Consider the following 142179-nt stretch of genomic DNA (forward strand, 5'->3'; position numbering starts at 1 on the left):
GGACCATTTAGCTAGAATATTTATTTCAGTACTTACTGTTTTACCCCTTATCGTTTTTGGACAGAAATTCTTCTAACTTGGCTTTTATGAAAAATAACATTGTTTACGGCTTATAAGCTGCAACTCATTATATCTTATAAATTATAATTAATTACTCTGTAAGTCATGTAAGGAAAGACGTGGGGGGTGGGGGGGAAGGCGGGGCGGCGCTTAATCATCCAGGTCCTGATCCTAGGCAATGAGGGTAGAGCTATGGTGTGTTCATAATCAGCAGTGTGCAGTACTCCTTGCCTAAACTAGCTAATGAGGCTAAGAGCCCCGGTTGGCACTGTTCTACTACCCTGTAGGAGAAACAGAAAATATTGTTTTGCTGAGCCCAGATGCCTTGGAGAGATCCCTGATGTGGCTCTGGCTAGAACTTTGCAGATGGACTGAGAAGATTAAGGAAAGTGCCCTGGGGAGGCAGAAAGGAGGGCCTGAACAAAGAGGAGGTGAAATGGGAAGGGATAAATTTAGGTATAGTCTTTACTTCCAGTTCTTGGAGCTGCCAAGGGCTCACAGCATGCATTTGTCTTGTTACTGTTTAAGAAAAAAGCAATGTCTGTTTATTATGATACAGTAATTCACAGAGTACACACTGCACACCAGGAGTGATGAATATCAACTGACTAAACACTTAAATTGACCCCAGTGGCAAATTGGAACTCTGCTTGAGCATATACTTTTGTTTATTTCTCCAATTTAAAATTTGATTCTTAGATCCAGCGTGGTGCTCCATCTGAGGCTGGTGGGAATGGCATTGGAACTCTGTCTTTTTTTTTTTAATTTTTTAAAAATATTTATTTATTATGTATACAACATTGTGTCTACATGTATGCCCACAAGCCAGAAGAGGGCACCAGACCTCATTACAGATGGTTGTGAGCCACCATGTGGTTGCCGGGAATTGAACTCAGGACCTTTGGAAGAGCAGGCAATGCTCTTAACCGCTAAGCCATCTCTCCAACCCTGGTACTCTGTATTTTAACACAATCTGAGTGACATGGAAAGTAAGAGTAGTCTTTAAAGAAAGGAGGGTCATTTAAAAAGATAGTAGTGACTGGTGGTATAGTGTAGTGGTAAAGTAGTTACCCAAACAAGGCTTCCATCCTGAGAACTGGAAAAAAGCAAACGAATCAACAGCAGCAGCAGCAAGGATTAGGTGATGACTGTCCTCCAAAATTTATGTGTTTTAAAGATAAGAGTTTTTAAATTTTCTTTCCTTAAAAGGATTACATCAGGAGAATTTAAAAAAAAAAAAAAGATGGGGGCTGGAGAGATAACTCAGCAGTTAAGAGTACTTACTGCCCTTGAAGAGACTCAGGATTTAATTCCCAGCACCAACATGGTGACTCACAACCATCTATAACTCCAATTCCAGGGAATGAGATGCCCTCTTCTGGCTTCTGCAGGTCTAAGCATGTACATACGTGTGCAATACATACATGCTGGCAAAACACACATACACATAAAATAAAGCAAAACAAATAAATAAAAAAAGAAAGAAAAAGGCAACTGAGTGTGAGCCAGGAGAGCAAGCCAGTAAGCAGCTCCACAGTCCTCTCTCTAGGTTCCTGCCCTGCTTGACTTCTTCCTGCCCTGGCTTCCCTTTGTGATAATCTGTAAACTGAAAGGTGAAATAAGTTGTTTTTGGTCCTGGTGTTTATCACAGCATAGAAAGCAAACTATGACAGGGTCCAAACTCAAGTCCTCACACATTCTTGGCAGGCACCTTCCTGACTTAGCCATCTATCTCCTTAGCCCTGAATGCACTTTTTAATCTAGTGACTTGAACTGCCCAAGGACCTATATTTGTTTTCGTTTGTATTTATCTCTTTTGGTGCTGAGGATCCAACCCAGGGCTTCACAGTGCCAGGGTAGCTATCTGCCATGAAGCTATACTTCCGGCCCAGGAAACTCTTTCTCTGTTTTGTTTTGTTCTGTTTCTGTTTGTTTTTCTAACTTTCCTATGAGTGGGGTGGCTCAGTCAAGGGGATGGGCATGGATGCTAAATGCAGAAAGGAGATCTGGCCTGGAAGTTGGGGTTTGGCACTCATCAGCAAAAAGTGTTAGCTGAAATTATAGGAACAGAAGAGATAACCCCAAGAGAGTTGGTGAGTACCAAGAGAAGACAGCCAGACAGAACTCTAAAGAACACTCCAAATTCTAATGGTGGAAAGGAGAGAAAATCTCTAAGGAGCTCGAGTGTGACTAACTGGAATCCCGTGGGAGGAAAAGCAGATGGGTGGGTGGGATCAGTGCTGAGTGACTCACAGGCAATAGAATGGGTAAGAAGGGCCCAAAAGGTGTGAGTCTAACCTTAGACTGTTTGTGACCTTGTAAAGTTCCAGTGGAATGGTGGGGAGGCCTGGGTTTTTCTAGCTCTGCCCAGGTTGGCTTTGAACTACAGAGCCAAGGATGACCTTGAATTTCTGGTTCTCCTGCCTCAGCTTCTCAAGTGCTCTATTTTAGCCTTTTTGGAGTTTGTTTCTCTCTAATTTTTCAACCCATCCTAGTCCAGCTCCCATTTATGAGACTCAAAGAATGTTTTTAAAAGTTTCTCGCCTACCAGTCTTTCAACAGTGTTCTTCAATGTTACCAATTTCATGTTTTCTAAACTATTTTTGTTTGTTTTGCTTCTTCGTTTGCTTTCTTAACTGTAAACTTTTCAGATTTCTGGTTGGGGAAGGTGCCTGCCTGATATGCTAACAAACGGGGACGCTGAGGTAGGAGGATCAGTCCTGAGCTTGGGATATCTTTTTCCCATTTTGCTTGGTTGGAGCTTTGTCATGTTCTTTAGTCAGTTCTGCGGGGATGGGGTGTGTGGGGGTGTTCTCTTCTATCCTTTGACAATAAAGAGGTTGGCTCCCTCTTGCTAATAAAGGAATTAAAAACCTGTTGGGTCTCTGTTTTGGTATTTTTGATAGTACTGTGTGAAATGTCTCTCTTTTACCTCACCTGCCTAAGGCATTTTCTGATTGGTTTAATAAAGAGTTGAATGAATAATAGCTAGGCAGGAGGAAATAGTAAGGACTTCTGGGTAGAGATAGGAATTCAGGGGAAGAATCTGAGGTGAGGATTTGCCAGCTAGATTCAGAGGAAGTAGGGTGTACAGTATGTAGGAGCAGAGTGTAGATTAATATAAATAGGTATTGGAAACAATCCTAAAGTAAGGTCACACTTACATAATTAATAAAAAGTCTCCGTATCACTTATTCAGGAGCTGGTGGTCCAAAGAAAGACTGCCTACAGGGCTCCTCTATCGATGGGCAGAATGTATCAATTCATTTGATCTTCTCACTAACAATGATGAGGAGGACACAAACCCTATTTTGCAGTTGGGGAAACAAAGGCACAGAAGAAGGTTTGCTGAGAATCACAAACCTAGGCAGTCTGGCCCCTTAACTATGGTTAAGTATGGTAGAGTATTAGTCCACTTTTTAACCTTATTTTTTTTTATTACATTCTATTTTATGTGCCAGCGTCGGTGTGTGGGGATGCACATGTGGAAGACACAGAGCAACTTTCATGAGTCTATTCTCTCCTTTCACTGTGTAAGTCGAGTCCTGGGGCTGGAACTTCATTGTCAGGCTCATCAAATTTATCTGCTGATGCCTTTCAGAGTAGCTATTTCTCTGACCCACCCCCATTTTTTTATTTTTTGGTCTTAAATTGTTTGAGACAAGGACTCACAGGGTAGCCCATCCTGACCTGGAACAACAGTGCAGTCCATCCTAACAAGGGTGGGGTTACAGGTTTGTTCTATTGCTCCCAACAGAATACAGTTTTGTTTGTTTGATTTTGGATTGCTGGGATTAAAGGTGTGCATTACTATGCATGGCCGAATAGACCTTTTTTTTTTTTTTTTGGTTTTTTTTTCGAGACAGGGTTTCCCTGTAGTTTCTAGAGCCTGTCCTGGAACTAGCTCTTGTAGACCAGGCTGGCCTCGAACTCAGAGATCCGCCTGCCTCTGCCTCCCGAGTGCTGGGATTAAAGGCGTGCGCCACCACCGCCCGGCTAGACCTTTTTTTGTTGTTGTCTTGTTTTTCCAGACAGGGTTTCTGTACATAGCCCTGGCAGCCCTGGAACTCGCTTTGTAGACCAGGCTGGCCTCAAACTCACAGAGATCCACTTGCCTTTGCTTCGAGTGCTGGGATGAAGGGCATGCGCTGCTACACACCCTTTCTTTAAAAAAAAAAAAAAAAAAGGAAGAAAGACAAAGAAAAAAAAGTGCATGATTCCAGAGGAATGGAGTCTAGAGTCTGACCTCTGGCCTCCTTTTACAAGCATCTGAACACACAACAACACTCGCACAACACACACAAAACGAAGGAAAATAAATTCCTGCATGGGCGGTATCAAGACATAATTCCCACACCGCACTTTGCCTATTCCTTGGTTTTCCACCGTAAAAATCAAAGAAATCCGGACAAAACCAGGTAGAGGAGTCGGGGATTTAGTATAGCGGTAGAGCGTTTAGTGTAAAGTCCACGGTTAGGTTCCCAGCTTCAATGACAAAGAAATACGGCCAGGTAAAGGAGACACTAACTTTAGCGACTAGGAAAATGGAGGATGAGCATGAACGCAGCTTGCTCATCTCGTTTCCCTCGCTGGAAGATGGCACCCTGGGCACCACGTGGACAAAGGGACATCTTCTCCATTCCGGGGCACTGTCAAAGCCTCCAGAGCGAGGAGGAAAGGGGCCGACAGCCCAGGCCGTTAGGGAGGCTAGGGCTCGGCCGGCACAGACACGGCGGGGCGGAGTCAGCGCCTGGCCCCCGCTTGCCCTCGGCCTGGCCCGGAGGTCCCGCCCCCTCGCCGGCGGAGTCGCGTCGCCTTCGCCGCCCGGGCCTAGGCGTGTCTCCGCGGGCGCACGGCATGCTGGGAAGGTGCCCGGGCGGCGGCCATTTTGTCTTATCCGCTCCTCTTTGGAAGAGGCTTTTCGTCTTGAGAGTGGGCCGAGCGGGGGTTCTGGCGACCGAGTGGCTGGTTTTTTTCCGTCAGTGGGTGCTAGGGCTGGTGGGAGCAGCCGCCCGGAGGAAGCACCATGATTTCGGCCGCGCAATTGTTGGATGAGTTAATGGGCCGGGACCGAAACCTCGCCCCGGATGAGAAGCGCAGCAACGTGCGATGGGACCACGAGAGCGTAAGTCCCGTGGGCCTTGGGCCTGTGCCCAAGCGCCTGGGGGAGGGGAGGCGAGGGAGGGCGCGGGCCGGGCCAGGCTGGGGCTCGGAGCGATTTGGGGTCCTGGTCGCGCCGCCTGGAGCACCTGACGGCTGCGGGAGGCGGGAGGGCGGCCCGGGAGGGAGGATTCCGCGCGAACCCCGGGGATAGGGCGATTTGTTGTTCTGGGGAGGAAGTCCGGGATTGCGCTCGGCGGAGCCGAAAGGAGCACCTCGGTGAGGCCGGGAAACGCGGGAAAAAGGAAGGAAGGGCTCATTTTTAGTACACCGGAGCTCCGGGCTTTTTACCGCATGCAAAAGAAGGGCAAATCCTCCCGTTATTTGGGTGCAGCCATCGTGTTTAGCCTGATGTCTGACCACTGTTAGTGGGAGAAATTATGGCAGTTGCCTCGTTTAGGGGTGGTTCCGTTTCGACACTTTGGGAAAGTAGACATTTGATACAGGTCATAACTTGATACAGTTGATCGTAAACAGTGTTTGTATTTAGCAGTCCTGTTAGATGGCAGTTGTGTTTAAGTCCCTCAGGTAGGCGCGTGTCAAGGTTTTTGCTTTCACATAAACTCACTGGAGCCTTTTACCTACTTGGGCTTCATTATAACTCCAGCTTCGCAGGTGAGAACTGGAGAAGCTCGTTCAAGGTCTTTTGGTACTCGGCAAAAGCGACGTCTAATTTTTATAGCCCCGTTCAGCTTGCACGGTTCTGTGCAGCTGGCTCCTCGGAAATTTTATATTGTATTTTAAGTATTTTTTATCTAGTTTTGAGCGTGGAGCACACTGTTTGAAATCTTAACCGGAGAATAGACGGACTTTGTTTTCCTTTGCAGTTACAATCAAACAGCGAGGAAATCACTTGCTATTAAAAATAGGAGGAAAGGGTTCAACAAAGGCTTTGTTGAGACATTGTTTCACTTCGTAGGTCAGGTTGTTCTCGAATTTGAAATCCTTGCTTAGCTTCCAGAGTACTGGGATTACAGGTGTTTCCACGCTTGGCTAACATAGATAGGCCTTTCAGGAAAGTAAATTATGCATTGTTTTCAAACACAGGGTCTAAGTAATGTAAAAATTTCTCTTTTGCAGTGGAGAAAAATGAAGTGGGGGGGGGTACATGATTATTTTTATAAAGTGTTTGTGTAAGGTTGTATGGAGGTGGTACCTGACTCCAGAGTAGTATAAAAGTATTCTTAGGTATAATTTATGGTGTTGGCTGTTAATCATAGCAATCCATGTATTTGTGATTGATTTCAACATCTGTGGATTTTTAAATGTTTATGTCTCCATCATTTGTCGCAGTATTAGTCTAGACTCTTGGTTATGTCTTGACCCTGTTGGCTTTTTTTGGCCTCTGTCACGGTGAATTTCTCTTTCTGTGTCCCCCCCCCCCCCCACTGCACTTAACTCTTTTTTTTGTTGTTTGTTTTGTTTTTGGAGACAGGGTTTCTCTGTGGCTTTGGAGTCTGTCCTGGAACTAGGTCTCATATTCCAGGCTGGCCTGGAACTCACAGACCTCCCGCTTGTCTCTGCCTCCTGAGTGCTGGGATTAAAAGCTTGCGCCACCACTGCCGGGCTCACTTAACTCTTCTATATAAGCTTTTTTTGTTTTGTCTTGTTTGTTCCAGACAAGAATTTTTCAGGGTAGGCCTGGCTGTCATGGAACTTGCTCCATAGACCAAGTTGGCCTCGCAAAGATCTCCCTGCCTCTGCCTCCCAAGTGCTGGGATTTAAGGCGTATGCCACCACTGCCCAGCTCAGTCTAAGCTTTTGAAAAAGTTAGGAAACATCAGCTGGGCTTGGTGGCACACATCTTTTATCCCACTACTGGGGAGGCAGAGGAAAGTGGATCTTGGTGTATTCAAGGCTAGCCAGAGACTCTCAAAAATAAACAGCAACCAAGACTAGAAAAATTATGTTTTTTTTCCCCTGAAGCATAAATAGGACTTTTGTGGTCCGGATTAGAATGAAAAGTAATTTCATCCTTTACATCTTAGTTTTGAGCATGTTGTGAAGAATAGCACATGGTAATGCATGTGGATAAGTTTATGAGGTCGCAGTGGTGAAAGAGATGAAAGAGATGAGGCTTTGATGTCACCTCAGCCATAGATGTGCTTTCCCTTTGGTTTTAATGCTTTTTATTGATAGAACATTTAGTGATTGTCATCAAAATATTTCATGCCTTTAATGTCGAAGTTGCATTGTATTCTAATTTCAAGGATTTCCAGGCATTTAATTGACATTTCAAACTCCTGTCTTCAGAGTTGGGGGGGTGCTGGTGGTCCTCACGAGGAAAAATATCATGGGTATTTGGTGGGTGTGGGTAGATGGGGGGGTTGGACATAGGGCCTCTGGCTTTGTGGCTGAGAGAGAGCCATCTCTGACTCGTATTTAAAAATTTCTTCTTTGCAATACTTGGATTAGATGGAGAAAAGCCACATAACTGGGCAAACCATTTTGTTGTTACTTTTTTGGAATAAGGATGAGAAAATACCAAAAAAAGAAGATGTGGAAATGGAAATCAAGCCTGATGTAGTGTGTGCCTGTAATTTTAGCACCCTGGTGGCTAAGGCAAGAGTAAATCAGAGTTCCAGGCTGGCTTAGGTTAACCCTGTCTCAAACAAAGCAAGGAGAAAAAAGATTAAATTTCAATTATTTTATAAACATACACACACACACATATACTATATAGATATTTAGCAGTCAGAATAGAAATTTGGATGGCGGTATTTGTGTGTGTGTGTGTGTGTGTGTGTGTGTGTGTGTGTGTGTGTTTAATCTCAGCACTCTTTGATTCCAGACCAATCTGGTCTATATAGGAAGGTCCAGGCTACCCAGAGCTACATAGTGAGACCCTGTCTTTTTTTTAAACATTTATTTTTAATATATATGTTTTGCCTGTATGTATATGTGCCTCAGAACTCCTGGAACTGGAATTAGAGTCAGTCGTGCTTTGCCTCATGATTGCTGGGAATTGAACCCTAGCCCTCTGGAAGAACAGGCAGTGTTCCTACTGAACCATGGAGCGGGGGGGGGGGGGGGGGGGGCAGGGGAAACTTCTTCACCTTAGTGTTAATAGTTCTAAGATAGGTTTTCTAAAAATGTATTTGTATTTATACACATCCCATATACATTTATCTTGTATTCTATATGAGTGCCTGAATATACGTGTGTGTACCATGTGAATGCCAGAAAGAGGGAGTAGGACCCCACTGGAATTGGAGCGTGGATGGTTGTGAGCCGCTATGTAGGTGCTAAGAACCAAACAGCAAGTGCCTTACTTTTTCCTTTTTCTTTTCTCTTTTTTTTGGTGGGGGTGGGGGTGGGGGGGTTGGTTTTTCGAGACAGTTTCTCTAGTAACAGCCCTAGTTCTGGAACTCTGTTTCAGGGTGGCCTCGAATTTACAAAGATCCGCCTGCCTCTGCCTCCCGAGGGTTGAGATTAAAGGTATGTGCACAAGTACTCTTAATTACTTTAGTTGTAAGATAGCCTTATTTGACTCACCGGGTAATTTACTTTAATTGCATATTTCTGTATCCCTCCAGCCTAGCACAGTGATTTTAAAATCTTTTTACATTTATTGGGGTGTGGGGGTGGGTGAGTGTGTCAGAGGACAATTTAAGAATGTTGTTCTCTCCACCTGTGGGTTTCAGGGGTTTGATCATTAGATTTGGCAGCAAGTACCTTTTACAAGATGAACCATCTAGCTTGCTTCTGTTTTTTTTTTTTTTAATTGGGGGAGGGAACTTTGCTAGAATATGATACTTAGCTGAAGATGACCTTGAATGTGTGCTCCTCTTGCCTCTACTTTCAAGTGCTAGGAAAGTAGGAAAGTACATTGTTAAAGTTAATTTCATCTGTACGTTTAAAAGTGTTGCTTTATAAGACTTATTTTTTTAAGAGACTAGGTTCTGTGTAACAGAGCAACCTTAAACTCGTGATATTCAAGCCTCTACCTCCCTAGTGCTGGGTTTTATAATCATGTCAAGAATATTCTTGGGTACAGTTATTTTACTTTGTGTGTATGTGTATGCACTCATATGCACACTGCTAGAGTGGGCACTTTTGTGAAGGTCAGAGGATAGACAACCTGTTTGATTTTGGTTCTGTCCTTCTGTGTGGGCTCCAGAGGTTGATCTTGAGTCTTTAGGCTTAGTTGCAAACACCTTTAGTGTTTGAGCTGTCTTGATGTTTGCTTTCGTGGGGGTGGGGAGTGGCAAAAAAACACAAGCCCTACCCTTGTTGAGTCTTGCTTAATGTAGTAGTAGTGTTAGTGCTTTTCAGGCTCTTTGAGAGTAGTTTTCACCCAACAGCAACTCTTTCAAGGATTCATTAACATATGCCGCGTTTGTGCTTTGCATATTTACAGCCACTGGTGGTTTTGCATTAAGCAGTTTGTCCTACTTTTGGTTGGTGTTAACTTGTAAGTAACCTTAGTAATGAGGAAAGCATGAGATTGTAACTGCCTGGGGTAAGTACCTTAGGATCCAAGTGGAAGATTTTAGTGTTGCCAGAGAAGCCCTTAGAAGCTGTATATAGAAGATTACAAAGTCTAATCTGGAGCTTTTAGTGTTTGTTAATGTGATAAGAATTTTGTAGTTCAAATTGAAGGCTTACATTCAGAATCTCCTTCCAAAAGTGAATTTAACTGTGGATGATGTAACTGACTTTTACAATGTCTGCAATTAAATGCGGTTGTTTTATTTGCAGGGAAAGGGTCTTCATATTTTTCGAGGCTGGTCTTGAGTGATCCTCTTGCCTCCCACATCCTGCCATGACTGAAGTTGCTTTTGTCATGTACCTTAATTCAAGCATAATGTGTTTGCTAAAGGTTACTATGAAGAGAATTGAACTAAATGTACTTCTAAAACTTTTGGGATGTGAGCAGATACTGTCACTGATAGTACCAAACAACTTTTTAAAAAGATGGTCTGTTTGCCACACTGTGTACAGGTGTTGTTGGAGACCAGAAGAGGGCTTTGATTCCTCAGGAGCTGGAATTACCTGCCATTGTAAGCTGCCTAACATGGATGCTGGGAACCAAACTTGGATCTTTCAGAAAAGCAGGAAGTACTCTTAACTGCTGAGCTATTTCTTCTTCCCCAAACTTAATACATAAAATATGTCTGTCCATATTCTTACTTGGGGAAAATAATTGCTCCAGAGTCTGAGGTGGGGAAGAGGTTCAGTTTGGGAGGGAAAATTAAAGGTATAAAATTAGTATCTACAGAGGCTGGGGATGGGTCTCAGATGGTTCAGCACTGCCAAACCTAACAGCCTGAGTTCAGTCACTAGGACCCATATTTGAAAGAGAGCACAAGCTCTCAAAAGTTGCTTTGTAACTTCCAGATGCATTCTATAGCATATGCACACCCACATATATACAAAAATAAACAAGCAAACACTTTTTTAAAAAAAATATTTATTTATTTATTATGTATACAATATTCTGTCTTTGTGTATGTCTGCAGGCCAGAAGAGGGCACCAGATCTCATTACAGATGGTTGTGAGCCACCATGTGGTTGCTGGGAATTGAACTCAGGACCTTTGGAAGAGCAGGCAATGCTCTTAACTGCTGAGCCATCTCTCCAGCCCAAGCAAACACTTTTTAAAATTAGTGTAGTCCATGATACCTACTATTAAATATTAAATTCCTGCAGGCAGCTCAACAGGTTGAAGAGTGTTCTTTCCTAGAGACTCAGTCTAAACACCTTCTGGGCAACTCAGCCGGTTTTTGCTTCTTTCTGGCTGTTGGTCTGACTTTAGAGGCGTCTTTGTTGCTTGTCTTATCTGAGAGTCTTTGCAGCTCAGCTCTACTAATCTGAAAGGCACTATGAACTTTTATTTTGGATTTTGGGAAGGTGTCCGCTGGTGAGTCTGGTCTGTTTCAGAGACTTCCTGAAGCTGTTTTGGGTTGTTTACTTCTGCTTAAAAGAGCTTCCCTGCTGGGTGGAATAGTTCAAACATCTCCCCCCCCCCCATTGTTTGAGATGATTCTAAAATACCTGTCTTAAAGATATCTTGTATCTCTAAAATACATAGATGTAATGGAGATCCCTGAACAGTTGGAGGCTTCCTCCCGGACCCGTGATTAGGTACAAAGCACACACAAACACCTGATTTCACAGAGAAATCCTTTATTGAGCAGGGAACAAAAGTTAATGTGACTGCTTTCTGACTCAGAAAACAGCAGCAAATGATCTTGCAGGTGTAATTTTTAAGATGAGGAAAACTACGCTTACATTCCCAGAAAATGGACTATGGTTGTTTTCCTTTGTTTAGAATGTTGGTTAGAAGTTGTTAAAGATAATGGTCAGAAAGAAAGCTAAACAAGGGAGATTCGATTCAGTTCTTTTTTGTTTGTTTGTTTTTTAAAGTGGGGGATGCTGTGGGGCAATAGTCTTTTATTCTGTCACTTGTATTTTAATAAAATGCTGATTGGCCAATAGCCAGGCAGGAAGTTTGAGGCAGGGCAATGAGAATGCTGGGAAGTGAGGAAGCAAGATGTGACTGCCTTGCTAAAAAAGGTACCAAGCCATGTGCCTAACTCAAGACAAGGCTTTTTGCTTCTCCAGCTCTTCCAGACTCCTCCTCCTCCTCCTTCTTTTTCCCTGTATCTTTGCAATATGTAAGTTATAAAAATTAGTTAATAAGAAGCCTGAGTTACTGGGCCATTTTATGATTAATGTAAAAAATATGAGGAAAGGGGGAGGTCTGTGTTAGAATGGACTAGGATGCAGTGGTAAAGGAGATATGGGATGAGAGAAAGGGGGCAGGGGTATTTTTCCAGAGAGACAAAGGACTGCCTCTGGATAGAGAGAAGACAGATATGACACATACAAATGGTGGTTTATAAAGATAAAATGGGAAGCCCTGTGTTAGGGTGTAATGTTTAATTTTAATTGGGCATATTAATTAGGTGAATCAAAGGGGGCTTCTGATTGCTGGACTTCAGAACTTCAATAACTGGTTCTTGGTAGTCAGCCTCAGGAGGGAGAAACAGCCAATAAGGGAATAGACCTTGGTGGCTAGCTTTAGGAATGTAATCTAACGGTTTTTAGTAAGGCAGAGGGAATGGAGAGTAGGGGAAGGCCTGCCAGAGCCACATGTTTGAGTGAACTAGTCCTGATGTGGGGTGCCCTTCTGTATGTTATGAATATGTCTTACCATTGGTTAATAAAGAAATTGATTTGGGCAATAGCCAGGCAGTAAATCCAAGCAAAGATACAGGGAAGAAGAAGGTGGAGTCTGGAAGAGCTGGAGAAGCTAGATGTGAGGTAACAAACCACAAGCCTCGTACTAAAATATAGAATAATAAAAATGGGTTAATTTAAGTTGTTAATAATAAGCCTGAGCTAATAGACCAGTTTGTTTGTAATTAATATTAAGCTTCAGAGTGGTTATTTGGGAACTGACAGATGGGAGAGAAACCTTTAGTTACAGTGTCCCTTCATAATGATTATTGAATAAATAGTGAAAGTACATTTGCTTACTAATGGTTTGATTTCTGTCTTATGATAAAATACCGCAGCGAAAGCAATTAAGGAAGGAGAGAATTTATTTTGGTTTACAATTGCAGAAGGTTGCAGTCTTCCATGGCAGAAGGAGCACAAGGCTGGCCAGCCATTCTTTATCTCGCTATGCAGGAGAAGAGAAAGAATAGGAAATGGACCCAGACTGTAAAACCTCAACCTGGCTCAGCATGCTTCCTATAAGGCTCAGCCTTCTAAAGGTTTCATAAACTTCCTAGACAGTGCCAACAGCTGGAGACCAAGTGTTCACATACATGTGTAGCACGAATAATAAAAACTCAAGAGACACACCTGTCTTTAGATGTGATTTTCACCAAGGGAGATGGCTACTTCAGTTCCTTTCAACAGAACTGCATTGTTTTTATTTTTTTATTTTATTTATTTATTTTTGGTTTTTCGAGACAGGGTTTCTCTGTAGCTTTGGAGCCTGTCCTGGAACTAGCTCTTGTAGACCAGGCTGGTCTCGAACTCACAGAGATCCGCCTGCCTCTGCCTCCCGAGTGCTGGGATTAAAGGCGTGCGCCACCACCGCCCGGCTTGCATTGTTTTTAAATACTAGCAGAATTGTGTAGGCACAACCATCAGGCCTGAGATTGTCAGTGGAGTGACAAAAAGGAACTGGCGATGGCTGCAGTGACCAAGTGTGAGTACTACAGTGAAGAAAACCAGAGGGTGCACAGAGTGGGGCATCTGGCTAGACTCGAGAAGGCCTTTTCATACAAATTGACCTTGAAATACTGGAACCTAAAGACTGGGTATGAATCAGCCTGAGGAAGGGCAGAGAGAAGATTGAAAGAAATGAATGTTATTGGGAAATTTTAAGTAATGTTACAACTGAAGCCTTTGGGTATCTTGGGAGGGGAGTGAGTGGGCAGATACTGGAGAATGAAGTTTGAACTTCATTATATTGAGAAATGGTTGAAGGCTTTGAAGCAGTTGAAGATGTTCACTGCCCAACTGCTATGAAGATTGAAATTTTATCATTTTGCCAGGAGGCAGAGACAGGTGGATCTTTGAGTTTGAGGCCAGTATGGTCTACAGAGTGAATTACAGGACAGCCAGGGCTACACAGATACCCTGTCTCAAATAACTTAAGAAAGGAAGAAAGAATTTTATCATTCAGAATGTGTAACCGTAAGAGAAATATGTGAGCCGTGACTGTAAAGCAGTGTGAGACACAAAGACTAATTGTCTAAAGTATAGTCCCACTGTAGCTGGATCGGAACCATAGCTCTCAGACTGACTCTTACAGACCCTCTGTCCTTGAAGTTCCTTCTGCTTTTCTTTGTCTTTTGCTTCTTAAAAACTCCATAATTCTTTTAGCTTAAAAAAATTTAACTAGGGGCTGGGTGGTGGTGGCGCACGCCTTTAATCCCAGCACTCGGGAGGCAGAGGCAGGCGGATCTCTGAGTTCGAGGCCAGCCTGGTCTACAAGAGCTAGTTCCAGGACAGGCTCTAGAAAGTACAGGGAAACGCTGTCTCGAAAAAACAAAAACAAAACAAAACAAAAAACTTAACTAGGCATGGTAGCAGAACTCCCACATCCCGTTACTCAGAAGGCTGAGACAGGAGGAATTCAAATTCTAGGCCAGCTTGGACTGTTGGGTGAGGCTATTTTTAGAATATTGGTTTTAGCCCCCCCCCTCCATTTTTGCCAACTGCCTGCCAAAAGTTAGTAATTTACAATAGAAGTTCTGTGAACGTTTCCTAGGATTTTAAGCCAAGGATTCATATCTGCAGGTGCCTGTAAATACATTTATATTTGATTTAAATTTACATGCTAATTATTTGAAGCTGTTCTGATTGGTTACATGATCTGACTACAAGGGCAAGAAATACAGTAAACCAATTTTTTTTCTCCTTTCAACTGATGGTCTTGGGAATGTTAGAGTTTTAAGTATTAATTAGTACAAGGAAGAATTACATTGCTTAGTGTTCGGTTCTGGTAGATTCAGGAAAATAAAAAATCTTTATAAAGTATTCTTAGTTATGTTTGAGATTGAAGGGCTTTTTTTCTCTTTTTTCTCCAGGGCTTTGTGTGTGCTGGGGAGTCACCTTGTCACCAAGCTGCATCTCCAGCCTGTGACTTGGAGATGATCAGAATTACTGATCCTGCTTTTTTTTTTTAAGCAGTAAATAGTGTTCTCATGATTCCCTGAATATATTAGGAAATTGATGTTACTATTTTCCTTGAATTTAGATAGTGCGTGCTCGCTCTCTCTTTTGAGACAGGGTTTTTCTGTGTAGCTTTGGAGCCTATCCTAAAACTAGTTCTGTAGACCAGGCTGGCTTAAAATTCACAGAGATCTGCCTGCCTCAGCCTCCTGGACAATGGGATTAAAGGTGTGTGCCACCACTGCCCAGTAAACTTTTTTTTTTTTTTAATAAAAGTAAAATTACACAGCTGGGCATTGTGGCTCATACATAAAACACATATAATTGACACGCAGGTGCTAAGACAGAATTGTTATGAATTCAGAGCCACACGTACTATATATATAATGCGTTCCAGACTGCCCTGGGCTACAGAGTAAGACTTTGTCTCAAAAAGAAGGTGATGTGGAGCTTAAGTTGAAGAGAATGATCTTAAAAGTCAAATATTGGTGTTTCTAAGAAAAGTGGTACAGAGCAAGACAGGTTGAAACTAGCACCCTCAGAACCACACATGTGCACACACAAACATTAAGTTATATCAGGTTAATGTAAAACAATCTGTTTAGACTTGATACATGAAGTTCAGATTTTCACCATATGTGTATTTATGATCAAGGTGGCACATGCCATTATGTGTGAGGTCAGTCTTCTACCATGTGGGTCCTTGGAATGAGCTCGGGTTGTCAGGCTCAGCACCAGCTGTTTTTACATCATGAGCCAACTCTCCATCCTCTTTAAATTTTATTATTATAATTATGTGTGTGAGTGCATCATGTGTGTGTGTGTGTGTCTTGGTGAGCCATGTGGAGGCCAGAGGACAATTTTGTAGAATCCATTCTCCTTCCTCCTTTACATGGGTTCTGGATAATTGCCAGGCAGGCTAACTGAACAGTCTCACTGACCACTTTTTTTGATTGGCCTGAAACTCTATGGACCAGACTACAGAGATCCACCTACCTTTCTTTGCCTCCTAAGTTCTGGGACTAAAAGACATACATATATTACCATAACACCAGGCCTTTGCCAATCTCTTTCTCTTTTTTGGTTTGGTTTTTCATGTAACAGTCCTGGAACTCACTCTATAGACCAGGCTGGCTGTCCTCTAACTCTAGAACTCAGTTCTGTTTCCTGTCAGGCATGCAGCCTAGAATATGCTCCATTCCTACCCTTCTTACTGTTGTTTAAATGTAATGCATTAATAATCACAGTAACAGTGAAATTTTGGGTGAAAGGCAATGGTTTGGAATTTTGATTAATGTGCTTTAGTTTACTAAATTAAATATGGAATCTGGAAGAGTTTCTCAAAAGTGGGCTTGGTGTGATAGAGTAAACCTTGTGATACCAGCATTTACGATACTGAAGCAGAATTGTTTTCAAGGCCAATTTGGGTTACATAATGAGACACTGTTTCAATGACAAATGCATCTACAGGAAAGAATTAAATTCATTTCATGTTCATAATGTTTTCTTCAAAGGGATCTAGTAAGAGTCACTTAGTGAAAGTATTGGTGTGTGAAATGTCTAATACATGGACAGTTAGAGAAACAATAATATAAAACTAATTTACTTTAAATAAGTGTTACCTTTGATTTAGACAATGAGTCCACAAGGCCTAATCTGTAAATAGATAAAATCTGTTAACTTCAAAGCTTGAATATCGATTGTGGGGAACTCGCTGTACAAGACACCTGAGTACTACAAGAAGAGAAAAATAAGGACGGGAAAGAAAAACTTAGAATGAGATCATTGCACATTATATTCAGATGTATTACTGAAATATCACAATGTACATCATGTCAGTGACAAAAATGGATTTATAAAAACAATGTTTTTTTTTAAAGATTATATTTTTAATCATGTGAGTGGGAGGCCTGTGTGTATATGTACATAAACACAGGATATGTATGCATGCCAGAAGAGAGCTGGAGTTACAGGTAGTTGTGAGGCTACCAATTTGCTTTCTGGAAATGGGACTTGTGTCCTCTGCAAGAGCAGTACCTCCTAAGTGCTGAGCCATCTCTCTATAGCCTGTTAGAGGTTGTTTGTTTTTAGCTAATAAAAATTCATTGCCAGGTGGGGTGGTGCACAGTTTTTATCACAGCACTAGGGAGGCAGAGGCAGACAGCTTTCTGGGTTCAAGGACAGCAGAACCATACAGAGAAACCCTGTCTTGGGACACCCCCTCTCCCATTTCGTTTTTCTGTATTATTATGAGATTCCTGAATATCATGCTAGGTTCACAGCCAGTTCTTAAAACACCAGATCATATTTGAACAGACATAATTAGTTTATTTTTAGAAAAATGACAATTCTATAAGTTATTCATTTTGTCAAAATGTATAAGTCGTGTTCATACTTGGTCAAAAGATGAACAATACATCAAGACATAAATATTTGGCACCCTTTCAAATGGAAATTTTAGAACTAAGCAATTTTTTAAAGTTAAGTACTTTTTTTTCTCTTAATAGGTTTGTAAATATTATCTCTGTGGTTTTTGTCCTGCGGAATTGTTTACAAATACTCGTTCTGATCTTGGTAAGTGATTTTTTTTCTGTTTCCCTTTGTATTATACTTAGAGTTAAACTTCTTTAACCAGGCATGATGACACAAGCCTATAATCTCAGCAGGAAACAAGGGGATCTTGAGTTGAAGGCCAGCCCAGGTTATGGAATAATAAAACCTTTTATCCAAGTAAAACTCAACTTTCTTTGTAATCCTGAAGTTTTTTTCCTTGAAAATTTGCCGATAAATAATTTCTACTTGATTTAATTATGAATATGTTAGTAAATTGTAATCTGATCAGACATACTGGCATAATTAAATGTTAACACCTACACTTGTAAAACACTAAAGTGAAAATTGTTCACATGTACACTTTACTCTAGAACAGGCTAGCTTGAAATATACTTATGTGGCTTAGGCTGGCCACATAAAAGCATAAAGCTCTATCTTCTGAATGCTGAAATCACAGGTATAAGTGATCATGCCTGGTCAAAAGTGTACTCTATGCTAAAGGTGTGGAATAGGTAGTAACACCAGGTGTTACTTCTAAAACACAGTTTTAGAAGATTGGTCTTAGTAGAGACCTGTGTTGAAAGTCTGCAGAGGGACTGAGAAAACAATCGTTGGGTTCTAGAATTGTGGCTAGTGCCAGATATGGGCCATCAGGATATTGTAAAAGTCAGGGCTGAGTCAAAAGACAAAATGCAGAAGATTTTCAGTTGAGAGAAAATTCGGCTTTGACACTGTTAACATTTTGAAGCAGTTGTTTGTTTTTTTGTTTGTTTGTTGTTGTTGTTGTTTTTTGAGGGTGTTGGCAGGATTTCTAGCCCAGACCTTAGTAGCATATACCATGATGACAACCAGAACTGTCTGTCACCAGACATTGACAAATGTCCTCTGGGGTCTGAATAACTCCCAGTAAAGAACCACTAATTTCAGTATTCTTGCACATTTCTTGATGCTAACTTTTCCACTCTAGTGACCCAGAAAGATAAGGATTATTTTTTGTAGAAATTGACCAGAAAGACCCGAAGTATAAACTACAAACATAATTGGATGAGTTGTGAGTTCTCTCACATTACTGATATCAGTGTTTGCCTTGGGGAATATTGTGGCTGGAAGAGTCTGGATCTTGACATTTTAAGCACAGCACAGGGAAATTGTGAGCAAAAATGAAATTGTAAAAACAATCTTTAAATAGCTCTGCCCCGTCTCTCTTCAGAAGAGGTGGCTGTGATCTCCACTCTCCCTCTCTCTTCCCCTCTCTCCCTCCCACTCCCCCTTCCCTTTTATTAAATAAACTACATCTAAACTCCAAAAAACAATTTTTTTAAATAAGTACTTAATAGTAGTGTTCTCTTAGAGGCATCTTGGAAGGTATAGCTAGAAATTTCCCCCTGGTGTAGAGAGCAGGTGAACACCTTAGAAAAGAGATCTATTGCCTGCATTCTGACCCTCTGAGCGTCTCCTTTTAAAAAAATAAGTTCTTGGTTTCCCTTCAGTAAAGGCCCTTGTTTACAAATCTTGCCCATCCATTCTAATTTCCAGTCAAAATTTGGAAGTATCTTTTAAAAACTTATTGCCAGGGCTGGAGAGATGGTTCAGTGTTTTTAAGCATTGACTCTTGCAGAGGACCTGGTTCAGTTCCTAGCACCCATGTGGTAGCTCCATGTGACTCCGGTTCTAGGGGCTCCAGTGCCCTCCTATGACCAGATATGTAAGTGTAGTACATATATAACATGCTGCTAAAACAGTCTTTGAAAAATAAGTTGCCTGTCAGGGAACACTAACCTGGCAGACATGTGAAGAATGCCTTCAACTTAGGTTAGCAAAATGGTCAAGGGAGGAGGTATGATGATAAGAAATGATAGGAAATACAGTAGGAAAAAGTTTGAAATGCTTAAATCTTACCTGATTTTAGTATCTTCAGAGAAATGGTATGTGCACATTAGAAAGAATAGATTACAATTAAGCTGAACTTTTTAAAAATAAATCTTTTAGAAGTTAAAACTAGAGAAATGTGAAATAAAAGCCAGTGGACTGGACTGGTGGTTTGGCTTAGGGGGTACTTATGCTTGCTCTGCAAGCATGAGGATTTGAGTTCAAACCCCAGCACCCACATGAAAAGCTGCACATGCCTGTCATGACAGCATTGTGGGAGTGGAAGGCAGGTAGATCAGAACTTGCTGGCCAGCCAACCTAGCTGAACAGCAAGTAGGGGAAGACACCAAAGTCATGCTCTGACTCCTTCAAGCTTGTACATGAACACACAAAAGTGCTATACACTCTTGCATGTACCACACAGTATTGCGTGCGCATATATATACACATACAAAAAAATACATCACTGGGCTGAACTGAAGTTGAGTCATATAACTATTGTAATCTCAGCACCCTGGATGCTGAGGCAGGAGACCCTCACATTAAAGGCGGCCAGCAGTGATGCATAGAGGTATGTACATACCTTAATAGAAAGGACTGGAGTAATTTGAAAATAGAATGTTATGAAACATGCAGTAGAACAAAAATATTAGTATGCAAATGTGTTTAAATTAGAGCCAATATTAATAGTTTGAGACAATACAGATGGGGAAGAAATAAAAAGAAATGCATTTAAAAATTTCAGTGATTTCATATATATATATATATAGTATATATATAATATATATATACTATATATATACTAGTGTTTTTATCTATATGAATATTTACATACCAGATGCATGCCTGGTGCCTACAGGGGTCAGAAGAGGGCATTGGGTCCCCTGGAACTCCCATTTAGGGGCTGGGAATTTAATCTGGGTCTTCCGCAAGAGCATTCTGTGCTTTAAACTGCCAAGCCATCTCTCTAGTCCCAAGAAATACATTTTTAAATTTAGTGTTGAACATCATTTTTAGGTTGGTTAAATCCTTCAAGTGATGGGCACAACAACGGATGACAAGAATCCATACTCTCCCTGGCACACCTTGCTGAATTAGAGAACAGCAAACACAGGAGCAGCTTAACCACAAAATTATGGTTCAGAATGACCTAAGATTTATGCGGTGCAAGAAGTTTGAAAACACCAGAGAATTACCTTCAGGATTTGTGCTGATACCAGAGTTAGTGTAGAAAATATTGAAGTATGAGAGTAAAGAAAGATGTTTTGGGACATAGGAAGTCTCAGCAAGCATGTTCCCATGTATCCTTTCTAAAACAAGTTATCCAGGATAATGTTCATTAACCTGACAAGAATAAAGAAAAATAAGCTCTGGTAGTATATCTAATACAGTGTGGGTGAGGAATTCTTTAAGATAGTAACTCTAGTAAGCTTGGAAAATAAGCATCCCAGATGGAAGTAAGACAAGGCTCCCTGAAGAGAACAAAAATTGCTGCCTTGTCTTTAGGGAAATAAGTGTGGAGATACTTTCTTAGACTAAGTGGAAGTATTTAAGGGAGATCTAAAAATATATACATAGAAAACATATCTCAAGGAAAGACACAAATATCTTCCACACCTTTTGTTTGGGCTACAGGGAATGCTGTTGGCCTGGTCAAAATGTAATTCCAAAAGATGGCTTAGCTGTTTTGTTTTGTTTTGTTTTGGAGACAGAGTCTCCATGTAGTCCTGGCTGTCCTGACTAGACCAGGCTGAATTCCTGAGTGCTGGAATTAAAGTTGTCTGCCACCTTACTCGGCATTTTTGATGTATAATATTGATTAAAAATAAGCACAAAATTCCAAAACAAAGCCCGGTGATGGTGGCGCAAGCCTTTAATCCTGGCACTTGGGAGGCAGGGGCAGGCAGATCTCTGTGAGTTTGAGAACAGCCTGGTCTACAAGAGCTAGTTCAGGACAGGCTCCAAAGCCATAGAGGAGCTCTGTCTTGAAAAACCAAAAAGAGGGGAGGGCACAAAAATTTCAAAATAGTGGAGTTAAATTTCAAAAGAAATGGCTTCGAGACCAGCCTGGTCTACAAGAGCTAGTTCCAGGACAGGCTCTAAAGCCACAGAGAAACCCTGTCTCGAAAAACCAAAAAAAAAAAAGAAAAGAAAAGAAATGGCTAAAAGTAAAAAATGGTTGCATTTGGTATTGAGAATGAGACTTGTGTTACTTAACTTTATAAGTATTTGAAGGTAATATCAATGCTAGTTCAGATCAGTAGTCTCTAGCATCCAAGTTTTGTTTTGTAGCAGTATGGAACAGTTTGTTTCTTTCTCTTCACTCTTACTCTTGCTCTTGTCCCCTCTGTTGACTTAGGAGACTAAAGAGGTCAATTTTCATGATGTTTTGTGACTCAGTAGTATCAATTTTGGTGTCTGCAGTCTACTTAAGTGATTTATTTTTATTTTTAAGGACTGTATATATCATAGTTGCCATATTGGTACTGTATACAACTGTATTTTATTTTACAGGGATGCTAGGAATCAAACCCTGGGCATTTTATATATGAAGCAGGTGTTCTACCACTGATCTATTGCCTCAGCCACTCCCTGCCCCTCCCCCCTAATAGTAGCATAGCTTTATTCTGAACAAAGTGGCATTATTTATTAGAAAGGGATGCACTGCCTGAGTTGACTGCAAGTCACATAAGGCCTCAACCTTTAAAAAAAAGAAAGAAAATGATGTAGTGGTCTACTCTCTTATCACTTAAGAAGCTAAGGCAGGAGGATCCTTAGTTCTGGACCATCCTAGGCTATGTGGAAAGATGTTATTTCAGTGTCAGGGTAGGAATTACCCTTTTTATAGCTAGTGAATGTCACAATAATTTATACATGCTCTTTTCTCTCTCTCAGGTCCATGTGAAAAAATTCATGATGAAAATCTAAGAAAACAGTGAGTTGTACTTTTTTTTCTGTGTGTGTGTGTGGCGGGGGGGGGGGCATTTTCCCTTCTTAGTTATTTAAAGAAACAAGCATTGAAGAAATAACTGGAACTAATATAAAATAATGTTGCATGGAAGTCTAGCCACTGGCTGGGCATGGTAAGGTTTAATAGTTTCAATAATGATATTAGCTGCCATATGAATGCATATTATATGCTTAATTTTTCTATATTATATCTGTACCTTCCTTTGTTTGCCATGTTAAAATTTATAATTGTTTTGTAACCCCCTCCCTGTGTGTCAGAAGACACCCTCAGTTGTTTAAGATAGGATCTCTTGTTCGATACTGCATATGGCAGGCTAGCTGGCCCAGAAGTTTCTAGAGGTTTTCCTGTCTTTGCCTTCCATCTCACTATAAGAATGTTGGGATTATAAACCTGTACTGCTGTGCCTGGCTTTATATGGATCCAAACTCAGGTCCTCATGCATACACAGTAAACGTTAACTCACTGAGCCATCTCTCCAACTTCCATGGCATAGGAATCATTTGAGCATCAGATGGTGTGTATGTGGCAGCCCAAAGTGGGGTGTCCTTGATTATTTCCACTTTATTTAGTCTCCTGTTGGCCAATCCTGTCCAGTCTTGAGCCGCCTTGCTTCAGGAATCCCTTTTCTCTGTTTTTTAAGTACTAGGAGTATAAGTGACTACCATGCCTGCACAGCTGCTGCTGCTATGATTATTGTTGTTATTGAGACAGGGTTTCTCTGTGTCGCTCTGGCTGCCCTGAAGAGGAGAGTGACCTTGAACTCAAAGAGACCTGCCGGCCTCTGCCTCCCAAGTGCTGAGGTTAAAGGTGTGCCCCACCATTGCCAGCTTTTAAATTTTTTTATTTCTTGAGACACTGTTTTACTGTGTAGCCTAGCTAGCCTGGAACTCACTATGTAGGCCAGGCTGGCCTTGAACTCACATTTATCCGTCTGTCTCTAGTATGTAATTAGGGCATATGTCAGCATAGCAAACAAATTTTTAATTTTTAAATTTTATTTGAATTGTGTATCTTACACAGTGTACACCAATGTTGTGGTACACTTATGGAGGACAGCTTCTAGACATTAGTTCTTTCTACCCTATGGGCTCCTAGGAGCAAACTCAGGTTGTCAGGCTTAGCAGTAGATCGTTTGCTGAAGCATTTCACTGGTTTATAGATAAAATTTGCCCTGGGTTCAGGGTCATTGACAGATCCAGTGCAGCAGTAGAGCTGGTGCTTAAACCTGTGTCTTGATTTTTTTCTTTTTCTTTTCTTTTCTTTTTTTTTCTTTTGTCGTTGTTGTTTGGTTTGAGACCGGGTTTCTCTGTAGCTTTGGAGTGCGTCCTGTAGTCCAGGCTGGCCTCTAACTCACAGAAATCTGTCTGCCTCTGCCTCTTGAGTGCTGGGATTAAAGGCGTGTGCCACCACTGCCTGGCTAAACCTGTGTTTAAAGCTTGTGCTTTTACCTTGGCCTGGTAGTGCAGGCCTGTAAAACCCATTATTTGGGAAACAAGACAGGAAGATTCAAATTCAGGGCCAGTCTGGACAACTTAATGGGGCCTTTTCTCAAAAAACAAAGCAAGGGATTATAGCTCAGATAGAGCACTTTGGTGATATGTATAAGGCCCTGGGTTCAGTGTATAGTACCGTCAAATCAAATAAACAACAAACTGATTCTTCTTATTTTATATGCATTGGTTCCTTGCCATGGGTGTTGAGTCCTCTGGAACTGGAGTTAGAGACAGCTGTGATCTGCCATGTGGGTGCTGGGAATTGAACCTGGGTCCCTTGGGAGAGCAGTCAGTGTTCTTAGCCTCTAAGGCTTCTCCCCAGCCCTGCAAACCGATTCTTAGACAACACTAATACAGTGTATAATATAATGCCTTTTCCTTTGATAGATACAGCCAGAAATTTGCTTCGTGTAATGCCTTGTTTATTCCTCAGTCTAAATGCAACAGTCCTAGAGATGGGTTGATAGAGAATATATGATGTGTAATGGTTAAAAGTTGATTTATTTTCATTTTATCAGGTATGAGAAGAGTTCTCGTTTTATGAAAGTTGGCTATGAGAGAGATTTTTTGCGATACTTACAGAGTTTACTTGCCGAGGTAGAGCGTAGAATTAGACGAGGTCATGCTCGTTTGGCATTATCTCAAAATCAGCAGTCCTCTGGGGTAAGTATGACATAAACTTTGTAAAGAGCCCTTGTCCTCTGGAGACCCAGATATCTAATATTTGTCTTCCATTGATTACTTTGTCTTCTAAAAATTACATGAAGTTTGAAAAACACCTTTTTTTTTCTGTTGAGGTTTAGGGAAGAATCTTTCCCCCCTCTTAATTTTTGTTTGTTTTGTTTTGGCGGTGGTGGTGGTGCTGGAGATCAAACCTCAGACTTTGTACATGCTATCAAGTGCTCCACTACTAACTACATGGTAGCCCGCTAGACATGTCCTTTCTTCTAGGAAGACTCAGAAAAGTGGTTTCCTAGTAACTAGCCCTGACCCACTGACCATTCCACTTCCGTGAGGAGAATGAGATAAGCAGGTTATCTAGGGGGAATTGCTTTTCCAAGGAGAATGTGACTAAAAAAGAATGTTCTAAAGGTGACCTTTGTAATATAAGGCAAACAAGGAACTAGCTAGCAGAACCCAAAGTGGGGTGGGGATAGCGGACATAAGACAAGGAGAAGGGGTCATTTCTTCATACAGAGCCATAGCAAAGTTAGGGTGTCGGGTGTGAAAGAGCCTAAGTACCTTTCTTAAAGGCCCACTCTGGCTATAGAATGGAAAATGGTCTGAAGGGTGTGCCGTGGCAGTAGCCAGTCTTCTGGAGCTTGTGTAATGATTACGGCCGGTTGGATGAGGATGGTTGAACAGCTGAACAGCTTATAGGAGGGAGGATTTGGATGAGCAGGGAAAGATAAACCATTCTACCTGCATAGTTCTTTATTTAAGCAACCAGTTCACTAACAGAATTTATGTAGATAGAAACTAGAGAAAATTCTGTTCTTACAGTTTCTATCTTAGAAATGTCACATTTAAAATGCTTTTAAAATACCCAGGTGGAGACATTAAGTAGGAGGTGAAGTGATGTGAGCTTGTGATTCCAAGTCAGGCTATCTAGGCACGAATCCAAAATCTTCCAGCTGAATTACTTACAGCAAATTACTAACCTTAGCCTCATGCCTTGCTTTTGTCTCTGTTAAGTGGAAATGGTAAAGTAGCTATCGTACAAGTCATTTTGTGACCAGTGGTAACATACCTAGTTAAGTGTCCAGCAGGTATTTGAGTCTGGAGCTCATGGAGTTGCTCAGAAATAGACATATGGGCTTTGAGCTTCTTGAATAGATAGAATGTGGCTGATGCTGGTCAGCCTCAGTCCCTTTTTCTTTTTTTTTTTTTTTTTTTTTTTTTTCCTTTCGTAGAAACCAATTACTGGGCTTCCTTGTAGTTCTTAGTTCTTAGACAATTTTCATTAGAATATGTAAGAAAGGTGGTTTTTCTATATAAGAATTTCTTTTCTTTTTGTTTTTTGTTTTTGTTTTTGTTTTGTGCCCTGGATGGTCCTCTAACTCAGAAATGCTCTTCTTTTAACTTCCTAAGTACTGGGATGACAGGCATGCCCTTTCATGCTCAGTTGAGGATTTTTTCTTCAGGTGTCAGTAACTATATATATAATTGGCTAGCAGAACAAACATAGTTGTATTAGTATTTAGTGGTTAAAATGCTTACTGTATTTGTTTTGCTGTAACAGGGTTTTTATGGTCAAGACGGGCCTTGTGTAGGTGAAGGTGACTTGGAAGTTTTTCTTTTGTTTTTATGTTTTCGAGATTGGGTTTCTCTGTGTACTCTGGAACTTACTCTATAGACTAGGCTGGCCTTGAACTCATACATCTTCCTGCCTCTGCTTCCTGAGTGCTAGGATTAAAGGTGTTTACCCTCACTGCTGGCTCTAACTTAAAGTCTTGATTCTCCTTGCCTTTACTTTCCAAGAGATTATATGCATAAGCCATGATGTCCAACCTCCTCCCTCCTTCAATTACTAAATAGAAACACTGAGGGGCTTGGTGGCATCATCCCATATTAGCCCTTGGGAGGGTAGGGCATAAGTCTCTTTGAGTTCAAGGCCACTGGGCCACTGATTTTTATTTATTTATTTTTTAAATGGGGGGTATTCATGAGAACTTGAATGTTTTGTTGCTTTAGGAGGTGGTGCTGGGATCAAGCCCAAGACTTTGTGCATGCTATCACCAGCTCCATCCCTGGACCTAAGAGTTTGAAGTATTTTCATTGGTATTTTACTTATTAATCACAGTATTAACACACGTTACTGTTTTTAATAGGCTGCTGGTCCAACAGGCAAAAATGAAGAAAAAATTCAGGTTCTGACAGACAAAATTGATGTGCTTCTACAGCAGGTGAGAATTGTTGGCAGAAGTGTGAGAAAAAAATTTGGAGCTGGGTGCTGCGGCATCTGTTTTTAACCCCAGGATGTGGGAACTGGTGGAGATAGTAGTATCATGACTCTGTCTTAAGAAACAAAAAGACTAACACATGTCTGATGAGGTCAGAAAATAAACATGGAAAGGAATTTGATTGCTTATACAGGAAATACAAACTGAAATCTCACAGGGAGATTTAACAGTATTTGAATTGCCCCAATTATAAAGAATAGCTATAGTAAAGTATTTGAGCATTGTGAAGGACTTGCGCTATTAGAGTTATCAGACATTTATTTTTCGGGTACAGGTATTCCAGAAGAGTTTAATCTGCTCTGTGTTCATGTTTACTTTGGTTTTTAAAAGGTTAAAAATGTACTATGAGACATTCCTTTACTCCAAACAGAAATTAAACATGTCTATACAGCTTGTGATCTGCTATTCACTTTTATTTAAAATCATTGCTCCCCCCCTCATCTCACTCCAGTAAAATCCAGTACTTGTGCTAGTTCAGATGGTCATCAACAAGTGTGTGCGGAAGCTGTCTATGGTCATAATCTCAGGGCTAAGGCTGGAGGAATGCCATAGTTCAAGGCCAGCCAAGGCTACAGAGATAAAATATTATCTTAAGAAAACCAAAATTACAGGTTAGAGAGATGGTTCAGTGGTTAGAACACTGGCTGGTCCTCCAGAGGACCCTGGTCCAATTCCCAGCATCTACATGGCAGCTCAGAATTGTTTTGTAATTCCAGTGTCAGGGAATCCAACACTTGCACAGACGCACATGCAGGCAAAGCACCAATACATAAGATATAAAGAATTATATTTGCAGTTGTGGCACGTGCCTTTAATCCCAGCATTCGGAAGGCAGGGACAGACAGATCTCTGGGAGTTCAAGGCCAGCCTGGTATACAGAGTGAGTTTCAGGACAGGCTCCAAAGCTAGAGAAACCCTGTCTCAAAAAACCGAGAGGGGGGGGGAGGGAGGAGAGAGAGAGAGAGATTGTGATTATATCCATATAGTGAAATAATACTCTGAAGTCTAAAGGAATTTAGTATTTGCAGTAATATGAATAAACATCTAAATCATCTAGAGTGAAAGAAAATCTACTCAGGAAGGGTTACAAACCACATTGTAATACCATTTATAGGAAATTTGAAAAACTCAGTTTTGCTCTGAGTCTTGCAGATTATTGATTGATTGTCTGGTTATATGTGTATGATTGAGGTTGGAGAAAGTACGAAAATGAACTCTTTTGGGGTTGGGAAGGAACCTGTCTAACTGTTAATGATGGTATTTCTTGGATAGATATATACACATGTGTCCACGCTTAAAAACCTTTGTTTTTAAAATCCACATCATCTAAGCTGTAAAAGAAAAAAAATCACAGGGGTCAAATAAAGCTCAAGTGGGTTTTGTTTTGGGTTTGTTTTGTTTTGTTTTGTTTTTTAGTTTTGGTTTGGTTTTTTGATTTTTCGAGACAGGGTTTCTCTGTAATCGCCCTAGCTGTCCTGGAATTAGTTCTTGTAGACCAGGCTGGCCTTGAACTCACAGAAACCTGTCTGCCTCTGACTCCCAAGTGCTGAGATTAAAGGTGTGCACCATTATTGCCTGGCATAAAACTGAAGATTTAGCAAGCAAAAAGATATAAATCCACTAAATGCTAATGAAGCAAGGGGGTGTAAAATTTTTAGCTTGATTGAAAAGGAGTCTTGACTCTTAAGTTTTTTCTGTCTTAGATTGAAGAGTTAGGATCTGAAGGAAAGGTAGAAGAAGCCCAGGGAATGATGAAATTGGTTGAACAGTTAAAAGAAGAGAGAGAATTGCTAAGATCTACAACCTCGGTGAGTTTCAACCTTTTATGTTCTCAAGAAGCCTGTTAATTATAAATTACTTAGAATCTGTTCTTCTTGGGGAACCTTGGAATACTTTTTCTATTGTCCTAAATTCAGTCTTGATCAAGCATTTTGTTGTCCGCATGTGTTGGTTTGGCTGGTCACAAGGTTACATCATGAGTCTATCCTCAGATGACATGAAGCTATAGAATAAAAAGCCCTCAGCTTGCTCTGGTGTGCTCACTCTTTCTGTCCTGCTGTACCCTTCCCACACACATGTACCAGCACACACAGTGCTGAGAATCAAACTTAGAGTATTGTGCTTGTCAGGCAAATGCTCTACCTCTGAGCCATTTTCCCCATTTCACTCCAGCAGCAAGCAAGAAATGTTCTTCAACAGCAGGCATGGGCTAAGTGTCGTCTTAGTCAGTTTAGTACAATCTAACTGGAGATAACATTTGATTCCACAGGTTGGGAACTCAATCCTAAAGCTTATATTTTGTTCACCCCTTCTTTCCTCCCCCCTTCCCTCCCCTTTCCCTCTTATTCACATGCTTAAGGCACAGTACAACACACACACACAACACAATCCTGGGCACATAAATGTCAGATGTCACTCAGATGCCCTAGGTTTTGCCTGTGCTTCTGACTAACATTAAAAATTCAGGGCTTTCACAAACCCTCACCTCGGGTTCAATTAATTTGCTCCCGTACCTCACAGATCTCTGAAACATGTTTACCAGCTTATTATAAAGGATATTACAAAGGATGCAGATGAAGAAGAGATGCATAGGTATGGGAGAAGGGTTGTGAAGCTTCCATCTCCTCTTCAGGTTCACCATCTTCTAGGAACCTCCATGTATTCAGGTATCTGGAAGCTCCCAGGCCCTTTCCTGGGTCATATTGGAGACTTAATTCTGTAAGCATATGGAAACATGGACAACTGGGTAGAAACATGATTAGATGAAAAGAATATAATAATGCAATAGACCAAGTGGGGGACCTAGCATCCTACCTGTCCAGATCTTTTTGTGACCTCCCTGCAACATCCCTTATCCTGACTGTTGTTCAGAATCCCTTAGGGCTTTGAGATCAAAAAAGTAGATCTTGATAGTCTACTCCGAGTCTCAAAGGTGAGGGAAGGTTAGTGTTTCTGTGGCTTACCTTAGGGAAGGGAGTTATGAACTAAGCATGGAAATAGCCATACTGTTGGTAGTGTCTCTTAGGCGACAGAGGCAGGCAGATCTCAGTGAGTTTGAAGACAGCTAGAGCTACAAAGAGAAACCCTGTCTCAAAAAGCAAACAAAAAAATTAAAGGGGCTGGAGAGATGGCTCAGTGGTTAAGAGCTATTGCCTGCTCTTCCAAAGGTCCTGAGTTCAATTCCCAGCAATCACATGGTGGCTCACAACCATCTGTAATGAGGTCTGGTGCCCTCCTCTGGTGTGCGGGCATACATGGAGGCAGAATGTTGTATATATAATAAATAAATAAATCTTTTTTAAAAAAAATTTAAAAAATATAGTCACATGTTATCTCACTACAAGCAGGCCGTAGTCTATATTTTTACATTTATTTATTTAGTGTGTTTATGTGGTCCTGTTCTAGCATGCGTGTTAAGACCAGAGGACACATTGTAGGCATTGGTTCTCTTCTTACAACATGTGGACTTTATGTTATCCAACTTGGTGGCAAGAGCCCATACCCACTGAGCCATTTTGCCAGCCCCTTATAAAACTATTAAGACAATTCTTCACTCTCTGGCTAAGCCCCGCCTTTATTTGTAAATTCTCATATGAGCCTGACTTATATTTTCGTTGTCAAATCACTCAGTACTTCTGTTTAACCTTAGTTTAAAATTGGCAGTCTTATTAAAGTGTCTCCTTCCTTACTGTGAGTAGTGCAGTGTCTGCCTTAGATGCTACTGATGAGATGTAATTGGCCACTGTTTCTGTTCCTTCAGTAGTGTGAGCTCATAGTCACCTTGAATTTAATTTCTTAATAATTTTTGTGTTATTGAATCTATGTGAAAGAAATTTAGACTAAAACGACTTTCTGAAAGTAAGTTTTTCAAGGAGATGTAGGTGTTCAGCAGAGGCAAAGTTGGCTGCTCTTTTCAAGCCTTTCCTCTCTAAACTGGAGCAGTTGTGTTCAGCTATGGCTGGAGAGATGGAAGACAGATGTTGGATTTCTTTTGGAATTTATTCTCTCTTCCTCAGACACTCTCATAGCAACTGACTTGTCATTTCAGACCATTGAAAGTTTTGCTGCCCAAGAAAAACAGATGGAAGTTTGTGAAGTGTGTGGAGCCTTTTTGATAGTAGGAGATGCCCAGTCTCGGGTAGATGACCATTTGATGGGAAAACAACACATGGGCTATGCCAAAATTAAAGCCACCGTGGAAGAGTTAAAAGTAAGTTTCTCGTAAGCATGTATAATCTGAAATCTCTAACAATAACTATCACTGAAAATTCTGTATTTTAGTATAGCTAAAAATTGGTCAAACAATGATAGAAACCTTGAGTGGCCTTCTGTTGCTATTTCTATTTCTTTAAAGCAGTGGTGTGCTAGGCTGTTGATGGATAAGCATGCTTCTTTAGTGTGCCCACAGCTCTGGGGTTGACCCCAGTACCAAAAGTAAAAAGACAATAGGCAGTGATGTTTGCTGTGGTAATCTATTGTTCATAAAAGTATTATTATTTCCTTCATTTTCAAGTCAGAAATTGAGGCTTTACCTAAAGAATTAGTCAAATAATCGTATTTTATGTATACATATGGTGCTGAAATTTCTACATTTCCGCTTAGGTTATGGAATTCCATAAACAACTTGGCTTATAAATTGCTTGAGACTGTCTTAAGAGCTAAAGTTGTATAAAAATCTAGCTTGAGCTGGGGATGTGGCTCAGTGTTAGATCATGTGCCTAGGATTCTTGGCTTTCTGGTTGGTCCCAGCCCTACAACAAACAAACCCAACTTTTTTCCTTAGGAAAAGCTAAGAAAAAGAACAGAAGAACCTGATCGGGATGAACGTCTCAAAAAAGAGAAGCAAGAAAGAGAGGAAAGAGAAAAAGAACGGGAGAGAGAACGGGAAGAACGGGAAAGGAAAAGACGAAGAGAAGAGGAAGAAAGAGAGAAAGAAAGAGCTCGTGATAGAGAAAGGAGAAAGAGAAGTCGTTCACGAAGTAGACACTCAAGCCGAACTTCCGACCGGAGATGCAGCAGGTCCCGGGACCATAAAAGGTCACGGAGTAGAGACAGAAGGCGAAGCAGGTATGTAAACCTCTGACAGTGTCTGGCTCATGATGAGGCCGTAGTGGACAGTCGTAAACAAAAAAATTACTAAATGATCTTTCATCATGTTGGGGCTTATGGATAACGTCATACATTGAAGCTGTTGTAAGTAAAAAATGCACTAAGTCACTTGTGGATCTCATAGTGCTCCGCAGAGTGGGTTGCTTGTCCTGATTGGTTACATGGCTAATGGAGAACTATGGGTGATTGCTGACACCTGGGATTATGGTGCTATGCTAGCCTAGGTGGTGATAAAAATCCGAAATTTGAAATAGAATGACTGATGATGCATATGACTTTTATGTTGTTATAAAGTCAGATTATTTCATGGTGGACCATAACTGCATGCTTATGTGCTAGGTAGCTTTATGAGAGTTGAAAGGTAAGTTTTCTGTCTTCTTGGTTGTTTGCTTCTGTTACAGGATTCTAGATAATTAGTCTAGAGACTCACACCAGAACAGGTATGGCTCTGTGTTTTGTTTCAAAACAGGGTCTCTGTGTAGCCATGACTGGCCTGGAGCTCACTGTGTAGACCTGGCTGGTCTCGAACTCACTGGGATCTACCTGCCTCTGCCACTAGAATGCTGGGATTTAGTGGCAGGGTTTTCAATAATTATTCCTGAAATTTCTAGCATAAAATGTTCTGTTTGTTTGTGTGGTTTTTTTTTGAGACATGGTTTCTTTGTGTAACCCTGGCTGTTCTGGAGCTCACTCTGTAGACCAGGCTAGCCATTCATTTGTTTCTTAAATATTTTTAATTATTGAATAGTATATGCTTCTCTGAGCCCTTTTAGTACTGTCAGCTAAAGTTGTTTCTTTTTAAATTATTTAGAAGTAGAGATCGACGGAGAAGCCGAAGCCATGACAGATCAGAAAGAAAACATAGATCTCGCAGTCGGGATCGAAGACGGTCAAAAAGCCGAGATCGAAAGTCATATAAACACAGGAGCAAAAGTCGGGACAGAGAACAAGATAGAAAGTCCAAGGAGAAAGGTTGGTTTATATGAGAGGTGTCGCCTATAGCCCAGATCTCCATTTTACTGTGCGCCAGAACAGTCAGCTCAGTTTCAAGCTGTTTCTTTCCTTTCCAGCTCTGGGTTGTGAGAGTGGAAGTCCACCCAAGGCTGTATGATCTTACTAACGCCTCATTACTCAGTTGGCAACCCTGAAGGTTTTCTATAGATTCTTCTGAGTTTGTATCATCTGTCGGGGTGGGAGTGCTTAGGCTGTAGGATTTTTAAACCTTGTTTATTTGGCTATATTTTTAAAACTCTACAATAGTCCATAATGCCTCACATAGATGTACATTGTTTATTGGTCCTATTGAGCGACATTCACTTAACTCAGAATTTGGCTTCTGTGTTCCTAGAAGTTGAACCCCTTACTGGTTGTAACTGTTTTATGTTCTGTCCATTTTGCTTTTACTCCCCTCTCATGTTGGCTGGTTTGTATTAGTGACATTGAAGGACTATAAATTTTGTCTTTGGCTGGTTTTCACAAAAGTAATTTCTTTTAGCCTTTACTTCGAGATAATGTTTTTAATCATCAAGATCTACTTTTAAAATCTACTTTTGTTTTTGGATTATCTTAGCATTTTTGATTTTATATTAGGGGTCTATTTTTGCTCTGTATGGTTTAAAGATGAGCAAAAGGGCCTGTTTCTGATTCCTCAGTCCTGGTTCCGTCCTGTCCTGTTCTGCATGTCTGTTTTGTGGTGGTGTTAAGTTACACTGATCATGTATGTAGCACTCACGTGTTCTTTTTATAGCTATTTTTTTTTTTTCCTAGATTGAGTTAAGAACTAGCAGTATACAAGGACTAATTGTTTCTTGGTTTTTGGTTTTTTTATGCCTCTGATCATTTGTAGTGAGGGACACATGGTGCACCTCTTAGAAGCTTTAATGTTTGTCATTTTAAATTCAGAAATTGTTTCTGTGATCCAAAAGTTAATTGGGTACTACTTTATTTGAGAGGGTCTCTTTTTGTCCTATTTTAGCAAGGGTTTGGCATATTTTTGGAGTGAGGTGTCAGTTTTCAAGAGTTACCGGGTGTCAAGTCATCTGGTGACTCGTAGATCAGATTAATCATCTATGTTTTGTGAGGCTTTTGATCCCATATTTCTATTGTTGCATTGGTTGCTCTTTCCAGTTGTGCCACTTAAATAGACACATTTGTATAATTTCTGGGTAAAGCAAAAATATGTCCTGAATTATTTATTGGCCTGTTAAAAGATGAATTTAGTAAAGCTTTCGAGTTGGCTGTTGAGACTTGGGAAAAGAAAGAAGACTGGATACTAGGAAAGCTGTCAGACCTGTCTTGTTTGGGCATGCTGTCAGTAGATAAGTGGTAAGTCCATCCACTTTTGAAAGTTCTAGACACTTCTGAGTACAACCTTCTGGCCTTTGGGGTCGGATGTCTGCAATAGCAAGCATTTGATAATGGCAGGTAAGGCTGTTCACTGCCTCAGGTGCTATGATCAAAACAGAAGCAGTTTAACTCCACAAACGAGAGGTCATTTCTCACACAGCTATCTGGGTTCTCTCTTTGTTCAGAGAGTTCCCATTTAATCCATAACTCAAATCCACCACACATTTTGGATATCCTTAGGACTATTAAGATCTACCATATTTACATAGGCCAGAAGATAAGATTTTTGGACTGCTAGTCCTCTACGGGGCAACAAGACGACTCTTCCTCCTTGAAGCTGCCTGTGCACCGGAGAAGCCCATAAGGCACAAAGGGAGGACTTTCCCACAAGGTCAGTTAGAGCACAGTTCCCACAAGTGGACAGACAGGCATGAAGCGAGTCTTAGAGTTAACCACTTAGACATTGCTCTGTTTGTTTCACAAAGGTTAGACCTAATACACACTCCTTTGCTTAAGAGAGCGAGTTCATAGGGTCTGTAACAACAGTCCATGTAGGGTTCCTCTCTTTAGCCATCTTCCCATCAGGATTTCTTTGCTAGACTGGTTATTCTTAGTTTCACAGAGCAAGTCTAACATTTTCTGCAGAATCTTTAGAGGACTACTTAGACCTGGAGGCCAGAGTACAAGTGTGCCGCCTTGCCTCTGCCGGGCTTTACAGTGGCGGGGGCTGGAAACTACTTGTTTTTGTAGCTGAACTAAGTTTTAATTTTTTCTTAAGGGAAAAAAAAAGCTCTCTTAGGTGTCTTTACAGCTAGTGAAAACTGGGGTCTTGGATTTTTAAGATCCCATTTTCTTATTTATTTATTCATTTATTTATTTATTTAGGCTTTTCAAGACAGGGTTTCTCTGTGTAGCTTTCGAGCTTGTCCTGGAACTCACTCAGTAAACCAGGCTGGCCTCAAACTCACAGAGATCCGTCTGCCTCTGCCTCCCCGAGTGCTGGGATTAAAAGTGTGCACCGCCACCACTGCCCAGCTAAGATCCTGTTTTCTTATTTGGTATGCTCCTCTTGAATATTTAAATAATCATTAATCTTTTAATAAAACATATCACTGGGTGAACATGTCATTAAATATTAATTTTTTCCCCTGGTTACCATTTTGCCCTTGTAGCTTAATTAACCTCATGCTAACAGCTTTGTGTACTGTCTTTCCTGTTGCCTTTGTATATTCTTTATCTAGAATGAAAATTTACTGAAGTTTTAAATTAATAGATGAATTTAGCAACTTTTCACAAGTTTGAGAAATTTGCTGTTTTACTTTTGTTTCCTTTCGGGCCCCTTCTTGGCCTTTCCTATAAACTACAAACATCACTGGCGAATTCTGCAAACTGTTTGTTGCAGGCTATGGGAAATGAATCTTTCACCTCTGTTGTTTCCCTTATTAAAGAGTAATGTATTTGTTGTATCTCACTCTAAATTCCATGGTCAATGTCTTCTTTTATGGCAGAAAAGAGGGGATCTGATGATAAAAAAAGTAGTGTGAAGTCCAGTAGTGGAGAGAGACAAAGTGAAGACACAAGCACTGAGCGGAAGGAGAGTGACACTAAGAGTGAGGTCAATGGGACCAGTGAAGACGTTAAATCTGAAGGTGACACTCAGTCCAATTAAAACTGATCTGATAAGACCTCAGATCAGACAGAGGTAAGTGTAGTGTTTCTCACTTTGATTAGGGCTTTTTGTTACTGTTTGACAGTGCAGCGTAAGTATGCACAGATGAAGATGGATCTAAGCCGAGTAAGAAGACATACAAAAGCCTCTTCTGAAGGAAAAGACAGTGTAGTCCTGCAAAACATTTTGAGGTACATTGTTTTGTCTCAGCTATTTTGTAGCAGACTCGTGCCCCCATTAGTGTGCCTCTTTGGAAATTATTGTCCACGTATGTAATATAGTCGCCATTGAAAGTTAATTATCTTTTTTTTTTTTAGGGATTTTGCTGTCATTTCTTTTTTTTTTTTTTTAAATAAAAAGGTTGAACTGTTTTTGTTTTTTTCTTTTTGGTATTAAGTCCATCTTGTGTTGGTACATTGGCAGAGACTTATGCTGTAAAAACTTAAAACTATTTCTGAGGCACATGTTGGACTACTTTGTTTTAATTATACTGCTAGTATTTCTTTGTCAAGGATGTTTCTAGTTTTTTGCTTTATTGCCTTGCATTCTAATGCAGTTTGTTCTGTAACTCGAGAGCCAGTAGCATTGGATTGATGGAAGTGTAGGGTTTATGAATTATTGCAGCTGACTACCATACCTCACACAGCGTTGGTGTTGTGAGCGGCCCATGAAAAGCCAAATTAGAAATCAAGGATTCAGTCAAACTAAGCAGGTACTCATGCCAGGTACTCCTTTCTCTACCCACATCCGTGTTTGAATGCTATTGCCTGTGACCTTTACGCTTAACTGTTGTGTATCCTTTTTGTTCTTTACAAGAAGCACAGAGGGGTTTTTGTGTATTGCGTGAAATTTTACAAATCATGTTAACAGAATGGAATTTTTTTTCAACTGTGTGTAGGGATGCAGTGGTGCCCAGAATTAGATATCTTTAAAGAATTTTAAATACAATAAACACCTCATATTATCCGCCTTGTTACATTCAGTGCAATTCTCAAGTCTTTAAGAGGTATGTGTTTAACGTTTCCTACTGTGTAGGAGAATTTGCGGTCAGCCATAGTATAGAGGAATAGTCACTGGCTGAGACATTGACAGCAGCAGCATCTAGCAAGGACAGACACTTGGATCAGTAACACGAAGAACTGATTGATATCAGATGAGGTTGGGTTCTTAAAGAACTGTTTAAAGCTAGGTTTTATAGATGTTCTTAAAACCTCTAACTTCAATCTTTGGGCTAGTGGCGTGGGATGAAATAATCCTAATGAAAGGAAGTACCAATTAGTTGATATATTGGTGGCATTCCTGTTTTAGAAAAGCAGTGTAGGTATGTTTGTGTGAACCATTCACACATAGGCAGCATACACAGGCACATGGCTCTATGAACCACGTTGATGCCTTGATGTAGAAACAATACATTTCAGATACACGTGTCATGGTTAGCAGTTAGCGACTGGGCCAGCACTTAGTCATAAAATTTTACCTTTTATATGCTGTCTAATTATCAATTTTCCCCAAATTTTGCATTGTAGGACTACTGTTGAAGATTTTTTGAAGAATACTGAAAACGGCATAAAGTGAAGATCAACATTAAAATGAGGTGAAAGAAAGCTATAGTGGCATAGAAAAAGTATAAAGCTCAGTTAGTTATTTGTTTTTTATTATTATTATTATTAAAAATTAATTCAGGACTGTTGTGACCTACCAGATTTCAGAACATGTGTTATTAGCACATATGCCACTTTGAAAACTTAGGTCCTGTATCATATTTTTTTCTTTAAGACTTTTTAAGAAATATTCCCTAAACATGTGGCTTGCTCAGTGTTTAATTGCAAGTTTTCAGTCTCGGACTTTGAAAACAGGATTAAACGTTAGTGTTCATGTGAAGCAGACTGAGTGGGACTCCATTTTTACACTTCTGCTATACTTAGTCTTTGGATTTAGACGTGAAAATAAAGTATCTCTGACTTTGTGTTACAGAGTTGATTGTCTGTGTCATTGCAAGGCTCTAGTGTTGCTCTTTTCTAATAAAGCTGTTGGCTCCAATCTAGTCCCTTGTTTTTAAATATGAGGCACACTGTTGATACAAGTGTTAGTGAATGTTTTTCTAACTTGTTCTGTTGAAGGGTAATTTTTATAGAACTTCCATTTGATGTTTTAATGGTGCTTCAATTTGGGGTGGTAATGAAGAAATTTGGATTTGCTTTTAATAGCAAAAGTGTACAGTGAACTAGAATATATTTTTACACCCACGAGAGGTTTCTTTAGTAGTAAAAGGCTCTGAATAACCTTACAAACTGTCTTCCTCTGCTGACCTAGGAAATGATCTAGGCAAACTTTCAGAAACTTTCAGCTAGTTATTTTCCTTTAAATTCTATACCAAAATTTTAACCCAGTCTTAATCCATTTATAAATGTATATATTTCTCTGTATGGAGTGTGTAGTGTATATTTGAAAAACAAAGCAGGTGATATTTCACACGGAAGTAGCAGCATGTTTATACCTAGCTTCATCAACTATAAAGTGTTATCCTCAAGTACATTTGTTTATATGTATATACATATCAGAGCAGTTCCTTGTGACTTAAAGTTCTTTTAATACTAGTATTAGTTTATAGGTAAAGAAGCTGAGCAGATGGCTTCATGTTGATCAGTGTGAGGGCATTTCTCACTGTTGTGCCACTGTGTTCCTTCTAGTGTGCATCATGGGTCATTACAGAATTTATTAGCTAAAATACTCTCTACCGAACTTTGACAAATCATGAAGCAACCACTTTTAGAGACACTATATGAGAAATGTTAATGGGAATAAGAGGTCCCCTTCCCCCGGCTTCCCCAGCAGATCTAGAGATGCAGCAGCAGGCGGGGAGATGAGGCAGGTGGACATGAAGGTAGTTGTCAACGAGTCTGGCAGACGCAGAATCACCCAGTTCTGAGCTCTGCTTTGTGTAGCTTATAGTTTGATGACATTGTTGTATTAAGAACATAATGTAAGAAATCTGCTCAAGTATTAAAATGCCAGATTGCTTTCTTCTGCCTCATCTAGACTCAACAGTGAATTTAAATGCAGTACAGCAAATGGGCTCCTGTAAAAAGACGTCCTCTGTGGACACTGAGTTCTGTTGGTGCAGATACAAGGTTTGAGAACGCTCTCTTACGATGTCTGGTATAGAGGCTAGGTACTAACTTACTATAAGAAACGTTTATGTTTTGTAGACCAAATAGCTGTTGCTGTCATTTGGTGTCATGTGTGTGAAAGTACAGTGAATGTATCACGTCTTTTTGGAGAGCCAGTTTTAATCAGATTACTCTAATTTTGAAATCAGAGCAAGCAGTTAATCTTTTTTAGAGTGCTTTTTATTTTGGAATTTTTTTATCTCATGAAAGTGTAACAGTATAACCCATAGTCCCATGTGTGCCTGTGTCTGTGGGGGTACGGTGCAGAAGTGTGTACGCGTGCCTGTGTCTGCATGTCTACTCTTCTGTATTCTTAAGCAAGTCTCAGTTATGCTGTTAACCTGTGTCTCTGAAAGAGCAGGATCCCTAAGTAGCCATAACATCTGATGAGTGTTTTCTCCGTAGTTCTCAGACTGATAGTCCTTTGCCTCGTGACTCTGAAGAGTGGGGGTGGAAGAGGAACAACTCCTGTAGAGTAGACAGACAGACAGACAGACGCCTCTGCAGTCGGTCCCAGCTGCCACTTCTGTACCTTTGTAATCGAGCAGTTAAGTTGTTCATGTGTTGTGCTGAGATGTTTTCCTCTAGAACATTCCTCACTTTGAATGCAGTTAGTGTTATAGGAGGGCCAAAGATCATTCCAGGGTGTAAGAAGGTGGCTCATAGAACCTTTAAGCTGAGCCATCTAATTAAAGATTATAGGGATGTACAAACTGAAAATTTTGCAGTGGGAGTTTTTTAAGTTCACATCTGTTCTGTTTCTAAAGATGCACAACTGCATTGTAGATGAGTGATGTGTGTGTGTGCTTAACCATCGCCTTGTATGTGCATGAAACAGTCTGTGGAGCGGCACTTCCTTCAGGGTTGGTTTTCAAGCTTGCATTTTTGACTGGTTTTTATTTGCTTGTGAAAGGACCCAGGATGACTGCATTTTAACTTGTTTGATAACTGCAATTGTAATGCTTGTTCTCTCTGTCTTTACTCTTACTGCCTGCTCCTCTAATGAGTTCCTGATGTTGCCTCATCCAAGCGCTTGGTAGGGGCAGCAAAGTAGGAGGTGGGGAATATACAATATAGATGTCTTTTTATATATGATGGTGTCCATCATATATGTTCTGAATTTGCCTTTTTCAGGTACTATATTTGGAAACATTTTGAGATGTAGGATACAGTACTTTGAAGTTGAGTGTGTTGCTTTTAAAAATGTGTTGCAAGTTAGTTGAAACAGGGTAAATGGCATTTTCATTGTGTCAGAATTATGGATTTTCTATTAAAATGCATTTTCAGAGTTTCATAGTTGGTCTGTTTCTTCTCAGCCACCCCAGACAGATAGATCAACAGGTTTTTTTTTTTAGGAGCAACTTTGGAAACAGTTTGGTACAGCTAAGTGTGCTGTACTCAGCCCTAGGTACATATTCTTGAGAAACTCTTAAATGTTGCCAGGAGATGGATGAACAAATGTCTTAATGTCATCTTGTGTAATGAAGAAAAGAAAAGCCAGACCAACAGAGCCCCAGGAAGATCCCATCAGCATTTGTGTTGGATAACTAGTGTGACACATCCCCATTACGGAATTCACAGGTGTGAACATGAACTTCGGCTCCACCATGACCATGGATATTGCAAGATGTAATAATGTCCCCAAAAAGCAAGCCACAGAAGAATCTACCCATTGTGGTTCACTTTGGTAAAGGCCAAAACAGGCTGTTAAAATACATGGTAAATGAAAGAAAAACGAAACAGTTGACATACCCATCACAGTTAGTGGCTATTTTGAGAATGACCTTGGAGGGCGAAGGGATTTTCAGAGGAATGGCCACTGTCTTTCTCAAGCTGGATGAGCTCTTTTCATTTTGAATTGTATGTTTGTGTGCTTTTGTGTATATGCTATATCTTAATAAAAGTTTTTAAGTGGGAAAGGTTTTTGGTGTAGGTAGTGACTAATAAACATACTAAATTAACCTCAGTGCATGGAAGATTTAAAAAGCACACTTTTCCCTTTTATTCTTTAAATGGTCGTACTGTGTAGCTCAGGCTAGCTTGGAACTTGGAAATCTTCCTCCCAGTTGTTTAGGTTCAAAGAACACCACCCCACTTACACTACATACAGGGTATGTGCAAGTGTGTGACATCTTTCCTTTCATTTAGATCGCAGCCAGGGATGCGCCTTTCTATCCTAAGCAGCTTTCCAAGGAAGGTTTAAATGCCACGGGGTATTAACAAAAATGTTTACTCTTCAAGAAAAGTGATTAGGGCTTGAAAAGTCCCTACAGATGCTTAGGGTTCACAGAGCCAAGCATTAGTTCCTAGAGGTCGTTCCTCCTCACACTCCTCGGGTCCTTTCAAGGTAAGCCGAGGATCGACCATTTGTTTATTTTTTTATTTATTTGATCTTTTTAGTTTTCAGGACAGGGTATCTCTGTAACCCTGGCTATCCTAGAATTCACTCTGTAGGCCAGGCTGAGGTCTGGGATTAAAGAAAGGTGTGTGCTACCACTGCCTGGCAAGCTGAGGCTCTTAATGGAGCAGATCAGCAAGGAGAACAGGTCCTCACGTGCACACACCTACTGACCTACCGCTTGTTGCTGTCTCCTCGCAGCTCTTGAGTTACACCTGGACTGCTTCCGTGAGCACAGCACAAAAGGAGGTAATTACTTACCAGTCTCTAGCACTGTAATAAGTGGATTGATTGTATGCATCCAGGAGTCAAGGGTGTCGATTTAAGTGTAACTTATGTGTTCAGGGGCTTTTTGGTCTGGTATTCTGTGGGGTTCATTTCACTTAGAAAAGTTTGAGAGTTATTTGGTGGAGTTGTTTCCTGTTTTTACATTCACGATATGAAGTAAAACTTAGTGCACTTCTTGAAGGTCTCAAGTTTTGTTTTAGGGGTCTTTGAGTCTAATCCCAGCATAGGGGTCAGGGAGGTCCAAAACCACCTACTAGAGCTCTAATAGGAGCTACTAGAGCTTCATATGTGCCCCCCCTTATTTTGTTTTATAGTGAAGTGTGCTTATTAATTTGGAGCGGGTAAGAATTTGCTCATTAGCCTTGTGGTTTAGTTGCTGTAGCCATTGGATAACACCTGCATACGTTCTGCCATTAGGATTGTATTACCCTCCGAAGTAATTTGTTGTGTATCAATTAAAATTTTTTCTAAACAAATTTATTTTAAAGCAGTTCTCAGTGTTGTACAGATGGTGATTTTTAGCTATTAACCTAACTAGCCTCAAGCCCCTGCCTAAATTTTCCTTATTACTGAAAGTGAAACCGGGGAGTTACCACTTGTGGATCCATCCTGTCCAGTCACAGTCACTGTCACTGTTAGCGGAATCATGGAGCGATGGGTGAGTGGGTGTGGGCAGCTTACAGCTGAGTGCTCATAAGTGACAGCCATCTAAAACACGCCGAGAGGACTAGCCTGGGGTGTGAACACCACCAGCCTTGTACTTGGGTAAGCTAGTGAAGCCGCCACCAGCTGCAGTGATGAAGCTGTTTTCACAAGTTGTCTCAGCCTTGAGTCGATTGTTTACTCAGATCCTAAGTCATTCCGCTTCATAGGTAAGTGGGACTGGGTGTGTATGCAGCTCAGTAGTAGAGTGTCAGTATTGGGGTGCAGTACTTCAAAATACACATGGCCTTTTGTGGGTAAACAGCTCCTGCTCAGAGAGCTTGGAAATAAGGAAATTTCCCAAAGTTCAGATGTGGTTAGCCGGTTGTCACATGGTCTAGGCCTCGTGGTTGGTGATGACTGCAGACTCCTCTCTTCGGGAACTAGTAAGTCAGTGTTGCAGCTTCGCTGTTGTAGCAGGGCCTCTCTGTAAGAGGTGACGCTGTGTGCGGACTGCGCTCACACCTCCCGCTCTTCACCAAGAGCTCTATCTCCTGAAAGTCTTGGAGTCTTTGAATGTCTTTGTCCTAAAAGTTGGGGAAAGACTTAATGATTCCAGAACACTGTAGCGTCAGTGGAATAAGGCTTACCGTTGGCCATTTCAGGTTGGCCTTTGTCTCCGTTGTGAATCTTCAACAGTTGGTTTATTTTTAAAACTCAGTTGTTTTTGAGATGAGTTCTCTCTGTAGTCCTGGCTGATCTAAAACTCGGATCCGTCTGCCCCTGCTTTCCCAGATGCTGGGAGTGTCAGGGTGTGTGCCCTCGAGCCTAGCCCAAACTTATTTTTCATGTTGAAGCTATCTGGAAAGTATGATTATCCTGTGACAATCTTACACCATGAAGTTGCCGGAGGCGGGGTGGGGGGAGCTGGTCCTGGAACTGCTTCTGACTCCCAAGTGTTGGGAGTAAAGGTGTGCACCACTACACCCAACTGTGTGTGTGTGGGGGAGAGATCTCTATTTGTTGGCTTGGTTTTCAAGATAGGGTTTCTCTGTGTAGCCCAGGCTGACCTCAAACTCAGAGATCTCCCTGCCTCTGCCTCCTGAGTGCTGGGATTAAAGGTATGTGCCACCACACCCAGCTGGAAGAAAAGACTTTTTTTGTGAGGGGGGCGTTCGAGACAGGGTTTCTCTGTTGCTTTGGAGCCTGTCCTGGACCTAGCTCTTACAGACCAGGCTGTCCTTGAACTCAGATCCTCCTGCTTCTGCCTCCTGAGTCCTGGGATTAAAGGCATGTGCCACTATCGCCTGGTGAAAAAAGATTCCTAAGAAATGAAATCTATTTAAACTTGAAGTACACATTTTCAGCCTGGGAAAAAAATTCAAAGAAACATTTCTGGGGATTACAAAGATGGACCTTCCCCAAGTGGTAAGGGTGTGCCACATTCCAGTCTGAGGAAAATGCTGGTTTTATTAGCCAGTCAGGGTTGCAGAGATTGACAGAGCTAAATATAAATTTCTTAAATTGGGGTGTCAGTTGTCAGACAACTGGGGTGTTTTAAGAAATGTCTGAACTAGGTTTGTGACCCTCTAGGCAGTTTTCACCATGAACTTGGTACTTAGAAACTAAAGGATTGGCTCTATGGAGCATTGTTCACCCATAGATTGTGTACTGGGCGGTGTGTGACCTACCTTTCTGAGCAGCGTGTTTGGCAGCTTCCTTATCTTCTCCACTTGCTCTGGGTGGATCCCCAGTTCACAGCAGCTCACGTGAAGTAGGTTCTGGTAACTCAGCTCTTGTCTGTGCAGTTCAATTTCAATGAAGTCATTTTTTTTGGAGTTCTGAATTCTTACTTTAAGCACCAGCGCTGATCACCCATAAATTCAAGCATAGATTTTTAGATAAAATAATCCATTTTAAAGATTGTTGACGTCAGTTATCACAGCAAAGATGATCCTAAAAACCGGACGATAAGTAGACTTCGAGCTTTTGTAGATACTTTATAAGCTGAGACTAAGTGCTGGACTGGCTGAAGTTTGTGCCAATGTCAGGTCTACAGACAGAAAGCTTGGAGGTTGATACCACCTAGTCACTCGGGCATTTTGTTTAATTTTTTGAAAAAGACTTAAGTGTCTGTCATGTGTGTGCAGGTGCCAGTGGCCACAGACTGTCAGATCCTCCTGAGCTGGAGTTCTTGGCAGTTGTGAGCTGCCAGGTAAGAACCATACTGGACGCCTAGAACAGCAAGCACTCAGCTTACTGTACTGTCTCTCTAGCTCCTGTTTATCTTTGGAAGTGGGTCTCAGACAGACCTTAAACTCAAAGTTCTCCTACTTCAGCTGTCTAAGTGTTAGAAATTATAGGCATGCACCTCACACTTAGCTTCTTCCTTTCTTGGAGTTGAGGATCAAATCTAGAGCGTTAAAAATATGTAGGGTAAGCACTCTATTCTGAACTATACTTTGAGCCTGTAGTAAGAGATTTATGTTTGCAGTGGAGGGCTGGAGAGATGCCTCAGTAGTTAAGAGCACTGGCTGTTCTACCAGAGGACCCGAGTTTAATTCCCGGCACACATGTGATAGGTGACAACCATCTGTAATTCCAGTCCCAGGTGATCCAGGCCTGCTTCTGGCCTCTGAAGGCACCAAGAACACATGTAGTTCACAGACACACATGCAGAAAAGTACCCCTATATATAAAAGTAAAATATGTGATGAGTACCTTAGTGCATTGGCAGTGGTACTTAGTTGGCCGTTTGAGAAATTACTAGGAAGTCTGGACAAGGTGCTGGCCAGTGGGTGTAATTCTTCTGGCATCTCTTAGCTAGGATGAGTCCGTATTTTGGGGACTATGGCCCAGAGTGTCAGTCTTGTCAGCTTACTGTCTCAAGAACAGTGTGAACTAGAACTACACTGGGTAAGCCACCTGGTGAGCACAGGCCTACATGGTCCTTACCTGGACCCATGGTGGTGTCAGTTTTGCCGTTACACCGATCAGTTGACAAGGGTGGATTCATATTCATGCCTTGTTCATTTTCACCTGGGAGAAGAGTTAGGAAAGAGATGGCCTGAGAAGGAGTAGTCCCCAGCCCCCGCTTCCTTCTTATCACCACCCGAGTCTATTCTTCCCTTTCATAGGCTAGGAAAAGGACTAATCAAATTTAATCTTAACAATAAAAGCTTTATTATTTCCAGGTAGGGCATGCCGCAGTGAATGTGTAAAAGGTTAGAGCACCCCTGTAAGTGGCTCTGAGGATGGGCTCAGGTCCTAGGCTTCTGTGGCTATCCCATAGCCCTAGTTTTGCTCTTGAGTGACTTCTCCTAACTGCCAGCCAAATCCTGAAAAAGAAATGCTTATAAACTATGCCCTTGAGTTTCTGCTGCTGGTTTTGCTATGCAATGTGTGTGTTTCCAGGCCTCTAGCATAGCTGCATACTGAAAGAGAATGATTAAAAGTCTTCCTTAGAGACAGGTGGATATCTCAGGCTACACAGAGAAACCCTGTCGCAAAACAAAAAATACTTGAAGGAATTGGGTGTTGGTGGTCCACACCTTTAATCTGGGAGGCAGAGGCAGGTCGATCTCTGAGTTTGAGGCCAGGTTGGTCTACAGAGTGCGTTGAGTTCCAGGACAGCCAGGGCTACACGAGGAAACCCTGTCTTTAAAAACAAACAAACAAACAAACTTGAGGGGCCCAGGAAATTGCTCAGTGGTACTTCACTTGCCCGTCATGCCTGAGGCCATTGGTTCAGTCTCCAACATCACAGAGCAACAGTGAAACTCCAAAGACATGAATGGGTCTTTACCAGAGAGTAGAAAAGGCAGGTGGTGATAAGGGGAGTGGTGCCAGGTAAAGGCAGAGCACTGGACCTAACAGTGTGCGAGCTAGAATGGGTACTTTCAGGCCAACAGCCCAGAACACTAAGCCTTGGGTCTCCAAATGCAAGCCCTACTTGTACAGCAGTGTCAAATAACTCCCAGCAAGGAGACAGTCCTGGTCAGCACAGCCCCCTCCTCTCAAGGCGGTAATGAATGTCCCTTTCCTCAGCACAAAGGGATTAACGAGGTTTGGTTTGTTCTTCCAACCTGAGCCATGGAGGTGATTCAACCCTATGCCCAGGAGGCAGGGACGCATCTCAGACACCGCTTGTAAGTGGAGCATTAGGTTTGTGTATCTCTGATAACTCTCAGGAACTTTCCCAAATCTAATTGGGAGGGAACAAATTGGGGCCTGAATTCTACAGGAAAATGAGGCTAGTAAGCCCTACCCCATGGGGTGGCTAGAAGAAAGAGAAATGCTCAGAAGGCCCTCCTAGCACCGGTTGGCACCAGGTAGTGCTGCTGGTGGTGGAGGGAGAGAACCCTGGGTCCAGTTGCTCCGCTCACAACCCCCCCCCCCCCCCCCCCGCTGCCTAGGGCACTAGCCACCACCTTCTGCACACCGCGCTCTGCCACTATTCCCTTTGAGGACTGTCGAAAACAGGATCCACTCACCTGCCAGCGTCTCCCTGATGTCCTGTTCAGGCTCCTCCATGACAAATGGACGGCCCCTCTCAAGTTAGTGTAAGCTCCCAACCAAATGTGTTTCCTAGTATCTCGAGTGTGTGTAGTAAGATAGTATATACTGTCACTGGCCCTGTAAAATGGACAAGGTCGTGTTTATTGCCAAGTGCACAGGCTCAGGTGTGCCACGTGACATATAACATGCTGTAAGTGAAGGCAGAGACTGAAGGTCAAAGCGTTTCCCTTCCTAGGCTGTGACCCCTGGTTACAATGCAGGGGAATAACACTTGGGTGGGAATGGAGCCCTTTGCTCTGGCCTGAGTACCAGGGACCAACCAGGCACCCCAGAACCCTCCACCAGAGTCAGGCTTTCCTTGGAAAATATTTGTGGATCCATATCAGGGATAGAAATATCAAGCCCTCCGTTCCTGGGGTTGGACAGTCCTGCTCTCCCAGCTCCTTCCTCGGTTGCTGTTCATGCCTAGAAAGAAGCTGGAAGCCCCTGGCCATACCTGGGCAGGCTGGCTTGTGAATATGATCTCTTGATTGTAAGCATCAAAGGGCAAGAGGCGGGCTGGGGCAGGGCTAGCTGAAGGGTGGGTGGGGCTGGACAAAGTCCCCATTGAGGCTGCTGTTCCGAGCTCTCAAAAGCAGGCTGTCAAGTAGGAGGAGCATGGACTGAGGCCAAATGTATGGGTGACTGGCGTTAACATTCCTGTGACAGAAGACAGCAAATGGACAGTCCATCCAGTGAGCCTCCAAACACCGGAGGAGCCTAGAGGTCTTAGATGAGACACACACCTACTGCAGGAAACCGGCTGCCTAGCTGGCTACCCTACAAGGAGTCCGAGTGAGATGATCCAGGTGCCCCGTAGGCACTGGAACGAAGTCCTGGTTGTAATGCACAGCTATGGTTGAGAATCACTGATTTACCCAAATTGCTTCAAGTTGCAAAAGAAAAAACTGAGGTCCAAGGAAATGAAATGCTTACTGACAGTCATGTGGCCAGCTAGGCACAGGCTGGCGATAGACTTGGGTGGCATGGTTGCCCCTCCCCCCCCATGCTGATGATGTCTTCCTGCCAGGAAGTGAGGAAGGTAGGAGTGAACCACAGGAGGAAGTAGGGCTGCCTGGCCTGAGCATGGATATGGAATTGTACTTTGGCCAGCTGGGCTTCCAGGGTGTGGTGAGCCAGAAACGGGCATCCTGAATCACCCCACCTGTTGAAATAGGCTCGGGGGATAGGAGCTGCAGCTGGCACACTGAGGGAAAGCCTCCGCTCATCCCCATACGTGTTCTGTCAGCTTGTCCTCTCAGTGCCCATGTGTGCACTCAGAGTCACCCAGCAGCGCCATTTCCTTCCCGTCACAACGCACCCCAACCCCGATTTGAGATGGACTTCACTGTACTGTTTACCTGTATCTCATCAGCCCATTGGTGTCTTCTCTAACTCATGCTAAGACGTCACTGGTAGTTATAGAGGTCTATACTGTATTTTCCACAGCTGGGAGAGCTAGATTCCTCTTCATAGCTTTTATTTTCTGACATTTTTTCCCTAACCATTGTTGGGGTGTTTTTATCCTAATAATTTTTTTTTTCGTTTGAAAGTGTATTAAGGCTGGGTGGTAGTGGCACACACCTTTAATCCCAGCACTCGGGAGGCAGAGGCAGGCGGATCTCTGTGAGTTCAAGGCCAGCCTGGTCTACAAGAGCTAGTTCCAGGACAGGCTCCAAAGCGACAGAAAAACCCTGTCTCAAAAAATCAAAAACAAAAACAGAAAAGTGTACTAAGAACAGGTAAGATGGGTCAGTAGGTAAAAGGGCCACCAAGCCTGACAGCCTGAGTTCAATTTCCTGTACCCAGTTAAGAATGGCAGGAGAAAACCAATTCTTCAATGCCACCCCCTGATCTCCATGTGCAGGCTTTACCACTGAGCTACACTCCCAGCTCATTCTTTTATGGGTCTTCACATGCATTTTGGCAGAGCGCAGATAGTGACTGCCTTTTTTCCATCCTGGTCTTTTTCTTTTCCTTTTCCTTTTTCCTGAGACAGGGTTTCTCTGTGTTGTCCTGGAACTTGTTCTGTAGACCAGACTGGCCTGGAACTCAGAGATCCGCCTGCCTCTGCCTCCTGAGTGCTGGGATTAAAAGTGTGCTCCATCACCACCTGGCTCCACACAGGGTTTTCAGGGAGGCTCATACCACCAATCAGCCTTTGAAAGCAGACAGTGCTCTCCTGACCCCTCCCCTAGCCAGGGAAGGCTAGTTAGCATAGAGTTTATAATAAGGACAATGTCTTTTGGGGCACAAAGATCAGGCAGCTTGTGCAGCCACAGCCACACACATTCAGGCACACACAAAAAACTCAGATGGGGCAGCAAGGTGGCTTTAGCAGTGGGTGCTTGCTGTGAAAGCCTGCAACCTGAGCTCCATCCCTGGAAGCCACGTAAATGTGGAAGGGAAGAACGGACTTCTGGAAGTTGCCCTCTGACCTCTATGCACCCTCCGTGGTACCCACACGTCCCAACACATCATGCTCATACGAGCAATAACTTCAAGATTGTTTTCTCATACCCTGTGTTCCGCCACTGGAAGCTGTTTATTATCATTCCTGTCTATTATTTACTTAGAGACAAGGTCTAATGTATCCCAGGCTGGCCTTCAACTCCCTAGTTGAGAATGACCTTGAACTTATGACCCCCTCCCAAGTGCTGGGATCCTGGGCACCACCACACCTGAGTTACATGATATTGGGGAGTGAACCCCGGGGCTTTGTGCATGCCAGACGAGCAGGCTACCAACTGAGCTATGCCTCTGTTGTTTAAGTTCTGTTGTTTAAGCTAAGGTACACAGTGTTTGGAGGGGGTGGCAGGTTTTTAATGACTGAGGAAGGAGGTGTGGAGGCAAGTAGTTTGGTAAGCAGCCTCATAGCAGCTTCTGCATTCCCGTGCGGTGTGGGAAAGATAGCTGGGGAGTCCTGGTGATCCTAAAAGGTCCAGTGGTGTGGAACCACCAAACCCCAAAAGCCTCTTCAGTGAGTCTGAGGCCAACACAGTTTCTTATCTGATAAACAGCACAGGGGAAAAACTCAACTACTGGCTCCATAAAACACAAGCTTGTTGGTTTGGGGTATGAAGTCTCCCAGCTGGTGGTGATATAGAGAGCTTATTGGGTTTTAAGAATGCTAGGGGGCTGGAGAGATGGCTCAGAGGTTAAGAGCATTGCCTGCTCTTCCAAAGGTCCTGAGTTCAATTCCCAGCAACCACATGGTAGCTCACAACCATCTGTAATGGGGTCTGGTGCCCTCTTCTGGCCTGCAGGTATACACACAGACAATATTGTATACATAATAAATAAATAAATCTTTAAAAAAAATAATGCTAACTAGGAGGTTAGGCCTAGTTGGAGGAAGGGGATCTCCGAGGGGAGGGGAGGGGAGGGGAGGGGAGGGTGTCTCCTGGGTCACTCCCTCATCTAGGCTCCCTGACTGCTCTGAGATGAACATTTGTTGTGGCCAATGCCCCTCCACTTGATGCTTTGCTTCAATACAGTCCCACTGAGGTGGTGTCACACAGACATGAACGTGATCTTTCCTCAGTTGTTTATCTCAGTATTTTGTCACAGTGACGACGCCCAAAAGACAAAAACAAAACCCTGACAGAAAGACGGAACCACTGAACAGAGCTTGAGTCCGTGCTGGCCTTCACCCACAAAAATAGTCTCAGCAAAGAGAGGCCTGGAGGCTTGTCACAGTCCCTGCACGGAGGGGCACGATAAGCCCTAATAGGGGATCATGGGTTCTTTTATGGGCTACATCAGTATTTCAGGTTGTGGCGATGGGGGCTTCTGGCTCATTCCTCATTGACGCCACATTCCCAGACCCTTGCCCACCCAAACACCTGTGTAAGCCTCTGCAGGAAAACCCTTCGGCACAAGATCACTGGGCTAAAGGAAGGGCATGCTGGTGTCCATGGAGGCTGTTTCTGTATCTTGTTTTCTTTTTCTTCTTGAAGGTATATTTACTTGTTTTTCTTTGCGTGCATTCGAAGAGCTCCTCCCACTCCCTGGGACCGAAGAGATGGCTTATTGGTTAAGAATAGTTGCTGGGCAATCATGGGGACCGGAGTTCAAACCTCAGCGTCCACATGACCAGACAGACATCCTGCATGCCTGCAACCCCGGCATCTCGCCGGCGGGAAAGCGAGTGCTGTGGGATAATCCTTCTGTACAGAGAAAATGTTGCTCTCATTCTTAAAATGCTGATTGGGTGACAGCTGGGCAGGATTTTCAGAACAGAGAGAATGCTGGGAAGAAGAGGAGTCTTGAGCCAGACACAGAAGAAGAAACATGGGAAGTTTACAGATGAGGTAAACAAGCCTCAGGGCAGCACACAGATTAATAGAAATGGGTTCATTTAAGTTGTAAGAACTGGCTGGAGACATGCCTAAGCTATTGGCCTAGCATTTATAATTAATATCCAGTCTCTGTGGTTATTTGGGGAGCAGCTGGTGGGACAGAAAAGTCGCCTACAAGTGAGATCCAGGTTCAGGGAGAGATCCTGTCTTAAAGGAGTAAGCAGAGACGAAAGGACAAGAGAAGACTCTAGTATCCTCTTCTGTCTCCATGCGTGCACACGGAAGGACACGAGAACACTCTAGTATCCTCTTCTATCTCCATGCGTGCACACGGAAGGACACGAGAACACTCTAGTATCCTCTTCTGTCTCCATGCGTGCACACGGAAGGACACGAGAACACTCTAGTATCCTCTTCTGTCTCCATGCATGCACACGGAAGGACACGCACACACATTTTTAAAGCTTAGTTTTAATTTTGACTGTGTGTGTGTGTGTGTGTGTATGCGCGTCCGCGCGCGCGCGCGCGACTGTGTATGGGATTGTAGGTGTCCACAGAGGCCAGAGGCATCAGAACCCTTGGAGCTAGAGTTACAGGTAGTTGTGAGCCACTCTGGAGATTGAACTTAGGTCTTCAGGCCTCTGCAAGAACAAAATTCTTATCAGGGTATGGTGGTACACCCCTTTAATCCCAACAGAGGCAGAGGCAGGCAGATCTCTGTGAGTTTGAGGCCAGCCTTGTCTACATAGTTCCAGGACAGCCAAAGCTATCTCCAAAAGAATCTTTATAAGGTGATTTTTACACCATAAACTTTGCTTGATGCACCTTGCAGTGTCAGGGATCAAACTGGGCGTCACAGGCATGTTGGGCTAGCTCTCTACTACTGAGCTAGCCCTCCAGCCCATACTGACCCATTTTAAAGTATTTTTCCCTATTGCGTGGGCAGCATTGGGCAACATTCGCTGAGCTCTTGTTTCATCAACTCTGAAATAATACCCTGTGTTTATTCTTTATTACCTGTCACGTGTCATTTCTCTTCCTCATCCTAATAACATGTCATCTACTCTCTGGATCTATGGATTTGTCTGTTCTGGACACTTCCTGTCACTGGAGTGATATGTAATGTTTTGTGTCTGACTTCTTTCACTCTGTGTAGTGTTTTCAAGGCTCATCCCCGCTACAGTTTGGATCAGTATTTTCTTCCCATAAATTGAGGGACATTTGTTTTGGTTCCATTTTGAGCGATGATGATCAATGCTGCCACAGCCTTGCACAAAATTTTGGTATCAGGTGCTCTGTGTTTCATGGGATGATCAAAGAAAGAGGATCGCTCCCAGATGCAATTCAGGTGCCGTCACAGCAGGGAGGAACAGTTCCTCCCTGGACGAACTGGGCCCCAAACAGCTGTGCAAAGCAGTAGTTATTGATAGTTACACAGAAGCTGGTTTGGGGGTGAAACAAGTTCCTCATACCAAAGCCCCGATCTAATCTGTATCCTTTGAGAAGGAAGCCATCGCCCCCTGCAGCTATAGTCCTTACTGCGTACTGTTTGCAGTCCAGTAGTGTAAGTTGCGCCAAGTGCACCAGGATCGTCCAGTGATCAAAGCCATGCATAGGCTGTAGAGCTTCAGAAAAACGACTCTCCGGATAACAGAGAACAACCACTGTTTCCTACGATAATTTCTTCAAGGTCTAAGTGCTCCTAGAAACCAGCTGTTCTGATGTTTACCCTGGATACAGTGAGGACGACTATTTCATTCTAATGTTTACTCGAGCTACAATGACTCTAGATAGCTACTATGTTGTGCTTGTTTTGTTTTTGTCTTTTTTTTTTTTTTTAAAGTATCACTATGTAGCTCTGCTTGTCCTGGATCTCACTCTGTAGCCCAGGCTGGACTCAAACTCACAGAGATCCTCTGCCCCTGCATTTCAAGCATTGGGATCAAAGGTGTGCACACCATGACCAACAAGATTTTGGACAGACTAGTGTCTTCATTCCTTTTTTATATGTGTGTGTGTGTGTGTGTGTGTGTGCACATAACACACATTATATATACATAGGAATTGCATTTGGTTCAGAACCGCCCCTATGTTTAATGTTTTCAGGAGCTACCAAACTGTTTTCAAAGTAACAGCCACTCTGCTTTGTCACTGACATTGGGAGGGGATCCAAACTCTCTACCTCTTCACCAAGATGTCATTCCTATTGCTTTGCTTTTTATTTTTTTTACTTAGTCATAAATCCTTTTTTTCCCCTGAGGTCTTCAAAGATTATTACAATCAAAGGATCTCTCTGAAAATGTCCCAAATTAAATCAGAGGCTCATCATCCAAGAGTGAGACATCTGTGCCAGAAAGGCTTTTAGGCTGTGATAGTTTTATATGACTTAGTTTCTCTTAACTTTTCAAGTATCATTCCTCCCATCGTGTGGGCTCTAGGATCCAGCTTGAACCATCAGGCTTGGCAGCCGAGAGGCTCTGCACTCGGCCATCTTCCAGCTCCTCTGCAGTTGTCTTAACTATTCGCTCCGCTGTGTGTGGGGGTCGCATCCTAAACCTTGTTTTTGAGACACTGCTGCACTATGGAGCTGTTGTTGCCCTGGAACTTGCTATGTAGACCAGGCTGGCCTCATACTCATAGAGATCCTTCCTGCTTCTATCTCCCTAGTGCAGGGTTCAAAAGCGTGCACCACCAGCCTGGCTCGTATATTCCTATCTTAGTGTAGTAGTAACTTTCTCATTGCTGTCACAAAACAAACAAATGAACCTGGCAAAAGCTTCTTGAGGAAGGAAGGGCTTATTTCAGCTCGTGAGTGGTGGGGTGAGTGGAGTCCATCGTGGTGGGGGAGACATGGCAGCAGGAGACAGCTGCTCACTGTGTCTGCAGTCAGGAAGCAGAGAGATGAATGCTTATGCTGAGCTAGCTTTCTCCTCTTGATACACTCTGGGACCTCCACCCACATTTAGGTCTTCACACCTTAATTAGCCCAGGCTAGAGACCTCCTCACAGGCATACTGGGAGATTTGTCCCCCAGGTTATTTCTGGATCCTGTTAAGCTGATAGTATTAACCATTGCACCTGACAGTTCTAAATTCATGAAAAAAGAAAACATTTGCTGGGCGGTGGTGGCGCACGCCTTTAATCCCAGCACTCGGGAGACAGAGGCAGGCAGATCTCTGTGAGTTCGAGCCCAGCCTAGTCTACACAACTAGTTCTAAGATAGTAAAGGCTATACGGAGAAACCCTGTCTTGAAAAGCAAGCAAACAAGCACAAAACAAACAAACAAACAAAGACAACTGTTGGGAGCAGTGAGACCCCAGATCCTGAATTTCTTGTAATCCCCTGATCTGAGAGCCTACAGCTGCTCTGAGCACGAGACCTTCAGAAGTTCCTGATGGCAGAGTGGTTTCTGTTTTTTTTTTTTTAATATTTATTTATTTATTATGTATACAATATTCTGTCTGTGTGTATGCCTGCAGGCCAGAGAGGGCACCAGACCCCATTACAGATGGTTGTGAACCACCATGTGGTTGCTGGGAATTGAACTCAGGACCTTTGGAAGAGCAGGCAATGCTTTTAACCTCTGAGCCATCTCTCCAGCCCCAGTTAACATATCTAAATTACGTTGAGTTTGACCCGCTAGAGCATTTAATAAACGAACAGGGGCCGGGTGGTGGTGGCGCACGCCTTTAATCCCAGCACTCGGGAGGCAGAGTCAGGCGGATCTCTGTGACTTCAAGGCCATCCTGGTCTACAAGAGCTAGTTCCAGGACAGGCTCTAAAAAAAAAAAAAAAAAAAAAAAGCTGCAGAGAAACCCTGTCTTGAAAAACCAAAATAAATAAATAAATAAATAAATAAATAAATAAACGAACAGGGTTGTCCCCAGCCGGAGGGGACGTATGTATTGGGAAAAAATAGAAAGAAGGTATATAGCTTAAAAAGATAAATGTGTACAGATGTATATGTTGATTGTGTTGTCTTTTGTGTTCTGGACTGGAGAAAGACGTTTGATTCTAGCAACTGCTAAGAAAGGTATCTTGACTTTAAAATATGGGCTTAAGAATTTGATGCTTTGGAAAAGAGGTTCTGTTTTTGTCTCCACAGACGATGAGAACCTGAGGATTTATTCGAGATTCATGTGGTTTGAATCCCCGAGACCTCCTGAAATGTTGCAGTGGAGTGTGAGCGGCGGTGGCTCCAGGTGGCCAGCGCTGAGGGGCTGCAAAGCGCAAACCCCAGGACCTGCCTTGAGGACCAATGAGGCAAGAACGCTAGGCCCGCTTCCAGCGTGGGCCTCAGGGCGCAGAAGCGCAGCATGAACGCGACCCGTGTCTGAGCTACTGGAAATTGGCAGTAAATTGTAGTAAATACCCCTAAAAATGCAGCATCCCCGCTCAGCAGGAAGTAGCCAGACAGACTGACAACGCCCAAATTCTCTAAGTGGGGCACCTTCAGTGGTTGTAGAGCAGCAAGCCTGCTTCCCTGAGTTCTGCTCCACTCCATGCACCAATTTGGACCCAGAACAAATGCAGCTGGGGCTAGAAGGCAGCTAGAGCAGAGCTTTGCTAGGTGGCTGTGGTGGAAGGCACATTGCCTCAGCCCAGTCGGTGCCTAGTCTGGCAGATGCCACAGCAGTGCCCGTAGTACATGTTACCTGGAAATACTGACCCCTCATCCCCCCGAATACTTAAGATCAGACACTGTTTTATAAAAAATTTAGGGGGGAGATGTTGGGAGCAGTGAGACCCCAGATCCTGAATTTCTTGTAATCCCCTGATCTGAGTGCCTACAGCTGCTCTGAGCACGAGACCTTCAGGAGTTCCTGATGGCAGGAGAGTGGTTTCTGGTGGGTTTGGCTGGGGCGTGGCTATCTGTATATATTCTGCCCCTGAACACAATAAAGGGGGCATTTTTGGGGAATTCAAGGATGACCCGTGTCTCTGTCTTTCTGTCTGTGTGTGTTTGTGTATTTTAACCTCCTGCCACTTGCCCGAATCTGGTAAACTGGGTGCCAGTGCACCTAACACAGACACAGGGGGCGCGGTGCGCACGGCAGACAACAACAAAAATACCCACACATTTTATTATAGGATGAAAATCCTGGGGAGCAGGGTTGGAGAGACGGCTCAGAGGTTAAGAGCAGTGACAGCTCTTCCCAAGGTTCTGAGTTCAATTCCTAGTACCCACATGGTGACTCACAACCATTTATAATGAGATCTGGTGCCCTCTTTTGGTGGGCAGACATACATGCAGGCAGAATGCTGTATACATAATAAATAAATAAATCTTAAAAAAAATCCTGGGAGTATACAAATACTTTTTTGAATAAATAAAAGTATTTTCTTTTTTAAAAAAGATTTATTTATTTATCATGGATACAGTGTTCTGCCTGCATGTATACCTGCAGGGCAGAAAAAGGCACCAGATTTCTTTATAGATGGTTGTGAGCCACCATGTGATTGCTGGGGATTGAACTCAGGACCTTTGGGAGAGCAGCCAGTGTTCTTAACCACTGAGCCATCTCTTCAGCCCAATAAAAGTATTTTCTTTTCTTTTTTTAAAAAGATTTATTATTTATCATGTATACAGTGTTTTGTCTATCTATGCTTGCTGGACAGAAGAGGGCACCATTACAGATGGTTGTGAGCCACCACGTGGTTGCTGGGAATTGAACTCAGGACCTCTGGAAGAGCAGGCAATGTGCTTAACCTCTGAGCCATCTCTCCAGCCCCCAATAAAAGTATTTTCTTTACTAAAATGTAATTATCTAGCAAGTAAAAGATACATGTTGTGGTATATAATTTTAACGAGGCAAAGATGGCAAGTTACATCTGTTTATTCTGTAGAATATTACTTGAAATATGTGAAGGTGTGTTACATTTGTTTCCGTTGTCTTTGTTAATGATGTAAAGATGGGTTACTTTTGTTTCTGCTGCCATTGTTTAATTCTATAAAGATGTTACATTTGTTTCACCTTGCCTGCCTAAGGCTCCTGATGGGTCAAATAAAAAGCTGAATGGCCAGTAGCTAGGCAGAAGAGGGATAGGCGGGGCTGGAGGCAGGGAGAATAAATAGGAGGACTCTAGGAGGAGAGAACAAGGGAGAAGGAGAGGGACACACCTGTGGCCAGAAACCAGGCAGCTTTCAGTCAGCCAGACCCAAGAAGCAGTGAAAGTAAAATACGCAGGAAGGAAGGATGGTAAAAGGCCCCAGGGCAAAGTGTAGATGAAGAGGAACAGGTTAAGTTCTTAGGGCTAGTGGGACAAGCATAAGATAAGGCCAAGTATTTATAACTAAGTCTCTGTGTCGTGATTTGGGAGCTGGTTGGTGGCCCAAGAGAAAAAACCTGGTATAACATGTAGAGGCAGGAGCATTAGAAGTTTAATTAAGGCCATTCTTGGTTACACAATGAGTTTGGGCTACATGAGAGTCCATCTTAAAAAAGAGGGGCTGGAGACATGGCTCAGTGGTTAAGGACACTTCTCTTCCAGAGGACTTGGGTTCTGTTCCCAGCACCTACATGGTGGCTCACAAATACCTGTAACTCCAGTTCCAAGGGATCTGATCCCTCCTTTCGGCTTCCAAGGCGCCCTGCACGCTTTCACGTGGCACATACAGATAAGGAGGCACACACACCTGCACATAAACAAGGAGAGTGTGTGTGAAGGCTCTTCTCAACGAACTTCTCCACATGGTCCTCAGAGTGAAGCCAGACGGAGCAGTGACCCCATGAGTATCCTTGCAGACATTCTGCAGGCAATGGTTTGAAATTTTCCTTAGCCTCCCCGCTGGCCTCCAACTTGAGCGGCTGTGCATTTACTGCCTTTTAATTCTAGCCTCCAAGAGAGTGTGAAGAAGTATCTCATATTCCTTTGACTGTGGATTTCAGAGGACAATTGTCTGGCGTCCTTTCTCACCTTCCACCCTAACTTCGGTACTAGGGGGGCAAATACAGGACACTTTAACTGATATACAAAAAATTACCAAAAAAAAGCATTTTTTTTTTTTTTTTTTTTTTTTTTCTTTTTTATTTTTTTTTCATGTGGATAGTCAACACTTAGTGAAAGTCTATTTCCTTTCTCTCCATCTTCCCAGAATGCCCCTCCCTAGACCTGGATCCCTTGGGATAGTCATTTGTTCCACACCCGAGTTGGCTTTCAAGGCCACACAACATGCCCCTCTTCTCTCCTCTTCTGAGCCCCGCTGAATTCCTCTCTCCCTTCTACTCACACATGGACCCGGGGCAAGGCGGTCCCCATGCTGCCATTCCCCTCACATCCACGAGGGGTCGCACCATACCTGCCTGCGTTCTCGCCGAGAACCTGCGGTTAATCCCTTCCGTCCTGAACGTCTCATCCTCTCCCAACACCACCTTCGGGTTTAAAGTCCCAGAGCTGTTTTCCCGGTTCTCCGAAAAACCCATCTTTGTAAACCACCTTACGTGATTTGAACCGACCCGTGGGCAGCATGCATTCTGACGCCCTCATTCAATACCCTTCTACTGTACTTCCCTCATCGACCAAATAATAATAATAATTCCCATTGCGCTGAGCGCTGTCCGAGTGGGCGGAGAGCAGGATCTCATTGTGAGCATGGTGCCCGGCATATTCCAGGTGCTGGGCATTTCCTAGGTTCCCGATATACAGCAGGTGCCTAATGAGAACAAGGCTTTCACCAAGACTGCAAAGTCTCGCTTTCTATAAATCTCCCTATAGCAGTTCCTCGTGTTCTCTTCGACCTTCGCTTTCTTAGACACGGGGCGGGGGTGGGGGTGGGGCAGCAAGTTTTCCTGGATGGGATCCCTATAGTAAATTCAGTCTTGACAAGCCATCCAAGTCCGACGTGAGCATTTTTATTTTCTGTCCATGGAAATTTCAACCTCCGTCTCCTTTTCCTGTGTTGTGTGGTTTGAAAGCATTTTCTGAAAAATTCAGGGTTGCCTTGGTGTAATCTAAAAGCTTTTGCCCTCCTTCTCCTTGGGATCCTAGCTAATGAGGAGATGGCTCTTGATTTTGGACACTCATTTTTCTTGGTGGACATCTACAAAGATGGCCTCTGGCCTCACTCAGCATGGTTTGCGGGTGTCTTTCCACTTAGATACATTGTTGCCAGTGCCCACCGCTGCCGTGCCCACCCAAGGAGCCCAAGCTCCCTCTGGGTCTCAGCTTCACCCTCGGCTTCTTTTGACCCCAGAACCTTCTCTCAGGCCCTAGTAGGAACCAGGGGGCTGGGTTATCCCAGGCCCTCTCTTTCCAGACAAACCTATGAGCCACCATGTCCAGTTTATGTGGAGATACTTGTCGGGTATTCTGGGATTTTGGCATCTCTGTCCCCTGAGCTCTGTGGCACCCAGATGCTGAGCCTGGGGTGGGGCAGGAGAATGCCTTCCACGGTTAGGGTTTTGCCAATGTAATGCTCTCAGCTCTGGTGCTCAGCAGTCAGGACCCCACACCCTCTTACTGTCGTCACAGGGTGGCGCGCTACGCTAAGAAGGAAGCCCAGTTAACAATTCCACCGGCCTGTCACACCTTTTGCCCTGTTTTCTAGGTACTCTGGGTCCAGGCTGACTCATACCCTCCAGCACCCTGGGGTTGTTTGTGCTCCTGGTAACGTGTAGGGTGGAGCTAGGGGTGACGGATGAAGTTTCCAAGGGTTAGTGTTCAGCCCTCTGAGGGGTGGAGGGTAGACAACTAAGAGCTACTGGCTGCACACAACAGAAAACCCGCCTGGTTAATTCTGCCCAACGAGAATTTTCTGGAAGGGTGACCGAGCAGTCCACAGAATCACAAAGTGAACTAGGGGACAAACATTGCCCAGGAACCCAGAAGACTGAGGTAGAACCACAGGGCAAGACTCTAAAGACTAGTCCTGCTGCACTCTGGTCAGATTCCCGCGGAGGCTAGCTGTTGGGGACATGGGATGAACACCACCTCCCATGACTGAGCCTTCTCAGTGGGCCCAGGTTCAGTGCCCATGCACTTTGTAGGGATGTTGAGGGGGATCTCTGGTCAGTCAGACTCCTACAGGATTAGTCCCACCTCCACCATGGCGTTTAGCTGCTAAGCAACCAAAAACAACAAACACCAGTCACTAGGCAGTCTCTAACTTGCCCCCGTTAGGCAACTGGGTACCCAGAGCTTGCAGATGTGGGTCAGGGACCCCACCAAGCTCAGAGAGGCTGTCCAAAACCCAGGGCTAGGGTCATTAAACTCTATGTTTTTTGTTTGTTTGTTTGTTTTGTTTTTGTGTATGAGTACTCTGTCTATATGTGTGCCTTGCATGCCAGAAAAGGGCATCAGATCCCATTACAGATGGTTGTGAGTCACCCTGTGGTTGCTGGGAATTGAACTCAGAAGAGTAGCCAGTTCTCTTAACCTCAGAGCCCTCCCTCCAGCCCATGGGTCATTGAACTCTATGCAAGGCACGGATTGAATCTTTATGTGGATTATTGCATTGGGTTTTACATCTGTGTTGTTTGAATTACATTTATTTATTTATGCATGTATTTGTGTGTGTGTGTGTGTGTGTGTGTGTGTGTGTGTACAAGTGCCAATGCTCACACACATGTAGAGGCCAGAAGAGCACCGTGGAGCACATTGAGCTTGCATTAAGCGCACTGAGGCAGGGGCTCTGGGTCTCCATCTGTTCCCACCAACCGGCATTGGGGTTGGAGCCCCTCAGCCATGCCCGGCTTTTACATGGGTGCTGGGGACCCAGACTCAGGCCCTTGTGCTTGCTCAGCAAGTGTCCTCACTCACTGAGCTGTCTCTCCAGCCCCTGAGAACTATTTTGAAGTTTGACAGGAATGACAAGGATTAGACAGGTGGAGGACAAAGGTAAGACGTGGCAGGAAGTGGGAGGCCTTGAATGTTGCTGAAGCGAGAAAAGGGATGTCTGAGAGGGGGGTCGGGATGGGGAGCTGTGGCTGTGGGGTAGTGACCCTGAGTGACTCAGAACCCCTGCGCTACTCCCACTGAGTCCATCTCAGGAGCCGCGACTTTCCAGTCCCTGTCCTCTTCCTGCCCCTTCACAGGCCTCCCCATTTCCTCAGGACCTGTGTTAATGTCTCCTTGGGGCTCAAGGCAATAGCTGAAGCCTCATGATAGTCTCCTCAGTCCTCCTCCTGGGCCTTCTAGATCTGAGTTCCCACAGCTGCCGCTTGGATATGGCTCTCTGGGCTACAGCCATGCTGGTCTCTGGCTCCTCGACCTGCTTGCACTGGCCTTCCCCCCACTAATGTCCTTTTGTGTCCCAGCTGCAGTCATGCCCAGGCATGTTCTTGTGGTGAGGCAGAAGGCCAGGGCTGATAAGCCTCTACTTATCTCCCTGAACTCTCTGAACTTCTCCCTGGCCAAAGCAAACTCATGGCAGAGGTCAGAGTCCATATGGGAAACCACAGAAGTTGGTGGGGACTGGAGGACCGTGGCCTTGTGATTGGAGAGTTTGTGGCCTACCATGATGACCTACGGGCCCGTGCTCCAAGCCCCTACCTTTTGCCCAGATACACCTGCCTCAGCAACTGTCTGTGTCTGTTGGATGACCTTCCATTTTCGCCTAGATAGCATTTGTGGCAGGCTTACCGTGTGCCAGGCCCCGTTCTAGTCACCGGGGTATGCCACTCGTTCTAGTCACAGTAAGATTTGTGCTTGAAGCATGTATATTTTAGTGACAATGACACCAACAGGAAAACCAACACTGGGAAGGGCCACAGACAATGCAGGTGATGTTTCTTCTCCCTTGACGTAATCCGGAAAGGACTTGCTGGGATGTTTGAACTGAGATCGAAGGAAGCATGAGTGAGCCAAACACACAGGTGGGAAAGAAAGTTCCAGGCCAGGGCAGCAGAAAGTGCCAGCGTCCTGGAGCAGCAGCATGTGTTTGAGCAACAGATGGCTAGAACAGAGTGAATGAGAGCTGGGCAGAACTAGGGGTGGGTGTGTGTGTGTGTGTGTGTGTGTGTGTGTGTGTGTGTGTGCGTGTGGACTGTGGTATCTGGTAGGGACTTTGGATTCTGTTCCAAGTGCAAGAAGAGCTGTCAGAAGCCAATAGGGCACAGAGAAGCAGTCTGAGTTTGTCAAAAGGTTCCTGTCTGCAAAGGAAGGATGGTTTGCAACGGGGAGCAGGGAAGCAGGGCCCAGTTAGGAAACGTGGCCATCACCAAGGTAAAGCTGATACAAGTGGCAGCCAAGGGAGGTGAACAGACTCAGGTAGGAAACATTGTTTCTTTGACCCTGGTGTCTGCCCATGCAGTAGAGGACAGGAGACAGGAATGAAACGTGACTGATAGTTTAAACCTGAACATGTGGTCAGACAGAATTGCTGCTTGCAGACCTGATGGGCACTGTTTCAGATCCACTAGTTCTCCGGAGAGGAGAGGATTTCTAGACCCTACACACAGAGGCTGGCTTCTGAGTGAGCACAGAGCTCTGGGGAGCCCTCCCTTCCACAGTGTGGAGGAAGCAAGAAGAACCAGAATGCCACTATCTGCCTCACAAATCCATCCATCCATCCATGCACCCACCCATCCACCCACCTACCCATCCACCCACCCATCCACACATCCACCCACCCATCCACACATCCACCCACCCATCCACCCACCCATCCACACATCCATCCATCCATCCATCCATCCATCCATCCATCCATCCACGCACTCACCCATCTACCCACCCACCCACCCATCCATCCCTGTGCGCATTCATTCATTCATTCATTCATTCATTCAGCAAAATTTAAATGAGCACCAGAGACAATAAGCCAGATACTTTCCTGTGTTGTCCGCTGGAGACAGAGCAGCCTAGTGGAAACAGTGCCACTTTGCTCTCTTAAGACAGTGCCTCCTAACTTTCTGGAGAAACAGTAGCCTCCTTTCTCGTTTGTTTCCTGGCTTTCTGGTCGGAAGACAGGCAATCAGTAAGTAATACATGTAAAAGAGATTACTTTAAGGCTAGGCATGGTACTATGTGCCAATCATCCTGCTACAGGAAGTAGAGACAGGAGGACTGAGAGTTCAAGGCCAGCCTGAACTGTGTAATAAGTCAATACCTTGTTTCAAAACGAACAGGGAAAGAAATACATCTTATAGAAAGGTGATAAGTATGTAAGAGAAATAAGACTGAGGAGGAGGGTCTCCCAGGCAGCTTCAAAAATCAAATCTCAGATTCTTCTCAGCCCAACTTGTTTTCACAAAGTGGCCGCCACATCCTTAGGAAGGGAAGAAAGACCAAGTGGACCATAGTGACCCGGGGGGGGGGGTGGTAATTGGAAAAGGTTTTGTCTTGGAAATGCTATGCAGGTGCAAGGCCACCCTTGTGAAAATGGTCTGGCCTGGTTACCAAGACCGAGGGATTAGGAATCTCAGTGAAATAGAACAGGTGTGGTGGGGGCAGACAGTGGGCCCCTCAGAGGGGCCTGTTTCATTCCCTCAGAGCAAAGCTGCTCAGCTCACTGCAGGGCTCTGAGTGTGTGCAAAGGGGGTTGCCGTTTGAGGGTTTCTGCTATGCGAAGAATTTTCTTTGTGCTTCCTGGTGCTTTATCCTGCAAGGAATGGGGAGTGGAATCATGGGTCTCTGAAGGCTCATAAACCAAAGTCCCCACCTCAGTGCTGCCGCAGCACAGATGGGTGACCTCAAGTACTGTGATTACGTCCCTTCGGAACAGCAGAGCTCAGACAGAACAGCAATTTCATTAGACTGGGTTTAGAAGAGACAGACCCAAGCGATTGTGGGACAGCTCCAGGAGAGACGGGGGTCATTGGGACGAGAGAGGAGGCTAACACAAGAATCTGAGCTGGACTGAGTCAGGGTACAAGGGTGGAGGGAGAAGGATTTGAGAGATGTAAGTAACTCAAGAAGCATGTGTTGAGAAATTGGTGACGGCTGTGGCCATTTCTTGGGTTTCTGGATTGGATGCTTGACAGAAAGAACTGTTCACTGAATCATGAGCCAGAGAAGGACAATTAGGTTTGGAGGATGGGATCAACTTATACCTCAGAGCCTGCAGTGTGAGAGGTTCCACCCACTGCTGGAAATACAGATGTGAAGTTTGGAGCGCACACTGGATCTAAAGATGCTGAACCATAGGTCATTGGAGCCTGGGTGGGGTTTGCAGCAGAGAACCCTTGGTAGAAACCCTGTTACAAGGAAGAGTGGAAAGTGGCAGTGAGTGTCTTGGGGACACATGGAGGACAGAGTCAGAGGGTTGAGTTCTGGTCAATGGACTGGAAGGAGCACAGAAATGTCCCTGCTAGGTCTGGCCCATGAAATTCTACCCCTAGCCCAGCAATGCTTCTCTCCAGGGCTTGGCAGATTCCTTCTGCAAAGGAAGTTCATGTCACCATCCCCCTTACACAACCCAAGAGCACCCATAAGCAATGTGTAAATGAATAAAAACCAGGCATGGTGGTGAGGGCTGTAACAGCAGCACTCAAGAGATGGAAGCAGGAGGATTAGAAGTTCAAGGTGATCCTTGGCTGCATAGCATGTTTCTCTCTCTCTCTCTCTCTCTCTCTCTCTCTCTCTCTCTCTCTCTCTCTCTGTCTCTGTCTCTCTCTCTTTCTCTCTTTCTCTCTTTCTCTCTTTCTTTCGTTCTCTCTCTCTCTCTCTCTCTTCCTCCCTCCCTCCCTCCCTTTACACTCTGTAGGGTCTTATCTCTAGAGCTCAAGATGGACTAGTACTCTCTCTATAGCCCAAGGAGGCCTTGAACTTGTGGCCTTTCTTCTGTCTTAGCCTCCTGAGAGATGGGAGGCATGCACATTGTGCCTTTCCTCCCTCCCTTTTTTAATGAGAGGGTCTCACGTGCTCATATTGGCTTGAACTCACAGCTGAGGCTGCATTGCTGTGTCTGGTCATCATGCCCAGCTTTATAGTCTCTTTTATATCGGTCACCTGGATTCTAATGTCCAGATCTCATTTCCAGTCCAGGTGCTGACAATGGCAAAACCTCAGTAAATCCGATCACCGCGGTGGTTGAAGCCCAGATGGCTCAGCTTACCCACCCTTTAAAAAAATGACATTTTACTTATATTGCTTTTGTGTACCAGGGTGTGGGGTGCCGATGGAGGTCAGAGGACAATTTGCAGGAATTAGTTTCCTTCTTCCACCATGTGAGTTCTGGGGGTGGGACTCAGGTCATCAGGTTTGGCAGCTAGCTAAATGGCTGGATCTCCTTTTTCAAAGTGAGATATAAACTCACATTGTGCCTGGCATCTGAAGATTCCTTTATAAGAGTTGCCATAGTCTGGCCAGGCAGTGGTGGCACATGCCTTTAATCCCAGCACTCAGGGACAGAACTCTGTGAGTTGAAGGCCTGGTCTACAGAGGGAGTTCTAGGACAGGTTCCAAAGCTACAGAGAAACCCTGACTCGAAAAACCAAAAAAAAAAAAAAAAAAAAAACAGAGAGTTGTTATGGTCATTGGTCATTGTGTCTCTTCACAGCAATAGAACACTAAGACACACAATGACCACCGAAGCCACGCTGGGTGGGCTGGTAGTTTCTGAGTTCATTGTCTCGTGCCCAAGAAGGAAAAGGAAACACCTACAAAGAGTAGAGAAAAGAATTCCCCAGTGGCAAGGCCTTCAGGGAGTAGCCGCCCTGGCTGCCCTACCCAGCAGCCTTTTATAGACGTTCATCAGGAACTGGGTAGAGACTAAGATCATCGTTATTGGGCTTGGTTAGTTTTGAGCACATCACAGGCTGAGCCGGTAAGGTGTGCACGCGCCTTACACCCTGGGTCCAGCTGGGGAATTACTCAGCCGTCTAAGGGAGGGGTTCCTGGAAATCTTTGTCAAGGTCTTAGAAAAATTAGACAGGCTCAGGCAAGAGCTCACTGGTTTGCAAGGGAAACAAAAATGAAAGAAAGACTTCATGCCAAACCTGGGGTCTCGGTCGCCATGAAGAAGTTATACTGTGAAACTTTTGGCTCCTCCGTCACACAGTCTCATTGACTCTGAGGTCAATCCCCTGCATGGAAATAAAATAATAAGAAGAATATATAAACAGGGGGCTGAAGAGATGGCTCAGTGGTTAAAAGCACCTGCTATTTATCCAGAGAACCAGAGTTCTGCCTCGGACACCCAGTCCCCTGGTCAAGTAGCTCTGAACTGTCACTCCAGTTCCTGGGGATCTGACTCTCGCTTCTGACCTCTTCAGGCACCAGCATGCGTGTGTCTCTCTCTCTCTCTCTCTCTCTCTCTCTCTCTCTCTCTCTCTCTCTCTCTCTCTCTCTCTCTCACTCACTCACACACACACACATATTTGGTTTTTCAAGACAGGGTTTCTCTGTGTAATAGCTCTGGCTGTCCTAGAACTCTCTTTTGTAGACCAGGCTGGCCTCAGACTCACAGAAATCCACTTGCCTCTGCCCAGTTTAAATAAAACATTTTTAAAAGAATAAATAAATGGAAAAAAAAAAAGACCCTTGAGCAGGAAAGGGTCATTAAGCCTCTGCTTTGCCCAGGGTCCGAATAGCCAATGTCCTTCCCTGGGCACAGAATCTCAGTGCTGTCCCCTTCACATGGATAAGCAATGACCTGAGAACAGAGAACAAGAACAAGAGACGGGCTGGAAAATTATGTCTAAAAATGCATTTTGTGTGTGGTTGCTGGCATCTGGAATGAACTGGAAGCAAATAGATAAGGCGCCTTTTCAGGTTTCAAGGGAACCATGCCATCAAATAAGTCATAAGCCAGAACTAAAAACAGAAAAATCTATTTGACCCATTGGGCCTTCAGACCACCTTCAGGTCTCGAGACTTCTGCCCGCAGGAACTGTGGGCAGCAAAGGATGAGCAGTCGTCAGGGGAACGCACCCACCTCAGAGGTGGCCTTGGACAGGAGTGGCGAGGCAGACTTTTGGAGGGTGGGGCTAGGGGCAGCGGAGAACAGTGAGATTGTAGAAGGAGGAATATAGATAAGTCCAGGGCCCAGTCTCTTTTCCTTCCCTCTCTTCTGAAGATGATGAGGGCTGTGACTTTCCTACCTGAAGCACCTGTGTGGGTGTAGCGTGGAAGGGGCTCAGATAGCCGCCCCAGATTTCAAGGCTCCATGAGAGCCCGGAGGAGCAAGATCGGCCTATCTGCTGGAGGGCCTAGCCTATATAGAGGGGAGAAAGACAGCTTATCTGTGGGGCAGTAAGTGTGCTCCCTGAAAGAGGGTTGGTGGTGACCTTGGGCAGCCTGTGGCAGAGACTGGTGAATTGCTCACCAAAGATAACCAGTGTCCCACCAGGGGAGCAGCATGAAAATAAAGCGTGTTTCTCTCATGAAACCCACTGCACATGGTTTTCTCCTTGGCTCCTGTGACAGCCATGTCAAAGATGTCCTGTCCGGAGCGTGAAACACAGACCAGTTGGATAGTTCAAAAAGAAATAGATTCCACACTCAGCCATCAAAACCTTGTGTCTGCAGCTAGTGTTTCCGCAGTTAAAGAAGCATCAAAGATATAAGAACAGGGCAGTTAGAACAGGACAGAGCCGGTGCCTGGGAGATGGATCCAGAAAGGGAGGTGAAAGCCGGAGGCAGGGGTGGAGTTGCATCAGAAGAGGGAGATAGAGGTAGGATGTATTGCTGAGGGTGTGGCTCAGTTGATAGAGCGCTTGCTTAAAGGTGTTCAGAAGTCTGGGTTCAAGCCCCAGTACCAGTATCAAACTGGGTGAGTTGATCCAAACCTGTAATCCCAGCATTTGTGATGTGGAGGCAGGGGGATCTGGAGTTCAAGACCATCCTTAGCTATCTGGGGAGTAACATTCAAGATCTTGAATTCTAGATTCATTTTTGTTGCTGTGATAAGATACCTCAACAAACATACAACAACAACAAAAACCATATTAGGAGAGAGAAAAGGTTTATTTTAGTTCACAATTCTAGATTTTAGTCCATCACAGAAAGGAAGTACAGGAGGCAGGAACTTCAAATAGCTAGTTACGTCACCTCTGAGTTCAGGATCAGAGAGAAACAAGGGCATGCACGCACAGCTTGCTTGTTTGCTTACTTGCTTGTGCTCAACTTGATGTCTCTACTCTTACACTGTTTAGGACTCCTTACTAGGGATTGATGCCACCCACAGTGGACTGACTCAGCCTAATACCGGTTACCTTAATTAAGACAGACTCCTACAGATAAGCCCAATCTAGTCAATCCAGTGTATACGATCCATCCCTGAAACTCTTCCCACGTTATTCTAAGTTGTGTCAACTTGACAAACTATTTAACAATCTTTCATACCTTATCTCAAATGAATAAATAAATAAAGCAAGAAGAATGGGGTTCAGGAAGAAGAGGCATTTGGCAGTCTAATACCTACTGTCTATTTACTATTTACAAGGGAAGCAACAAAACTGTTCATTGAGGGAGAGAGAATGTAAACAATTTCAAAACCCAAAGCTAATTAGTTAGCTTTCCTTTCTCTGCTTCGAAGTTTATTTGTGCATTTTTTCAGGGCCCTCCACACCCTTCTATGGGGAAGCAGGGGAGCAGATCTATAGGCTGCGCTGCCTGAGAGCGCTGATCAATGTGGAGTGAGAGCCTTCAGCTCTTCCTGCTTCTTCCCCTCCCTGCATCATGTGGCCTGCAGGAAAGCCATCGGTGCAATTAGCGGAAAGTGGCTCCGGATGCCCACTTTGCCACCGTGGCGCTGCTCCAGCTCCTTCCTTATTTTGTTCCTAGCCAGAGGATCTGTTTTGATTTTTCTCAGACTCCCCTTGCTTAAGTGGTCTTTACCCCAGCAGGCTGGAGAAATGTAAACACCGAGGTTTCCATGGTGCGCTCCCCTGGATGGAGCTTGCTTGGGGGTCTGTTGAAATCTTGGCTGGAAGGAGCAGTGAGGACATTTGGCAAGCTGGACTCAGGGCAGCTTGATAGTAAAAACACTATGATGGGTCTGTTCTGTGAGGTGACAAGAGCTGGTTTGGCAGGTAAAGGCACTTGCCACTGGGTGGGCTAATGACCCCTGTTCAATCCCTGGGACCCACACAGAGGGAGGAAGAAACCAACTCTTACAAGTTGTCCTCTGACCTCCACCTTCGCACAGGGCACAGGAGCACCCCATAATCAAAAATGTTTAAAAAAGTAAAATAGACACTAAAAACAATCTATTTTGCGACTGGGTATGGCAGTGTAAAAACTATAATCTCAGCTACCCAAGAAACTGAGGCAGGAGGATCCTGAAGTTAGGTCACAAAATAAGACTTTGTTTCAAAAAACACTAACCAAATTAGGAATGGTGGCATTCAGTTTTAAACCCAACAAAGGCAGGGAGATCTTGAGAAGTTTCAGGCCAGCTTGGTCTACATAGTGAGTTCCAGGTTACCCAGTAAAGTGAGACCCTGTCTCAAAAGAGCAACAACAGTCAGGGAGGCACTGCTGACTGAGGGAGGGGGAGGGATGGAGGGAAGAAGGGAGGGAGGCACCTCAAACCATACAAAACCTCCAAAAGGGGGCTGGAGAGATGGCTCAGAGGTTAAGAGCATTGCCTGCTCTTCCAAAGGTCCTGAGTTCAATTCCCAGCAACCACATGGTGGCTCACAACCATCTGTAATGGAGTCTGGTGCCCTCTTCTGGCCTGCAGACACACACGCAGACAGAATAGTGTATACATAATAAAAATAAATAATTAAAAAAAAACTTCCAAAAGATAAAGCTCAGAGATAGAGATCTGTTTTGCAGACAGATCCTGAGCCAGGTGGGATGACGGACATGTAAGGTCCTCTTTGTTCTGGGGTGCTCTCCCTCTGGGTAGAAAGCAGGCTGCTACCATGCCCCTTGCTCAGTGCTGTACAGAGTAAGATAGATGTGATGAGTGTTAGGTCTGAAGATAGGCCTATGGGCTGCAAGGAGAAACGTCAGGAAGAAACAACCCAGGCTCCGTCAACCGATGAATGAACGACATAAAGTAGAATATCAGGCATCCATAAAAAGGCACAAAGTACCCATTCACACCGCAGATAAACCTTGAAAAGACCTCAGAGTGAAAGAAGCCAGACCTAGAAGGCTGAGACCACTAAATTCCATTGATGTGAAACACCCAGGGCAGAAAACTCTGTAGAGACGTAAAGCAGGTCTGAGGTTGCCAGGAACAAACATTAATGAGTCTGGGCTTTTATTTCAGCATGATGAGAAAGTTCTGAAATCAGTAGTGATTCTTGTCTTACATAGACACACATGCAGAAAAACACCTAAATCCTTAAAAAAATAAAATAAAAACAAATCCACAAATGTACACGCGCACGCACATGCTTAAATACAAGCACACACATACATGCCTATATGTATCTTTTTTTTTTTTTGGTTTTTCGAGACAGGGTTTCTCTGTAGCTTTGGAGACTGTCCTGGAACTAGCTCTTGTAGACCAGGCTGGTCTCGAACTCACAGAGATCCGCCTGCCTCTGCCTCCCGAGTGCTGGGATTAAAGGCGTGCGCCACCACCACCCGGCCAAATGTGTAGCACAGGCTGGCCTCGAACTCGTGATCCTCCTGCCTCTGCCTCCTTCAGCAAATCCTACCGGCGTGCGCCACCACAACCGGCCTATATGTATCTTTTAAATGTGTTTTTCCTACATGTATTTCTGTGTAGCGTGTGTGTGCCTGGTGTCTGAGTAGCCAGAAGAGGGTGTCAGATCTCTTGGAGCCGGTGTGACAGATGATGGTTGTGAGTTGTCACAGTGGTGCTGGGAATCTAACTCAGGTCCTCTGGAAGAATAGCTAGTGCTCTTAACTGTTGAGACCTCTCTCCAGCCCCTTGGTGTTTTGCTGTTTGTTTGTTTGAGGCCCAACCTGATCTGCTATGATCCTCCTGCCTCAGTTTCCCATGTACGGGATTATAAGTATGAGCCAGCACGCCTGGTACATTTGTGTTTCTTAAAGTCTGTGCCTTGGAGGAGCGGGGAAGAGCATGGCCAGAGGTACCCCTTGAGTCTTGGTCCAGGCAGGGACCTGGTGACAGTGTCACAAGCTAAAGTCATCTGAGAGGAGGAAACTTCAATTAAGAAAATGCTTATGCTGGGTGGTGGTAGCTCACGCCTTTAATCAATCCCAGCACTCAGGAAGCAAAGGCAGGCAGATCTCTGTGAGTTTGAGGACAGTCTGGTCTACATAGTGAGTTCCAAGACAGTTAAGGCTACACAAAGAAACCCTGCCTCAAAACAAACTATATACATACATACGCATATATATGAGTGTATACATGTATGTATGTGTATACACACATGCATATAAAAGAAAGAAAGAAAAATGCTTCCATAAGATTGAGCTGGGGCTGGAGAGATGGCTCAGGGGTTAAGAGCACTGGCTGCTCTTCCAGAGGTCCTGAGTTCAGTTCCCAACAACCACATGGTGGCTCACAACCATCTGTAATGAGACCTGGTGCCCTCTTCTGGTGTGCAGGCATACATGGAGGCAGAATGTTCTATACATAATAAATACATAAATCTTTTTTTTTTTAAGATGAAGCTGTAGGCATAGAGCCAACCCCTTTGGCGGAGAGGTGGGTGAGCCAGCCCTGATGTTGTGAGCATGGGAGAGCTGTCCCCATTACTCATCTGTCATGTGGCTGCATGGGCAGGGGAGAGATGCCACCCCTCACCCCGAGTCCATCAATGTCTGAGGCAGGTGGGAGAGCAGGCTCTAGGGTCAGAAGAGCAGGAGAGCTGTCCCTGCCCCTCATCAGCTATAGCACTTGGACACGAGGGACAGCATGGCACTTGCCAGGGACTGAACGCTGTCGGGATGGCTTAGAACTATGCTACAGGAGTATGGGTTGGGGAGGGAGGCCTCAGAAGGTACAGGAGCAGCCTTGGAGTCCTCGGGGGTGTACTAACATCTGCCAGCAGGGACATCACTCCCAAGACTTTCCTATGTGATGCTTTTGATTTTTATTCCCTGCATGTATCAGAATAATTAGGAAGTCGTGAGTCTGAAGCATTTTTTTGTTTTGTTTTGTTTTATTAAAAATTTCTGCCTCCTCCCTGCCTCCCATTTACCTCCCCCTCCCCCTCCACTCCCCCTCCTTCTCCTGTCTGAAGAGCAGTAAGGGTTCCTTGCTCTGTGGGAAGTCCAAAGTCCTCCCCCCTCCATTCAGGTCTAGGAAGGTGAGCATCCAAACAGGCTAGGCCCCCCCAAAGCCAGTATATGTAGTAGGATCAAAATCCAGTGCCATTGTCCTTGGCTTCTCAGCTGCCCTCATTGTCCGCCATGTTCAGGGAGTCCGGTTTTATCCCGTGCTTCTTCCGTCCCAGTCCAGCTGGCCTTGGTGAGCTCCGATTAGATCAGCCCCACCATCTCGGTGGGTGGGTGCACCCCTCGTGGTCCTGACTTCCTTGCTCATGATCTCCCTCCTTTTGCTCCTCATTTGGACCTTGGGAGCTCAGTCCGGTGCTCCAATGTGGGGCTAGTCTGAAGCATTTTTTTACCTTTACGGAAATAAAATTCATCGTTGATAAACAGAGGACTGAATGGGAAGATGCTCATGATATAGCTAAGAACAGATTGTTAAACACAGACCCCGCTGCAGAGATTGAAAGATGGACTCACAGGAAACCCGACTCTGCACATCATTCTGGTCTCCCTGGTATGTCTGTCCTTCTGTCCGTCCATCCCTCTCTCCCCCTCCTCCCTCACTCCAACACCAAAGTTGTTTCTTTAATAAGGAAAACACTTTCTCCTTTCCAGGACAAGTTAGTTTTGGGGTAGAAGAGGCTGTCAGGCACTGAAGTGTGACCGTGTTGAGCAGCTCTTGAATCACCACAGCTGTTAGGGTGGAGCCAAGCATCACGGTACTGTCTGCACTCAAGTCTGGGTGACTGGTGCCATGAAGAGGAAACTGAGGGGCAGGGGTGGCGAGGGTGCCTGGAATAGCTCGCTGTCTGCGAGAGGAATGTGCAGCGTTCAGAGTAGGTGGCCCACAGATAGGATATCTGTGACCAAGGCAGTCAACACAAATATTGTTGAATTCATTCTGGAGGGGGATTGGAGATTTGTAAGTAGAATGGAGAACTCACATGAAAACCAATAAATCTGTTGTTTGCTAGTACTGATGAAGCTTTGAACCAGTGGACTTGAGCATTGGGGTTCCTCCAGGATGAGAGAGCTGAATATTAGCATCCTATATCTGTGGGAAGGAAGAGAGCCTGATGGGAGCCTAGAGAGGGAGCCCCTGAGAAATTCTTCCTCCTCTTCCAGAAAGGGCTGCTGAGGCAAACCTGGACCCCCCTTTCCATGGGTGGGATCCCTGTTGGAGGTGGATTTGACAAGATGCCTGGTCCCTTCCATTGCCCCGGGGCAAACCCCTACGGAAACGAGCACGAGGAAGGGTCCAGCAGGTCCTGTGGTTGGTACCGTGGGTAAGGTTGTGCTCCTGCTGGCCATATGGGAGTCTCAAAATAAAGCCTGTCCCCAGGTAGCAGTTGTCCCAATTCACTGCTCACAGGGCCTAACGTCCACACATGTGCTGACTGTTCTTGTGGATTTACCTCTTCCAGGTGATTCAACCAAAAGCAAGCAGACGGCACATGACTGCTTCCACCCATCTGTAGAAGGAAGCGGTGGGGCTGCGTCCCGCCACCCTGGCTTTACACCCGAAATAATTACACGGAAACTGTATTCTTTTAAACACTGCCTGGCCCATTATCTGTAGCCTCTTATTGGTTAATTCTCACATCTTCCTTTAACCCATATTTAGTAATCTGTGTAGCACCACGAGGTGTGGCTTACCAGGAGAGATCTTAACCTGCGTCCATCTCAGAGAGGAGAAGCATGGCTACTCACTATGACGACTGCCTGAAGTGTCTCCCCACTCCTGCTACCCAGCATTCTGTTCTGTCTACTCTGCCTACCTAATTTTCTGTTCTCTTAAAGGGCCAAGGCAGTTTTCTTTATTAATTAACCAATGAAAGTAACATAGACAGATAACTCTCCTCCATCACCCAGCATGTTTTCAAGGATCACCCATTGCATCCTTGGGTAATGATTTTTATCCTTTCCATAGCTCAATAACCTTTCATTGTGTGACTTTGCTCCACTTCTGCGTCTGATTCTGAATGAGCCAGAAGATGGTCCCAGTCTCCATGGCAGACAGCTGTGTGCGTGGACATCCGGTACAGGCAACAATGGAGATGCAGATCTGGAAACACCTGCTGTCCCCTTGTGTTTCCTCAAACCGATGGGGAAACTTCCAGATGCTGCAGCCATGAGGGATGCTGGCAAGGCAATGGGCAGGGCTCACAGTCACTGCTCATTGTGGGTGAGATTATCCAGGATCTGCACCTTTGGTACCAGTCAGGTGGTTTCTTCATGACCTCCCAGGAGAGAAAAGGCCTCACCCAGCAAGGGAGGTTCTACAGAGCTGGAGAGCCTGGAGCCTTCATCCATAGCACAACTGCCTGTGTGGGTCATGGGGAGTATTCCTACTACCCAGCCATGGCTACCTGGGCAGGTGAGCTCATCTTCTGCTGAGCTGCCTTGTGGATCTTCAGCTTGCTGTAACATTTCCTTCCTCAGTTGGCTTTGCATGAATGCACGTTTTGAGCAAAGAAGACTTACCCGGAATGGGGTCAGTGCCAAGGTGGTTTAGCAAACAAAAGATCAGAAAAGAAAAAGAGCAAGCTTGTTGAATGAGATTACACACCTGTAATCTCAACACTTGGGAAGGCTTGAGGCAGGAGGATGAGAGATTCCAAGCTAGCCTGGGATGCATAGCCAGACCCTGCCTCAAAAACAATAAAATTTGCTCTGGAATCCCATCAAAGCCTCGGAGCTGCTACTCACTAGTCCGTTATGTAAATGTGTATGGAGATTGTATTTAGATAAGATGGGAACCTCATGACTTCAGTGTGGGGCTGTGGAATGGCTCACATGAAAGCTGAGAACACAGGGATGGTAACATTGTCTTTGGATGTCTCAAGATCTTAAAGGCTCAAAATCTTGGCCGCATGTAAGACTCATCTGGGGGACTTTTAAGTCCACTACATCTGGCCAACACTTCCAGGGCCTGATTTAATTGGTGGGGACAGGGCACTTGGCTGCTGTATTTTTTATTTTTTTAATGACTTTTTCTGTCGACTCTAAGATACAGCAAACGCCGGTGGAGCCTCTGCTTGTGGCAGGAAGTCAGGTGGAGCGAAAAGAGGACAAGTATGTTCCCACGGACAATGTGGTCTGGATGGCAGGACACACGTACACACACCAATGCACAGATGTGCACACATGCATGCACAAGCACACAATCATGCATGCGCACACACACATACACACACATGCACGCACACAATGCACATGCACACACACATGCACATACACACGCCTCTGAGAACAGCGGGTGGTTAGGGCTGTAGTAGTCTCCTGTAACTTTATCAGGTTTGGACTCAGAAGTGGAGTGGTGTGGGAGGCAGAGTTGAGGAGAGTGAGGTGTGTTTTGGGGACTTGGGAGGGAAGAAAAAGAACACAGATGGGCTTGGAAGGCAAGGAGAGGCTTCAGGGAGTGATCTAGGGATTTGTTTGTAGCGGGGAGACCAGAGTGCATCCAAATGCTAGCAGAACGGCTCCAGCTGAGAGGAGGCGGTGAGGGGCTAGAATGCATGATTGATGGCCTGCAGTTCTAAGGAGGCAGGGGAGGGAAGGACCGGGCCCACCCGGTCTGCACAGTGTTGACCTTATGTAGAAAGGACAGTGTAATGGGTGGGAGGAGAGGGTGAAACAGAGTTTGAGGGTGCCTGGCCTTGCTGGGGGGGGGGGTGCCAAGAGCACTCCTTCACATTCAGGGGTCTCTGTACATCTTTTAAGTGCATGGGGCCTCAGCCCACACCCTAGGTTCACTTTTCTTCCTCCTCTCTCCTTCCACACTGTGGCAGACCTAGAGCCTCCAGCCTGGTGAGGGTTCGCTGTTGAGAGCCCAGCCACTCTCACCCCTGGATGGGGTTCTCCAGTGGTGTCTGGGATATCAGCTAGGGTTTGTCCTACAGCTTGGACCCTGTATTGGTGATGATTCCCTAGAGGAATGGATATGGTCAAATGATAAATGATTTATTAGAGTGGCTTATGGTCTGTGGTCTCACGGCTCCAACAATGGCTGTCTCCTCAAAGGAGCCATCACAAAGGGACAATCACAGACACTGTGACCTTTAAGGCCTGACTTGGGAGTTGTATTTCTGGCACATGCTGTTGTCAAAGCCAGCGACAGCCAGACTCAATGGAAAGGAAGATACAACTTACCCCTCTGTGGAAAGGGCAGCGAAGAACTTGCCGCCATGATCTTGAACTCAGCCTGGTTGAACCGGAAGTGAGACCCTTGGGCCGCATCTCGAAGGCCTTTCTCTTGGGAACATTGCCAGCATGTGTCTAACTCCTCATTTTACAGGCTAGAAATTCTAACTTGAGGCCAAATCTCATGGTTGGAGGAATCCTGGGTAAAGCAACGTGCCGCGAACCGCGCCCCCGTGTCTGCGCTCTGTGTGCTATTACCCAGTTACTGAGCTTTGGGCAAGGGGCAGGAGGTTAAAATACGCAGACACACACAGACAGAGAGACAGAGACACCGGTCATCCTTGAATTCCCCAAGAATGCCCCCTTTATTGTGTTCAGGGGCAGATTATATAGAGATAGCCACGCCCCAGCCAAACCCACCAGAAACCACTCTCCTACAATCAGGAACTCCTGAAGGTCTCGTGCTCAGAGCAGCTGTAGGCACTCAGATCAGGGGATTACAAGAAATTCAGGATCTGGGGTCTCACTGCTCCCAACAGCAACGCTTATCCTGATCTTCATCCTGCCACACAGTGGTGACCATTTGAGGGGTGACAAGCTTGGAGCTACTTGCAGGTGCCCATGGAACAACTTGCCTTAGACGCTTATGAGGATGGTGCACTCCTGCTGGAGCCCTCATGCTTCCACTCATCATTCCCAGGCCCAGATGGTTACGTCACATCAACCTAACTTCAAGGGAGGCTGTGCTCTAACAGCCTCTACCACACCTTGACTCTCTTCCTGTCTTTCGGTGTTATCACCAGGGGCTTGGGGTGACGGTAGCCATTTGTGACTCTGAAGAGAAGGTAAATAGACTCGCAGGAGTGAGGTAAAGCCTGGGCTTGGCTGAGGTGCTGAGCTGGCAGCACTGCTGAGGCAGGAGGTTCTGAGTGGGTGGGAGTGGGCGAGCGCGTGGACATCCATTTCCTCCTCCTCTTGACTGTGGAAGTGACGTAAATTCCAGGCTCGACCTCTCTCCCACAATGGACCATAACTTAGAATTGTAAGCTCCCCTGAGTCGTCTTTTTCTTTTGGTTTTTCAAGACAGGGTTTCTTTGTGTAGCCCTGGCTGTCCTGAAACTCACGCTATAGACCAGGCTGGCCTCAAACTCACAGAGGTCTGCCTGCCTCTGCCTCCCGAGTGCTAGGATTAGAGGCCTGCGCCACCACCGCTCAGTTCTGACAGACTTTTTCTCAGGGTGTTTTTTACCACAGGGAGAGGAGTAAAATAATCACAGAGTTGAGGGACAGTGACCTCTTCTCTCAGTCTGAGGCTTCTTTCCATTTTCCTAATGCTGTCTTTTGCAGGGTGGGAATAATTTATTATTGTTTCCTTCCACAGATCATGTTTTGGGTATTATGCCTAAAATCTTATTGCCAAACTCAAGAGTATTTAAATTTCCTATTATGTTAACTTCCAGAATTTGAAAAGTTTTGTCTTTTATGTTTAGCTCTTTGGCACACTTTTAATTAATTTTGGGGGAAGCATATTGTGTATTTGGTCTAGATTCTTTCTTTCTTTATTTTGCATGTGGATGGCCAGTCGGTGCTGCACCATCTGTTGGCAAGGCTATCTCATCTTTGTTCCACGGTTTTTGCTCCTTTGAAAGAGATCCACCGGCCCTGTTTGGCTTTGTGTCTGGGCTCTCTGTTCTGGCTTTCTGTTGGTATTGCAGCATGGTTTAGGGGACTTCATTGACTCAGTAGACCACAGTGAGAAAAACTGTTGCTTTCACAATATTGCCCTCAAGTTTATGACCAGAGAGCCCCTCTTTAGATTTGCTTTGATTCTTTTCATCACAGTTTGAAGCTTCTTTTGAAAATGTTTTTGTTTTCTGTGTTGCGAATGTTTCACCTGCACAGATGTTTGCATACCACATGCATGCCTGGTGCCTACAGACACCACTGAATCCCCTGAAACTGAAGTTACAGATGGTCGTGGGTCACCATGTCGGTGCTGGGAATTGAACTTGGGTCCTCCAGGACAGCAGACAGTGTTCTTAACCACAGAGCCATCTTTCCAATCCCCAGTTTTATAGTTGCATGTAGATCCTGAATATACTTTTGATATTTATTCTTGAAATAATAGCTCATTTTTGCTGCTCTGACCAACCGCCTGCAGTTTGGTACTTTTGTGTTTTGGAAGCTTGTGACTGTGAGGAGACGGTCCATAGACTCCCAGAAAGAGTGAGCTAAAGCCTGGGTGTGGCTTGGCTGCGAAGCCAGTACCACTGCCAAGGCAGGAGGTCCTAACAGTCTAAGAATGAACGAGCAAGTGAGCACACGTCCAGTTATGTCTTTCTCCTCTTGGCTGTGGATGTGATGTAAATAGCTTATTTACTACATAGTTTTAGAGGCTGAAGTCTAAAGTAGGGCTGTCCTGTCTGTTCTGTCTCCAGTGAGGGCCCCCTTGGCTACACGTGGCAGGCAGGTAGTATCATGATGGGAACAGGTACAAGAGAGAAAGTACAGGGCAATGTATTGTGATGTTTTAAAAGAAAATGGTTCCCAAAGGGAGTGGCACTATTAGGTGAATTTGTTGGGGTAGATGTGGTCTTGTTGGAGGAAGTGTGTCACTGTGGAGGTGGGCTTTGAGGTCTCATATATGCTCAAGCCACACCCAGTGAGACAGACCACTTCCTTTTGCCTGGGGATGAAGGTATAAGAGCCCTGGGCTCCTTCTCCAGCATCATGTCTTCCTGCATGCTTACAGTCAGAAACTGCTCTTGTGTTTCCCGGCCACCCAGACCCAAATAATCACACAGAAACTATATTAATTACAACACTATTTGGCCAATAGCTTAGGTGTCTTTCTAGTTAGCTCTTACATCTTAAATGTAAGATTCCATTTCTATTCATCTGTGTATCACCCCTAGGCTGTGGATGACCCATGTGGTTTAATTTCAACTTCGAGCAGTTTATGTATTAGTCTTGTATCTTGTAACATTGCAACATTGAACCTTCTGATGGACATAATAAAAAAATTGAACAAGTGGTCTTAAATTTTTGGAACACTCCGGATTCTTTTTGCTTGTTTTTTTTTGTGTGTGTTTTAATGTAGCCTTGACCGTCTGGCCTGGAACTTGCTATGTAGAACAGCTTGACCTCAGACCTGGAGAGATCTGCTGCCTCTGCCTCCCCAGTGCTACAACTAGCACCCAATGTCTGCCTTGTGTAAAACTTCTACTACAGCTATGAACATGAATGCATGCACAGAGTCTCCATGAAAAACATGTTTCTCCTCCTCCCTCCTCTTTAGAGTTGGAAGGGCGGTTTGAGATAGGCTCTCACTGTATAGTTCAGATTGCCCTGGAATTCACTATGTAGGCCAGAATGGCCTCAGACTCATAACAATTCTCCTGCCTCAGGCTCCAAAGTGCTGGGACTATAATTGTGAACCATAATGCCCAGCTTGAAAAAAAGTCTTTTCTTTCTTTCTTTCTTTCTTTCTTTCTTTCTTTCTTTCTTTCAAGACAGAGTTTCTCTGTGTAGTCTTGGCAGTCCTGGAACTCGCTCTGTAGACCAAGCTGACCTCAAATTCTTAGAAATCAGCCTGCTTCTGCCTCCTAAGTGCTGAGATTAAAGGTGTGTTCCACCACCACCCAGCTATATTTATTTTTTAAATATTTGTTTACTTATTAGTGTGTGTGTAAGTGGTTAGTTAGCTGGAGCATTGCTGCAGCACCCATGTGAGGTCAGAGGACAAGCCTGGGGAGCTGGTTTTCTCCTTACAGCTCTAAGCAGGTCCTGGAAATCAAACTCAAGTCATCAGACATATATGGCAACCCACCGAACCACCATGCCAACACTGTACTTCTTATGACATACTGCGGTTTCTTCCCCTGAAGGCCACAGATTAAAGATGGACTTTATTCAGTTTGCTTTCCCTTCAGTGCTTGCTTCCTTAAAAGTTTCTAGAACCATCCTGACTAGGTGGATGAGATGGCTTAGTGGGCCAAAGTGTTTGGTGGGCAAACCAGGTGATCTGAGTTCAACACATTAACCTATAATAGAAGGAGAGAGAATTGACTCCCAAAGACTCCCACATGTGCCATGGCACGCATGCTCACACAGACACCGTAGGCACACATGCATAGGCACACGGTAATAATGTAAATAAAAAGACCACATCCTAGCCAAATGGTGGTGGTGCATGTCTTTAATCCCAGTACTCGGGAGGCAGAGGCAATCGGATCTCTGTGAGTTTGAGGCCAGCCTGGTCTATAAAGCAAGTTCCAGGACAGCCAGGACTGTTATGCAGAGAAACCCTGTTTCCAAAACCAAAACAAACAAAAAACAAACAAACAAACAAACAAACAAAATACACATCCTGACCCTCAGTTTCCATTAAAGTATAAAACAATGCCATCATGACATTTTAAAAAAGAACCCTAAGCCAGGCAAGGTAGCTGACATCTGTAATTCTGGGCTAAATAGAGGGTTCCAGTCCAGCCTGGGCTTTATAGAGAGACCTTGTGGAAAAGAGAGAGAAGGGAAGGGAGAAAGAGGATGAAAGCGGGGAGAGAGAGAATACAAGAGGGAGTCAAACTTTACTGGGCATAGTGGGACACACCCAGCACTCAAAAAGCTGAGGCAGAAAGATCACAAGTTCCAGGCCAGCCTAGACTGCATGGAGAGACCCTGACTCAGTAAATAAAAGAGAGCCAGTCAGAAAAGCAAAGAGAGTTGGGTGGGGAAACTTTGTCCAAACTAGGTCTTTGACTGTCACAGGAAGGACTAGGGCCACCATCTAGCAACACCTTCCTTGTCTGCAAACCAAATATCTGCAAAGGCTCAACTTCAAATCCTGACGACATCATTTGTGAGGGACTCAAGACTGAGGACTTCTGTTGGCAGGCACAGTTCGTCCCTGCTGAGGAATTCCAAGTTCAAGGTGAAGCAGTCCCAGACGTTCGAGAAAACACACAGACTCCAGCTGCACAGGAGGCACAAGGAGAGGGAGGGGTTGACGGGGCCGAAGTGTGAGTTACAGACAGAGAACTGGCCGTGTCACAAGTGGAAGGGTGCGGGGTAATAACGTACTTGCCAGGCTGATGCTAGCAATAGAGCCATCTGAAAACGAGGACCAGTGTTTCAAAAGGGGAGCTGAAGCTGAAGCCTGTGTTCCTTCCATTATTGATGAAGCTGTGGCTCCTGGCTGAGCAAAAACAAAAGTGGAAAGGGATATAAACCTGATAAAAAAAAAAAAAAGAGAGAGAGAGAGAGAGAATGTACTCCAGAGAAGCTATTTGGAGGGACCGAGAAGGGCGGGCCCTGCTATGCTAGCTGCATCACTAGAAAGGCCCCTGAAGAGTTCCAGACAGGTGTGTTTGTTTAGCGCAGCCGCCCTAACAAAGCGCCACATACTTGGTGGTTTGGGACACAAGTGCCTGCCTCATCCCTGTTCTAATGGCTAGAGAGTCAAGATCAAAATGTCTGCAGGTCCTTGCTTCCTTTAAAGCTCTTGCCTCTCCATTTGGCTGTGGTTTCCCCAAGTTTGCGGCTGTATCTCTCCTGTTTCATGTGTTCCTGTGTCCTGGGTAGACACTTGCCATCGGGTGGAGGTTCCTCCCAGACAATCCAGTATGGTCTCATTTCAAGACCCTTCATGTCTGCAAAGAGCTTTCTCCCAAATATGGTTATATTCCCAGGCTCTGGGGTTGGGATATGCAGGTACCTTTGGAGGGTCACCCTTCAACCCAACTCCAATGAACATACAGCTTTGTAAGCTGCCATTCTGCTTGGCTTTGCTTTATTATTTACAAACTATACTGGGAACCTGTAGTCAGGACATTGCTTTCCTGGTCCTTGGGTATTAGGAGAGCTTCCTTTCTGGTACAGGTTCTGAGAGGGGTCAGAAAGCTGCGGTCTGAGCGAGGCTGAAGGGGAAGAGCTGTGCGGGCGCTTTGAAAGATCTGACTGAGGAGAGTAGCTGCTGGCGGTGGGGGTGAGGGAGAGGATGGTTATGCTGATATCAACTGAGACACAGTTCCCGGTGATCCACGCTGGATGCTTTCCCCATCTTCAGCATGCAGGGACTATTGTCAATCCAGAATGTTGCCACAGTAGTCAGTGCGGGAAAGAACTGTGTCTTATCCTTGCTGGGCCCCCTCTACACCATGTACACATGCAGGTGCACACAAAGTGGGGTACACTGATGATGAGATGCATTTCAGGGGTACAGATGGCTTTAGAGAACATGAGCCCTGTTGCTGGACAGCATGGAGTGTCAGGGAACCCCCAGGCCTGAGGTCATCTCAGTGAACAAGAAGCAGGAACAAGGCAGAAATGGGGAGCTTTTAAGATGGGGGGGCTAAATGCAAGGGAGGCCAGGCTCCTCCTGCAGTGTCCCTCCTTCCCCCGCAAGGTGTGGGAAAGCTGGAACTTGATTTCCTCAGGCGGAGAAGAGTAGGGAGCAGACACCTTCGGGCCTGCCCGCCCTTGTTTGTCTTGGCTGAGGGCTTCACAGGGCTTTTTGAAGCCGATCCCATCAGTGCAAATCTGGAGGAATCAGGACACAGATCATAGAGGCAGGAGTTGAAGGGGCCTCAGATGGGGAACTTGAGGTAGTCTTCCCTTAAGTGACGTGAATGCCAAGCCTGCTCACTGCTCCATGTATGTGGCTCAGCCCAAGTCCCACAGAGGGGCAGGACCTGTGCTAAGCCCCTCTAGGACATGCAAGTTCTCAAAGCCCACCCAGCCCTGCACGCCTGGGGTGTGCCTCTGTGCCTCGGGACCCACACTGATCCTTCCAGTGTCCAGGGGCTCTGGCAACAACACGAGGCCTCCCTGGACTGTGCCCCACCCCTCCCAAACCCATAATTCCTGATCTTGACTCAGTGCCAACCCTCCCTACCACCCTCAGCTCAGCCTGGACACTCCCAGGTCCTGTTCCACACAGATGCCGGCAGGTCACGTGTCCCACAGCTGAAGGCCTCCCCCCATCCGCCTCCGCCATCTGCTGAGGCCCCATAATTATTCCAAGGCTCTGTGCAGCCTCACTTGGAGGGAAGAGCTCATGCAGCCTTGTAATGTAAGCCAGGCCTGAGGCCGCTCGGGCAGGGGGTCCCCAGCTGGGTAATGAGCCTTTCGCTGAGGTGGCCTGGGCTGTCCATCTGAACACCTTATGGAGGACAGCGTCTTCTCTGTATCGCAATTCCTGCTCCCTGAATCCTTCCAAACACAGGGCCGGAGGGTTCCCTGGGACTGGCTTCCCACGTGGGATAGTGTTATGCCCTACCTAGAGCCTAGGCAGGGTGGAGCAGAGCAAGCTGCTGCTCTGTCTTTGCTAGCGTTGTCTTTCGAAAGGCGTGGGGCAGCTCCCACCCCCACCCCTCCTAAACCTGCTGAGTTGCCCTCATCTCCCCTTCCTGGAGCCTGGGCCCCACAAAGGGAGGGCCTTGGCGGAGGAGGCCAGCGCTGTGGGCCAGGCCTCTGTGAGGCATGTAGAAAACTGTCTTCTTTCCTCTTACAGACAACTGCTCAGTCTCAAGCCCTACTCAATGTCATCCTGAGGCATAAATCCCAAGCCCAGCCCCTCTATCCTACCCCTCAGCAGGGTGAGGACCCCAATCTCATATTCCCCTGGGCTTATCATGATCCTTTTGAAATGCTTGTTTTCTGGTGCAAACTGAACATACCATTGTAGATCTCTGTAAAGCACATAGTAGGTACTTTAAGAACCACTTGAGGAGAGAGATGGGATAGGGAAAGAGGGACAGACATGATGAGAGGTAAGAGGCTTGGCTTGTGGGTGAGGGTTGTGTCTGTGGAGCTCCTCGGGACCTTTGGGTCGCCTGCAATGCTGTGCTCTGCTGCTGAGGGGTAAGGTGGGGCTGGCTAATTTGGGTAATGGTCTCACTATTGTGTTGTCCTGTCATGACCCCACTTGCTCAGGAAACTCAGGGTGAACCTGAGGTCAAGGGTCACCTAGAGTTCACTGACAGAGCGAGGGTGGCCTCCTGCCAGCAATACCTCAGGGTAGGTCCCGAGTTCACCCTGAAGGGTGCGACGGGTATAGCTGTGGAAGGGGTTCTTGAAGACAGGCCAGTGCCCAGCAGGCAACTCCGGCCTCCCACACTCAGTGGTTGAGACACCCAGAGGCCAGGCCTCTGCCTAGCAGCTCAGCCCAACATCTATTCCCAGTGAGGAACTTGGGGCCCAGTGGAACTTGGTGGCAGGAACCTCCTTCCCTGGGTATGAGGGAGTCACAGAGGGGCTCAGGGTGGTGGGGCACTCCCTATAAGAATGAACTTCAGAATAGCTTAGAAACAAGCTTCAGGGCAGAGGCAGAGATGGGGAGGCCTCAGCAGGACTGGAAGACTTGCTGGCTACAGGTGTGGGTCCCATAGAGGGGGGCTTGGGCCATGGTTCCCCTGGATGACTTGGCAGGCCCAGTCTGCCTTTCCCGTTGAGCTTCCTCTCTTGAACAGGTGTCTCCTGGGGCTACAAGGAGGGTTGCCAGTGAAAAAACGGGTGAGAGACGGGTGAGAGACTTTTCCCACCAACTCTGAAAACGGGGGGGAGGGGGATGTCTCTTCCGTTCCTCTCCTCTCCCAGATCCCACTCATGGCCTCAGCAGACCCATCAGGCACCCAGCATCCTCCTTCCAAATGCTCGTCCTGGTATGATGGCTTGTGACACCTTCTCCTCTAAGTGCTGGGCAGAAAGCTGCCACTGTCTATTTCCTTTTGTGGTGTCGCGGGAAGCTGAGCAAGCCGCAGCCGGGGCAGGGCTGTGTGGAGGCTCCTGCTTTGAGCAGCAGGGACACAGCTTCTGACATTACAGGGATTTCAAAGCAGCCAGCCTCGCCTGCTGTCTGGCTGCCTTACTGGAATGGGCCTCCTCGGAGGGAAGTTTGTTCTGGTAGCTTAGAAGATCAAGACCTAGCCGGGCGGTGGTGGCGCACGCCTTTAATCCCAGCACTCGGGAGGCAGAGGCAGGCGGATCTCTGAGTTCGACGCCAGCCTGGTCTACAAGAGCTAGTTCCAGGACAGGCTCTAGAAACTACAGGGAAACCCTGTCTCGAAAAACAAAAACAAAAACAAAAACAAAAAAAAAAAAAAAGAAGATCAAGACCTAGCACCCTTCACTAGCCCTTCAGCAGAGAAGACAGATCTTAGACCCATGCAATGGGAAGGAGGCGGCTCAGAACGGGAGAAGCCAGTACTTCATCAGCCTAGGAAGAGGGAGAATCTTTAGGTGATCTTGCAGGTGGTTTTTACAGTCCACTTGAATAGGGAGCCGTGGTTGTTGAAGTTTATCAACAGAGAGCAGCCGAGGGCCTTTGGTAGGGTTCCCCTTCTAGCCACTTCCCTGCTCTTAAGCACTGCAGCCCAGGCTGCTCCCCAATCCCTGTTGGCTTATCCTCACAAAGGTACCTCCTCTTTCCTTCCTTTCCCCATCACTCCGAGCATATAATGACTGAGATACCCTCAAGCTCTTGGGACAGAAATTGCTTCTAACCTCCTGGTCACTTAATACAACCTCCCACAAATACAACCCTTGATTTTTGAAAACCTCTTGACCATTCTGTAAAAACCAGATTTTAGGCTGTACCTTGACAGCCGTTCTGGCAGATGGATGGGGGAGGGGTGGCTTTAAAAGGCCCTGCCCACACCCAACAAGCTGCCTCCCTTGCCTCCTATATTAATGGAGCTGTGTGACACAGGGTGAGTTGCTTAGCTTCACTGTGCATCCTTTGCCTGAGTCCAAACCGGATGTACAGTTTGCAGCAAGGATTAAGATGAGCTGATGCCTTAGAGAGTCTGGAGTGGGTAAGGAGTAATTGGCATGGTTGGTGCTTCCGAGGACCCTGGACAATTTCCACCAGAAGCCTGGAACCCCATGTCCATGGTGCCTGGCATCCAGGGGCTCACCAAGCAGGGACCACTGTGGCCACGGGGTGAGGGCAGCTCGGTGGTGGTGTGGTGAAGCCGGGAGACACTGTGGCTGCACCGGTTTCTTGGCCTCCACAAGTGTGTAGAGAGAGGAGCGAGGAATGTGATCTGTCCTAGCAGCCCAGGGGAGCCAGACCATATCTGGTATGTCTCTCTGGAATGGTTTTGGGGGAATTCACCAAAGTTGGAACTTAAGACATGGACTGCCGGTAACCCCGTAACACAGGGATGCGGTGCTGCCCGCGTGCGTACCCCCCACAAGGGGACCTGGTGCCCAGGGTGGGAGTCGGCTTACACAGCGCAGCGCCGGCTGCTTGGCCCGCCCTTGAATGGCCGTGAACTTGTTTTTCCACGTCATTTGCTCTCAAATGTACTCTCGAGCTGGGCGATGCTAACACAGCGGCTCAGGTCCCTCCTCGTAACAAGCGACTGTGTGTTCTTTAGAGGTGGCTGAGAGGAGGAGGGGGCCTGGCCCCAAGGAGGTGGGGAAAGGGAAACAAACCTGCCTCACAGTGAGCGTGCGTGTCCTGGGGCCAGCTCCCCTCAAAGCACATGCCATTTCTGTCCCTGGAAAGGGTTAAAGGCCTCCTGGAGTCAAGAACAAGCAGGTGTCCCACCGTGCCAGAGACCGCTGCCTAAACTGCTTCCAGCTTTTTCCCCTTCTGCAATACGTCTGTGATCAGCCACGGGACAGAGGCGCCAGCAGCCTGCCTCTGACAGACATCAGGTTAGCTCGCTCCCACTCGGGTGGTGCGCCCAGGATATAAATCCAGGCTCGAGCCCCAGCAGTGTTCCTCTCTCTGCGCACCCGGGGTTGGGGGGGGGGGGACAGAGTTTCCTTCCAAAGACCTTTCTTTTATCTGAAGCCTCACAGCCCAGCAGGCTGCACTTGGTGGAAGCGGCCACAGCAGCCGAAGCCAGCAAGCAGCCTCAGCAAGGAGACTTGCTGGGGTGAAGAGGGCAGGTGTGCCAGCCCTGGAGAAGAAGGGCCCTGGTGGGCCTCAGCCCTTGGTGTCATCACAGGAAAGCCCTCTGGCCACTGCAGACTGCACCATGAAGGTCCCAGGGTATCATCGGTTCTGGTTCCCCTGGGGGCTGCTGTGGCTGCTGCTCCTGGGAGCACCCCTTCGAGGCTTAACATTGCCACCCATCCGCTATTCCCATGCGGGCATCTGCCCCAACGACATGAACCCCAACCTTTGGGTGGATGCCCAGAGCACCTGCAAGCGAGAGTGTGAAACTGACCAGGTGAGTGGGATTCCTTTAGCCTGAGATGGACCAGGTGAGTGGGTCTGTGATGGTATGGGAGCTGTGGGGTGGGGATGACTCAGGAGGGCCTCCAGAAACATGAAGGAACACAGACAGACCCTGCCCACCTGAAGACAAACGGGGGTTGATGCCTGCCTATATCCTGCCGAGGCCTGAAAGAGGGCGTGGTATCCAAACCTCCTTGGAGCATCCCTCTTTGTGTTCGTTGAGGGCTGCTGTGGGTCAGCACGGCACTGGGCACATACCCAGTATTTTTATTGGGATAACGAAACAGCGTGGTAGATGGGCAGCAGACCACTCACAGGTGAGAGAGATGGATACTCACAGGAAGAGATACCGTAGCTAGGGAGGGACAGGTTGGCTTGGAAGCCTACCTGATGCCGTGTCTGTAGCTCATTATACCCGGTTTCTAAGCCCTTTCCTAGGTTTGGACTCAGCCACACAGCGGTGAGGATGCTGGGCAGTTTGAGTGGGAGCTAGTCTGTGCAAAGTGTCCTGGGAAGAAAACGAACCGAGTTCCCACCTGTTGGGCTCTTCGGTGCTCCCATATGCTCCTCCCTCATGGACGCTGCAGTAGGCAAGGCCATGTCCAGATGGTTCTTCCCTGGTTACCCAGTGGGTTCTTCCAAGGGCCGTCCTTGTCCAGTCCTGCTGGGAGAAAAGTCCATCGGTTTACCATAGTACCCTCACCTACTAACCCATGCCTGCCCTCGGTGTGGCCACTTCCAGTTTGGCCATCTCTGAGGGTGGCCCAGAATCTCCCACGGCTTTGGATCTGATGGAGGCATCATTGAATAACATGGGAGGTCCCAGTTCTACTGGAAGTAGTTGTTCACACTGGGAAGGCATGGGGCTTCCATGGAGAGAGTGGCTTCTGCCTCATTTTCCCTGGGGACCATTCTCAGGCTTCTCAAGACAGGTGTACACATTGGTGGTGCTGAGGAAGAAGGACCAGGGAAAGATGGCAATTCTGCCACCCAGAGAGCTCATGCCATCAGATGACTTCTGATGAACCTTCGGAGAAACTTTGTCACTGATACTGGTTAGCCTGGAATCAGGTGGCACTTAGGGACAGTGGAACTCTGGCTGACTTTATCTGCTGTCTGGAGAAAGCACCTGAGTGCAGCTAAGGATCCAGGTAGCCCATGGGGACACTGTAAGTCCTTAAATGAAAGTATTATAAATATTCCCTCCAGGGTTCCTTTACTAGGTCCCCAAGGGTCCTGGTTCTGAAGTGTCCAGCCATTCCTGGACCTCTGGGTCCTGAGGGAACAGCCTACCCACATTGGAACAGAATAGCCCTCAGGCCAAGAAACAGACTTTCCTGTTCACCAGTTTGCTCTGTCCCTGTCCACCCTCCACTCCTGAGATCTCTGTCCCTTGAACGCCAGCTCTGGATGTGACCCATCTCTGTCCCCGAGCTTCCCCTGTTGTGACCCAGAAGCCTATGCCAAACAAGGGCTGCCAAACAAAGTCTTTATTCTAAGCTGAAAGGGGAAAAACAGTAGAGAAGTCAAGCGGCAGCTCCGCACAGCTGGGTGGGGCTGTTTTCCCCCTCTTAGCTCATGTGGAATGTCAAAAGGGCTGGAATCAAAGTGGGAAGGACAAGGGGCCAGTGTGGTGGGGACTGCTTCACACAGCCACTACCTGGTGGAGGATTAGCAGCCCAGCCAGTCGCCCAGCCGCACGGTGTGACATTGTGCAACGCGCCACATGCAACCGCGTTTGCGCCGGCTCTAGTGGCATGTGCTAATTTTGAAGAATTAGAGTAAAGCCTTCCATGGCTCCACAGAAGTCAGAGGGGGATTACAGACTAGCAAGGCTTTGCTCATACCACGCAGGGGGACTGTTTTCCCCTGGTCACCAGGGTTCTCTGACATCCCGGATTCAGTGTGTGTTGCGGGGGTCTTCTAGATAGTTGTGGCTAGCCTTGAACATGGGCCCAGATGTGACCTCTTCACGTTAGCCGACATCCTTCCCCCAGTGGGAAAAAGAGAGAAAGTCAGCTTCACGCTGTAAGCCTTCATCTGGGTAACCATATGGTGTTCCATTTCAGGATCCCACTTAAGAGAGCCTGCAGCCCTTTTATGCCACCTCTCATCTCTGTGGTTTGAGTGTCGTCTCTCTGCCTCTCTATGTTCTCGTTTTGAAAATGACAGTGAGCACATATCCCTTTTCAGAGGTCTGTGGCGCATCCATTCCCACACTACCAGCTCTGTGATCTCGGGCGAGTTGTTTAACCTCTCTGTGCTTCATATTCTGTACAAGGTGGGAATAGTGGTTGTACCCCCTTGGGCCTGGAAGAGAGTGGTAAAACTGAAGGATGGGCAGGAGCTGAGTCTACAGGGGTTCTTATCGAAGTTCAGTGCTTTGTGTAGACATGCGCGCGCATGCGCGCGCGCACACACACACACACACACACACACACACACACACACACACACGAGTCCCCATGTCCCAGCCTTTGGGGGGCGATGTGAGACTCTGTTCTTGCTTCCTCGCTGTTCAAAACTCTGTGACTCTTTCAGGAGTGTGAGACCTATGAGAAGTGCTGCCCCAACGTGTGTGGGACCAAGAGCTGCGTGGCAGCCCGCTACATGGACGTGAAAGGGAAGAAGGGCCCTGTGGGCATGCCCAAGGAGGCCACGTGCGACCACTTCATGTGCCTGCAGCAGGGCTCGGAGTGCGACATCTGGGATGGGCAGCCCGTGTGCAAGTGCAAAGACCGCTGCGAGAAGGAGCCCAGCTTCACCTGCGCCTCCGACGGCCTCACCTACTACAACCGCTGCTACATGGATGCCGAGGCCTGCTCCAAGGGCATCTCCCTGGCTGTGGTCACCTGCCGCTACCACTTCACCTGGCCCAACACCAGCCCGCCACCGCCTGAGACCACTGCCCATCCTACCACGGCCTCTCCGGAGACTCTGGGGATGAACATGGCAGCCCCAGCCCTGCTCAACCATCCTGTCCATCAGTCGGTCACTGTGGGGGAGACTGTGAGCTTCCTCTGTGATGTGGTGGGCCGGCCGCGGCCCGAGCTCACTTGGGAGAAACAACTGGAGGACAGAGAGAATGTGGTCATGAGGCCTAACCACGTGCGTGGCAACGTGGTGGTCACCAACATCGCCCAGCTGGTCATCTACAACGCCCAGCCCCAAGATGCTGGCATATACACCTGTACAGCTCAGAATGCTGCTGGCATCCTCAGGGCTGACTTCCCGTTGTCAGTGGTCAGGGGCGGCCAGGCAAGGGCCACCTCAGAGAGCAGTCTCAACGGCACGGCTTTCCCGGCAACTGAGTGTCTAAAGCCTCCAGACAGTGAGGACTGTGGAGAGGAGCAGACACGCTGGCACTTCGATGCCCAGGCTAACAACTGCCTCACTTTTACCTTCGGCCACTGTCATCACAATCGCAACCACTTTGAGACCTACGAGGCTTGCATGCTGGCTTGTATGAGCGGGCCTCTGGCCACGTGCAGCCTGCCCGCCCTGCAGGGGCCCTGCAAAGCCTATGTACCACGCTGGGCCTACAACAGCCAGACGGGCTTGTGCCAGTCCTTTGTTTACGGCGGCTGCGAGGGTAATGGCAACAACTTCGAGAGCCGTGAGGCCTGCGAGGAGTCGTGTCCGTTCCCACGGGGCAACCAGCACTGTCGGGCCTGCAAGCCACGGCAGAAGCTCGTCACCAGCTTCTGCCGAAGTGATTTTGTCATCCTGGGCAGGGTCTCGGAGCTGACTGAGGAGCCCGACTCGGGCCGCGCCCTGGTGACCGTGGATGAGGTCCTAAAAGATGAGAAGATGGGCCTCAAGTTTCTGGGCCGGGAGCCGCTGGAAGTCACGCTGCTTCACGTAGACTGGGCCTGCCCTTGCCCCAATGTGACAGTGGGCGAGACCCCGCTCATCATCATGGGGGAGGTGGAGAGTGGCATGGCCATTCTGAGACCCGACAGTTTCGTGGGAGCGTCGAGCACACGGCGGGTCAGGAAGCTTCGTGAGGTAGTGCACAAGAAAACCTGCGATGTCCTCAAGGATTTTCTGGGCTTGCGCTGAGGCTGGCCCGGCTACCCTGACCCTTCTCCACCCACCCACCCCCTTCCCTCAGTCAGCCAACAGGCGAAATCAGGTTAGGCAACCGTGGCCAGCAGAGCAAGATCAGCTAACATGTGGAAAGAAATCCACCATAGTGATCTCTAGTCTTTGGGTTCAACAGAAGGTCCCTATCTTTTTTAGCTAGGAGAGAGGTTGGCTGGGGAAGAAAAGACACGTGTAAGTTAGTTCCCATGAGCAGGCCCTTGAGGTAGTCTCACCCCCCTTTGCTCTCCCATGTCCCTCTGCCCAGTCTCCTAGCCAGGGTCAGAAAGAGATAGCATTTACACTGTTAAAAGGTTTAGCTTGTATAGCGGGTGTGTGGGGAGAGAGCAGAGAGTTCAAGGGTTGCTTAAGACGACTTCCCCACCGCCTGCTGCACCACTGTAATCAGAGACTGCTTCCCATTAAGGGTTATGAACCTTTGGAAGCCACTGTCCAACCCAGGATATAACTTTATCGTAATGGAGGCCGCAGGGACGGCTGCCTTTGATGGAGTCAGTTTGTGTCCCTGAGGTCACCACACCAGCAAAAACCCTGTTTTCTCTCTTCAGTTGCACTGATTTGTTGGGTTGCTTCTGTTCCTTTCAGCTCAGTTCAGTGGGCACTTCCTGGGTGCCAGGTGCTAGGACCATAGAGAGTGGCCCTGCTCTCCTGGCAGAGCCCAAAACGCCAAGTCCTCATCTCCCAGGAGCCAGTGGGTGATTGGCAGCAGTCAACCACTACCATCTGATGGACGGTATGCTTTTATAGACCATGGACTTCCTTGGAGAAGTCCCAGGATCTGTTTTGGTAGCAAGGGAAATAAGGAAGACAAAAGGCAGGAGGGGCAGGGGACAGGCCAGGAATCAGAGCGGAGGCGGGCCCAGGGAGAAGGAATATTGCTCTATGCTGCCATCTGGTGGTGAATATGGATATCTACAGGGATCAGGAGAGAGGAACTATCTAGGCGGGGTCTGGGAGGAGCCTTTTGGAGATGGCAGCTCTGAGATCACTTGTTTCTCCTGGTCCCAGGCACACAGGCACTGGGCAGAGGATTTGGAACCCCTCTGTCATCTCTGCATCTCTCTTATTCCCTCTTCAGCCCTTCATTCTGTCCACATCCCTCCAAAGGAGGCATTGTGGGATTCCCTTATGTCTTTCTCAAATATAAGGAGGGCGATACTAAATAAAAATTCATAGTATCTATTGTTCTACCTGCGTGGCTCTTTTGAGAAGGTGAGGAAGGGCCTGCAATCACATCATTGGTCCTGGTGACCTTTTAGGAGGGAAGTCTGGTCGATGGGACCATATTTGGGCAGTGGGGGGGACACTGTAGATTTTCAGGTCCTCTATGAGGCTCTTTAACTGTGGTGCTCAGTGGAATAAGCAGGAGGAAACAGAGACAACAGGGCAGAGTGACTTGTCTGTAGTGAGAGGTGGAGAGTCCCAGGGCCCTGATGTATGGTCTAAGTGCTCTGTAGGGGACGGTGGGGCAGCAGGGTTATAGACCCTGCCTCTGATACTGCAGAGTCTAAGCGAGAAGGTGGGAGAGACGAGAGCAGGGGAGGCTGCTGCTCAGCTGTGACTTCTAGACTTCAGGATGAGGCTGGTGTCCAGTGTCCTCGGGGAGCCTGCTGCGTTCTGATGATGCTGGCACTGGCAGCGGTGCATCTGGCCCCAGGGAGCCCATAGCCTCTCTGACCCTCAAAAGAGGCACCTCTCTCCTGAAGTTCCCTGTGGGTCCCAGAGCCATACCCAAAGAAGGGATCCAGGCCAGGTCCAGCCCTGCCTAGAACAGTCATTTTCACCTATAGCAAAGGTTTGAAGAGAGGGCAAGGAGCTTCTATTTCCTAAGAGAAGGGTGGGGCTGAGAACTCCATGCCATCACTGAAGGACACTGAGCAAGAAACTTAGCCATCAGGATGGCATGAGTCATGGTCATTTTCTGACCTGGTCAGGTGTCCAGGGAGGGACTGTCTGTCATCTCACTCTGTGCTTAGAGGCCTGAGGGCATTGGCTGAACCTGCTCCCATGCCACAATGTCCAACAAATAGCCTCAGAGCCCAAGGGGCGGGTGTCCAGTGCCCAGCCACACCTGCTGGGTGCCACTGTAGTTCACCTATAACAACAGGAGTCTAAACCTCACGGTTATGCCCAGCTTGTTGTTCTGCTCCCACGGTAGAGACAGAAGTTCGGGGTTCTGCCCACAGTGCTAGGCCGACAGAACAGAAACCACCCAGCCCATGAGACCAGGCTCACCAAGATCTGATTCCAGCCTCTGCCACCAACCTGCTCTCTCTGAACCCTTCATGCCTAGCCCTAGAGAGTAGTAAGAACACGGGGGAGGGGGATATCATGTTTCTGGTTTGTTGTTACTGTGTGTGCTACCCTGCAGCTGGCTTTATGGGATTCAAACTCAGGCCCTTATGCTTATGAGGCAAGCACTTTGGTACTGAGCTGTCTCCTCAGCCCTGGATTTGTTTGGTGTTGTTTTAGACAGAGTCTCTCAGTATAGCTCAAACTCACCTCAGATCTGCCTCAAACTCATGATTCTCTTGCTGTAGACTATCCGGTGCTGAGATTACAGACATGTCATAGGGAGACCTTTGTAAGACTTCAGCCTGGTGTGGTGTGTCCCTTCTCCCCAGTAAAGCTCCCTGGACAAGGATAGGCCGCAGGACCTAACACCCCCCCCCCCCCCCCTCGTCATCATCTGGGCCTTAGTCCTCACCTGTTCTCACAGAGGGCATCTGAAATGAGCCCCTCACAAGGACTGATTTGGGGGCTCAGAAGCTATGAGTCCTGAGGGGATGGGTGGTTGAGAGACTATGGCAATCTCTGACCTGCTATGTGAGATAGATTACTTTCTCTTGAAATGCAGCTTTGTCTTTTCCTCTTTGCTAGCCTCATGCAATGGCCAGCAGTAAGCAGGTTCTCAAGCTGACCTGAGTTTGCAGGGCAGGGGGTACCAGGCAACCTGCGAAGGTCATCTGGCTCAGTCTGGGAGACGTAGCCTCAATCCTGCTCCAGGACACAAAGAAGGCAAGGCCACCCTCAGCAAGGCCAGTCAGGCTTCCCGTTGTGGTAGAGTGCAATCCTCACCTTCTCAAGGCTGGGTGGCTCTCCTTCCCACTGGCCCACTCTCCAAGCCTTTTCTTCCCTTCTAATCTATTCAGGCTTGGCTGACACTAGACCAGAATTGTCTCTGCCACCCCTAAGCCAGGCACTGTGGCTTTGTTTACCCTCCTCCCTCCCTCTTCCTGAACCCCAGCCTCCTGGGACACTCTGCTCCATTGTCTGGCCAGCTGTTCCCTGGTCTGATGTCACCCTCTGGACAGTGGCGCCAGAAAGTCACCCAAGTGTTAGGACAAAAAAAAAAAAAAAAAAAAAAAAAAAAAAGCCAACTAGGGAAAGGGGACAGTGGTAGCACAGCCTCGTGGCTGTTTCTGTCGGCTAGGATCCCCAACTGCCCCATGGTGATAACGTGGGGCCAACAGGGTTCACTTTGTGGCATACCAACACCTTCTCCTGTGGTCTACGCTGAGCTGGCATGAGGCACAATGCTGTTTTGTAGGTGGGAAGAATAAGGCAAGAGTAATGAGAATTTTCTTAGCTGTATGCCAAAGCACTGAGCTACAATTCTAGCACTCGGGAGCCAGAGGCAGGAGGCGTTCAAGTTCAAGGCTAGATTTGACTTCTCAAAATCAAAGGAAAAACAACAGCAACAACAAACCAAACAAAGAAAAACATACTAGGGGGATGGCGCAGTACAAGCATGAAGACACGAGTTGGGATCCCTAGAATCTATGTAAGAGGCTTGGGGAGGTAAATTCAGGAGAAAACGGGGAGCTTGCCCGGTCAGTCATGTTAGCTGGATGTGTAAGTGCCAGGTCCAGTGAGAAGTCTTATTCCAAAAATACGGAGGCAGAGAGATGGTTCAGCGAGTAAAAGGGTCTGCTGCCGTGCTTGAGTACAATCCTTAGGTGTCACATGGCAGAACGAACCTATTCCCACAAGTTACACACATGTGCACACATACACACACGCTGCGGCAATGCTCACCCCACATACAAACAATAAGTAAATATGTAAAAAATAAGCACATAAATAAATAATAATAAAATAAGGTGGGGAGTGACAGAGGAAGACACCTGATGCCAACCTCCGGCCTCCACAAGGGCGGACACTGCCAACTGTACCTGCATGCACACACAGGTACATGTGCACACACAAGAAACTTTCCCAGGATGGCACAGCTGCCAAACGGCAAAGCCAAGGGTTGTGCAGTGCTATGGAGAACTCTGAATGCTTGTTACACTGTTTCTGCTAGTGTACACACACACACACACACACACACAGGCACGCACGCACGCAGGCACGTGCACATACACCCTGCTCTGCCTGGATGGACACTGAGGAGTGCAGTCTTGAACCCAGATGCCTCCGCAGACTGTGCCTCCAACCAGTCATTCGCACGCGCATCACCCCAGAGCTGTTTACATCCTGGGCACGTGACCAGCTTCCATCACACATGACTGCAGTCATGGCCTAGATTCCTGAGCCAGACATTAGCCTTACACCGCCTCATCCTTCAGCAGGCAGCTCCTTGGGGGACGCCTCTGCTGTTCCTAGGCTGCCTCAGCCTCTTCTCCAAGCCTGGCCTCCCTCTATGCTGGTGCTGACCCAAATTAGAGTAATGACCAAGGGCTCCAGGAACACTGTGGCCCTACTCAGAGCTCACAAGAGGGTTCTCTGGATGAACACAGGATCTGGGAGGAGGGCCCTGTGGGGCTACCACCTTTTGTGACCACTAGGTGCCAAGAAGGGTCCCTCTGGGGTCTGTCTTCTCAGTCCCACCCTGTACACTTCCTTTTCTTATCCCACCTCCCCAAGGAGCCTGGGGCTCCCTTCTCCTCCTCTCTAGGGAATGTGTGAATAACGCAGGCAGGACCATGGCAGGGCCCCTGGGTCCTATTCTTGGCGGTGCCCTCATTCTGGAATGTGCCCTGAGGTCAATGACACTGCTCTCCGGCTGTGTTAGGAGGAAGGAAGGAGAAGCTTCCAAAGGCACCTCCCAAGGAAGAGTGTGGGCTGGCAGGTGGGCAGGCAGGCAGGCAGGTCCTCTCCTCTCACATCTTAGGCCCCCAAGCACCTCCGTCTTCTACTTCAAGGTCAGGTTGGAGTCTCTGTGCTCACATCCCAAGTTAACTTAGGACAGGGAACCCTGCCACCCAGACGCCTAACAATAAGCTCATTTGTATGAAGGGAATAACAGACTCTGTCCCTGCATGTACCAGTCCAGACTGGCCCAAAGGTGGGGCCTCTCCCTAGCACATCCCTGGGAAGGTACAGGGTACCCCAACACACCGATGCTATCTGCCCCTTCCAAGTCTTGAGGAACTTGCCAGCACCCTGGCAGGATGAAGCTGTAGCCATTTTGATTCTGTTTCCTGGTTTATGGAGAGGGACCTAGGCGACTCTGTCAGCAAACAGCAGATGGTGGATGGTGGCTGTCTTGTGCCCTTTGCGGGTGACAGGCAGGAAGCAGGACCTTCCTGAGAGGAGTAGCTACCACAGACAGGGACGGACAGTTGAGTCCCCTGAATGCTGACTTTGTGTCCTTTGCATAGGCTGCCCGGCTCAACCTCACAGTATCCTATGGTTCATTTTCATTGTCATCTTGATTAGACGTGGAAGCACCCAGGAGACTCATCTCTGGGCCTATCTGGAGGGTGTTTCCAGAGAGATTTAACGGAGAAAGAAACACTCACCCCGAATGTGGGTGGCAACATCCCACAAGCTAGAATCTCAGACTAAACAAAAAAAGGGAAAAGCAGTTCAGCTGGCACAATGCTGATCTGCAAGTCTGAGGACCTTAGTTCAAAGTCCAGACCCCGCCCCCTCCCCCAACACAAATCCGGGTGTGATGATGTAAGCTTGGAATCCCAGCACTGAGGGGGTAAAGACGGATGGATTCTTGGGGCTTGCTGGCCCTCTGGTCTAGCCTATTCGACAACTCCGAGTTAGTGAGAGTCTGTCTCCCAAAGTCTAACGCCAGAGCTTGGCATCTGGCTTTCATATGCACGTGGCATGTACGTCATGTACGTACACAAATGGGCACTGTGTGGAGGAGAAACCAGCTGAGCACCCATACTGATTTCCTTTTTGCTTCCCCACTGTAGATGCCATGTGACCTGCCACCTTCCTCTCCCGCCACGGCGCCTTCCCTGCCTGGTGAACCATGTTCCTTCAAATCCTGAGGCGGACGGAGCCCTTTCTCCCTCACATTGTTTTGTTTCTCAAGTCGCTTTAGTTGGGTATTTTTTCACAGTAACAAGACGGAGTAGCTAATTCCCCAGCCCTCTTTAAGATGGCATTATTTTATTACTTCGCCGTTCCCAGACCTCACCCTAACCTCAAGTCACCAGAAGGGAAAGGATAGAATGTTTCTTGGATTCGCCAGCCCAAGCCCAGGACATTCAGGATATCAGTGAGCAGCTATTCAGTGGACGAATGAATAAAGTAAGGTCCTCCATGCCTTATGGAGGGAGAGATGCCTCATGGTGCCTTCCCCTTACTCTGCACAGGCTGAATTCGAGGCACCAAATGCTAAAGGCAGCTTCCTTCAGGTCACAGGGTTAAGGAATGGAAGAGCTGACCCTCAGACCTGGGTTGACCTGGCATTAGCTTTGTTCTTTCCCGTGTGCTACACATATTGAACTCACTTTGCCTAGAGACTGAGCCCCTTGGGGGCTGGAGAGACGGCTCAGGGTTAAGAGCACTGGCTGCTCCTCCAGAGGTCCTGAGTTCAATTCCCAGCAACCACATGGTGGCTCACAATCACCTATAGTGAGATCTGACGCCCTCTTCTGTCATGAAGGTGTTTGTACAGATAGGGCACTCATTAAATAATAAATCTTCAAAGGAAAAAAAACCTAACATCATCATCTCATAAAACTTAAAGTAGTTCTATAGGAAAGATGTGCACAAAGAAACAATCAAAATAGTCAGAGACTAAGGTCTTCAGTGGCAACTCCGCTCTCCTAGCCTCAGTGAGGTGGGCAGAGGCTTGTGGGGCTATGTTCTGCAGGACACATAGTATGAATGAACCCAAGCTGGGCAGTGGTGGCTTACACCTTTAGTCTCAGCACTCAGGAGGCAGAGGCAGGCGGATCTCTGAGTTCGAGGCCAGCCTGGTCTATAGAGTGAGTTCCAGGACAACCAGAGCTGTTACAAGAGAAACCGTGTCTCAAAAAACTAAACTAAACTAAACTAAAATAAAATAAATTTAGAAAAGAATGAACTCAAAAGAAACACAGTTTAAAACACAGTTCTTCCCTTGTATCAAGCATACCTCAACCCTGTGTTTTGGGTGAAACAGACAGAATCTTCCAGAGTGGTCTACCCAGCACAGCCCTGTCTTGTGCTAAAAGGCAGAGTGATTTTCTCTGGCGGAGGATTCACCAGGGGGTGAGAGGCGTCGCTGATACTCCCTCATGCTATGCTTTCGTCCTGCCAAGGACACTAGGGTTTCCATTTTTAGCCATTGCTGGTATGTTGGTCTCATGGTCTTACGGCCAACCGTACTATGTGGCCTCTCTAACCACTCACATTGTAGATAGGCCCTGACTTCAGCCTTGAGATCCTCATATCTTTTCTCCCAGAAAGCTTACAGGCCTTCATGCATATGAGGTTCCTGGAGAGGTAGAAAAGTCAGTACACACACATACACACATATGTGTAGACACACGCAAAAAATGCTGCAGGTGAAAGTGAATCTACCAAAGTGTGAGCTAATCGTAGCAGAGAGAGGCTGTTGATTGGTAGGAACTAGATACTCAACCCTTCCATGGCCTGACACGGTGCCTGTGACATGTGACAGCTGGCACATCTCAAACGGGCTGACGGCAGGCCGGTTCCTTGGCACACTTTCAGAGATACCCATGCCACGCTGTCATCTTGTTTCTCGTGGGGACATCCTGACTAAAGGTCTAAGAATTGCCGTCTGTGTGGTCATTGCTATTGTAATTGTACTGGGTAAGTCTTTAAAGAGGGGGCAAGCCAGGCTTGGAGATACAGGCCTGTCATCACAGCTACTCATGAATCCAAAGCAGGAGAATTGCGTGTTCAAAGCCTGCCTCAGATAGAGTGAGTTTAAAGCCTGCTGGGACAGCTTAGCAAGATTCTGTCTCAATATAAAAAGGAAAAAGGGGGCCAACAAGGTGACTCAGTGGGAAAGGGTGTTTGCTACCAGGCCTGATCTCCGGGCTCCACATGGTAGAAGGGGAGAAATGGTATCTCAGAGTAGCGCTCTGACTTCCACACAGGTTCTGTGACACACACGTGTCCCTTCCAAAACAGATCAGAGTGCAATTAAAAACAAATAAAATGTGACAAAGGCTCCAGGCTCAATCCTCTGCCCCTGTCACGAATCAATCAGCAAAAACATAAAGGAACAAGACAGATGTTTTAGCTTTAGGGTCCTCAAGTTCCCTTGCGGCCCACAGTGGCTACCGAGGAGGAAAGGTCAAGATTACGAAAGAGCATGAGATCCCGGGACAGACTGCCTGGGCTGTGAGGTTGTGGGCAAGTGGCCTCACCAGGCCTTGGCATCTTCATCTGTAAATGGCATAATAATAGTAGCTGAGGTGCCCTCCGGAGGCTGACTGTCCTGGGGCCGGTTGCTCCGGTTGGTTGGGAATAATCGCTTTTGTGTGCTTCTGCCGATGGCTAGAACAAACCCAGAGAAGAGAATGGCCCTCTGTCCACAGCTACCTTGGAGAGCAAAAGGTCATCTCATTTGTTGGCAGGGAAGGGTCCAGGAGAAGGGTGGCTGGAGAGAAGAAGGGGAGGGGGGAAGGGAGGGAAGAAAGAGAGGAAACAGAAAACCCTACCCCTGTCCTGCCGTGTTCACTGGGTTAAGCAGCCCAATAAGCAGAGAGGAGGCAACCATAAGAGTAGAGATGGGACCCTCACGGCCTTTAGGGACCCCTTAGACTATTTCTCCACCCTTCATTCCCAGCCCCAGTGCCTAGGGTCAAGGAGCCCAGTTATCATTGACTGACTTCAAGGACCTTATCTCAGTACACAAGAAGCAATAGAATAAAGGTGGCTATAGCCTCTTAGCCCTGGTATGAACAATAACAGACTCAACATGATTGTTTACAGTCATCACAACCAACCATCCTGTTCTTACTAGGACACACTGTTGTCCTAAGAAGAGAAACTAGTATCTGTGGATGAACAAAACCCAGCTTCAGGGATACACGAGGGTGACCCAGCTCTGTCCTGGGCCTCCTATGAGGTGGATCCCTTTGACCAATTAAATACCCTGGTGACAGGCTTGTTTCCATTACTGAGAGCTAAGAACACTTAATGTGTGCTCCACATGCATTATATCATTAAGTGTCTGGAACCCGTGAGGTGGATGTTATTCACCTCCTCTTCATAGTCTCCCCATTTCAGAGACGATGAAGCATGCTCAGGGAGGTGGAATGAGTTACCCAGGTCCCTGAGCAAGCAGGGCCCAAGCCTGGGTGGGCCCCCATGACTCTGAAGCCCATACATTTAGCCACATGCATAATAACCTCCTCCGTAGATCAGGACTAGAGATGGATGACGTCCTCTTGCATTGGCTTCCTCTCTGACCATAGCCTTTCTTCCTAAGTTTCTCATGAGAGGACACGTTCAAGGCCAGCTTGACCTCCCCTATGGATTTAAGCTACTCTGTGTAGAGAAAGAGAATATGCCTAGTATTTATATATCAAATATGCTCACCAAAACAGCCCTAACAAGTCACATTTTTAATACTTCTCTAAGGAGAAAATAGAGGTCTGAGTAGCTACTGTGGAAGTGTTTGGGCTGCAACGTCAGGTCTAGCCCCCTCAGCTTATAAGAGAGCACTGGGGGCAATGTGGCCTGGAGGCTTTTTCGAGCTCCTTGTATTCCTATAGAAAACTCTAACACGACCTTTGTGTTACCAGGGAGGCCTGAGCACTCGTCCCTGCTGGACGGAAATCTGGACCAGACACTTAACTTTCTATACCAAAGCAGGCTCGGTGTGGACAGAGCGGGGATGCTCGCTAAACATTCTCGGATCTGTGGGAGAGTGTGGCTAGCTTCCGAAGGCATCCCTTGCAGAAGTTATCCGAGGGGGAAGAGTTACAATTTTATGTAAAACACTCCCTCCGACGTTTGTGAGGTTTTCACAGTCTCACTACCTAGCCCAGGCCTTGCCAATCCTCTTTCCTCTTTCCGGGGCTGAGTTTATTTATAGACATGCCCCGCACGTCCAAACCGTATACTTTTTCTTGTCTTTCTCTCTTCTCTTTTCCTTTCATTTTGACGGTGTCTCATATAACCCAGGCTGGCCTCAAAATCTTCAGGTAGCTAGACCGGGCGGTGGTGGCACACACTTTAATCCCAGCGTTTGAGAGGCAGAGGCAGGTGAATCTCTGAGTCCAGCCTGGTCTACAGAACTAGTTCCAGGACCAATAGGGCTGTTACATAGAGAAACCCTGTCTTGAAAACAAAACAAAACAAAACAAGAATCTTCAGGTAGCTGAAGATGACCTTGAACTTCTGGTCTCCTGCCTAAACGGTGCTGGATTTGCAGGTGTGTTACCAGGCCTGGCTTAATTGCTGGCGGCAGGAATCAAACCAAAGCTTCATTCACTTAAGGTGAGCTCTGCCATTCATCTCTCTCCTTGGCCCTTAGTCTCATCTTTTGATTTATGCCCCAACTTGAAACTATTTCCGGCACCCAAACAGTCAAATTGGACAAAACAATTGAGTTTCGTAAAGATTTGCATCCTACAGCAGGGGCCGGGTGTAGCAATGAGAGTCTCGATGAGGGTGGCACGTGAGTGACCTTTGGGGCGGGGGGTCTGAGTTTCTGCACTGAACACTCCACTGAGGTGGACTTCTGGAAGTGGAACCTTGTGCCAACATTGACGTTGCAAAACTCATTCAAAAGGTAGGAAATCAAGCAACCCCTAGAGGGAGCCTCTTGCCTGAGGCAGGTTTTTGGGCTCATCAAAGACTGAAACCTGTCTTGAAAGCTGGAATCAGCCTCAGCTCTTACACAACCTAATCCCTCCCTTGTTACTGCTGCTTCTGCCCTTGATCTTCCAACCTACTCCCTGTCCCACCTCTGCGTTTGCTGAATAAGGAAGTTCTAAACCATCTCTCACAGTGATTCCATACAAAGTGGGGAATGGTGGGGGAGGGGGAGGGCTAAAATTTCCAAGTTCAAAAGCAGCTTCTTCAAGGAGCAACAGCAGAAGTGTGTGTTTTGATTCCCTCCGCCTTTCCCCCAAGGGCCAACAGGATGTATTCCTCCTACTGCCCACACGTCCAGGAGCCAAAGTCTTTTTCAGTTTCTCGTTTCCCTCCACTGGAGCCGGGCAATGGAGGGGGGGCCCAGGCTTCCCTAGGGACTTCAGTGAACACTTGACCCCTTCTGTATGACTTGCTGGTGCCTAGCCTAGAGCTTCTCGAAGTTGCTGGTCTCTCCCAGTGTGGCCTGGGATAATGACTGGGCTTGTGCAGGCAATTCTGCTAGACAATGGCCTGTGTATGTCTAGCACCAGGAGGTCCTGAAGCACAGGTGGCTGGGAATACGTTTCTAGAGTGGAAGCACATCTCGCCTAAGCAAGAATTTAGGAACCAGAATGAAAGTCCGAGCCCACGGGAGCCACGGGAGTTGATCCATCTCTTGCTATAGCGAAGGCCAGGACCAAAGACTTCAGACTGTGAAGGGCTCCTAGCTACTTCTCAGTCTGATTAGCCAGAGCGCAGTCACATGTGATGTCAGCAAACACGACTAGCACCTGCCTGAGTATGCCTGGCAAAGGCTTGGGATTGCCAGGTACCTACAGGAGAAGGAAAGGTGAAGTAAAGACTATCTTAGATGACCTTCTACCTAAGTAAAATAGGGGTTTTGCTTTTGATTATGAACTCTGTTTGTTTTCTTTTTTGTTTGTTGGTTGGTTTTGGTTTTTGAGACAGGGACTCATGCACCCCGGGGGAGGCCCTGATGTTACTGCCCCACCTCTCAAGTGCTAGGATTACAGGCATCTACCACCATGCCCAGTCTGTGTGTACTTTAAGGCTTCACACACTAAGTAGATGTAGACATTCTACCTCAGCTTAGATGGATCTTTTTATTTGGGTATGTGGGTATACATATGTGTGTATGGTGTATATGTGTGTACACATCTGTGTGCTCCCACAGAAGCCAGAGGAGGAATTGAGGGGTCCTCCTGTAAAGGGCGGTTCATTATAAAGTTGACCTATTAGCCAGGCTTGGTGGTGCATGATTTGACCTCAACACTTGAGAAGCAGAACAAGTGAATCTCTGAGTTTGAGGCCAGCCTGGTCTACAGAGTGAGTTCCAGGACAGCCAGGGCTGCACAAAGAAACTATGTCTCAAAAAAAACCAGAAAATAAAAAAACAAACAAAAAATAATTAGATGATAGATAGATACATTGATAAATACACAGATGATAGATAAAGTTGACCTCTTAAAGGCAACCACTGTATGAAAGGGTTGCAAAATAGAATCCCACAGTTCAAAGCCAACTCTCTTATGACTCTGTCACAAGCTCTTTGTTTCATTTCTTCATCTGAAAGGGAGGAATGATAACAACTTCCAGAAGCATATTCTGCACTCGGGAGGCAGAGGCAGGCGGATCTCTGAGTTTAAGGCCAGCCTGGTCTACAAGAGCTAGTTCCAGGGCAGGCTCCAAAGCTACAGAAACCCCCGTCTCGAACCCCCCCCCCCCAAAAAAAAACCCACCAAAAAGACAGACAAAGATGTGTTCTACAGAGATTGAAATGAGTTAAAATGCACAGGGGCTTAGAGCATCATCAAACACTGTCAGGATGGTGTAAACATCGACTGTTATGAGTTCCTAGTCATTCCCTCTGGAATCCCAAAGACTGTGACTGTGTCAAAATCAGCATTAACAAGGAATGCAGAAGACTTCCGACCTTCCTTCAAACTGGGGGAGAAAGGAAGGGAGACACGCATAGTCATTAACAGCCTGTGTGCCTCAGACCCTCACAAAGCCCCCACTAAAGGATGCTGATCTCAAGGCAGTCAGGAAATGTGGACAGCACTCTTCAGGTACCTTCTCATCGCTCCCAGACCTAGAGAGCAGAGACAGGATATGCACCTATCACTCAGCCTGGAAGATGCCCCACCTCTCTTTCAGATCGAACCCAAAAGGCTGGGTGTGGTGGCACAAACCTGTGCTCTCAGCACTTAGGAGGTGGAGGCTGGAAAGTTAGGAGTTCAAAGCCAGCTTTGTTGATTACATAGCAAATGTGAGGCCACCCTGCATTGGGGGGGGGGGGCGGGGAGAAAGTAACCAAACAACACAAATCTCCTAGGAAAAAGCCACTTATTCCTTCTTCCTTCACTTTACGTCCAACCCTCTTCCCACCACACACACAAAAGCTTGCTTCTCTTCCCAAGATTTTGTGGAAGACTCAGAAAGACACAGTGTATCTGTGCTGATCTCAGTCTTTGGTTAAGGAGCCCCTGATGCTGCCTTAGTTTCTAGAGTAGCTGTCTTAAGCTGTCGGGGACCAGTTCAGCATCCCCACAGCAGTTCCTGGAAACAGGAAGGAATCAGCAGAAAGTAAATCACTGGGGGTCTACAGAACTCCAGAACAGTAAGTAGCTACAAAGGGGCAAGGGCGCTCTGGGGAAGAAGTAGGCAAATGGCGAGACATGTGTGGAAAATCGGGTGAGGGAGAGCAGGCACGCTCACTCCAGAATAAGGCAAATCCTTACTGGAGATGAAGCGATGGGTGGGTAGAGGGTGGCAGGGGAAAACCCACCTGAGCAACTTCTGCTTCGCTTCTATGTGAAGCCCAAAAGTAAAAGGTTATTTGTTCCCAATTCGTGCCACCAGGAATCTGAACCCTGTGCTAACACGGGTAATATATATATATATATATATATATATGGGCTTGATTCCTTGTGTGTGTGTGTGTGTGTGTGTGTGTGTTACAGCTGAGGCTGCTCTTGAAGGCCTGATCCTTCTGCTTCCCAAATGCACTCCATCATGCCCAGCTTGTACGATTCCATTTCTTAAGCCTTATTGGTAGAATAATGATAGTATTCCCTTCTGCCATCAACACAGAGACCAGGCTAGACTGCTGCATGGCTGCGATGGTCACACTCTGTGGTCTAAAGGAATTATGGGTTAATGTGTGTTATACATACATGTATGGTATGTGTAATGTAGCATGTGTGTGTACCATATATGTGCACGTGTAAATGTACACATCTGTGTGTGCAGAGGCTAAGGAGTTATCAGGTGTCGCGATCGCTTCTTATCTTAACCTTGACACAGAGTCTCTCTTTAAACCTGGAGCTAAGGTTGTGGCCAGGAAGCCCCAGCAATCCTCTTGCCTCTGACTTCACAGTGCTGGGGATATAAGGTGTATGTGACCATCTCAGGCTTTTTTTTTTTTGTTTTTTTGAGACAGGGTTTCCCTGTAGTTTCTAGAGCCTGTCCTGGAACTAGCTCTTGTAGACCAGGCTGGTCTCGAACTCACAGAGATCGGCCTGCCTCTGCCTCCCGAGTGCTGGGATTAAAGGCGTGCGCCACCACCGCCCGGCCCATCTCAGGCTTTTTACGTGGGTTCTGGGATCCAAATACAGGTCTTAAAGCTTATGCCACAAGGCTCTTTCCCATCAAGATATATCTCCAGCCTTGTGTAATGATATTAATGATACTACGATACTATGTTTTTCCAGCTCTCACAACAATGGGAAGACAGTGACCCTTAAGAACCACAGAAAGGCATAAGACGAGCCACTGCGCAAAGACAGCGGCAATCTCATGGCTGGAAACGTCGGCTTTAAGATTCAGTGTTTAAAATACAAAAATAAAACATAAAATCAACGTCTCGCTCTTTTTATCTAAGTGACTTTTCCACAATTATTTCTGCAACCCTTGAGTGTATAGACAGAAGGGATGCAACCCATGGTATATGCCAAGGTTTGTCTAAAAATATTGTACACCTGTTCCGTGTTCTGCACACTGGTCATATTTTGTCAGTGAAGTAAGTACTCATAATGCCTGGAGGAATGTGTTTTTCCTTCCAAGCCCTCAATGTTTTTCCCTTCGGTAGAACAAACCTCCTCCTCTTTTCCACCTGCATTAGAATACAGCTCGAGCCACTCTCCAGCTGGCGTGTTCATCACTAGAGCCATTTGTAACCACTCCTATCCGTGGCCTAGCGTTGTTTAAATTGGGACAACTAGCATAATATTATTTTTCACAACAGCATAGACACTTTCTTTGATTTAGCTTTGGCTTCTCCCACAAGGCACATCGTCTAATGTCCTGGTTTTAAATCAGCTTACCAACAGGAGTGTGCCGAACACTGGCTTCCCTCCGTGTCTCAAAACGAGAAGCATAGACTCTGTGATATTGGCTACTCAGGTGTGGTCAGAACAGCACTCAGGGTGTCTCTGTAGAGTTCTCAATTCTCTGCAAATAGCTGGCTGTACCATAAGATGTTGTTGTTAAGGAGACAGGCACGGTGGCTTCATGCCTACATAAGCCCAGCTTTTGGGAGGTGAGTAGAGGCAGAAAGCTCACCAGAAGTTCAAAGCCAACCCAGTCCACATAGTGAGTTCCAGGTCAGCCAAAGCTATGAAGTGACACCCTGTCTCAGAAACCCCAAAACCAAACCAGCCAACCAATAAGCAAACAAGACAGGCTTTCATTTGGTTTTCTGATTTCAAAAGGAAGCAAACACAGCTAAAATTATAGACTTTGTGGCTTCTAAAAAATATGAGCCTTTAAGTACACATGCTCTGTTAGTTCACTGACAGTTCTGCCTCTCCGCCCAGTCTCTTGGCTGGCCTGCGACTTGATATGTGGCCCTTGAACCAGATCAGTGGGCTTCAGTGGCCAAGTACTGGGGTGCATGCCATCTGCAATCGGTTCACTGGCTTTTTTTTTAAATTTAGATAATGTATCATGTAATACAAATTGGCCTAACCTTGCTAGGTAGCCAAGCAAGGTTAATGATGGTCTTGAACTCCTGATCCTCCTGCCACTGCCTCTCCAAAGCGCTTGGCTTGCAGGTAGGCACCAGCACGCCCAGCCGTTTCATTGACAACTCTTCATGGTAAAGTGACACGTTCTCATGTCCCCAGTGATCCCAGAGTCATCATTCCCCTCTTTGCACAGCCACGTGTGCCAAGTGAGTCGATGTGATTAAGCGAAGAACCTATAACTTCAAGTAGCTTCCAGATAGGAACTGCCTCCTCATTGTTTTCTCTGAAAGTTTGCTTAACTATGAGATCATCTTACAGTTCCAACAGGGGATTCTTCTAAAATATAAAATCGTCTGCAAGCCCAGCACCAAGAGGTTGAAACAGGAGAGTGATGGAGCCCAGCCTGTACTATACAGACAGACCTCAGATCTTGGCTGGTGAGAGGGCTCAACGGGTAAAATAATGACATGGGTTAGATCTACCCACGTAAAGGTAGAAGGGGAGATCTAATTTCACCCAGCTCTCCTCTGACCTACACACACACACAATCACACACATACACACAATCACACACCATCACACCACCACAACACACACAAAACCACACATCATCACACACACACAGTCACACACACACACCATCTCTCTCACACACACACCATCACACGCACACACCATCTCTCTCACACACACCATCACACGCACACCATCACACACACCATTTCTCTCACACACACACCATCTCTCTCAGACACACACCATCACACACAATCACACCCACACACCACCACACACACACAAAACCACACATCATACACACACACACCATCTCTCTCATACACACACCATCTCTCACACCCATACACATACCATCTCTCTCACACACACACCATCACATACACACACCATCACATGCACACACCATCACATACACACACCATCACATGCACACACCATCACATACACACACCATCACATGCACACACCATCACATACACACACCATCTCTCACACCATCACACACACACACACCATCACACACACACACCATCTCTCACACCATTACACAATACTTTCACACAGACATGACATTAAAAAAATAATTTTAAAAACTAACAAGGTGACAGGCATCTCTGCTAGCATGGGAGATGGAAGCAAAGCCAGGACAATTGGCTGGAGGCTCGGAACAGCTAAACGTGGACTTCTGCAGCAAGTACATTCAGCAAAACAACAGAATTAAGAGAGACTCTGCCTCAAAAACAAAGTAGGAGCCGGGCGGTGGTGGCGCACGCCTTTAATCCCAGCACTCGGGAGGCAGAGGCAGGCGGATCTCTGTGAGTTCCAGACCAGCCTGGTCTACAAGAGCTAGTTCCAGGACAGGCTCCAAAGCCACAGAGAAACCCTGTCTCGAAAAACCAAAAAAAAAAAAAAAAAACAACAAAAAAAAAAAACAAAGTAGGGAACCTGCATAACCTGCATGATGGCCCAGCAGGTAAAGGTACCTGAAGACCTGAGTCATCCTGGGACCCACATGGTAGAGAGAAACGACTCCTACAAGTTACCCTCCAACCTCCCCATGATTACCCCCCACACAATTTTTTTAAAATTAAGAAGTCTATAAAAATCTTCAAATTCAAATATTAAGAAACGAGTAGGAGAAGCTTGTGTCTTACAAGTCAAATTCCATCGATACAAAAATTAGTGGTCAAATCTAACCCCCCTCAAAAGCCACTAAGGTGAGTCCAGTCACATGCTAACTAACCCTAAAATTTATAGTAGGGATCTTCGTATAACAGGTTAAATTCATATATTTTAAAAGTGGGCTTTTCTTGTGTGTGTGTGTATGTGTATGCACACCCATGTGTGCACACTCAAGCATGACTATACAACTAAACATGTTAAAAACTAATAGTAACACCAGAGGGTGTAGAAGAAGTTCATTCATGATCACTCATGCTTCTAAAATGTAGTCAGTTTCCATTTTAATTAAAATACTCTTGAAGGATTTTCCCCCAAGAACAAAATGAGAGCTTTCTGTTTCTTCATGCTTCAAAAGAAAAATATTTATCACATCCTCCACCCACACCCCACACACTATACACATACAAATCATGTCTTACTGAGGTTTTTGCCTTCAGGAAGGTTTGCCTTTAGTAATAGTAATTAATAGCAATAGTAATTTACAAACAGATCACAGGTGCTACAAACGTATTATTGAAGATTACTTCAGGAAGTCACTTTGCCTTTCCTTAGCACAGCTAAGGAATGAAAATAGCCTTAGGACCAGTGGGTTTCAGAAGTAGCATCAAATTAAATGTACAGCGTTAGCACAGGGAAATTGCACAATGCTTCTAAAACGAGAGAAATGGGACTAGGAAGACAGAGCAGTGGTTGAGTCCGTCTTGCTCTTGCCAAACGTCACCGTAACCTCTGAGCATGGCGCTCCTGTCTGAATATAGTATCCCCAAAGTCCATCTGTTAAGAGTCTTGGTCCCAATTGGCCAGCATGACCCAATTGAGAGTTTCTGTGGGCCTTTACGAGGAGGAGGCAAGCGCCCAGTGTGGTGGCGTAAGCCTTTAATCCCAGCACTTGAGAGGCAGAGGCAGGAGGAGTCTGTAGGTTCAAGGCCAGCCTGGTCTACAGAGTGAGTTTCAGGACAGCCAAAGATACACAGAGAAATCCTGTCTCGAAAACAAAGAAGGCGAAGCTCTGTGAGTTTGAGGCCAGTCTGGTCTACAGAGCGAATTCTAGGAAGGCCCCAAAAGCTACAGAGACACTGTCTCGAAAAACAAACAAACAAACAAACACAAACAACAAAAAGAGGCGGCATGCATTAGGACGTCTGTAGCTGGACCCAGAAAAGGCTCATTGAACTTGACAAGTCATCTAACTCCTGATCTCCATCCCAACTCCAGTTCCCAAATGCCCGGATTACAGGCATGTGTCACCATGCCCAGCTAAACTGTTTCTCAGTTAATAGCATCAATAACAAAAAACTGATCGACCCATGGTTAAATGCCTTCTGCTAGATCCATCCTAGAAACACTTCAGTAAGAACTTTTACAAGTCATACATCTGGTATCTCAAAAGTAGGTTTATTTCTCTTGACTTCAAACCACAATAGTGACTATCTGAGGGGATTCAGTTTAAGATTTAAGGGCAGGAACCCTGCCATGACCTGAATTTGCATCCCAAGGATGTCACTTACTGGCCATGAAATCCCAAACTAAGCTTTTTGTGCCTGGGTCTCTTTCCCACCCCTACTCAATGTGATTTGCAAACTGGGTTAGAACTGTGCTTGGCACACAGACAGTGCTATATAAGTGCTTAATTGGATCATTTATAAGGTTTTAAAATTGCCTTCAACAGACACAAGTGCATGGCTTTCCCAGGTGCATGCGTAGATATCGGTTCTAGATCTTTTCCAAAAGAGGAAAAAGTTTTCCAAGTATACCACAGAAACTAAAGATATGTGATCTCAAGTGACCTCTCAGCCCACTGAACAGTGCCATGGCTCTTACTCAGCAGTGACAATTTCATGGAGCTTTCAGTTGAGGTCATTTTCCTCATCTCTTACACACAGTGGAGAAACCCAGCTTGTGCAAAGGCATGCATTGCAGCAAGCCAAGAGCACAGAGAAAGCCATCTTCTTTGTGGGTTTCGCAGCCAGGGATTATTTACCACCTACAAGTAGAAAATACTTGAAAACTTTTGTCTTTATTCAGTATGTATACTTCAGTCATTGTCCCTAAACAATACAGCATAATAGATATTTATATAGTAATTGCAATATATTAGGTATTATAATCTAGAAATAATTTAAAGTATATGGATGGGAAGGCGTGCATGTGGCATATGCAAGCCTCATACACTCTATATTAGGGATTTGAGCATTCCTAGATTTTTGCTTTGTTTTGTTTTTTTGTTTTTCGAGACAGGGTTTCCCTGTAGTTTCTAGAGCCTGTCCTGGAACTAGCTCTTGTAGACCAGGCTGGCCTCGAACTCAGAGATCTGCCTGCCTCTGCCTCCCGAGTGCTGGGATTAAAGGCGTGCGCCACCACCGCCCGGCACATTCCTAGATTTTTAAATCTGTTGAGGTTTTGGAGTCAATCCCTCAGGGACACCAAGAGACAACTGTATAATTTATATTCCATGCCTATATTTTCTGTTTGCATATGGAACAGGCATGGAAGGAAGTCTCACCAGCACTTTACTTTATCCAAAGGAACATATTTCATTTTCTATGTTACAGTGACTTTTATATTTTTTTACAAGACAGGGTTTCTCTGTATAGCCCTGGCTGTCCTGGAACTTGCTCTGTAGACCAGATTGGCCTCTTACTCTGAGATCCGCCTGCCTCTGCCTCCTGTGGGCTTGGATTAAAGGTGTGCATCACCGCACCTGGTTCTCATTGATTTATATAAGCCCTAAAGGTTACATTAAACCTCTCAATTAAGATGGGGGTAACTAAGCATCTCTGTGAACGGAATTAACACCAGCATATACATTCAGAAAAACATCTTCAATTTCAGGGTAGCTTTAGCTTTCCCTTCAAAAAGGAACTAACTTATTACAATAAATGAACATAGCTGTCAGGAAGCATTTGGAGACCACAGAAGGTCTGTGCTTTGTGTGGTGGTGCACACCTGTAATCTCAGCACGTGGGGCACAGAGGCAGGAGGATGGAGGGTTTAAGGTGAATCATCAGCTATAGAATGAATTGGCGATCAGCCTGGGCTACTTAAGATCTAACTTCAGAAAACAGGATTTTGGAGAAGCAGCGCAGCAGCAGCATCCACTAAACTCCGAAGCTATCCTTTCCTCCTCCACAGTGGAAGGCAACCTGAAGCTTCTCACACACCAGGGTGAGGCGCTCAGTGGCTGCTACAAGGTCTATAGTTACTGGAGCCAAAAAGATGGGGCAGACTTATGGAAATAACTTCTCCAACTGTAAGCCGAAATAGTCTTCACACAGAAGCCCTGAGGCTGATGACACAGTGAGAAGGAAGATCTGGGCTTAAGTTTTTCTAAATGTGCTAGACATAAGTTCCTTTAAGACAATTTCCATTCCTAATAAGGAAAAAGATACATGAAAACAGGGCCTTTGTTCGTTCTCTAAAAAAAATAAATAAAATAAACACTCCAAACTACTCAGACACTAAGCTCAAATCAAGTTTTCCTGAAATCAATCAAAATAAAATTTTGAATTAATCCTTCTCAAAGCATAGATTCATGTGAAGGTTCCAAGACGACTTTCCCTGAGAGTTGAATCATTCATGGCCAATCTCTACAAATTCTTTCGTCTGCGTTGTCAAGCTGCCTTGCCCTGATGTTTTGGAAAGTTGCTAGCTCTAGCTTTTTAATTCCAAGGAAAGCTCTGATAACTTCACTGACGTTTCCGTCAACTGGTGTTTAAAGCCTTTAAATTACTGTTGCTATTCAAGCTGTGATCCCCAAAGCAAGGCATTGGTGACCTGGTCACCATGAGGCCCCGCTCGCGTCTCTAATATTTCTTCATAGCCTCATTCCGTCCACCATGGGACAAAGACTTCACCATGGAGCACAAGGAACAGTTTGGTTCTGTTATTTCAGTGCCTGTTGCCTTAAAACTTTTATTGCCCTCGACAGCTTGGGTGACAAAAGGCTTTTGTAGGCTTGGGTCTAAAACCTTCATTTCACTGGTAACCCAGACAGTGCTGATGCCTGACTATAAAGGCAGGGCTGTTCTCCTCAGTTCCAGACAATTTTCTCACCAATATTCTACTAACATGTATCAGCAAACATTTAAACAGGGATATGACCGGTCTTAAAGGTCTTGCTTTGCTGTAAAAGACAGGGTCTACATAGCTCCTGCCAGCCTGGAACTTGCTGAGGACCAGGCTTGTCTGGAACTCAAGAGCCCTGGGTCAGTCTCGAGTGCTGGGATTAAAGGCGTTTTAAAGGTGTTTTGATCCATCAGTCAAAAAAAAAAGTGAAAAATAAATAAAAAAAAACCCTCATCAACAAGATTCTACAACTTTAGGCAGTAGAAATATAAATAACTTAATCTGTAAAGCCCCCCTAACTAGACTGGATGCAATCTGCAAAAGACAAAACAGTATGTAAACATTTTCCTTGAAAGAGGAACATAAACATTATTTAGCAACGTTTTCAACTGTGGATGGTTCTAATCATAAGCTCTCTAGCCACAGGCAATGGTTGAACATAAAGTATTAGTAAACATCCATTTTCAGGGTAGGCCAGCAGAGCAGCTCTTTCTAGCATTTTTCTGAGCTCCCTCTCCAATTCAAATGCTGTCAGGCTGACTTCATCCATCCCATCACCTCTCTCCTACATGTCAGTATGACATTTTAAACAGAATTGCTATAAAGTAGGATTGACCGGCCTTAACATACCTGACGCTGGATGAAAAGTGTGAGGAAGGCTGTTATAAAACAAAGTGGCCTCAAGCATTGGTTAGTCTACCTTGTGTAGGATTTTATTTTTTTAAAAGGGTCTCATGTAGCCCAGGGTAGCCTTAAACATGTATCCAAGGATGATCCTCCCACCACTACCCTGAATGCTGGGAGTAAAGGCATGCATGTGCCACTTATAGGATTCTGGGGATCAAACCCATGGCTTCTGCACGCTAGGCAAATGCCCTACTAAGCTACACCCCAGCTCTGGCAAAGCTGTTTGATCCATCAGCGGAGCCCCAGCCTTCCACTATTCCTGTGACTCAAGTCAGATCTTCCTTCTTCGTGAGCATGTATGCTCTAACTCCAGCCATATACTTCTAGCAAAGGTTTAAAACAAAGACCATGCGACAGGCATTTTTAATTTTAAAGAATTTTAATACAAACTTAATATAAACTATTTCAGTCCCTCTTAACATGTAAGACACTGACTCAAAATACTTTTATACCGTTTTTCAAGTATTGCACAATATAGGTACAAAATTAATATTTACGATTACATTTTCTTCCATAATATATAGCAAAAATCTTTAAACCTTTAACAGAAAATACATTTTTTTGAAAAAGCAAATATTCGTACATTTTAATTCCACCACTAAAGGAATATCCTGTACACAATTTCAGAATAGTTGATGTCTTTAAGATGGATATTTTACAATTTCAGTAAAAAAAATACAACATGAAGCTGCTGTCACAGATCACTGTAGTAAAAAGATAGAAATGCAATACCGTGTCGTAGAAACAATATATATATCCTCTGATATTTTACAAACTTTGTACTAAATTAAATTATACAATTAGAAAAGACCAATAAACCCACTTATTAGTGCCAATTTTTTATATAAAAAAATCAGCCATGTCCTTGCTATATCTTAAATACTGTAAGAGGCAATATCTGAGAGTATACTTTAAAATATACAGTCAGTATAAAATAACTTTGTGCTTGGTTGGCAAATGAAAAATGATGCATGTTTTATTTTGTAACCAAGCTTGAATGTATCCTTACTATAAGCTTTAAAAAAAAAAAATCTCAAGGAGGCAAAAAAAAAAAAAAATTCCCCCTTGGGCCGATGCATTTTAACTTGTACGATACATGTTCTCTCTTCTGGGTTTTTTTTTTTTTTTTTTTTTTTTTTTTAGTTAGCCATAACAGGCTGGAATTGCTGGTTAGAATACTGCATGTTATTTAAGCTAAAATTCAAGCCATCTACGAAAGACTTCTCGTTGAGGCCTCCATAGGCCGCAAACACATCAAAGGCATTACTGTACTGGAGAGGACTGAGGTTAAGGGGGCTGTCACCTGGGAACATTCCATTGGTACTACTACCTTGACCCTGCATATTAGGAAAAATAAATTCCTTGGCATTGGGGGAAAGAGCAGAGGTTTGCTGCTGCTGCTGTGGAGGTGGGGGTGGAGGTGGTGGCTGGGCTGGCTGCTGCTGCGGTGGCTGCTGCGGCTGCTGCTGGTTGCCCAGGCCCAGCCCATACAGAGAGTGCATGGAGGAAGAGATGGCTTTCTGCTTCAGGAGCTCATTCACATTCAGGCCGAGGTTGATCGGAGAAGTGCGCGCTACCTTGCTGCTACGCCCGCTATTCTTCATTTTGGTAGAGCCGAACTTGGTGGCAGCAAAAGTGGCAGTGGTAAAGGTTAAAGGCTGAGTAGACCGGGGCATGAAGGTGGGGCTGACAGCCGCAGAGTGACCGAAGGGAGGCGAGGGCGAGCTGGACACCGAGGAGGCAGGGTCACTTATGGGCATGAAAACCTGGGCCTCTGGGTTGAAGCTGTTTTTGATCTCCTTGTCCAGCTCACATCCATTCTCACTGCTGTCGTCCACGTAGAGCACCTTCACTGGTCCCTTCTCACCAATTTGGTAGGACACCTCAAACGGGTCGATCCAAACGCTAAGATCCTGTGGCAGATTGCCACGAACATCATCGATGTCCAAACCACTCTCTTTGGACGCTTGTTCAATCACTGGGTCCACTTTCTCCCCTACATGTATACATCTAAACCCTGATCCTTTGTATGGCTTTTCCGGATACCAATGCCCTTCATACTTCTTCTTAAGAAGTCTTTCAAGCTCTTCACCAAAAATGTTGACACGTCTCCTGGGAAGCTTATTGTACAAGTACGAAATAATAAAATTTAGTGCTACTTGGATTTCAAGCTGCATAGCTGCGTTGCCACAAAAGTTAGGTTTGTTTCAACTCCTCCACCAGAAAAATAAAATTTTTAAAAATCAGTTTGTGGCAGAGAAATTCTCATTCAAAGTGCTGGTATTAGATTATTCTTCAACCTTTCGTGATCTTGTTCCTTTAAGAAAACAAAACAAAAGCAAACACGTCCAAATAAGATTAATGTAGTCGCTCCAAAGCTTTTTACCCAAAGCAATTTCACTTTTGAAAATGTCTACTAGGCTAGAAAGCTGGAAAATACCACTACAAAATAAAGAAACAGACAATTTTTAAAAAATCACTAAGATTCGTTAACAGATTTACAGGTAAAATAGCATTTTGATGTATTACATACCGTTCTCCAGCAGAACTTAAGGCAACTCCGGATTATGTACTGTTTCTTTACCTCGAGCGTGTTTACTAGGAGCTGTATACTGAATTCACCCACCCACATACACACTCCACTTTTAGAAGTTGGTCATTAGTTTCCTTGCTGTTCACCATTTTAGAAATAACTCTTGTATCTTAGTTCATTTTGGAAACTACATTTAAATCTGTTCTGTTAAATATTTGGGAATGTTATAAATTACAAAAATTATTTCCAATTTTCAAAGTACACGATGCTAAAATTAAAGGCACTCACCTTGGTAAAGGATAGAAACCAAATTATCCCCTATAGTTTTAACCATGCCAAGGGCACGCACCTAACTGCTCTTCCCAGAGCCTTTTTCTTTTTATTGTGTACTGTCCCCCCACACCCCTAATTCTGAAATCCCTCTCAGCTGCAAGAAGAAAAACAAGCTGCTTAAAACTCTTATTTCTGTTGAAAGGGCAGGGTTTCTCAGTTTTATTCTAACTTAAAAACAAACAAACAAACAAACAAACTTCTTTCCCTCTCCGGATAAAACAACACCCCTAGAGAGGCTCTTACGGTAAGGTCGACCTTTAAACGTTTGCTGGGTCAGCACTGGGTGGGGATAAGAAAAGATCAAGGACAAACACAGAGGTATTTCCAAGAGAGAGCTATTTGTACACCGAGGTTGATCAAAAACGGCATTTAAAACAATCAAGCTGGTGCTAATCCGTCTGTTCCATTTTCCATATTCTTGGTGACAAAGGGCAAAGAATCTTTCGTGTGCTTCCCCCCCCCCCCACTACACTTTCCAAGGCGAAAGCCGAGCGCCGACAGGGAGAGCAGATTCAGCTGGATTGCTTAAAGGTGCAGGCGAGCCCAGCCAGGCTTGGGTGGAAGGTAGTTTTTAAAGCAACGCCTTAAGACAGGACTGTGAAGAATTACATAAACAGCCAGTTGAGTCTCATTAGATTTCTGCTCACAGCGCCGGGAGCCCGAGCGCTACGGCAGCAGAAACAGCCAGAGAAGGCGGAGGAGGAGGAAGACTACTAGCCTTGCTCGGGGAGGGGCAGCTCGGCCCGGGGAAATGGAGAGCAGGCTCTCCGGCGGCCGCCCCGGGAACGCGGCCCCCCGGCACCGGCAGGTCTCGGCGCGGGCCGCCCTGCCCTCCCCTCCCCCGCCGTAACCTGACCCTGCCGTCCCCCCCACCCCCCGGCTCCGCTCCCCGCTCGAGGCTCCTGGGACCCGGCCAGCATCCCGGAGCACCGGTCCCGGCCCGATCCCAGTACTCCGGCGCCCCCTCCCCCGTGCCCGGGCGCCGCTCCCCACCCCGGGTGTTCCCTCCTCCGGGCCGCCCGCCGGCCGCCGAGCCTCGGGGCCGGGCTTCCCGGAGCCACTCCATTCCCTCGGGTCCCCGCGGCTGTCCCTCGGCACCCGGGCTCGCAGGGCGCTGCAGCCCCTCCCTCGGCCCCTAGCCACCGCCCCACCGTACTTACAGGTTGTTCCGGGGCTGCGGCCGCCGCCGAGCCGCGGCTGGGCGGGGGGGAGAAGGGGCGGCGGACGGGCGGGCGGGGGCGCGGGTGGGTCGGGAGCGGTGAGGCGGCCGGGTGCAAGACGTCGCCACCGCCGAACGCGCGACAGACGCTTCGGGCGGGCCCGGGAGCTCGCTGCTCTGGCTCTGGAGTGGAGGGGACGACAGGCTCAGACGAGCGCGCTCGCTTCTCCACACAGCCCGGCGGCCCGGCCCTGCGTCCCCGTACTGCGCCCTCTGCGCGCCGGGCCAGAGCTTCGCTCCTTCTGCCGCGGCGCGCGCCCCGCCTCTCGTTTTATAGCCTCCTCCCCGCCCCCAGCCTCCGCGGGGGTGCGCGCCGCTCGCGTCACAGTCCCGCCCTCCCCACCCCTCACCCCAGGGCCGCGCCGACTCCGCCCCTGCCCTGCCCCCCGACGCCATTGGCCAAGTCCCGCCTGCCCACGTCCCGACGGCCGCCGATGGATGGCCACGCCCCCTGGGCACCGTTACGGCCAATGAGCCGACAATCCTGAGAGGCTGGGGGCGGGGTTAAGGGAGACCTTGGGACGGGATTGGAGGAGGGCTGTAGGGGTGGGGCGGCTGGACGGCGGGGCCTGAGCGGGGGAGGGGAGCGGAGCAGGTGGCGGCGCGGCGGGGGCCGGCCGCGAGGAGAGGCCGAGGCTTGGGGAGGGGAGGGCAGAACACGGAAAAGGCTGCTTCCGAATGAGACCGTGGCCGAGGAAAACCCCACTCGTAGGCGAGCTGTCCTTGGGTCTCCAGCCCACCTCCGGGTGACCCGGACTCGTGCTCCCGATTCATTGAGTATAAATCCCGGCAGAGCCTAGGCCAACTGCCACCCCGAGAGTGACAACTGCAGAACCTGGGGGCGGGGAAGGCCACCTCGCTGCACCTCCCGCCCAGGTGACAGTTTAACTGCCTTTGCAGGCCGTCGTCGTCCTCCTCCCCGCCCCCCGCCAGACCTCCCCGGGTCACCTAGCAGCCGCTTGGACTTGGAGGTGGCTTGAGACCGTAAGAAAAAACGCCTTGGATCAAACGTCCCAGCTAGCGACACGATGCCAAACAGCCTATGTGACTGCGTGTGCGCCCACGCGTGCATTTTGAGGGCTTTTCACCCAGGCGCACAAAATAAACCCGGTGCCTTGCTGAGGAACCTTGCGAGAGTTTTCTGAACTGTGTACGGGTGTCTAGGGAATGGGGACGCAAGGGACTCCAGGGGCGCGGATAGGCGCCGTTTCCACAACCTGCAGCCCAGAAATCCGAGTTACCTCGGGAGTGGAACGGGGCGTTCCTCTCGGCTAAAAATATTACTCACAGGTAGCAACGATGCCTGATTGGCCGCGCCGGACCTTAGCGGCCAGGCGATTGGCTGTCTGGTATCCAGGAGACGGACGTCAAACTAGGACTGGGTAAAGGCGAGAGAAAGTGGGGGGGGGGGGGGAGGAAGCCAAGGAGAGGAGGGGGTGAAAGCGAAGCAGTGAATGAAACGCCCAAGGCCCGGCCTTCTCCTTCCCCGTCGGTCACTCAGGGCATGCTTCCTGGAATAAAATAAAATAAAATAAAATAAACCAAAACGATCCCCGTGCTGCTGCCTTGCCCTTAACACTGCAGGGCTGGTATTTCTGAGCCTGTGTCTAGAGGTTAAACCACAGCTCACTGTCTGTGTAGACCATCTGTGCCACCCAGGGCACTATCCCGCTTCTACGCGGCTTGCCAAGAAAGAGACTTTTCGTTTTATGGATGCAGAAGTCTGGATGTTGCCTTTTTTTTTTTTTTTTTTTTTTTTGAACTCGGACCTGCTTGCGTGGGTTTCCACCTCCTCTTTTAGAAGGAACAGCTTTGAGAAAAGATATTTCCAAAGTCTCAAAGCGTGTGAGAAGGGGAGGGTGTTTGGAATGGGTGAAGGGGTGGGGTGGGGACCGGTCAGGTGATCCATTTCTTGTTTATTGCACAGGTTCCTAAAACTTGGGCAGCGTTTTAAGAACATAGAAGTTTTACTCAGAAAGGCTTTTAATTCTGTTTTATATTTAGTATTCGGGCTTTCTAGTTGCAAACAGAATGGGATTAGATTTTGAAAGCATGACAAGCGTTTAAAAATTAAAGTGTCTTGCAGCAAAATATTTTTAATGTAAGTTATTTGTCCATTGTTTTCTTCAGTTGCATGGTTTTGCTCTTCTGAAGTAAACGTTAATTTGTTGCAGAAATCAGGCATTTTAAATCCTATGGTTAGTCGGGCACAGAAATTGTAAGAATCTAGGTAAAATATTTTGGGAATGGTGAACCAAGAGAAACACTTTATTTTTCATGTGTCCTAGAAGCATAATTTATTACCATTAGGCAAATAGCGTTACTGTACCAAACACTCAAAATTACAGGCACATGTGCTGGGCCATGTGTCTTGGTTTGTAATTTGGAAAATATATCACTATAATTAGGGAACATATTAGGCTTGGCGGAGATTGAAATGTCTAACTAAAAATAGATGAATCATAAGTTTGTTAAGCTTAAGCTTATCTATACTTTTCAAGAATTCTCTAAAGGAAAGAAGCAGTTCTCTCTCTCTCTCTCTCTCTCTCTCTCTCTCTCTCTCTCTCTCTCTCTCTCTCTCTCTCTTTCTCTCTCTCTCTCTCTCCTGAATTTCTTTGATCTACGATCCCAAAGCACTTAGCTGCTATTGACTGGTTAAATATTAGTAACAGCAGTTTAAAAATGCATGAGTTAGTGGGGCATAGTGACACACACCTGTAAATCCCAGCATTCAGGTTGAGACAGAAGGATTACAAGTTCAAAGCCAACCTGGGCTACAAGGCAAGTTCCAGGCAAGCCTGAGCTGCATATCTCAAATAAAATAAAATAAAAACAGACAAAATTGTTATGGGTTAATTCCAGAACTCTTGAGGCTGTGCCTATACCACCACACTGAGTTTAAAATACATTTTATTCAAGTCTTGTACTTTAAAGGATCCCTCAGCTAATTACCACTTAACATTCACTTTAGAATGCTACAGTAGTGTAGACTGCTAAATCATCACTTAAACTTATATGGATTTATAGAGATAAAAACATTGATCTCAGGCTCCAGGTAGTGCTGCGATCAAGAGAGTCTTCTTCGGACTGATGACTCAGGCCTGTAACGACAGGTAATCAGGAGGATGAGGCAGGAGGATCGAAGTTTAAGGCTTGTCTGGGTTACAAAGTGAGTTCAAGGTTAACTTGGTGAGACTGTGTCTCAAGAAGTAAAAAAGAGCTGGGGCTGTAGTTGAGTGGAATAAGCTGTGACCCCAGCACTTCTGTGAGGCTGAGTCAGGAGGATAACAAGTTTTAAGTCAGCCTGGGCTACATAGTAAGACCCTATCTCTACAATAAATAAGTAAAAGAAAAATAATTGGAAAATGTGTAGCTGGCATGAGTCTGTTTCCCCTTGCCTAGCATATGCAAAGACCTACTAGACAATTCCTGGAATCCCGAAGTCAAGAGAGGAAAGAAATGTGTTTGCTAGAAACACAGCCTCCCTTCCACATCCTCATATCTTTAAGGAATCCTGGAGGGGTGTGTGTCTTATAATAAAGATAACACTTGATTGGTAAATATCCAATATCGATCCAATATCATTAAGTACAGTGATTTAAAGTGTCCTGAACTGTACACACACACACACACACACACACACACACACACACCTCATCCTTATTTCTGAGAGGAAACCACCCTAAATTTTCTCTTATTCTGCTTCCCTGTAAACAGAAACAAGATTACTAGAGAATGGCCACTTCCCAGAATGTTTACTAAGGTCCATAGTACTTGAGAATTGATCTTTTTTTTTTACCTCTAATGCAAAATAAGGCAACTACAAATATGTTATTATTGTGACTTGTTTCTTCTTAAATAGTTGTGCAACACAAACCATAGATATAGGTTTTTAAATTAGTAAAAAATTATATGCTGGGTGTGGTGGTGCACAACTCTAATCCTAGGAGAAACTGAGGCAGAAGAATTTTGAGTTCTAGGTCTGTCTTGGATACACAATGAAATCCTGTCATAGACAAAGATTATATGCTATGGGCCAGGTATGGTAGATAGCATCTATAATGCTAGTACTTGGGAAGTAGGGGCAGGAGGATCAATAGTTCAAGGTAATCTTAAACTACATAGTAAATTAGAAGCCAGCTTGGGCCTCATGAAACATTACCATATATATATATATATGTATTACCATACACACACACACACACACACATATATATGGTAATATATATTATACCATAATATATAATACCTCTAATATATATTATATATTATGATAGGCAAGGGGGCAGAAAGTCCGAGGGAGGTGAGGCATGCAGATCTGCAGCTGAAGGTCAGCTGGAAATACAAATTGAGAACCTATCTCAACAAACCCAAACTACAAAGTAATCATTGAGTTATTGCCAACGAAACCAGTTCTTTCATAATTATTTCTCAAAGGTTGCAATGGAGTGTCTGAGGAAACTTCAGTGCGGTTTTCTGTAGCTTCTCCCCAGGTTTGTAAAAGAGGGCCTGGCCTTCTCCAGGACGAACTGGCACTATGTGTAAGGTGTGTCTTCTAGTGTAACTAAGCAATACTAGAGAACTTGGAACAAACCTACTCATCTCTTATGCCAGGAATTCATGGAGGCAAGTTAGACCAAGAGGAGAACGCCTCCATCTAACCTGCCCCCTCCTTATTATCCTGACGAGCAAAAGTCTAAACCAATTCTCGAAGTGACTTTCCATTAGCACAAGGAGAGAATTTTGATTTTGGCAAGAGATGATAGCACAGATTCTAGGAGCAGTACTGTGTTGGCGACATTCTGAGTACAAAGAACATTTATTTAAAGTTCTCTAAGAGTGAATGTTATTAGAGTACTTAAAATACATTTTAAAGCTTGGGCTGCATATGTTATTATGTAGCCTGGCTTACTAAAATTATACACAACCAATTGCGGCAGACACGGGTGCAAGCTGAATGGATTCCACAGCCCCTCCCCCTGCTAGTATGCTCTCCAGGCTTCACTGTAATAGGGGCAGCACGGAGACTCAGCTTCACCAATGTCATGCCAAAAGTCAGCTGGGATAGATTGTGGGGGAGCATTTCTTTTCAAAGGGGTTTGCCCCAGTCACTATTACCACATAACAAGCTGTCCTAAAACCCCATCTCTCATGGTAGAAAGCACCCATTGTGCTGTGTCCATGGACCTCGCCGGTCAGGAATTCAGGAGGCACGTGGGCATGCTTGGCTTGTCTCTGCTCTACAATGACAAGAACCTCTTGACTGGGAAGACTCAGACACTCACAGAGAATCATCTGGAACTTTCTCCAAAGCCAGAAAGAGGTTTCATTTGTGCTGTCAAATGTGCTGGCCACACGGACTACTGAAGCCCATGAACTGTGGCCCGGGTGGCTAAGAACTGGATTTTAATGTTTTTTAGGTTTTTTTTTTTAATTTTAATTTAATTGAACTTTAAATAACCACGAGTGGTTGGTGATTCCTGAGTCAGACTGCACAAGACTGGAGACTCCCAGGCTAACCCCTGGGCCGAGTCTAACTGGGCTCAGTTGGCGCTGTTGCTGCATGACCTCTATACTCCCTGCAGGGCCTGGGCTTCTCATGGCATAGCTGCTGGTTCTAAGAAGAAGTATCCCAAGAGGGAGTCTCTGAAGAGTCCACATAGAGAGAGCCTTGTGGAAGCCACGTGGCCTCCTATGACCCGGCTTCCTAAGGCAAAACACCACTACCACCACAGTGTGCAGATGGAAGTAACCACAGGCTAGATTCCCCAGGGGAGGGGCTAACTCACCTCTCCAGGGAACAGTAGCCAGGCATAGTGGTGTAAGGCTGTGATCTCAGTGGGAGGAAAGAGAATTCAAGACTAGCCTAGACTATATAATAAGACCCTGTCTCAAAACCTAAGAGAGAGAGAGACATGATTTGTGTGGTGTGGTGTGTGTGTGTGTGTGTGTGTGTGTGTGTGTATGACATACCTCAGTATTTCCCTGACATACACAAGGACCTGGGTTGAATCCCTAAACACTAATAAATAATAAAGAAATGAATAAATAAACCATTATAGCACTGTTGCCTTCTTCCTGCCTTTGAACATGAATCTGATTGCAACCCTCACCAGCTTTTCTCATAAACATGAAAAAGAAAATACAAGTTAGCCACAGAAATAGGACCTCTGACCAGCGCTGGTAACCGTCTAGGTCTGGTTTACTTTTTAAACCGTTTTAAGTGTTCCGAAACTCACAGTGAAACTATCCCCAGCAAAAAAAGCAAAAACTAAACTAAAAGCAAATAAACAACAACAAAAACAAAAAAACCAAAGTTATCCCCAATAGTAACTAATGTTTTTAACTAATGTTTTAATGTTTTTAATTGAGCCTGAACTCAATTCTCAGAAGATCAAATATAATGTATCTGGTGGGTGAGACGGTTCAGTGGGTGAAGGCATTTTGCCATGCAAGCCTGGTGACCTGCGTTGGATCCCTAGAATTCACATAGAGGTGAAGGAGAGAACCAGTTTCACACGGGTGCACTTTGACCTTCACATAAGTCATGGCATGAACATTTGCATTGCCTCCGGCCGCAAAAAAAAAAAAAAATTCATGTTTTTTAAAAAAAATTTTTAATGATTTATTTAACCTTATTTTATGTACATTGGTGTGAAGGTGTCAGATCTCGTGGAACTACATTTTCAGACAGCTGTGAGCTGCCATGTGGGTGCTGGGAATTGAACCTGGGTCCTCTGGAAGAGCAATCAGTGCTTTTAACCGCTGAGCCATCTCTCCAGCCCCCAAAAAATAAATTTGTAGAAAAATATTTGGGCCTCAAACCTAGAAATCTTTGTTGTAGGAAATTTGGATCACACACACAGGTAGTGGATCAGAAGTTGAAGCTGGAGGATCACAAATTTAAGTTCCATTTGGGTCACATAACAAATTCAAGGACAGCCCAAACTATACAATTAAAATTCTGTTGGGGCTGGAGAGATAACTGAGCAGTGAGGAACACCGGCTGCTCTCCCAGAGGAGCCGGGTTCAAATCCCAGCGCCGACATGGCAGCTCTCAACTGTCTGTAACTGCAGTTCCAGGAATCTGACGCTCTCTCATCAATGCACATAAAATAAAATGAAGTAAATTATTAAAAAGAGAAAAAAGGACTCTGTCAAAAACTACAAATAAAAAAAGTGAGAAGAAGCAGGATTGGGGTGGGGGGAGGTGGTGCATGCTTTTAGTACCAGCACTCTGGAGGCAGAGGTAGGCTGATTTATGAGCTTGAGGCTAACCTGGTCTCCAAAGAGTTCCAGGACAGTCAGGGCGGTACACAGAGAAACCCTATCTCGAAACAAACAAACAAACAAAATCAGACAAACAAACAAAAACAAGAAGAAAATCATTGTGAAGTGATAACCACAATTCTTTTCTTTGAGAGAGAGAGAGAGAGAGAGAGAGAGAGAGAGAGAGAGAGAGAGAGAGAGAGAGAGAGAGAGAGAACCCGGAACTAGGGTGGGAGCCAGCAAGCTCCAGTGGTCCTCCCATCTCCGCCTCCCACAGTGCTGTAGCTACAGGTGTGCAAACCGCCGCTCAGCTACAGGTGTGCAAACCGCCGCTCAGCTACAGGTGTGCAAACCGCCGCTCCTGAGTTTTTACACAGTGCTGGCTGGGATCTACTGAAGTTCTTACTTTCTCCGATTCTTATCTTTTTTAAAGAAACTGCAGCTATGTCCCTGTCAGTGGATTTTCAAGAATTCATTTAACCACCACTGTTGGGCATTTGTTGACATTCTATACTAAACATTTTTACATAGAAATCTTTAGCTACTTCTCTGGTTATTTCCTTGGGGGAAATTACGCAGCAAACTTACCTGGTCACGTGTGTGTATGTGTCTGTGTATGTGTATGAGTGTGGGTGTATGAACACCCAGTGTGCATGTGATGGTCATAGGACAGCTGTGTGGAGTTGGTCCTCTTCTTTCATGAGCTCTAGGGACTGAAGGCAGTTGTCGGGCTTTCCCAGCAAGCACTTGAGCCCCTGAGCTATCTCACTGGCCTTTCTTAGCTATGCCTCTCCTCTGGGTTTCTGCTAGGGATCTTGGTGCTTTACAATTTGGTGATGGTATTGCAATTTGCAAACTAAAATACATGCCTGAACATGACCCCAATCCTAAATGTTGCTCTAAAATTTGCCCAAACATTTCACACCTGTGATTTGGGTGCCTCAAAGCTCTGATTCTAATCTGTTTATAACATTCCGGCTGACTCAAAGATGATCAGGTGACGATTTTGGTTGGTTGGTTTGGTGTTTTGAGACAAGGTCTCCCTACGATGCCCTGGCTGGCCTAAGAGTCACTTTGTAGACCAGGCTGACCTTGAGATCACAAAGATCTTCCTGCCTGTACACCCTGGGAGATATGATTAAAAATGTTCACTGCCCCACCAAGACAAGAAATTAGTTTTTAAATAAAGACAAACAAAAAACCTTCTAGGCTGGTGAGGTGGCTCAGCTGGTACAAATGTACGCTGCCAAGCCTGGTGACCAGAGTTCAATGGCTGGGACCCACAGGGTGCAGGGAGAAAACTCACTCCTCCAAACTGTCCTTTGACCTCCACATGTGTGACACACACAGGTACACACTGGATCTTTTTTTTTTATTATTATTTAATGTTTTTGAAGTTCTAAGGATATTTAGTCAGGCCATTTTCTCTCCGACTTTTCTGCCGCCTTTCAGATGCTCCCTGATGATGACTTGAGGTAACTCTTGACTTTCAGGAGTTCACACCTGTTCTTGTATCAATATAAGATCTCCCCACGTGGCTTCCAGTTCCTTGCAGGGAAGCATAGAGCAATACAAACTTGAAGTAACAAGGTTTGTGTGGGAGCCATTGCTCTTCCAGGTCTTAGCTGGGTGCGGCAGCTCCGAGCCTCAGCCTTCCTGGAACAGACGGAAGACATTGCTACTTTCGGAGCTGCGTGAGGGGTAAGTGGGGAGGTGCCCAGGAAAACAATCTGTAAGCTGTGCTATCTTCTCCTTTTCGGCCTCTTCTCTCCCCGGTTCCTTCTCCTCCCCCTCTTCCTTCTTTGCTTCTTAGATCTGGCAGAAACTCAAGCTCCATTTGAGTCAGCTCAGGGAACAAGAAAAGTGAAATGGCTTTTAAACTTCAAACAAGTCTTGACGCTGCCTTCAGTCGCACCTAGTGACCCACGCCATTTCCATCTTCGAGCTGCTTCTCCGTTTCAGGCCTCTGCATCTTAGATTGTTCTTTAATTCAAAGTTTAGCTGTGCTAGCGCCTGTGTTGGATCTCAAACATTTTTTGGGGGGGGTGTATCTTTTGTTTTTCTTGACCTTTGCACATGAGCTTTCTAGAGCCTTGCTGTCAATCAATATTGACTAGTTAGCGGCTTTGCTGTGTCACTCCCTAACCCAATGAAAGAGCACAATATTTGGATAATGTAAGTATCCCAGAGTGGCTGTGGTGCAGGGTTCAGAGGTAAGATTCTAGAGAGAATTTTCATCAATGCACGAAGCCAGATTATTGAGGGCTTTATATTAGGACATTAAGAATTTGGCTTCTAAAAGATAGGAAACTCCTGGGGGTTGTTTTTGTTGTTGTTTAATATGTGTACTAGCTAATTTTATGTCAGTTTGACACAGGCTAAAGTCATTTAAGCAGGCTGAACCGGGCGGTGTGGGGAAAAATGCCTTTAATCCCAGTACTCTGGAAGCAGAGGCAGGAGGATGTCTGTGAGTTCGAGGCCAGTTTGGTTTACATAGTGAGTTCTAGAATAGTCAGAACTATGCAGAGAGACCCTGTCTCCAAAAAAAGAAGAGAAAAGAGAAAGAAAGAAAGAAAGAAAGAAAGAAAGAAAGAAAAAAGAAAAGAGAAAAGAAGAGAAAAGAAAGCAGGCTGAGAAAGCCATGGGGAGCCAGTAAGCTGCACCCTTCCACAGCCTCTGCATCAGCTCCAGCCTCTAGGTTCTTGCCCTATTTGAGTTCCTATCCTGACTTTCTTCAGTGGTAAATAGTGATAAGGAAATATAAATCAAATAAATTTTTTCCTTCCCACTTTTGCTTTGGTCATGGTGTTTTATCATAGCAATATAACCCCATCTAACACAGTAGAGAAATGATATGGTTGGACTTCTGTTTGGAGCATGCTTAACTCTGAACCCCAGAGATTAAGACACTTCTTGGCACCTGGAATTTCTCTGTCAGTGACTGCTAAATTTATTTTTATCACTCACTAGAATGATCTCCAATTCCATGGGTGGTGGTGGTGCATGCCTTTAATCCCAGCACTCGTGAGGCAGAAGCAGGCAGATCTCTGACTTTAAGGTCAGCTGGTCTACAGAGTGAATTCCAGGACAGCCAGGGTCATGCAGAGAAACCTCTTTTTTTTTTTTTTATTTTTCGAGACAGGGTTTCTCTGTGCGACAGTCCTAGCTGTCCTGGAACTAGCTCTTGTAGACCAGGCTGGTCTCGAACTCACAGAGATCCGCCTGCCTCTGCCTCCCGAGTGCTGGGATTAAAGGCGTGCGCCACCACCGCCCGGCGAGAAACCTCTTATTATAAAATAAGTCCACACACACAAAAAAAAACCAAACTGATGTGGGAGGATCTTCTATCTATTGGTTAATTGATAAAGAAAACTGCTTGGCCTGATAGCTCAGAACATAGGTAGGCGGGGAAGACAGAACAGAATGCTGGGAGGAAGAAGGCCTCAGGCAGTCGCCATGAAGCCAGCCACCAGGTCAGACATGCTGAATCTTTTCCGGTAAGCCACCACCTTGTGGTGCTACACAGATTATTAGAAATGGGTTAAGCAAGATGTGAGAGTTAGCCAGTAAGAGGCTAGAGCTAATGGGCCAGGCAGTGTTTAAAAGAATACAGTTTCCGTGTAATTATTTCCAGGGCAAAGCTAGCTGTGCGGGAGCTGGGCAGTATGAAAAGCAGGCCTGCTCGTCTCATCACTACAACAAACAAAAGAATAATCTTCAATTATTTGACTTATCAAAAAGTGAAATATTTCATGTATCTTCCATTTTTACTGTTTTATCACTGTGCGTGACCACACCCATTCACATGTCACCGCACTTGTGTGGCCATTCAGAGGACAGCTTTCAGGGGTTAGCTTTTCTGCCACCATGAGTTATGAGGATGGAACCAAGTCACCAGCCCATCTTCCCTTTTAATGTCCACCCCCCTCTTGTTGTTGTTGTTGTTTTATTTCCACTCATTAATCTTTGGGGGCCCAGCTCCCAAATAATCACATGAAGACTTTTTCTTTCTCAGGAATGCCTGACCATAGCTTGGCTCGTTTCTAGCCAGCTTTTCTTAGCTTAAATTATTCTACCTTTTGCCTCTGGGTTTTTATCTTTCTCTATTCTATATATCTTTCTTTACTTCTTATTTTGTGACTCATTGTGTAGCTGGGTGACAGGCTACTGGTAATCTCTCTCCTGGTTCTTCTTCCCATCTCAGAGTTCTCCTATTTATTCTCTCTGCCTGGCAGCCCGCCTACCCTTTCTCCTGCCTAACTATTGGCCATTCAGCTCTTTATTAGACCAACCAGGTGTTTTAGACAGGCAAAGTAACACAGCTTCACAGAGTTAAACAAATGCAACGTAAAGGAATGCAACACGTCATTGCATCATTAAACAAATGTCCCACAGCATAAAAGCATAAACAAATGGAACACATCTTAAACTAATATTCCACAACACATTCTCGTTCTCTCTTTCTCTCTTTCTGGCCCCTGTGGGAGCAGTCACACACACACACACACACACACACACACACACACACACACATATATAAAATACAACATTCCTTCCATGTATGCCTACATGCCAGAAGAGGACACCAGATCTCAATATAGATGGCTGTGAGCCACCATGTGGTTGCTGGGAATTGAACTCAGGACCTCTGGAAGAGCAGTCAGTGCTCTTAACCTCTGAGCCATCTGTCCAGCCCCACATTTATTATATTTAAGGAAGCAATTGGCCCTGCTTGGAGACCAGTTCTTCCCACGTTGGAACAGCAGGAAAAGAGACAGTTCTATAGCAGGGTATCAGACACAAGCTTTGCCTTCTGGCTTTGATGTTACCAAAGCTCTGAAGGGTTGGTTCTTTCTCACTACATCTTCTGTCACAATAAATATTGGTTGTTGGCTCAGGCAATAGTCACCCCCTTCCCAGAGCAGCTGACCTGAGTCTCCATCCTGTGTTTCTGTTGGATCCCTACACCTGGGTGAAAGACAAAACCATCAACTAGAAGTTACAGTGTACACCTGTAATCCCAGCACTTGGGAGGCAGAGGCAGGAAGATCAGAAGCTCAAGGTCAGCCTTGGCTACAAATGAATTTGAAGCTAGCCTAGACTATTTGAGATTCTGTCTCAAAAATACAAAAACAAAAAACCCAAAGCCAACAAAAAAAGACAACTAGGCACCAACATTCATCTGGCTACTGTGATAGCCTCAGGGTGACCACTGATCTGTTTAGATCAATGTAGGGGTATGTGCATGTAACTCTCTTGCTTTGAAGGATAGGGATAAAGCCTTTTGGGGGAACACAAGCCATTGTTGAGGTTCCCTGGGCTATCTCAGCACCCCGAGGAGAGACCCTGGCAAAATTAGGAGGAAGACCCATTCTGGAAGAGCCTTCTTCATGCTCCCCCCACACCAGTCAATAGTACTTGGATTTTTACCACAGCCTAAATTCCTAAAGATGCAGAGCCTGAGACAAAGGGCTCATCACTTCCTCCTTTACAGGGAGTGCAACCTTGGGGGAGAGCAGTGAGAGAGAGCTCTCAATGTGTCTAGCATGAAAAAGGTCACATGACCTGCAGAATAACTCCAAGAAACTCTATAGGGACTAGCCAGGGATTCCGGAAGTTAAGAACAGAATGAGCAGAACCAGCAGTGTGGCTATGCTCATCTCAGTACTTGGGAGGCTGAGGCAGGAAGAGTCGAGTTCAAGGCCAGACCAGTTACAAAGAATGGAGAGCAGGAGGGAGCAATGGGAAAGAAATAACTGAAGGGTGGAGGGGGAGGTTGGCCATATTAAATAAAAAGTAAAGATTTGCTAACATAATTCATAAGATTTAATAACAAAGCTGGGTGGTGGTGGAGCACGACTTTACTCCCAGCACTTGGGAGGCAGAGGCAGGCAGATCTCTGTGAGTTCGAGGGCAGCCTGGTCTACAAGAGCTTGTTCCAGGACAGGCTCCAAAGCTGCAGAGAAACCCTGTCTCGAAAAACCAAAAAGAAGAAGAAAGAACAGACTTAAGTTAAACCCTTAACTTGGGATGACAAAAGAAGGAGAATCAAAATAGACCTAATCGCACAATGCAGAAAAATTAATAAAGATAAAGGAGAAACTGATTTTTTTTCAAAGAAAAAAAAAAGCAAAAAAACTAGACTGCTGAAGTGTCTCAGTGGGTAAAGGCACTTGCCACCAAGCCTGGTGACATGAGTCAATTCCCAGGACCCACAGTGTCTGGAGAACCAACACTTACTGGGTATCCTCTGTCCTCTCCACCCCAAATAAATATAAAAGAATAACGAAGACAAAGTTCAGATATCTAAGCCAAAAGTTAGTTGTGAGTGTTGGGAATATAACTGTGTTGGTAGAGTACTCCTCTAGAAGGCACAAAGCCCTGAATTTGATCCCGAGACAGCATAAACCAGAGGTGATGTCATGTGAGTACAATCCCAGCACTTAGAGATCAAGGCAGGATGACTCAAAGTTCAAGGCACTCCTCAGGCATTCTTTTTTATTTTTAAGGAAAATCGGTCCAAATAAACCAGTTTAGAAATAAGAGCATCAGCTGGGCGGTGGTGGCGCACGCCTTTAATCCCAGCACTCGGGAGGCAGAGGCAGGCAGATCTCTGAGTTCGAGGCCAGCCTGGTCTACAAGAGCTAGTTCCAGGACAGGCTCTAGAAACTACAGGGAAACCCTGTCTCGAAAAACCAAAAAAAAAAAAAAAAAAAAAAAAAAAAAAAAAGAAATAAGAGCATCATTACAGAAATGAAGACGATTATCACATTAAAGAATTGGTTACAGTCAGGCAGTAGTGGCACACGCCTTTATTCCTAGCACTCAGGAGGCAGAGGCAGGTGGATCTCTGTGAGTTCAAGGCCATCCTGGTCTACAAAGTGAGTTCCAGGACAGTTAGGGTTACACAGAGAGACCCTGTCTCAAAAAAAAGTTAAACTTTACAATTTCATAAATTTTATGACTTTAAGATCATCTCTTGACTGACTTAAGAAATGTCATTGAGCCACACATGGTGGTCGTGACTCTAGGAAGGTAGCGTCTCTGCAAGTTCAAGGCCAGCCTGGTCTACGTGCTGAATTCCAGGTCAGTCAGGACTACTCTCAAAAACAACATAAAGGGCAGAAGAAGTGGCTCTGAGGGTAAAGACACCTGGCAGGAGACTGATGAGCTGAGAGCAATTCCTGGAACGAACATAAAGAATGAAAGAAACCCCTGAAAACTGTCCTCTGACTTCCAAGTGCAATCTGTGCCACACATGTGACATGTGCCCTCCCACAAATAAATGCAAAAAGGAATACATTTTTGAACAAAAAATAACATGTTAATAAACATGCAAAATAATATTTAACTTGACTAAAAACCCAGGAAATGCAAATAAAGATAATGAGACCAAAGACTCTTATTTGCCAGGACTTAGTATTTCAAAATTGCTAGTTACTAGTGTTGGCCAAAAAACTGGGGAAGGTTCATCCACAGGAATTCATAGAGCATGCGTGTAGCACAGGGGCAGACGGAAACTGATAGCAGTTTGTAAAAGAAGAAAATGTGCACACTGTGGGTAGAAAAAAGATTTTCCAAGATGCTTTAGAAATCATATAGAATTGTGAAGGAAATGGGGACAGTTTAAACATCCATCAATAGAGGATCACTAGAAGATTTAATAATTAAGGTGTGTGTGTGTGTGTGTGTGTGTGTGTGTGTGTGTACGGCCAGTGGACAACTGTTGAAAGTCGGGTTTTTTTGAACCCTGGGCTCCCTCTTCCCCAGGTTTGCTCAGCCAGTGCCTTTACTGCTATGCTGGTGGTCCAGACCGGGGATTTGGATACATCTTATACTTTGTAGCTGTTGGCGAATGTGGGAGCCTTACTGATTGGAGAAGATATTATGTATCAGAGCTCTCCTCCGTCTCTTTCCCCCTCCCGATTGATTTTCTCACACCTGTAGAGTCTGGCTGCCAGGGCAAGTTCGAGGCCACTGTGAGCTAACACATATTTTCTTCTAGATCCATCAAGGTGATAAAGCAAGATTTGTCTCAAAAAGAAAGAGAGAAAAGAAAACAGAAAAGGAAGACCTCCACTGTACAGACGATTTTACAAACGAAAGAACTGAGGCGCCATGGGGTACAACAAAAATATCTCTGCTGCTGGCTGTGGCATCCCTGGGTTTTGAATCTCAACTATTTAACATGGGAACCTTTGGCTTTAAACATGATCCCCAACTCATTCCTCCACAAGACTGTAATGTCCTGGGGAGACAAGAAAGCTGCAGAAAAATAGAATAACCCCAGGTTTTGGTTTGTTGTGTAGGTGGTTGCAATTTATGAGGGATAGCTTTTTGTTGTTTGAGATGGGGTCTCATGTAGCCCAGGCTGGCCTCCAACTTCACGTGTGGCTGAAAAAGACCTTGAACTTCTGCTTCCCTCACTTCTCAGATGTGTGCTTACAGGCATGCCTATAGCATCGTGCCCAGATTCCAGTGTTTCTACATTCCTTAAGTGTTTCACAATGAGCAGTTACCTTTTCAATCAAAAATAAAATATTAAGAGCCTGGAGAGATGGTTCAGTGGGAAAGGAATTTGTTGAAAAGCCTGATGACCCAAGTTTGATCCTCAGCCTCACAGGGCAGAATAAGAGAACTGACGAGTGCAAGTTTTCCTCTGACCTCCGGAGATGTGCCATTTTACACACACACACACACACACACACACACACACACACACACACACACCATGCACACACGCACACATACCAAAAATAAATACAGTAGAGTAAATAAGTAGGACATTGTGTTCCCTATGATCACTTATTCCATATAATCTACATATGGGCATAGTCCTTTTATTTGGGACGTCATTTGCATAAACATTTGCTTCCAAAGCTTCCTTTAGTTTAAGCTATTCTCTTTTACATAAATGAAAACAGAATGTCAGCTCCACCCACCCCAACCCCTGGCAGTTAACTTATCACTTTGGATGAGATCTGATTTTGGTATATTTTGAAATAATGTTTCTGTTTGTTTCAAGAATTCTGTAAGCAGATGGCTACAGTGGTTTCATTCAACATTTATACCTCCTGGCAGAGCAAACTCACCCTTCTGTGAGGTTCCCCCTCCTGCCAGTTCCCTCTCTGAGGTTCCCTTTCCTGCCAGGTTCCATTTCTGAGGTCCCCCTTCCTGCTATAGACCTCTCTCCTACAAACCTCCTCTTTCTGATCTACCCTCTGGGTGAGAAGACAGTAGCTCGGTGCTAATGGGAAAGACAGTCCTCAAGCCAAAACCTGAGGAACAAGTCAGGACCCCCTCTTTTGCTCTCTTTGTCCCTATTTGTAGCCCACCATGGGGTCCATCTGTTGGAGCTTCCACCTTGGATCTGGCCCCAGGTGTACTCTCTCCTTGAACCACTTAGAGGTCCCAGCCTTCTGGCTTCCCTCCTCATTCCTGCCCCTGACTCTAACCCACTCTGCATCCCATAGTTGGAAGGATGGGCCTATTAATAAAACAAACCCAATCTGTAGAATCTCTGGAATCGAACGCTCATGCCGACTCCTCCAGGTGCTCACAGAATAAGGACACAAATGAATGAATGCATGCAGGAACAAAGGAATGAGTGAGCGGTCCCTCTGTATTACCAGGCTGACTGTGGTAGGAGCAGCAGTTGCTGCTGGAGAAGGCCTGGCCGAGAACTAGACTTCTCAGGGAGGGCATCACTCATGGGTTGGGGTAGGACAGGGCCCTTACAGACTCAGAGCCATTGTCCCAGGTCAGCCAACAGCCACAACTCTAAGGTTGTCAGGGCAGAGCAAGGAGACAGAGATAAGGCTGTGGCCCTGGGTGAGCCCAGCCTGGGAAGGGCTCTGCATACCAAAAAGGGATTGAACTTTAATCTGTAGGTCAGGGGGGAATCTGGGCAAGACACCGGGCAATCCGCTCCCTGCACTCCTCACCTGTCTCCACCCTTCTTCCTGCTTTCCTTTGTCCTAGAGAAGGATAATCCCCAAGCACCAGACGAAGGTGGGCATGATGACCCAGTGGACCCTTTTCCCAGCTCCAGCCCCAGATGGCTAAAGAACCGAAGTCATAGAAAGAAAGAGGGAGATCCCGTCTCTGGCTTCTGTTATGTGGTTTTTAAGATGTGGTCTTGCTGGGTAGCTCAAGTCAGTACCCAGGATCCTCCTGCCTCTACCTCCCTGGCATTAGGGTGACAAGGGTGTAAACTCCACCACCAACCTTAGTTTAAGTGTTTCTCTCTCACTATCTCCTCCCTTCTTCCCTTTCTCCTTTCCTTTTCTTTTCTCCCCCTCTCTCTTCCTTAGCAGGGTCTCTCACGCAGACTGGCATTGACCTTCCTAGGTAAATGAGGATGGCCTTGAACTCCTGACCTCCTGAGTGCCGAGCTCACAGGCTTGTCCTCTCCAATCCAACCTACTTTTCTGTGGTGCTGAGGAGAGCAGTAGCTCTCTCTCCCAGCCGAGCTGCCTCTCGGCCCCATAAATCACCTGCTTCTGAACAGAAGCTGCTGAGTAATGAGAGCTCAAGGCGGCACCAAGAGTCCAAGCTCACCTTGACGTTACCGGGGCCATGGATAAGAGCTGGACTTTCACTGCTGGCCCAAGGTAGGACTGGGAAAGGCTGGTGCTTGTCTGATCAGACCAGTAGGGCCCCTAGGCTTAGACTCCTGCCTTCCCAGTGGCTCTGTCATGCGTGTTTCAATTTTTCACTCAAAACTACAGACTATTGGCTCTGGGGCTTCACATCCCGCTCTGAGGGATTGAATCTGGGGTTCTGATTCAGCTGCGTTTCTTGCGATCTAACTATGGACAAAGCTCTGTCCTAGGCTACCAACTGGTAAGGATAGACCATTCGTGACCCCTGCTCTCAGGGCGCTGACAGTCTAGACAGGGGAGTGGGAACAAAGAGGAGCTTTCAGGGTGGAGGGCGAAGGGCTCTGATTCCACTGGAGTCCATGAGATGCCACTGAGAGCACATGGCTGTTATGAGCAGTCCAGTCCTGATGCCGGGTGTTGGCCACTTGAGAAGTTTTTGTTGACCTCCCCTGGGATCATGTCTTGGGCTGGAGAGTGCAACGGGATGTCATTCGTGTGTCTGATACACTTAGTGCTGGTGACCATCTCTCTAAGTGGCTTCTCATCCCCCCATGCCTCAAGCAGCTGTTTGAGCTTCATAAAAGTGCAAGGTATTCAGGTTATGAAAGGGCCAGGGTAGAAGCTGGAAGACTCTTGCAGGCTTCAGCGCCAATACAATTTCTGCCACATTCCGTGGGTTTTTAAAGACCACAAGGGAGCTGGAGAGATGTTAAGAGTGCTGGCTGCTCTGCCAGAGGACCCAGGTTCAATGCCCATCTCCCACCTAATGCTTTACGACTGTCTATAACGCCAGACCCAGGGGATCTGGCCTCTGCTGGTGCTGCAAGCATAAAGTACCCAGACACTGATGCATAAGGTGCACAGGCATAGATGCAGGCCAAATACCCATACACATAAAAAAATAATATTTGAAAAGACCATAAATCCAGTGCAGATTGAAGGAAGTGGCAAAGTAGACCCACCCTCCCGGCAGGGAATTGGAATTGCCACTTTCCATTGTGAAGGGGTGTGGACACAGGAGGCATAGTTCATATTGGATGGCTATTGTCCCCATTTCCACAGAGGTTAGAAGTTGTGACTATGAGGCGCTAGGCTCAGGACAGAGGAGCAGGAAACCCCTACTGGTTCTTTGATTTTGCCCAGGGCTCTGTTAACTTTCCTAACAGGGTCATAGCTGACAAATTCAGTCCCCTCAACTCAAGAATCGAACAGTCTGGATGCTGTTTAGCTGCCTACCCGCTTGGAAATAGGGTCTCTACGCATCTCAGGCTGGCCTCCAGCTCCCCATCCTCCTGTCTCCACTTCTTGAGTGCTGGGATTACAGGCCTGCACCGCCACATCTGATGTCAGCTACCCTCTCAAGCTGTATGGTTACCCTCTCAGCAGTGTGCTGGAAGACCATACAGAGGCAGAATGGAAGGGGTAGCCCTGGTTTGTGGGATTTGCCAATGTCTGTGGTGTGTAAATACTTCTCTCTCTCTGCCAAGTTCAAACTGAAGAGGATACACTACCGGTGAGCCAGGAGTGCAGAATTGTCATACACAATTGTCTTTCAGGCCTCCACAAGCTACCGCCACATCCTTTCCTCATGTCTAGTGAGAGGAAAGTGAATATATTCAGAACCAAACGAAACTGTCCTGGACATGGTAATACAATCCTATTATCCCATCTACTTGGGAGGCTGAGATATGAGGATCACAAGTTCCAGGCCACCCTAGGAAACTTAGCAAGACTCTCTACAGCTGGGGTGTTTAGCTCAGAGAGGCCCTGGGTTCAATAATAGATAATTAAGGAAACCTTTATTGGTGGCAAATGAATGAGATGTGGTGAGAATCCACAGCTGAGTCTTGGGAACTGGGGAATTTGCTCAGCTCGTCCGCAGGTGTGGGAGCTGGGTAGCTCTGCATGCACAGAATGACGGGCGTGTGTATGATCCTATAGTGGGTGGCAGGCTACTCCCCCAGCGTGTCGAGCTGGGGGAAGAGGAAGCTTTCTTGGCATGTTTCTCCACACTCTTCATCTCTGTACAGTGAATTACAGATCCTACATGTAGACTTATAATTAACTAAAACTAATAAAGGCGCATAGACTCATTGATCTTGACAGAGTGCCTGACTTGAGAAATCATAATCTCAGATACATTGGGGAGTTGGCCCTGGTCATGGGTACAGTCCAGGTCTAGGATGCAGGACTGTGGACTTTGAATTCAGGATCTCCCTATTCCCCACCCCACCCCACCCCCTTAGCTACCAGACTGCCCTGTCTCCTCTCAGCTTCCCATGGGTGGGGGGAGTGATGGCTCTCTCCATAAATGCCTGTGGGAGGCTGGAAAAACAACACCCTGTAGATCAGGCACGGAACAGAGGGCAAACCCTCACAGGAATGCAAGGTTGGCTGGTCACCAATGGCAACACACCAGACCTCCTGGGGACATACCCTGCCCCCATAAGCAGCCCTGCCACCGTCAGGGACACTTGGCAGGAAAATAGAGCATGCTTTTAGAATCTCTGTTCTCAGAAGCTGACGTGAGAGGTCGCCTGACCATCCATTTCTGGTCTCTGCTTGGGAACCTTCATCACTGGCACTAAATCAAAACATTAAAAATGATTTGGCGTAGGGGTTGGTACGATAGTTCCACGGGGAAAGGTCCCTGCCACAAGTCTAATGACCTGAGTTCAGACCCTGAGGACCCATGAGGTAGATGGAGAAAGCCACCTCTCCAAAAGTTGTCTTATGAAAATCGCATATGCTGCTCTCCAAAATAAATGAATAGTAAGGAGCTAGAGAGAGAACGCTGTTCTTCCAGAGGAACCAGGTTCGGTTCCCAGCACCCACATAGTAGCTCAGAACCATCTGCTACTTCAGACCTAATATCCTCCTTGGGCTTCCACTGACTCCAGATAGTTTCTCAAAAACCCACTTTAAAGAATCAAACATGTGGCACACACCTTTAACCCCAGCACTCAGGAGGCAGAGGCAGGTGGATCTCTGTGAGTTCCAGGCCAGCTTGGTTGAGTAAGTTGGTGGGACTCTTGTCTCGAAACCCCCCTGCAAATAAAACTACATACACATAAAAATAATATTTTTAATGGCTTTAGCGCATTAAGTGTTTCTTTAATTGGTTCTTCCCTTCCTTGAGTATGCGCCCTTTTATTTACACAACCTTGGGCTCCAACAAGGCCCATCAGTGCAGTGGGAAGCAATCCTCAATAGGTGAGGGAGGGCATCACCCAGGGCAATTTTCCTTGTCATGGGGGCAGGAGGTTGGGAAGGCCTAGTCTTAGTTGAGAGGAGTGTGGGAGGAAGGCCAGAGAACAGGGAACAGCAGATCAGTGTGCTGTACTTGTTTGTTTTTCGTGTGTGTGTGTGTGTGTGTGTGATTGCCTGCTTGCCTGTACGGGTGCCATTTGAGTGCAGAGCCCATAGGAGCCAGAAGAGGAAGAATCCCCTAGGGCTGGAGTTGCAGACAGTTATCAGCTGCCATGTGGGTGATGGGACCTGAACCCAGGTTCTCTGCGAGAGCAGTCTGTACTTTTAGCCACTGTGCCCTCCGGCCTCATGTGGGTTTTTAAAAATCAAAGCAATTGAGATGCTGAGCCTCCCTCATCCAACAGAGTCCAAGACTGAATGATTCTCCCTGGATCCTCAGTGAGAATTTTTCATTTCTGACCACCCCCCCTCAGAGGGACCAAAGTGGCCGGAGAGCTGGAGGAGAAGCCAGCCCAGCCCTGCCACACAGTGCTGCTGCCAGAGCCCGACTTCTCTCTAGGTCTGTGGGTGTGTGTGCCCAGGAATGTGCCACCCCAACTCTTTTGTCTTCGTGTCTCTCTGGGTGCCTACCTCAGCAGTTTACCATGGCAAGTAGTGGCCTGACTGAAGGCCTCCTGTGGAAAGCTGTCTGCAAGCTGTGAAGGACCTCGGGGTGGGCATGGAGAGGTAGGGGTTCATAGGACGTATAAAAATCCTAAGATGGTCAGCAGACAGCCCTGTCTTAGAGAGTGTATTCACAGGTCTTGACAGACTTTCCTAGGTCTGTTACCCACTTGGCAGGCTGCTAGAGGCCCATTATTACCTACAGGTGGTATTCCAACTTCAAACTCAACCTGCCCCTTCCTCTGTCTCCCACAGGGCCAGAGAAGAAGTACTAGGTCCCGATCACTGTGACTACAAACTCTAACGTTTTTGTGTGCTTGGAAACAAAGTATGTTTTTGAAAGGCAGGAGAGAAGGCAAGATGTAGCCAAAAGTCACACTGGAGACAGAAAGTTCAGGTGTTGCCAGGCTGTGGTGGGGCATATCTTTAATTCCAGCACTCAGGAGGCAGAGGCAGGAGGATCTCTGAGTTCAAGGCCAGCCTGGTCTACAGAGCAAGTTCCTAGATAGGTTCCAAAGCTACACAGAGAAACCCTGTCTCAAGAAACAAAACAACAAAGTGCAGGTGTCAGGCTCAACCGGCAAGAGGAAGGCTGTCAGAGAGGAGAGGGAGAGCCAATGGCCCTGAACCAGAGTGGATACAAGTTAGGGCAGAAGCAAGAAAGTCATTCCCCTGTGGGTGAGGGATTTCAAAGGTGCCAGAAGTGAAGTCGAGGGTGGCTTTGGTCGGTCCAAATACTGAGAGCAGACAGACACCCTGGACCGAGCTCTAGGGGCCTGGTCATGTTTCACCCAAGCAAAAAGCAGTTAGAGTCCCTGATCCTGAAAGCACCCCGCTGCCTACCCTCCCATCACCCCCACAAGAGGACAGCATTTCTGTCCACCACTGGCAAACTGATCTTAAGAGTAAAGACCACATAAAGGTGGGTTTTCCATCTTGAATGGTTCCTATTCTGAAGTCACGGTATTTATTCTGGGTAATGTTTGATGGTCGGTGATGGTTGTTTGAATCACTCTATGTGAGCAAGTTAGAGCATTGCTCGGGGTCGGTGAGATGGCTCAGTGGGTAAAGGCGCTTGCTGCCCAGCTGATAGCGTGAGTTCAAGCCCTGAAATCCACATGGTAGATCCTACAGATTGTCTTCTGATCTCTGTGTGCTTGCTAGGCGTGAACGGGCACACAGACACACATACACACAGAATAAATAAATAGATACAAGACATTAGAAAGATGCTGGGCCACAGATTTATAGGTGGAAATATTAATAAAATACCAGACTCCACTCTGTTTCCTTCTTTTGAGAAGTCAAAACCTGGTCCCTGAAGCCCAGATCCTAGCTGTCATTAACAGCAGTGCTGAGTGGCATGCCTTTGAGTAGAACCCTGCCCTCCATCTCTGCCAATGGGCACCTCCTCCCTCTTCTAACTTCCTACTGTGCATATCTTACTTATAGCCCAGGTGCCCCTCCCTGTCTGACCTGCCCCAAGCCATTCGCATGTGATAATGTCATATCATGAGATTAGTCCCTGTCACACGTAGAAGCTCAGGACTTCTTGCCCACGGGTGAAGGGGTCTCCCATTCAGATTCTCTGTCATTGCTGCTAAAGTCCCATTTTCCGCCAGCGGCTGCCAGTCTGATCCATTGCTTCTGTTAAGTGTTGTGAAGGGAAACACACACACACACACACACACACACACACACACTCCACAGGCTCCAGCTAATTAGCTAAAGCCTGATCTCACCTGGAAACTTCCAGGATCTTATTCCTACCAAGACCTATTGCTTATTGCATTCTTTCCTGGCCCCATGGGAGCAGCCAGGTGGCTTGTGGCTGAGAGTAGGCTCCTCTGGGTTCTATGTGTGAGACCTGAGGAACATTAAGGCACGCATAGGTCTCAACGTCTAAAAAGTCACCGATACATGTTGTGTCCCCAGTACTGTCTCCAGGGCCCAGCTGAGCCTGTGACGAGAAACCCGAAACAAGCCAGGCTCCACGCCTTACACCTGTAAATCCAGCTACTCAGGAGGCTGTGGCAGAAGTTACAGACCTTGTAAATTCAAGGTCTGCCTGGAAGAATTAGCAAGATCTTATCTCAAAATAAAATTTCTTAAGGGCTAGAGAGAGGACTCGGTGGTTAAGAGTGGCTCGCTGCCTTTGCAGAGGATTCAGGTTCGGATCCCAGCACCCACGTGGTAGTTTGTAGCCATTT

The 142179-nt window shown here is 46.0% G+C and overlaps 4 protein-coding genes and 1 long non-coding RNA gene across 10 annotated transcripts; 3 read left to right on the forward strand and 2 right to left on the reverse strand.

The window, feature by feature from the left end:
• Positions 1-4923: 4923 nt before the first annotated feature.
• Positions 4924-37876, forward strand: Luc7l3 (LUC7 like 3 pre-mRNA splicing factor). Of its 5 annotated transcripts, none has more exons than XM_038324982.1 (12): positions 4933-5185; positions 10165-10277; positions 17367-17433; positions 22177-22216; positions 24264-24408; positions 26577-26651; positions 28412-28516; positions 30757-30918; positions 31492-31775; positions 32629-32789; positions 35672-35812; positions 35918-37876. In XM_038324982.1, the coding sequence occupies exons 1-12, from the start codon at positions 5170-5172 to the stop codon at positions 36106-36108; spliced, it is 1500 nt and encodes a 499-aa protein (XP_038180910.1). In that variant the 5' UTR covers positions 4933-5169; the 3' UTR covers positions 36109-37876. The 5 variants fall into 5 exon arrangements, with proteins under 5 accessions (XP_038180911.1, XP_038180914.1, XP_038180910.1 ...); XM_038324984.1 differs by having other exon boundaries at positions 4934-5185; positions 10165-10223; XM_038324985.1 differs by having other exon boundaries at positions 4939-5185; positions 35672-35865; positions 37359-37876.
• Positions 37877-42064: 4188 nt separating this feature from the next.
• On the reverse strand, positions 42065-47386 carry Ankrd40cl (ANKRD40 C-terminal like). Its single transcript, XM_038324987.1, has 5 exons — positions 47345-47386; positions 46824-46965; positions 45286-45369; positions 44022-44197; positions 42065-42917 (listed from the first exon to the last, which is right to left on the reverse strand). Exons 2-5 carry the CDS (start codon positions 46861-46863, stop codon positions 42774-42776), a joined length of 444 nt encoding a protein of 147 aa, XP_038180915.1. The 5' UTR covers positions 46864-46965; positions 47345-47386; the 3' UTR covers positions 42065-42773.
• A 14880-nt stretch (positions 47387-62266) lies between these two features.
• On the forward strand, positions 62267-92751 carry Wfikkn2 (WAP, follistatin/kazal, immunoglobulin, kunitz and netrin domain containing 2). 2 transcript variants are annotated; one of them, XM_038328726.1, is made up of 4 exons: positions 62267-62397; positions 86897-87048; positions 87188-87569; positions 90119-92751. In XM_038328726.1, the coding sequence occupies exons 3-4, from the start codon at positions 87375-87377 to the stop codon at positions 91637-91639; spliced, it is 1716 nt and encodes a 571-aa protein (XP_038184654.1). In that variant the 5' UTR covers positions 62267-62397; positions 86897-87048; positions 87188-87374; the 3' UTR covers positions 91640-92751. The 2 variants fall into 2 exon arrangements, with proteins under 2 accessions (XP_038184654.1, XP_038184656.1); XM_038328728.1 differs by having other exon boundaries at positions 62287-62352.
• A 21747-nt stretch (positions 92752-114498) lies between these two features.
• Tob1 (transducer of ERBB2, 1) lies at positions 114499-118454 on the reverse strand. The gene is made up of 2 exons (XM_038326231.2): positions 118165-118454; positions 114499-116455 (listed from the first exon to the last, which is right to left on the reverse strand). The coding sequence occupies exon 2, from the start codon at positions 116313-116315 to the stop codon at positions 115278-115280; it is 1038 nt and encodes a 345-aa protein (XP_038182159.1). The 5' UTR covers positions 116316-116455; positions 118165-118454; the 3' UTR covers positions 114499-115277.
• An 8408-nt stretch (positions 118455-126862) lies between these two features.
• LOC119813616 lies at positions 126863-134046 on the forward strand. Its single transcript, XR_005285201.1, has 2 exons — positions 126863-127193; positions 133498-134046. It is a non-coding gene; the product is annotated as an uncharacterized LOC119813616 (long non-coding RNA).
• The last annotated feature ends 8133 nt before the right edge of the window (positions 134047-142179 follow it).

Source organism: Arvicola amphibius, chromosome 4 (genome assembly GCF_903992535.2).
Source record: "Arvicola amphibius chromosome 4, mArvAmp1.2, whole genome shotgun sequence".
Classification (NCBI taxonomy): Eukaryota; Metazoa; Chordata; class Mammalia; order Rodentia; family Cricetidae; genus Arvicola; species Arvicola amphibius.

Coding starts and splice junctions, on each gene's coding strand:
- Luc7l3 (XM_038324982.1), top strand. Junction 28,517..30,756: donor TGCTAAGATCTACAACCTCG/GTGAGTTTCAAC, acceptor TTGTCATTTCAG/ACCATTGAAAGTTTTGCTGC. Junction 30,919..31,491: donor CCACCGTGGAAGAGTTAAAA/GTAAGTTTCTCG, acceptor TTTTTTCCTTAG/GAAAAGCTAAGAAAAAGAAC.
- Ankrd40cl (XM_038324987.1), bottom strand. CDS start 46,863: ATGGAGGAGCCTGAACAGGACATCAGGGAGACGCTGGCAG. Junction 45,370..46,823: donor CATCAGGGAGACGCTGGCAG/GTGAGTGGATCC, acceptor CTCTTCTCCCAG/GTGAAAATGAACAAGGCATG. Junction 44,198..45,285: donor TGACACCACCATGGGTCCAG/GTAAGGACCATG, acceptor ATGGGTGATCAG/CGCTGGTGCTTAAAGTAAGA.
- Wfikkn2 (XM_038328726.1), top strand. CDS start 87,375: ATGAAGGTCCCAGGGTATCATCGGTTCTGGTTCCCCTGGGGGCTGCTG. Junction 87,570..90,118: donor GAGAGTGTGAAACTGACCAG/GTGAGTGGGATT, acceptor TGACTCTTTCAG/GAGTGTGAGACCTATGAGAA.
- Tob1 (XM_038326231.2), bottom strand. CDS start 116,315: ATGCAGCTTGAAATCCAAGTAGCACTAAATTTTATTATTTCGTACTTG.